We start from the raw sequence: 144,179 nt of genomic DNA, 5'->3' as shown, positions 1-144,179 counted from the left end.
ATAGGGCTGGGGGGTGTAGCTTAGAGGTAGAATGCCCCTGGGTTCAATCTCCAAAACCACACACACAAAATCAAGGCAAAGATGAATTTTCCCAAGGCCGTCAGAGGGAGCACCTCCTGCCTGGGCCTGGGCTGGGGACTCAGGCCACCAGAAGTATGAGAGAGTTCATTCTAGTCGATATTTGGCAGTGGGCACGAGATGGGTAGCTGTCAGAGCCAGACTGGAACCACTCTTGGGCTGCCTCAGACTCTGTCTCCTGCAGAGCTGCTGTGTGGAGTGCACTAAGGTTGTGGCCATTGGTTAAAACTGCCCCCAGAAGTCAGGTATGGTGGCGCACACTTGTAATCTCCGTGCTTGGGAGGCTGAGACAGGAGAATTGCACAGGTTCGAAGCCAACCTCAGTACTTAGTGAGGCTCTCAGCAGCTTAGTGAAACTCTGTTTCCAAATAAAATATAAAAAAAGGTCTGGGAGTATAGCCCGGAGGTAGAAAGCCTCTGGGTTCCAGTACCACCAAAAAAAAAAAAAATAGTAAAACCATCCCAGGAACTAATACACACCTCTTTCATGGGAGGCCTGGAATCCACCCTGGAGAAAGTTTTTCATCACACTGTTGCTGCTGTCTTGACCTCGCTGTGCACAGACATAAGCCCGCCTCATGCCACCCATTCCTCCTGAAGACAGCCGCTTGGCCAAGGCTCAGGAATGAGCCTTGGGTTTATTATGAATGATGCTGCTGCTGCTGCTGCTGCTGATAGCTAGTTTTTTTTTGTTGAGGAATGAGAGTGTGCATATACCTGTGTCCTATCAGTGTTTTTCAAAATTGTAATTCAAATGAACCTGGATGGAAGGTTACTCAGAGTGTGTTATGAAAACATTTCATTGCTGATTCTCATACCTAAATATGGCTGATATTCAGCCAGTCTGCACTCACCAGTGTCCTCCCTGGTCGGTGATGGGGTCAGAGGGTCAAGTATAGTCACCCTCAGCCCTGTGCACCAGCGAGGCTCCCATCAACACTGGCATCGGAGGTCAGCTGGAGCAGGCTCCGCCCAGTGCAGATCACCAAGGGCCACACACTGTCCAGAGCTCAGGATTGCCTGGCGTGCCTTGGGCACCTGTGTGGCCACAGGGATGACAGAGAAGAGCCAGAGCATAGCTCCCTGGTGGTTCCTTCACACAGAGCTGCTCTTCTTTTCCATTTTATAAACCAAAGTCATGTCTATGATTCTTTAGGAAAGGGATTAAAAGCATTCAAAACATTTTAAGATGAATTTTAAAATGGCTGATATGACATATTTACTTTTCAGGCAGGAAACAGAGTCCAAATAGATGGAGTTACATGCCCAAAAGCACAGAAAGAGGAACTGCCGTCCAAGACCAGGATCTTGGACTCTGGAGCTCCTCCCAAGGCAGGTGGCTTCACAGGCCACAGCCTCAGCCACCCGGCCCCACCGCCAGGCCTAGAGCGCTGACATCCTGGGCTCCGGGGTCTCTCTTCAGATCTGGTAGTCAGTCTCTGCACCTCTTGGGAAACTCGTGGCTGAGATGGGAGAGGACACCCCGCAGGGGCCTGGTCTTATTCTGCTCCAAGACAGCTGGGTTTCCAGGCCATTGCTGCCAGAGGCGGCATCCCTGCCTGGAAAATCTCCCTCTGATCCAATCTCTCTCTCCACCATAGCTGTCCCTTCCATGGAGCCAACACCCAAGCCTTATCTCAGTGGAGGAAATGTCCAGGACACAGGACGGTTGAGGTATTTCTCAGAACACAATGGCGAGGCCCAGGTTTTCAGAGAGAAGCAGAGGAGGAGGAGAAGGCACAGTGATCACCCAACTGGTTCTAAGAACGAGCCCTTATCTGCTCTGCCCCATGGACCGGTGCGAGCCTCACCAGTGGTCAGCAAGGCAGCTGGGTAGGAGAGTGCTCTACACAAAGGCAAGAGTATGGAAAAGTCCCAGGAGAACTGCGTCCTCAGAGCCCTGGGATGCACCAGGACTGCGCCACAGTAGACAATCAAGGACACTGCCGAGGATCTAGCATTGCTTGCTCTCTGAATCTTGGTCAAGGTAGACATGTCCACAGAGAGCCCTCTGGGAATGCCCCTCCAAACTCTCAATGAAGTAAAGAGGATGCTGTGCATCTTTGAAAGGCTCAGTTAGCAGGAGAGAGAGAGCGACAGAGAGAGAAAGGATAGAAAGCACTAGTCAGTGAATGACCAAACCAATGGCCGATTGTCAAGAACTAAAAGAGTTCAGAGGAGGAAGTTCAGACAGGAAGCCTAGTAACACCTGGGATTCATAATGTCAATCATCTACGGAGCACCTGCTACCTGCTAGATGGAATGCATGGGACTCAAGAGTTTCTCTTTCAAAAATTCCAGCAGGCCGATTAGTCCATCCGCTTCTAGAAGGGCAGGGCAGGAACACAGAGGGTCGAGTGGAACTCAGCTCTCCACCCCTGCAGAAAATGGGCTCTGCTGACCCAGTTCTGGGCCATTCTCTGAGTGTTCTCGGAGTGTAGGGAAAAGAGGACCTGGATAAAAGGGAAAGGAAGATGGAATCGTTGTAGGCAGGAAAAGGAGCTTCTTAAATCAGAGGCAGGGAAGGCAAAAACATACCAGGGACCACTAGCAGAGCTGCATTAACCAGCATGGAGGCTCCTGGGAGGGTTGGTGTGCACTGAGTGTTTACTAAGTGGAGTTCTAAGCCCTTCGCAGGTCTCATCTCACTACATTCTTGCAATAATTCTCCAGGGTGTGAAGTATTGTCATTCCCAAAGGATGGATAAGGAGATAGAGGCACAGAGAAGTTAAATAACTTGTCCAAGACCACACAGCTGGAAACTGGCAGGAGGAGGACTGGAACACAGTCTGGACTGAGAGTCTAAGCTGTCGGTCCTCATGCTGCACCTGAAGGGGTCTGCTGTGGACCAGCTGGGCTGGGTTCAGCGTGGACAATGCCTTGACTGTGCTGTGTTTGCACTTAATCCTCTGCAGGGAGAAAAGAATGCATTTGGGATGAAGTAACTATCCTTCTAAAAACAAGTCAAGCTAGGAGAGAGGATTTCAAATGTCTCAGCAAAAGAAATAGTGCCTGAGGTGCTATACTTGTCAATTACTCTGATCTGATCATTACACAATGTATATGTAAAATGAAAAGTCACCCTGGGCCCCATGAGTATGTGTAATTGCCATTATGTGTCCACTAAAAATAAAACTAGGTGTGATGGCATACCCTTGTAATCCTAGTATTTGGGAGGCTGAAATAGGAGGATCTCAGGTTTGAGGCCAGCCTCAGCAAGTAGTGAGATTGTCATCAACCTAGCAAGACCCTGTTTGAAAATAAAAATAAAATAGGGCTGGGGGTGTAGCTCAGAGGTAAAATGTCCCTGGGTTCAATCCCTGGTACCTAAATAAATAAATAAAAATATGTTAAAAAAAAAAAAAAGCCAGGCATGGTGGTGCATGCTTATAATCCCTGCATTCTGGAGGCTGAGACAGGAGGATGGCAGTTCGCGGACAACCTCATCTACTTAGTGAGGCCCTTTGCAACTCAGAGAGACCCTGTTTCAAAATAAAGAATAAAAGCCGGGCATGGTGGCGCACGCTTGTAATCCCCGCGCTTGGGAGGCGGAGACAGGAGGATCGCGAAGGTTCGAAGCCAGCCACACTGGCGTAAGAGACCCTGTTTCAAAAAAATATAAAATAGGTCTGGGAGTGTAGCCCAGAGGTAGTAGGGCTTCCAGGAACCCCAGTACCACCAAAAAAATAGAAAGAAAGAAAGAAGAAAGAAAGAAAGAAAGAAAGAAAGAAAGAAAGAAAGAAAGAATAAAAAGTAGGGCTGAGGGTGTAGCTCAGAGATAGAATGCCCCTGGGTTCCAGGCTCTCCAGATGAACAATAGCAGGCCGGTAAAGGCCGCAGCCTCAAGCTCCCCGGTGCTCTGCGTCCTTCACTCCCGTGGCAACCACGAGATCAGAGCAGAAGGGCCCTTTGGCGGCAGAGACAGAACAGGCCTGGGAGGAGGACAGGAGAAGTAAGGGCTACTCGGCCGGAGGCCAAGCAGACAGGGAGAGAGGCGCGTGGGAAGGGACGGAGGCAGGAAGGAGGCTGGGCCGCTCCGGGGCCCTGAGGACAGGGAGGAGAAAGGACCAAAAGAGATTTGCAGAATGGTCTGAGAGTAGGGGGTTGAGTCTGAGCTTAATTGGCAGTGAGCCTGCCTTCCGACCCAAGGACCCTGCTGACTGGTCCTGCTCAGAGAAACAGGCAGAGTGTCAGAGAGGTCTCTGTCCCAGAAATCAAGGACGCAGCCTGTCATGTGATCATGTGGGTCACCGCGTGCGTGTGTGTTCAGGAAAGGGGCTTTCTGGCCCAGGAGCCTCCACAGCAAGGCAGGATGGCGGACGAGGGACATGTCCACTCCAGACTTGGCCTCGGGAGTTCCTGGGCTCCCTCTGTGGACTCTGGCATCCACGGAGGACATTTCCTGTCAGTAGAGACTTTATGTGTGTTGCCATTCTTGATTTCATCTACCCTTTCCCTAAAAAACCCAGACCTATGGGGGAGTAAACCAAAGAGCGGGCATCTGCTGGAGTGATCTCTCCCAGGAAGGGTGCCCGAGTCCTCTGGAATAACCCTGGCACTTCCTAGAACACGGCTTTTATTCTCCCACACCAAAAATGAGAAGATGAGCCACTGTGGCCAAAGGACTTCTCGTGGCCACCGCCCAGCAGGAATACAGACTGGAGGTGGGACAGGAGGACGGCTGGGCTCCATATTTTCTGCTCAGGAAGAAGCAGCCGAGCCCCCACACACATAATGCCAGGCAGGGGCGCCAGCTCTCAGACCTCTGGTCCAGCGTCACCGTTGCTTTCTGTAACAGCATTTGGGTACACTTGTGTCTTTCCCTTACGGATGCACGTCAGGCTTCCCAGCAGCACCCAGGCCAGGGACCCTCTGCAGGCACATGACACAGCCTATTAACTTACTGGGAGAATGGACTGGTAGGGCCCATCTCTTGCTGGCATTTTTTTCTTCAGTCCTAACGCTATTGTCTTCTTCAACAAATGCCACCTTTTTCCTCCTGTAAGGCTCAGCTCAGATGCCACCTCCCCTATGAGGGCTTCTGCACCCCCTATGGCAGTGCCTGCAGGTTACCTATGGCAGTTACCCAGCAGGAAACCGTGCTGCAGACTCCTGCTGTCTCCTATGATCATCCTCTCCTTGAGAAGCTGTCGGTCCTGGTATTCTCAACACATGTTAACTAGCGGATACCTACGGAAATGCATGAATGGACAGGTGGGTTAGTCAAAGAATGCCTGAGTCCACAGAGAGATACTGGAGTGGGGGGGGGGGGTGAAATACGGGGCACGTGTGTTAAAGGCAATGGATTCCACATCAGAGGCTCCAGATTCTGCGTACAGCTTTCTCCTCGACTTTCAGTGTGATGTCAGGGAAGCCACTTCCCTTCTCTGGGCCTCTTTTCACTTGGGTTGAGAAAGAGGAGGTTAGACTAGAATTACTGTGGCTCCCCATTCTCCCATTCTGTGAATGAAAAGGAAGACAAACCGCATTAACGGATGTTTTGCACCTCCTCCCTTGAAAACAACATTATCCCTGACCAGAGTCTTATCTGAAGGGACCCTTCCCCGCCCCATCCCCACCAGGAGCTCCCTAGCTCGCTATCTTGGAGGAGACCTCCTCAGGGTGTTTGTGAACAAAAGCAAGTGTCTTATCTGGTTCCTCTCTGTGCACGTCCAGTCCGAGGAAGGCATGAATGGATTTGCTGAACACAGGGCCTCCGACAGTCTTCCCATCCCAGGAATGACTGGAAAGGCAGCCTCTCAGCTTTCTTAGAACGGTTGTGCAATTTCACACTGCTATCGGGGCTGACAAGCAGGCACCTCCTAGCCCGGACCCTTCATCTAAGTTCAACTCCAGGTCAAGTCGGGGGGGCCTCCAGCAGCTCAGGGGCACAGGATCCACGGGAAGAAATTCCAGGATGTTGCCAGTAGCTAACAACAGCTCCCAGCTGTTCCCAGCCGCCTGCTGCCATTGAAGTAGCTGGGAGTGGGGGTCTCTGCACAGATGCAGCAGACGGAGGGTCAAATGATGGCCGATGCCTCAGGCTAGGGCAGAGGGCGGGCAGGGGAGAACAGAAGTCTCCTTGTTGCCAGCCACTCCTGCGCACGGCCCCAGGACCCTTGACCAAGACCTCCTTCTCCCTGGAGCCCTTGGGGCCCCTGACAGCAGCCCAAGATGACTGTCAACCCCTCCTGCAGCTGCCGGTGGCCTGCAATTTCCTTCTGGAGCACTCACTGCAAACCTCTCTTATTAAAGGCAGTTCCAAGACAGAGTTCCCTTGAGTGAATCCTAAATAATACCTATGTTGGAGTGAATTTTGCTACGAATGCCCACATCTGCTTCTGCGGCCTCCCCACCCTAGGCCACCCCACCTGCATGCCACCCATTGCCTCCCACTGTCTCCATTCAGGTTTTGGCTTTGATGTCCCAACCCCAGAGATGCATTCACTACCCACCCTAAAGGACTAAGCCCTGCCCCTCCTTTCTGCTCTGTTTCCTTCTTGGACCTCCTGGCGTCCTACATGTGTGCAGGTATTTACCTGCGCCAGGTTGATGCCCCCCAGCAGCACTGCCCTCTCCGGGTGGCAGAGGCTGGGTCTATTACTCGCCATTGTCTCTCAAGGACCCACATGTTGCCCACAGTAAATGATCAACAAACAGTTGTTGGGGGGAAAAAAAAAAAGAATAGATCCAGGAAAAAATGACTGATTCAGCTGGGTGTGGTGACACACATTGTAATCTCGGTACTTGAGAGGCTGAGACAGCTGGATCACAGGTTCAAGACTAGCCTCAGCAATAGTGAGACTTTCAGCAACCTAGCGAGACCCTGTTTCAAAATAAAAACTAGGAAGAGGAGTGTCGCTTGGAGGTAGAATATCCCCGGGTTCAACTCAGGACCACAAAAAATAATTTAAAAAGAAATGAATGGTTCAGTCTTCGGCATCCTAGCAGAGAAAGATTTTATGTGTAGTACAACTGTGAATACATGATATCTTTATTTTCTTGTTTTTATATAAAAAGAAGTGCAGACATAAGGAAGACAGTCCCTCGTCTACAAGAGCTCACAGGCTTCGGGGGGAGCCAAGTAAATAATTGCCCTTTACAAATACAATGCCCTCATTAAATCTCCATATGTGGGGTAAGCATTTGGGTTTTAGTCTGACACAGAGGGACTCCGACCATCAGAAACATTAAGTTATTTGCTGAACTCACAGAGCGAGTGAGTGAGTGGGCAGATGGCAAAGTTAGACTCCAGGTCTCCTGGATCCTAGGACCAAAGGTTTTCAACTCCTGTCCCCTGCCCTTCCTGGCTTGGGCTGGAGTTTTAATTCCTGCCTTTAAAAGATAGGTGCAGAGTTCTGGATTTCCTCACGACATGCCTGAGTGTGTCTGGCAGGGACGGGAGGTGTTTCTGGAGGCTGACACCCTGCTTTCTACTCCAAGAGGGATGTTGGGTCACTGTGAGAGGGATGCTCAGGTGACAGTGGCCAAGACCGCTGATCGCCTGAGCAGCTTCATATCTTGCCTGGCTCAAGGGACTTGAGAGGGCCTGTGCCCAGAGGCTGCCTCTGAACACCAGGGACCGTCCAAGGCAGAGGCAGAAGGCATCCCATCAGCAGGTGACCTGGGTCTGCTCTGCATGGCCACGGAAATATCCCAAAGGGATATTGATGTCCCCAGCCCAGAAAGAGGCATTCTGTCTTAGAAACGGCCTTCAAGAGCTGAGTCATGAATCACCCCTGCAGGCCTATTTCCCTCACTGCAAAGCACAATAGTGTTCTTTTAGGCAAGTTCCTCTAATTCTTTGAAATTTACCTTCCTAATCTGAAAAATAGATTTTTATGGTTACTGTGGAGATTAAATAAGATAAATCATCACCACAACATGGGCCTGAACGAGTATCGCTGTCCTGACGGCTCCCACCATGAAGCGCTGGCTTTTTACCTTTCTTTCTCTCCCTACTCTGCGAGTCCAACATCCTAGTTCTTCCTCTGACTCTGTCATTTTGTGGTCATTCCTCCATCACTACGGTCCTTCACATTCCGACCACCTCCGGGGAGTGACCCCCACCTCCGCAGGGCCCTCACGCAGAGGAGCCTGAGAAAAAGCAAGTGCAGTTGGATTGGCCCAGAAGTTTTCCAGATGGAGGGATGTGCATGGCCCTCAGAGCACGGAGGGTTGGGAGTATCCCAGCGGGGAACTGGGCCAGGACAGTAGAGGAGGAGGAGACTTCTGGGTTTCCTGGGGCCATTGTGAAAGCTCCAACTAGCCCTTCTGAAAGTAATCATGTTCGTGTTCCATGAATCTCAGCCCCATGCTGATCACGGGAAGGATGGGTTGGAGAGAAGACAAATGGAGAGACTCAGACAATGAGGATGCAGGGCCCACAGACAAGCCCAAGATACCTGCCACATGACTCAGGACTTGCCAAGTCATTCAACAGGAGATACACAAAGAACACAAAAATGCCTCTGAGCTTCCCAGCCGGGGAGGTGGCTTCCAGTGTCTCCATTACAGGGGGTTTGGAAAGCAAGAGCCGCACACCCACGGCAGGAAGAGACAATGGATTTAGTCCAGGACTGGCTGAGTTCAAGCGAACTCTGAGATGATGGAGGATGTCCCAAAGAGACGCAGCAAAGGGCCCGGGAGGAGCAGGGACACGTGCACTGGAGATGTAGACTGGGCCCTTGCCTTGAAGGTGATAGCACAATTCATGTGTGGACGAGGTCCCCAACCGCTGGGCTAGAGTCCCTGTTAAAATAAATAAATAAAGCGGAACTACCCGGTATTTAGAGGAAGAGGAGCTGGCAAAAAGAGCAGGAAAGAATAGCAGAGAGATCAGAGAGCTAGAAAAGTCTGAGAGGGCCAAAAAAGGAGACAGCGCAGCCACGTGAAGGTCACCCCACTGTGCACAGAAGTTAAAATGTATAGAACTGTATGCCAAAAGAAGTCGATGTCTGTATGTGATAAATTTTTAAATAAAACACAAAGAGGAAAAGTCTTTTATGGTCTGCCTCCCAACAGGAAGGGACCAGTGTTCACACTCTGGCATATACTCTCCCCTGCGCTCAGTGAAATGGGGTTGCATGTGCAATTAACAAGTACAAATGCAGCCTGTCCTAATTTATAGTGCATTATTTTAAAACTCTATGTGTTAAGTAAATAAAGTGGTGCCAACATAGGGAAAGAAGGAAGGAAGGAAGGAAGGAAGGAAGGAAGGAAGGAAGGAAGGAAGGAAGGAAGGAAGGAGGGGGAGGGGAGCTGGAGGGGAGGGGGAGGAAAGGGGGAGGGCCGGAGAGTCCTTGACCTCAGCAGAGGGCTGAGATAGCACAAGCCTGAGAAGGACATGGTTTCTTTCAAATTTGTTTTAAATCTTACCTAGAGCAGAGAGGTATACAAAGCTCTTTTTTCATTTTTCAAAGGAGGATAGTGAGGGGGAAAAAAAGACTTTTTTTTTTTTTTTTTTTTTGGGCAATTCAATGCTGTCCAAAATTCTCCTACATGCAGTAACATCGCCATCTGCTGGGTGTGGATGGTATCACCACAGAGTACAAGGAGGTTGCCCAGGGAGGCCACAACCCCAATGGTCTGGAGGCTTGTAAGTGTGGGGTGTGGGAGCCCTCGCACAGGCTCACGTAGCAGCCTAACCTAGAACATTTTCCCCTCCTCAATCCCCGTTGAAAAATCTGCCCCCATCCACCCTCTGTGGCCACAAAGATTTAAGTATCAAACGTCTTTCCAGGGAATATCGGAGCCTGAGTCCCTACTGAATGCAAGGGGGACCAGATGCTGTTTAAGTCCCAGGCCCAGCCCAGATCCAGCGTGGTGAGGCTCAGAAAGCCACCAAACAAAACAACTTTGTGCCTCCCAGAGAGTATCTGCACACGAAGGCGGTGCGGCCAGGCAATGCTCACCATGGGAGGAGAAGGTTCCTCCTGGACCACACTGAAGATGTGGGCTGAGAGCTCTTTCTGCCCCACCCGTGACCCCGGGAGCTCACTGCCGTTCCCACATAAGTCAGGCCTGCAGCCTTTCTCAGCTGGGCCTTGGACTGCAGTTCTAAGATGGGACGTGTTTTAGCCTCTCTCCGTATTCACGTAGACTGCCTGCTGAGGGTTCCAGGGATATACGAGGCTCTGAGATTCTTAAACAGAAAAGAATCCTGGAACCCCAAACTCCTGGAGTTGGTTTTATGTAAGCCCTGAGACTAATATGTTTCTTGGGACCAAACTGCAGCTAAACAAATACATGTGAGCCTAACAGCTGCCTCCAGCAAGGGAGGAGGCTGGGGAAACACAAGGTCAAGGGTAAGACGGGAGAGGTCAGGGCCCTGGATACCTACCAGTGTAAAGGGCCAGGTTCAAGCCTTGGCACCCACCGGGGCAGGGCCATGGCCGCATCCCACACTGGACACACCCCTCACCAGCACGCTCCAAAAACAGAGATTTCTGGTAAAAAAGAAAAAGTTTACTAAACAAAAATGCCAGTTACAGTCGGGTGTAGTGGCGCACGCTTGTAATCCCCGCATTCAGGAGGCTGAGACAGGAGGATCGTAGTTCACAGACAGCCTCAGCTACTTAGGCCCTGTGCAACTCAGTGAGACCCTGTTTCAAAATAAAGAAAAAAAAATAGGGCTGGGGGTATAGCTCATAAGTAGATGCCCCTGGGTTCCAGTCCCAGTACCAAAAAAAAAAAAAAAAAAAAAAAGCCAGTTAAATTTTTGGGATTTATATACCTTCTCTAATACGCATTCTCCCTAACATAGCAAATTCCTTTGCTCTGGCTAATGAGTCCACTGGGGAAAAAGGATCGAGTCGTTGGTTTTAAGTGGTCTGCACTTTCAGTATAACATAGCCTGTTATTGAGTGCTTGGCGTGGTCAGGCACGGAGGAGGCCCGCACAGTGGCCGTGGTCAGTCCAATAGACACAGGCTCTGTTTCCCTAATGTCCACAGCCATGGGAGGGGGGAGCAGCCAGGGTCCCTGTCCGCCACTCCCTACCTGAGTTCACCTCTCAGTGCTCTTCCCTGAACAGACACTAATAGTGCTGACCCTGGGGTGCAGTGAGAACTAAACGAGGCCCCAGTATTTTGCGAGCACATAGTCAACGTCAGCAATCTGCAACGCAGTGAGTGTCCCCAGGGGCCCTCGTTCTCAAGTGGTAACTCGTGTTGGGCAGTGTAGGACCCAGACTTGAAAAGATGCAGAGAGCCAGTCATGGTGGCGCACGCTTGTAATCCCCAGGCTTGGGAGGCGGAGACAGGAGGATCGTGCAGGTTCGAAGCCAGCCGCGCTAGCGTAAGAGACCCTGTTTCAAAAATATAAAAATAGGTCTGAGAGTGTAGCCCGGAGGTAGAAAGGCTTCCAGGAACCCCAGTACCACCAATCAACCAATAAATAAATAAATAAATAAATAAATATAAAAAGATGCAGAGAGTACGCTTGTCATCCCAGTACTTGGGAGGCTGACACAGGAAGATTGCAGGTTTGCAGCCAGCCTCAGCACTTTAATGAGGCCCTGTTTCCAAAAACAGAAATTAAAAAAAAAAAAAGCAAAATCTGGGCGTGGTGGCGCACACTTGTCATCCCAGTACTTGGGAGGCTGAGACAGGAGAATCGCAGGTTGGAAACCAGCCTCTGCATCTTAGTGAGGCCCTCAGCAACTTAGTGAAACCCTGCTTCCAAATAAAATATAAAATAGGTCTAGAGGCATAGCCTGGAGGTAGAAGGCCCCTGGGTTTCATCCTCAGTATCACACAAAACAAAAAGTGAGGGGAGGGGAGGGGAGGAGATTACCCTGAGAGTGCGCGGACCAGGAACGTCGTGTGGACATCGTGGTCGGCCCTACAGTGCCCCTTTTACAGATGTCCCCTGAAATCCATGAATGTCACTTTATAGGCAAAAGCAGATTGCAGCTGTGATTACGGGCCTTGAGAAGAGGAGATTATTCTGGGTTGTTCCCGTGGGTCTAGCGTAACCCCCAGGGTCTTTCTGGGAGGGGATCAGGGTCAGAGAGCGAAGGCCATGTCACAAAGGCAGCAGAGGGAGAGAGGTGCGGTGAGAAGGAGGCAGAGCCTAGAAGCCGCAGAGCAAGTGGTCCCCAGGCGGCGCAGCCCTGCAGGCACCTCCAGTAGCCTGAGGGCTCACTTCGGCCCTCTGATCCCGGACCTGTGAGCACTCGGGTCCTGACAAGACACAACATGTGTGGCAATCCATCACAGCAGCAGTAGGAAACTGACACGGATGTATCAGGCTTGTTTCTTTTGCATGTGTCGCTTCTGAAAGGCAGCAATAGAATGGACAGAGCACTGGGCTTGGCGTCTGAAACCTGTCTCTAGAAGCTACTCTGTGTCTTTGGACAAGTTACACAATCTCTGTGAGCCTCATTCTTCCATGTCTGAAATGAGGGCAAACCTATCCATTTCCAATGTTGGCAGGAAAATTACACAGAAGGTATTTGTGTGTGTGTGTGTGTGTGTGTGTGTGTGTGTGTGTGTGTGTGTGTGTGGTACTGGGGTTCCTGGAAGCTCTTCTACCTCTGGGCTACACTCCCAGACCTATTTTTACATTTTTATTTGGAAACAGGGTCTCCTAAGCCAGCGCGCGTGGCTGGCTTCCAACCTGCGTGATCCTCCTGTCTCTGCCTCCCAAGCACGGGGATTACAAGCGTGCGCCACTACGCCCAGCCACAGAAGGTATTTAAAAGTTGTATTACAGCCGGGTGGTGCACACTTATAATGACAGTACTTGGGAGGCCTGGACAGAAGGATTGCACGTTTGAGGCCAGCCTCAGCAATTTAGTGAGACCCTGTTTCAAAATTAGAAACAAAAAGCAGAGCTGGGGATGTAGTTCAGAAATAACCCCCTTCCATCCTGAATTCAATATCCAGTACTAAAAAAAAAAAGTACATCATCATTTTTTCTATTGAAAATACATAGTGCCCTCTACCCCTGCACCAAAGAGCTGATGATTTGAAGGTGTCAGCTCTTCTGGGCTTTGGCTAATGGTGCTCACTCATGCACAAGAGGATGGCAATTCCTAGTATTTGACCTCCACACTGTTTGAAGTTTGCACTGAAAACCTAGATCCCTTATGCTTTCTAGGAGATTACATTTTGGTTTCTGCTCCATGCATGCTGATACCTTGACCCCACCTGGCCAGGCTCCCGAGCCCCTCATGAGAGTCAAAGGCCCCTGGGTGACCGTGTGTCCCCAGCCGTAGGCCACCTCGTCATCAACACACCAGTTCACTCCCACCTCACTCCACTTTGGAAAGCTAAGGAAATAAGTTTAGCGCCTGCACCTGCCCGCTGGAAATACCGCTGCCTGGGTGAATGCCACCAATAGAAGCCCTGGTGAGCATGTGCTGACCGCTGGGCTCCACAACACTGGAGGGTGGGGGCTACTGCCCCCCCCAGCTTTCCTGGGAGGGTTAACATAGGAATACACTGGAATTATGCAAAGGAAATGATTGGTGTTAGCAAAAAGTTTAAATCTGGCTTGTAGATGCATCACCGATAGGCAGATGCTTCTCCACTGCGACCTTATCTCTGCTCCATCTCTGTCCCCAGTCTAAGGGAGGACACTCCAGGGACACACATGAGCTGAGGTACTCATTCTACTGAAACATGACGTATTAACAAGATGGAAGCCGGGCGTGGTGGCGCATGCTTGTAATCCCCGCACTTGAGAGGCTCAGACGGGAGGATCACACAGGTTCGAAGCCAGTCTCTGCTACTTAGTGAGGCTCTCAGCAACTTAGTGAGACCTTGTTTCCAAATAAAATATGAAATAGATCTGGGAGTGTAGCCGGGAGGTACAAAGTCCCTGAGTTCCATCCCCAGTATGATAAATAAAGAAAGAAAAAAGATTAAAAAATAAATAAATAAAGATGGAACCAGAGCATGAACTCTTGGAGGAGAGCAAAGGGAAGGCAGAGGGCTGCGCACTGGGGATGCTGGAGAGAGGCCAGGGAGGAGGGACTCATGGGTGTCCACAGGGTGAGAAGGACAGATCCCTCCTATCCTCCCCCTGGACTCTGAACAGTGTGGGGCATGGCTTGGGTTTGCAATGTTCCCCACAGCTTTGTGTTGGGCAGTGCCGCCAGGTTCGGAGGCAGGGCATGGTGGGAAGGGGCAGGTCCCTGGCAGCGTGGCCTTAGGGCCATATCTGTCCCTCCCCGCTCACGACCACTGCTTCCAGCCTCCCTGGCTGAGAGTGGCTTCTCTCCTCTATGCATCCTGCCACTGCAGTCTCTGCCTCAAAGTCATCTGACCATGGATGAAGCCTCTAACACTAAGCACCACATAAACATTCCACATAAGCACCACATAAGCCTTCCCTCCTCTACGTTGTGCTTGTCAGGTATGTTCACAGTGATGAAAAAACCTGACCAAAATATCTGCTTTCCATCTTGATATCAGCCACACCTGCCCATCTCTGATCCAAAGGTCATACACAGACCTGGCATCCTGCATACATAGATGCATGCCATTTTATTTAACCCTCACACAAACCTGTTGAGATGTCGTGGCAATTCCCTAATATAGAAGAGGGGTGGATGCCCAAGGATTCACATGCCCAAGATAACCCACAAGACAGAGCCAGGATCCAAGCCCGTGTCAGCCTGCCTCCAAAGCCTTGCTCTTTCGAAGCATCACCCGCTGCTGCTACTGCACCTGGCTTCCCCTCCCCAGAGTGTGGCAGCCAGAGCCAAGAACATTTCCAGGACATCTTCCAACAAGGCCTGAAGCCCTGGGTGGTCTAGAAACACTGAGTTTTATCCTGTAACAAATGAAGAACTAGAAGTGAAGGGTCCTTCCCAAGCTGGAAACAGCTGGGCCCAGCTGAGGAGAGGAAGGAACAGATGTTCCCGGGGCCCCTGCTATGGGTTGCAGGCACCATGCCATGTGCTTTCATAGACGCTATGGAGGGAACTCGTCAGGGTCAAAAGCCCCTCAGTTCCCAGCCTGTAGCAAGCCCGAAACACCCTCCACTACAGGCTGGGCCTGAGTCAGAGTGCAGGTCTAGCCTGTGTCTCTTCCTGGAAACTGCACTAGACCTCACCTCCCTGAAAAGACCTGTTCTGCGCAGCTCCTCCCAGGTGCACATCTGGTTTCAACCCTTTAGTGGGCACAGAAACCCCTGGCAGCCCCCACAGTCTAGTTGCACGACTGGGGACCTGCATATTTAAACAAGCATCGCTAGGTGACCTTTTCAGCTAGGTGGTCCCCAGACCGGCCTGGGAAAGTGCTGCTGCTCTTTGATCAACAATATAGTACATCATCCTAATGCCCTTGCACTTGGGACTCTGCCTCTGCTGGGCATCTGAGCCAGCTTCCAGCACCTTCATTTCAACAGTCCAGTGGTATGGTCATCACAGATGGTCACCCAAGGTTTGGACATCACAGGGCACCTGGCTGGGAAATCCACCCCGCACCCCACTAGCTGAGCTGTGCGTGCCGGCGGGGCAGCCTGCAGGAAGACTCCTCTTGTTCAATTTGTCTCACTGAAGGGTTTCTCTTTTGACTCCCTGGATCCCATCTTTGCTCTCAACCTTCACTGACTCAAGTCTTTCCTCTCTGGTTTTGGCATCTTTTTCTCACCCCCATCCTCCTAATCCACGTTTGGCCCCAAAGAATCTCAGGTCACTAGAGGTTCTCAGGGGACATACAGATATGTTGTCTGGCCAGGAGGAGAAATGAGCCAAAGGAGCACTTTGGGAGCTTACAAAGGAAAGGGGCCACATGGCAAGAGAAAGCAAATGGGTAGTCATGGATGCCCAGATTAACCCCCAGGTTAATCCCCAGGAAGGAGGACATTCCTTTGACATTTTCAGTCTTCCCTTAAAGTTATATATGAATGGTGCGTTCTACTCTATCACAGATCTGTGTTTGCTTAAATAGAAAATTAATGTTTTACATCAGTTCAAGCAGATTGTGGTGGTGCCTGCCTGTAATGCCAGTACTTTGAAGGCTGAGACAAGAGGATCAAAGGTTTGCAGACAGTGAACTTAGAGAGGTTCTCTGCAACTTAGTGAGACCTAAGAGAATAGGACCGAGGGTGTAGCTCAGAGGTAGAATGCCAAATGCCCCTGGTTCAATCCCCAGTGTGATAGATGGTAGACAGATGATAGATAATAGATGATAGATAGATAGATACATAGATAGATAATAGATAGATAGAAGATAGATAGATAGATAGATAGATAGATAGATAGATAGATAGATAAAATGAGTTAGTTTTGACCAAAAGGAGAAAATGAGGAAATCCCTCTCTGGGCCTTTGTCTGTCATATGCCTCGGTTTTAGAGAGCAGGTTCAATGCCCTAAGATGGCATGAAGATTCCCTAATCCATTTCCCAGTGATGTCCAGGAAGGACGAGGCAGTGGGTTCAATGAGAGGGAAGAGAGAGGCGAGGACATGGATTCTGAAAGGAGTCGGTAGTCCCCCAGCACGGTGATGAGCTTGGGACTCTGAGGGAGAGGAAGATAAGACCAGCAAGGTGAGGTAGCCATGACCTGCTGCCGCTGTCCTGCTCAGAGAACACAGATGTGGTAGAATATTAAGGTATCCTCCTTCACTGATGATAAAGAGCACAGAATGTCAGTACAGGAAAAAGCTGACATTCCCACAAAGAAAAACATCTCTCTTGGTCCCCTCAATTTACAGCTTGGAAAACTGAGACCCAAAGAAAAGCAGCCTATCCAAAAACATCAGCCTGTCTTGGGCCCAGAGCTATGCTGAGAACAACCTTGGGCCCCAGGCTCCTGCTCCATGCGCTGGCCGTGCCCCTGCCCCGCCCCGGCCGAAGCGTCTCGCCTTACACTACCTGGCTTCTAATTCATCACCAGGCTTCAAGGGCTTCTGTGATGGACATGAAAGCACAGCCTTCTGACCCGCAATAAATCACCGCAGCTAATGGTCTTCTTGCTCCCCGAGACCATCTGCAGAGAGCCCTGTTCTCACTCAGTCGTGTGATAAAACAGCTGAGGCCACCACTCACCTTGAGGGAAGAGGGGAGCGGGGGAAAGGAGCGACCCCCAGGGGCAGGCTGGGGCTGGATCTTCTCCCTGGCTTGGCCTCCTTTCCCTCCCTCTCCCCTTTTCCTCCCTTCCCTCTTCCTCTCCTTCCTTCTGCCCCTTTCTTTGTCCTTCCTTCCTTTTTCTGTCATATAAATATGGCATTATAAACAATGTCTGTGTTATGAAGCATGCCCCCATGCCACCACCAAAGTCATTTGGAACATGACCTTTGTAGCATTCCTTCAAGATTGGCAGTCTTAGGGAGCTTTGGCATGAACCCCTGCCCACAGACTGTGAGGATGCTCCTGCCCCCACCCCTGTCACTCCAGGTTGGATAGGTCTCTGCTGCCTTGGGACCAAGCCCCAGCCATGAGAATCCCCTGCCAGCCTCAGCGTTGACGACCACTGGCTCACCCCTCTGCAGCTCACCGCCTCCCTGGTGGCTGCCTGGTCCTCACTGTCTGGAACCTACAGATGGCTTTCTCCAGCTCCTTGTCCTGAGAGAATGCCATCCAGGGCTCAGGGTCTAACTTATTGCTTCTTACAGGTGTTTTATCCATCCTTGAGACACTTTTCTTCTAAAGACTTAACTCTAAACCACCTACCTCTCTCCAAGTTTCCTTTTCTATAAAATAACAGTACCTACTCATAGGATGTTTGAGAGAATTAAATGAGTTAGTAATATACTTAGAACATTGGCTGCCATATAGAAGATGCCAAGTAAGTGGCATCACTAATGGCAGGCTATAGTTGCCAAAAAATTCATGGTTCTTTCAGCTACATTAATCAGAATATGAAATGAATAATAGTGTAGCCAGGTATGGTGGCATATGCCTGTAATCCTAGTACTTGGGAAGCTGAGTCAGGAGGATCACAGGTTCACGGCCAGCCTCAGCAACTCAGTGAGACACTATTTCAAAATAAAAATATAAATAAGACTAGGGGGTGGAGCTCAGAGGCAGAATACCACTGGGTTTAAGCTCCTGTGTCACACACACGCACACACACACACACACACACACACACACACACACACTAGTATATTAGTGGCAGTGATGTCCTTGTATAAGTCCCCACTGATAAGACCACACATGATATTATCTCGATTTCAGGGGAAATATTTTAAGAAAACTTAGGTAAACAGAAAGGCATTCAAAGAAGATGGATCCAAGTGGTGTAGATACTCAGTGCCCTCCCATTAAAAGAAGGCTGAAAGGGAGATAGTTAATCTAAAGCAGAGACGCTTGGCACATGGAGCGGTGGAGTGAAGAGAGGGAGCAGTGGGGTCCTGCTCAATTCTCCATCGCTGTGATCCAGCTCCTGGCAGGATGCTTGGCACTTAGACCAGGCTTATCAAACAGCTAATGGCTGAAAAGGTAACTGAGTAATCAGTCAGTGAAGCATTCATCTCAGGGGGCAGAGATCTGACGTTAGAAGTTACAGAGAGATAAAGTCGTAATTAGCATAAAGCAGTTTGAGGCAAGGGGGGGATAACTCAATGGTAGAGCACTTGCCAGGACACACAAAGCCTGAGTTCAACCCGCGATACCACAGAAAAAACTAACTCATAGGGACAAGAGAAAGTCTATAATGCTCTGCTCTGACAGCCTTTGGAAAACCATCTTTCCGGTAGCACCCATGTTTCCCCAACTGTTAATAGTAATCCTATTTCCATAGCAGCTGGAAGTCACCAAGGCATTTTTGTGTTCATTATATCATGTGTTCATTCGTCAAACATTTGTGGAGCACTCACCATGTAGCCAGCACTGAGCTTGCTTCTGGGAAATGGAGTGAACTGAAGTTCTCTCTCCTGGAGATTCAATGGTGCCTCTGCTCTGGGCTGCTATGACATGGCTACCAGTTACCATGGTTACTCACCAGCCTATAAACTCCTCCAGGAAGCAGGTTCATTCGTCTATCTCTGGATGCTCAGGACCTGGAAGGGTAAAGTGATCAGAAGGTACAAAGGGGCAAAGCAAGCTCTGCCATATTTTCAACCTGGCCAAAGAAGCTCCTAGGTCAGTAACACAGCTGTTCAGGCCAGGTATCTCAAAAAATGTTTTATTGCATGAGCCTAAATACGAAGATAGCTACACAGTTTGTGGGGCCCAGAGCAAAGTGAAAACACATGTTCCTTGTTCAAAAAGCAAGGAGGAAAGGTGCCCCCAGAAGAACTAAAATATAAGGCTTCTTTCTCTTTTTTAAATCTCTCTTTCAATTAGTTATGGTGGGTTTGGGGCAGGAGTGTTTGGAGTACTATTTAATACCACTCTATGGAAAGAATTATTAAATTTTAAGGAATTGGAATGAATTTCACTGCTCATCTTTAGATGGTACGATGCCAGCTTTAAATGCAAATCTCAGAGCATTTCATTCATTTGAACGCAGAATCATCAAAATCACACGTTCGAATTTGGTTGCTTGTATTTCACCCTTACCAGAACAATGGAAACAGCCCAGAACTAGTTCAAGCATTTTGCTCTTGCTTCTTGACCTATGAATGATCTCTCCCTTCATCTTATTGAGGAGTAAGAAAGAACCTGAAGGACAGGAAACCAGGGGTCACACCATCCTTGCCTCTGATCCACTGTCATTCTCAGCATTCGTGTGTGGATAATACTAAGAAGCAACACAAATAAGATGGGATATGAAAGGACAGAAGTCCTTGGGGGCTTGTGTCTCTTAGCATGCCGCTGCCTTCTTGCCTTTAAAGTAAATTCTAGTTCAGATGGCCTGCCCTCTACTTCCTGCACATCATGAGTTCATCGGAACTCTGTGCTCAGGAGAATCAGAAATCCCCAACATGGCTGGCGCGGCAATGTCCATGCTGTGTATCTCTATTCCCTCATATGCATCCGCCTGTCCCACTGGACTCTGCTTGGAAAACAGCAAGGATAAAATTTCTGGGAATTTCAAGACTGGTAGCAGAGCATTAAATGAAGCACAAGGCTCTGTGTGATGCACAACTCGCAAGCCCACAAAGCCAGCTGCGCCTGGGTGGGACTAAGGGTTCATAGCCCAGAAAATGGTCGCCGAAGCTTGCCTGAGATGCTGAAAGACCAGAGCTTCAGACCCAGGCCAGGTGACCAGCTGGGGCAAGAGGGTCAAGAGGGCATATTGCCTGCTTATGAGAGCTTCCTCAGCAAGGAGAAAAACAGCCCTGTCCCTGCAGAGAGAAAGGCAAAAGAGGCTGTCAGTGTGGGGATTCAGAGATGAGTTTGGGACAAGAATCAAGAGAAAGCAGATGTGAGGCCAGGTGTGGTGGTGCACGCTTGTAATCCCCACGCTTGGGAGGCAGAGACAGGAGGATCGCGCAGGTTCGAAGCCAGCCACGCACGCTGGCTTAGGAGACCCTGTTTCCAAATAAAAATGTTAAAATAGGTCTGGGAGTGTAGCCTGGAGGTAGAAGGGCTTCCAGGAACCCCAGTACCACCAAAAAAAAAAAAGAGAAAGCAGATGTGGACCTAAGACCAGCCTCAGAGTAATTACCTAGGACCTGGAAAGAGAAAAATGGCCAAGATGATATCCCCATGCTCACTAGAACATGAGGACCCAACCAATCTAGACTTTGCCATAGAAAAACCATCTTTCTTACTGATGGGAGTTGCCATAGAGACAGAAACCAGAGGGCACTGGAGTGTGATGGGGCCACTTGTTGGTGCTGATAACACGGCCAGGTGGGTTTCCTCCTCTGCCATGGCCCCTTCCTGGCCCTTACTCATGCGTTGCAGGATTCTGCCACCCTCATCCAGCAATGGAAACACGGCTGAAGTCCCTTCTCCTGTGCAATATTTCCTCCAGCTATAGCAATGTTGATTTTTGCTCTGGTCCACCAGCAGAATATACCTCCTAGCCAAGTGTCAGTGGATAGTTACCTTTACAGGTTTCCTCATATGAAAGTAGTATTCGTATCTGCTTCCCCGAGATGTCATGAAGGTTGAATGGGGTCGCAGAGGAAGGGAGGAGTTTGTCCCTGTTTCTCCTCACCCCGCTGCCTCATTCTGCTCCTTCTGCTTCCCCTATCCTGAAGGTATTCCCTGTTCTCTGAGCCCAAGAAGGTCCCACACAAGCTTAACCTGTCTGTGGAACTTCCACCTTGAGTATCACCAAAATACCCCTCCTGATTTAGGGAAAATATCTTCTACTCCACATGTTGAAACAACTGCTATATTCTGCTTGCTGGATGAATAGCCTTGAACAAATTTCTAAACTCGGTAGCATTTTATTTCTTTCTTTTTTAAGTTTTTATTGGTGCATTATATTCATACATCATATTGGGGTAAAAAAAAAAATCTTGTGTGGACATACACGTACACATCACCCATTTAGCCCCTACCCAATTCCCACAACATTTTATTTCTAATGAGAATCCTCAGCACAAACTCTGATGCAGAAGAGGCACATAATACATTGAATTATGACAGTGTCTGGATCCAAACTCTTCAACAGTTTCCATTTTCCCCCAATACATATCATCTCCAAACTCCTATGGCGAGGCTCACTGCATTAGCAGGCCCCTTCCTAATTCTCCAACCCCATCTCTTGTGTCCTCTCCTCCATCCTTACTCTTCAACCCCACTATCCTGCTCTCAAAATTTCCCCTCCGAACGGTCGATCTGCTGGGCATGATGGCGCACGCTTGTAATCCCAGCATTTGGGAGGCTGAGACGGGAGGATCGTGGTTTGAGGACAGCCTCAGCTACTTAGTGAGGCCCTTTGCAACTCAGTGAGTCCCTGTTTCAACGTAAAGAAAAAAAATAGGGCTGGGGGATGGAGCTTGGAGGTAGAATGCCCCTGGGTTCCATCCCCAGTACTGCAAAAAGAAAAAGGTCAATCTCTTTCCCACAATAGGGCTTGGCATATATCCTTCCCTCTCTCTGGACTTCCCCGTCCTTACTTCTGGCAGAGCCAGCTCTTTCTCATAATGGAGACCTCCCTCACTTTCACTTGGTGATTTTTGGTCACATAGTCCAAGGTGATCACCCAAGTCTACTCTCTGCCTATGGTAGTAGAAACTATATCCTTACTGTTCATCCCTGGATACCAGCATCTAGCATTGTGCACGACACTGGCTGGCAATTAATAAATTTAATGAATGCATGCATGAATGATACATGAAGTAAATAATTTTTCTTCTTCCTTATGCATGTAGTTCTTTTTCTGGGTATTTTGCCAATGCAAACAGCATCTCCCATTAGAATGCAGGCAGGGTAAGCATTATAGATTTCTTTTGTTTCCAGCCCAGTATGTAGTACAGTACAGTGCTTGTCTACAACACTCAAAAAATGTTTGGTGAATGAATGAATCATTGAATGAGTGAGCAAATGGGCAGGTATCCAAAACTCGCCGGGCTGCACTGAATTAAGGAGACCTGCAGGGGTAAAGGAAGTGCCGTATCCTCGTGGCAGCACACATGTGTTCTGCGTTTGTGGATGCTGCTTTCTTGTGCTCAGTCCCCCGCTCCCCACGGTCTTCCCCCATCAGCCTGCTAATGGGATCATAAAGGAAGGGGAGTCAGGGCCCTGGGATTACTCAGAGTCATCAGCTCAAAGCCCCTTTAATAGGAGTTCCTGACTCGATTGGGTGTGGAGAGAAGAGAAAAGGTGATGAATGGTCCGAATGCAAGGAAACTCAGATACCTGACTTTGTTCTTATCTCGGGAAGAATGCGGCGGCCTGAAAGAGTCGGCAGCAGGCACACTGAGTCATGATGAACTAAGAAACTCAAGAATGTCCCTTGATAAATGTGTGCGGGATGAATGAATGAATGCTTCTGTTGCTTATTACCTTCTAAGTGAATAGGGTCAAAGGTGGGTATTAACCCAAGGCTCATGGGGTAAGATATTCCTTGTGACCTGACAGGAATTATTACCTAGGGCAGACCAGGCCAGCAAGTTCACATGGCTAATGAAGGCAGGGTCACAGGTTTGAGGCCCCCTAGAGACTAGTTATCTGCAGGCAGAGGGAAAACTCTGCTTCACAGCCATACTCCATGCCCGAATGCCGGGCAACCATCTTGCAAATCCATGCCTTCACCAACCAGAAGAGGAGAGTGCACAACGGTTGCCATGGCTGAAGCCCTCGTCCGGGGTGAACAACTGAACGCATTTGCACAGGATGTCTTAATGATTACGGCCACAATGCCGATCGCTAGCATTTAGTGAGTCTTATTCTGTGTCAAGGGATGTGCTGAACTCTTTACATGGATTTTCTCACTTAATCCTCACATGCAGGTAGGATCATCCCAGTTTACAAACGAGAAAAATGCAGCTTAAAGTTCCAACACCCATTCGCCCTTGCTATCCTACCTGCTCCACCTACTCATACCCTCTGCCCTCCTTGCAGTAAGGTTTGATTCTTTCTTGCACAGATGAAAAGAGGGTGGAAGAGATTTGCTGACTAACCCAAGATCACCCAGCTGTGAAGCAGCAGAGCCTGATCCCAGATCCAGATGTTCTAAAAAGCCAGTTCCATTGTCCATTGTGTGTGTGTGTGTGTGTGTGTGTGTGTGTGTGTGTGTGTGTGTTTACTGGGGATGGGGATTGAACCCATGAGCATTCTACCTCCAAGCTATCCCCTCAGCCATTTTTATTTTTTATTTTAAAACAGGGTCTCCTGGTTGATGAGAACTACTTGCTGACACTATCCCTGAACTTGCTTCAGACTCCCATGAACTAAGATTATAGGCACGCGCCACCATGTGATGGTCCACTTCCATTCTCTTAATTGTGACACCAGAGAGACTGTGTTCTTGTGACACACAGATTAATTACCTGGTCTTTACAGATGAAAGGCGATGAGTTCAAAATCAAGGGGAGCAAGGCACTTGACCGCTGCATTCTCCTAGAAGGTGACCGAGATGCTACCACTGGTGTCAAGGCTGGGAGAGGACAGCAGGGTGCAGAAGAAGCATGGGCCTCAGACCCAGGACCCAGCTGCGAGCCCCAGCTCCACTGATCACTGGGTGTTGCTGGCAAGGTGCTTAGCATCTCTGGGCCTTGTTAAGCGGCATTCTAAACACTTTTAAGACATCAATTAATTTAGTCCTCATCATAACCACCGAAGTGGGATTAGTGGCCTTGTTTCATGGGTAAAAAACAACAACAACAAAAAAAAAAAACATGAAGAAGCTAAGAAGCTCAGCTGGAATCATGGGGCTGTGGCTCACTATGTACTGAGGAGAGGAAGATCTTTCTATGACAAGAAAGGGCTGGGAAGGTACATGGTGAAAACGAGGGCTTGGGCACAGAGACCAGGGAAGGGACAGGGGGTGACTGTCAGGATAGTGTCTCATCCCAGCTACCAGATAAATAGGCAAAAGATGGCGTTCAACCAGCAGTCCAGGAAGGACTGAAATCGAGGTTCATTACACTGATCTAGAGGTTCTTTCAACCGTCCTGCCTGGGGACAGCTGGAGTCCTGGGAGCTGCACAGGGGCTGGTGTGGATGAGGCCAAGAGGTTCAGCTGGCAGTGAAGAGCTTAGCAAGGCTGGGGCCCGGCAGAGCCTGAGCCCTGCAGGCCACAGCCAATGGGCACTGTTCAGGGAGTCAGGGTGAGGATTCCCACACCTGCCAAAGGCTCCGACCGGTTGTCCTTTAATTCGCCTCCACCTCTGCACTCCTGTGATTGCAACAGGCTCCCTCTCTCCTGCTCCCCGCCCATCATGGGGTCATCATGGGGCATGGAGAGTTAAACAGAAGCTTCCTGGGACTGCTTACATGACACCTTAATACCCAAGATGGAAACAGCGCATTCCTCCGAAATCTGAACCGAGCAGAGATGTCTCTGAGAATAATCTTCCAAAAACTCCAAGGCTTATCCCAAAATCTAGGATTCCACAGTCGTGCATCTGTTTTCAAGTGATGTGACAGACCACGGAAGGCAGGAGCCCAAGAGTGGTGCCAAGTCTCTCAAGGAGCAGGGATGGGGCCGTCCCCGCCATCAATGGAGCCTTGTGGCCTCAGTGGAAAGAAAGGAACACCCTGTTTCAGGAATGCAACCTCAGGAGCTCCAAGGACAGCCGCTTTGGCCATTATGAAACCCCAAACGCTCTGGGTGTGGTGGCATTTTTAAAAGCGCATTTTGCTACCTCTGAGGAGCCTTGGAAATGTGGAGAGCGTACCACCCAAGGCCATTAAATGCCCAGACAGCTCAGGACAGAGACAAGAACAAGGAGCCAATAAGCTCAGGGCAGACTGTCTCGAAGAAATAAACATGCGGCGAAAGTATTTCCATAGCCTGTAAATACTGTCTTTCAGGGGGTTCCGAAGGAGACCAAGCAACCTCCCCTCTCCATCCCCCAATAAGAGACTGACACTGTGTATCTAAGGAATGAGCAGCCAGGCACTGAGGCCAGATTTCCCGGGTACCCTTTAATTTATAGGCCATAAATGATGGGGCCCATGATCTATCGCCCCTGACTCTGACCAAGAGCACACACAGCCAGCCCACTGGTGCAATGCACAGCCCTGGTGGGGAAAAGCTGGGCTCTCACTAAACACTAAGGAGAGGCGTTTGGCACAGACAGTTATAATGCCAAGAGAGGAGTCTGCGGGAAGCAGCCGTGCTGCCCATCAAACCGAGGTGAGCCGACGGAGCGACAGCCAGGACATTGTGAACCCAGAGAAGCAGCCTGAGGAGCTGGTAGCAGGTCTTGATCCCCTGTAGCCTTGCCACCTTACAGCTCTGCAAGCGACCTCTCACCCCAGCTTTTGCCCAGCATATCCTGCTCTCAGGTGAGGGTCAGATCACTCCTTCCCCGTGAGCTGCTAGATGACAGATTCCACTTGTCCCTTGATCACTGTGAATGAAGGCTCAGCAAATCAATAGTCAATGAATGAAGAGACAAAAATAGTCTATTCTCATTCATTCAGCCATTCAGCCAGCCTGCCGGCCAGCCAACCCATGTTTCCCAAAAGGAACTTGTAACAAAGAGAACCTATCTCATGCTTAGTATCTGACCAGCAGGAGAGAACTTAACCCTGGTTTATTTTTATTGTATATGCAATAAAAAATATTTTGTTGTGCCATCTATATATCAAGTGGCACTGATTTTCCATTTAAGGTAGTGATAGAAAATGTATTTTCAAATTTCGACCTATAAAAACAAGGAAGTTTATTTAAATAAAAGAGCAAATAATAGCATAGGTCTTCTAAGAATATGGCCAAAGAAAAAGTTGGTTCAGGAATGACTAAGTCTTGAAACATTTAACAGATAGTTCTAGAGTCTCAAACAAAAGGCTTCCATAAACTAAATTTTTCCAAAATCCTTCTCTTGCCGGGAGTGGTGGCTCACGCTTGTAATCCCCACACTTGGGAGGCGGAGACAGGAGGATCGCACAGATTCGAAGCCAGCCTTGCTGGCTTAGGAGACCCTGTTTCCAAATGAAAATAATATAAAAAATAGTTCTGGGAGTGTAGCCCAGAAGTAGAAGGGCTTCCAGGAAATCCAGTACAAAAATAAATAAATAAAATAAAATAAAAAATCCTTCTCTGTACACTTAATAGAATTTTTCTATCTTCTCTTCACTTAAGTTTTTTGAAATAGGAATCATCTAATATTTATTTTTTTTTTTTTTTTTAGTCAGTCACTGTTATGGATTGAAATGTGTCTCCCTCCAAAAAAAAAAAAAATTCAAAATTGGAGCCCTAATCCCTGGTACTTCAGGGTGTGACCATTCTCAAAGATGGAACCTTTAAAGAGTAAAGCTAAAAAGAGGCCACAGAAGCCGGGCGTGGTGGCGCACGCTTGTAATCCCTGCGCTTGGGAGGCGGAGACAGGAGGACCACGCAGGTTTGAAGCCAGCCGCACTGGCTTAAGAGACCCTGTTTCCAAATAAAAATATAAAAAATGGGTGTCTGGGAGTGTAGCCCAGAGGTAGAAGGGTTTCCAGGAACCACAGTACCACCAAAAATATAATAAAATAAAGAGGCCACAGGCCGGCGTGGTGGAGCATGATTGTAATCCCAGTGCTAGGGAGGCTGAGACAGAACAATCACAAGTTCTCAGCCAGCCTAAGCTACTTAATCAGGCCCTCCGCAACTTAGTGAGACCCTGTTTCAAAATAAAGAATGAAAAATAGGGCTGAGGTGTAGCTCAGAGTAGAACACACCTGGGTTCAATACCCAGTTTGAAAAATAAAAAAATGCCACAGGAAGGGCCCTTTCTAGTATGATTGGTATCCTTTTTAGAAGAGAACACATGGATACACAGAGATAGCAGAGATGTGCGCACACCAAGGAGAGACCAGTGTAGGGACACAGAGAGAAGGGGACCATCTGTGAATGGAGGACAGAGGTGGTGGGAGAAACCAACCCCACCACCACCTTCATCACAGACTTCCAGTTGCCAGGACTGTGAGAAAATATATTTCTGTTATTGAAACCACTTGGATTGTGGAATTTTGTCACAGAGGCTCTAATGGATTAATACAGTCGCAACACTTGTATGTTTTATCCCCACTGCTGTGAGCCTTGTGAATAGGTTTTGATGTGAGTGCTAAGATCTGGCTGGTCCCTGCAACTGTTAGAAGAGATTGTTAGCATTATCAGGCTCAGCTGAGCTCTTGGCTAACTCCACCAGGGATTCCCAGGTCTGCATATCACTTCTTTATACACATTTACAAGTGGGGAGACTTTTGTGTGTGTGTGGTGCTAGGGATTGAACCTAGGAGCATTTTACCTCTGAGCTACACCCCAGCCCTATTTTTTACTGTTTGTTTTAAAACAGGGTCTTACTAAGTTGTGGAGGGCCTCACTAAGTAGCTGAGGTTGGCTGAAAACATGTGATTGTCCTGTTTCCGCCTCCCAAGAGCTGGGATTACAAGCTTTTGCCACCACATCTGGCTACAAGAGGGAAGATTCTGACAGAAGAATTTTAAAGCCCCAAGCATGTGTAATAAAAGAAAATCTATCAATTGAGAATTCTATTTCCAGCTAAAATAATTATCAAAATAAAAACTTTCACAGACATATGAAATTGAACAAATTAATCACCATGGAGCCATACCATAAGAAATGTAAAAAAAAAAAGTCAGCATAAGAGATAGAAAAGGAGTATAAAAATATTAATGTCCTCTGAATGTGGTTGCACACACCTGTAATCCCAGTATTTGGAAGGCTGAGATAGGAGAGCTGTAGGTTGGAGGTCAGCCTCAGCAACTTAGCAAGACCCTGTTTTAAAATTTAAAAAAATAAAATAGAGTTGGGGATATATCTCAAAGGTAGAACCATTCTGGGTTCACTTCACAGTTACACACACACACACACACACACACACACACACACACACTATATAGTCCAAAAGAAATCAAGAAGTGTAATAAACAACATATAGACCAGTTAAATTACTAGCAAGATGATAGATTTAAACATAACATATCAATAATCCCACTAAACATAAATGGTATAAATATCCCACTTTAAGGCAGAGAATTTCAAAACATAGAAAAAAGTAAGCTCCAACTATATGCTGCCTACACAAAATGCATTTTAAATACAAAGAAACAAATAGATCTGAAACAAAACACTGGGGAAAATTAACATGTGAATGCTAATCCCCAACGCTGGATTGGCTATATTAAATTCAAACATAATAGATTTCAGAACAAAAATATTATGGGGACTAGCAATATAACTCAATGATAGAGCATTTGCCTACCATATGCAATGGTTTGAGTTTGATCCACAGCACAAAAAAAATTATATGTATATTATAGGTAATATAATATATATTTTAAATAATCACACAGGGATTATGATGGCCATTTCATAACAAGAGAAAAAGATATCAATTCATTAAGACAACATAACAACCCCACATGTTTGTATACCTAATATAATAAGAGTTTCAAAATATATGACGTAAAGACTGATCAAACCAAGAAAAGATATATAAAAATAAGCAATGTATTTTGAGATTTTGATACTCATAACTCCAAAATGAATACAACTAATTGACAGAAACTCAGCACGGATATAGAAGACTTGAACAATGCTATCAACTAACTTGACCTAATTGATATTTATAGAACACATCATCCAACTATCAGCATGGTATATATTCAAGAACATATAGAACACTTGCCAAAATAGATCATATTCTGATCCATAAAATAACTTCAATAAATTTTACCAGTATATTTTGATTATATAAATAGTGGAATTTGTTATTATTTACTTATATATGTACAACTCAACATATTTTACAGGACTCAAAGTCATATAACTTCTCTAAGAATCAATGTTTTTATCTGTGAGTAATATCTACCCTTTAAAGAGTTCCTATGATTAGGACCAATATGTAAATAAATACGAACACAAAGACTCTCGGCCTGGCATGATGGAGCACACCTGTAATCCCAGTACTTGAGAGGCTGAGATAGGATGATCACAGGTTCAAGGATAGTCTTAGTAACATAGCAAGATCCTCAGTAACCTAGCAAGACCCTGTTTCAAAGAAAAAAGAACAGGAGCGGGAGTTTAGCTTGAAGGTAGAATGCTCCTAGATTCAACCCCCAGTACCACCAAAAAAAATTTTTTTTAAAGACACTCAATAATGTACCTAGTATGGCAGTCTTCAGATAGAGAAGTCTGCAGCCCCAGCTTGTCCACCATCAAAGCCTGGACTTCTCTCAACATACGAATCAGATCCTTCATGGGGCTGTGGTGAGGACACAGCTTATTATCATGCTTTATAGGCTAAAAACCATAAATTCACAAGCAAAAATTAATCACTGCTACATCAACATCCAAGGCTATGAATGAGAGTATTTACAGTGTTCTGACACCAGGATGGGCCACGTAAGCTTCATCTTTTACCTAAATTCTCCTTTAGATTAGATTTCAGAGGCCAGTCACTTGTCTTCTGAGTGCTGAAATAAATATACAGTCACACCCCTACAAATACATCATGTACAAATACATTTAGAAGAATAATTCCACACATATAAAGCACTGATATTGTTTTATATGTATGTGTGTATGCCTTATCACATACTAATGCACATATGCACAAATGCTATATACATCTGCAATGATGTCGCCTTGAACACACACTACCACACACAGTCAACAACAGACTCATAAGAGGAATGTCAGTTTACATTCAGGTGTTAATATAGAATTCTCAAAGCCATGTCATAGACATGAGCTCATGTGCTCAAGGAACTCAAACTCTAGACCGGTCAGCGAATCAAAGCGTGGTGAGAAAAGTGTGCATGCTAGAGGTAAGAAGATTTGGTTTCAAATCCTAAACACGTTGCTAACAGAAGCACCCATAGACTTTAGGAGAATAAGATGCAGTAAGCACCGTGGGAAACAAGTCAGCCCTGGAAGCCCACCTCAGGGGCAGGTGAGGGGCAGACAGAGAGATGGCTGGAGCAGATTAAGCCAGGCGTGGTGGCACATGCTTGTAAGCCCAGCATTTGGGGAGCTGAGGTAGGAGGATCGCAGTTCACAGCCAGCCTCAGCCACTTAGTGAGGCCCTGTGCAATTCAGTGAGACCCTGTTTCAAAATAAAGAATAAAAATAGGGCTGGAGATATAGCTTGGAGGTAGAATGCTCCTGGGTTCCACCCCCAGTACCGCAAAAAAAAAAAAAAATAGAGTAGTGGATCCCAGGTGAACAGCGCTGCAGGTGCAAGGGCACCTAGACAAAACACCACATCTGCTGACTGGGCTGCTTCGCGCCAGACTTAAACCTTGGTCCTCTCCTCCATTCCATTGACAGCCCATTTTTCATAGTAACCCACCATGTTCAGCTGTTAATATAGAATTATCAAAGCCATGTCATATACATGAGCTCATGTTCTCAAGGAACCCAAACTCTAGGCCAGTCACCTTCTCCGTCATTTGGCTCAAGCTGGCAAATCCTACCTCATCTCTGTCTCCTTCATCTGCCTCATTCTTTTGTACTTCTGCTTCAAATCATCCCCAATATCAATCACTTCACCACCGTCTGTTTTACAGTCTCTGCTACTCACCCATATTACATACCCCACTGATTAGCCAGAGATCTTCTTGTGGAAATGCCCCAAATTCCAATTCAGATTGTCTTCTCAAAAGAAGATGGACTAATACAACTGAAAATAGACTTCAGGCAAGGTTAGGGTCAGGGCTCAATCATTCCCAAAGAGTGCTCTCCATATACCTTTTCTAGTGTCCTCTGAATTGACCTCACTCGCAACGCTATTTGCTTTATATAATGGCAAACAGCGTTGGGATTCCATTCCATCAATGGGCAACCCCTCTGGTAAGAGGAAGCCTCACTCATGGTTCTGGCAAATATTCTGTGAATGGTTATTACGATTTGAGAATAGTGTCTTCATGATGGTCAGATCTAGTCTGTTGACATCGTGCTTACAATGGAAGTCAGATCTGCCCCACTCAAATTAAGATGACCAAGAGTGGGCAGGATGCCCTCCCCCAAAAAGAACAGCTAATCAGCATTAAATAAAACAAAATAAAGGAAAATCTCTGTCCAGCATGCCTCTCTATTTTATTGCTTAATTTCAATTTCACTTCAATTCACTTTGTGCCCTGTGAACTAGCCGTAGAGACACCTATGATCACCTCTCTCCACTGTCTCTGAGCCCTTTTGGTGACTTCTCACCAAAGCCTCTACAGTGCTCAGGGAAGGGGTAGTCCCCGCCACATGTGAAAATTATCAGTCCTCCTTCAAGGAGAGGGAGGTGACATTTCAATGACATATGGTTAGGGGAGGAGCTATAGTTTTGGGTATGGATGGGGAAGGGAGAACTCCGGACAGCTTCTCAGTAGTCTGTTCTATAAGAATCCAGCCCTCATGGATGGGATGATGGACGGGATTCCCAGCAAAGCATCCTGCAAGGCAGACATTGGTGGCTTCGCATCTCGTGTGTGGCTCTCAAACCCTCCTCTCACACCCTGGTGTCTTTCTCCCTTCCTCCCCAGGATGGCTGCACGTGCATTCCTCCCTGCCCTATCACATCATAAGTGCCTCCAGAATGGAATGCTTTGAGGACAGGGACTATGGCTATTTTATTTATTCCTATATTCCCAACACCTATGAGAATATCTTTAAAATAACTCCTAATATTGATTGATTGAACAAACAATATATGCCAAACATTAATTTTTTATTGACCACCACAGAACCCAGAGCCTTGTATACGGGCACATGCTCAATAGATACTTACCAGATCTCATTTATTTCAAACCACAATTGTAAGAAAGGACTCTAATCATATTTCCCGGTTTGAGCTGATGCAAATCTTAGGGAGCAGAGTGATTTAAGTCATCTCTGTGCCAGCACCTGACAACACACAGCCTCCCATCGTGAAACTGGAACATTCACTAACAGGAGGAGTTGGCTGGCCGTGTTCTTTCTCTATGTCATCTTCATTTCAGGGTAGCTGCTGAAGCCAGCAACAAGGATGTTTTTAAACAAATGTTATCCTTCCTTAGATGTGAATCATACTATTCTTAGCTCCCACTGGGAGAAATACTCTCCTGTCTGCACATCAATGCCCACACCTAAGCAAATTCTACTTCCCCCAGAGAATTCCCACCTTGACATCCATCATCTGCACTGCGACGTGGGCATCGGGGCTCAGCATCCAGCAGTTTTTCTGCTGCTTGGGAAACCCAGGGAATTTTAATGCTATTGAGCCACTGTGCTCAAACACTCCTGGTGTGAACTGAGCAAAGCTCCAGTTGCTAGGCAACCACTACAAAAGCAGAAGGATTTCCAAAATAGAGACCCAGAATACACTCAAAACAAGCACAACTGCACTGTTAATTTGCAACTAGTTGGACTGCACCTTGACTGGATGGTCTATTTCTTACTATAGAAAATATTACTACCCAGGCGCTTCAAATTTTTAATAAGCTAGAAGTATTATTTTACTCTCTCCACAGTCCCAGTGAAGAAAGAAAGAGGTGTGTTTCAATTGTAGGATTCTTAGCAAATAGTGGGATTCTTAGCAAATATCTGTTGAGTTCATCAACAAATTGTGAGGACAAGGATCTGTTTTTCCATCCTGAGAGAATTGCAGATTTTGGAGGTGTATACAAGAATCATTAGACATCTGTATGGTATTTTTAAAAAAATCCTTTGGTATCTCCTTCCTTTAAGCCATGGAGTTTGTATGAGAACTGGGCTTAGCGACATGCTTCTGACCAATATAAGATGGAAGAACTGACTGTTGTGTGGCTAGCTCCTGTTTCTCTCTCTCTCTCTCTCTCTCTCTCTCTCTCTCTCTCTCTCTCTCTCTCACACACACACACACACACACACACACACACACATACACACACACACACACATACACACACACACACGTGCGCATGCGTGCATGCACACTGCCCCACCGTTCACCCTGATGGAAGTAGGTACCCTGTGTGAGTCCTCCATGAAGAAAGCCCACTTGGTAAACTTGATAAAGAACTGAGCCTCCTGCAACAGCATTGGGAGGAAGCCATCTTTAAAAACCCATTCTCGAAACTCGGGGCTTCAGATTGAGGGAGGACGGTGGAAATGAATAGGTAGAAAGGAGACATAAAGGAAGGATGAAGAAAGTATACCCTTAACAGGAAAGCCTTAAGCTAACATTCCTCATACCTTCCGCCCTACATGAGTTCTCTCTCCCAGTCCTGTCACTCCCAAATTTCTGAAAAATTTACATATCTTCACTACAATCTTAAGGGTACTGGAAATCCACTCTTTTATGATAATTTCCTTGTGCACTGTTAATTTTCCCACCAATAAAATGATTAAGCAAAGAGAAGTGATAGTTTAGAAACCTGTAGTTAAGAGGACTTTCCAGCTTGTTTATGGATCAGGCAGTGGAGACCATGAGCAGACCAAGGGTCTGGAAAATTGTCAGACCACCGCAATCTTGTGATCATCCTCCCATAACTATCTTTCACCAGCATTCCCTGAAAAAAAGAAGCCATGAGCCCCCCAAATGGGCCTCTCTCACCTGAAGATGGCCCATATTCTCCCTTGAATGTGTATTTCTTCCTTTCCTAAAGAAAGCTCCATCTCTACCTCTGACTGGCTGGTGATAGAACTCTTTCCCATCACATTAACCAAGGATGCCGTTGACCTGAGTGGAATCCCCCTACCTTTATCACTGAGAATTCCTCAGACCCTTCTCAGATCATCCTTTTCCCAGGGACAAGAGGTTGTATCCTCTGCCAGCATCCTATTATAGTCACCAGGAAGACCCCAAGCCAGACCAGCCAGGAAGTTCACTGCCAAATCCTTGGCCCAAAGAAACAAGAAGATAAAAGTTGTTTGTTATTTCATATCATTGTTTTGGGGGTACTTCGTTAAACAGTAATAGATATTAAAACACTTTATCTCTTCCTCCTCCTCTTCCTCCTCCTCCTCCTCCTCCTCCTCCTCCTCCTCCTCCTCTTCTTCTTCTTCTTCTTCTTCTTCTTCTTCTTCTTCTTCTTCTTCTTCTCCTCCTCCTTCTCCTTCTCCTCCTTCTCCTTCTCCTTCTCCTCCTCCTTCTCCTTCTCCTTCTCCTTCTCCTTCTCCTTCTCCTTCTCCTTCTTCTTCTTCCTGAAAATTGAACCAGGGTATTCTACTTCTGAGCTCCACTCCCAGCTCCTATCTTATTTTTTTTTTTATTTTGAAACAGGATCTCATTAAGTTGTAGAGGGCTTCACTAAATTGCAGTCTGGCTGTGAACCTGAGATCCTTCTGTCTCAGCTTCCCAAGTACTGGGATTACAGGTGGGCACCACTATGTCCGGCTTCTTTCATCTTTTTGAGATGACAGCTCAAAACAGAATGTCCTTGAGAATGAGAGTTTTGTCTTGTTCACTACTGCATCTCACACCTGGTGTCCTGTATGTGCTCAATTAACAGGTACAACTAACTATGACAGTGTGTGTGTGTGTGTGTGTGTGTGTGTGTGTGTGTAGCTGGGGATTGAACCCAGGGGCATTCTACCTCCAAGCTACACCCCAGCCCTATTTTCTACTATTTATTTTGAAACAGGTTCTCACTGAGTTGCAGAGGGCCTCGCTATGTAGCTGTGAACCCGGACCCTCCTGCCTCAGGCTCCAGTGTACTGAGATTACAAGAGGGCGCCATCACACACGGCTTGGTCCTAATCTTTATGTAATCCTATACATGCATATTATTCTCACACAAAACAAGAGTATAGTTATTTGGTAAAAAGGATACTTTATTAACAAAGAACCATTAGATCACATAATTATCAAAAAAGAAACTAATAGAAATTACGGGGGAATCTATTAGAAGTCACATAGTTGTCCTCCTTCACCAGGGTAGGATGGAGCTGCACCTAGAAGGAATTCAAGGCCTTGGCATGTCCAAGGTGAGGACATTAACACAGGGCACAGCCCGAGGGGCCCAGGCTTCTCATGAGAAGGAAAAGGGGTTACAAGACAACTGGACCACGGCCCCGGGAAGTCCTCCTGAGGCCATGTCACAGGAGGAGCTCAGTGTGCCTGAGGCTGCCCTCCAGCACCTTCCTGAGCTGCAGTGCCTGGAGGTCTCGCATCCTGGCTGTACCCCTGGGCCCTGGGAGGTAGGTCAGGGGTGCACAGGCCTGCTCTCAGCCAGCAGTCTCTTCTTTCAAACCCACATACTCCTCCTCCCCACTATCTTCTTAGTCTATCTGAAGTCAGGCTAAACACACATCCTCAAATAAAAAACAACAAACGGCACCAATCACTGTCCTGCTTCCTCCCTGACAACCAGGGGGGCCTCACAGAAAGGCAGACCTGGCCCTCCATGCAACTTGAGGCTGTCTGTGTTCAGCTGCACAGCCCTGCTCACGCCTGCTGCCTTCCTCTTTAATAACTCAATTTCTAGAGTTGATAGTGCGTGCCCTGCTCCATGCTGTGAGGTAGGAGAAGTGGAAGCTGGCCTGAGTCGAGTCACCTCCCAAGGAAGGGACACATTTAAATGTGTTCAATTGCCCAAGAATATCTAAAAGTCAAAAACAGGCATTTAAATATCTCAGACCTAAGACCACATTCTTCTCTCCTTTACCCCCATTGCTGTGGGGTCCCCTGTGGCCACTGTATCAGGTACATGGCAGGCCTGTAAGACTCAATGCTAGTCTGGCCGCTCTGTAATTCATTCATGAACACCTCAGTGAGCTTCAGCAGTGCTGAGCACTGTGTTAGGTTCTTCATACACATTATTTAATTTAACCCAATAGCCACCCAACAGGAGAGTATGAAGCTCAGAATGTGAATTATTTGAGAGCATTCACAGACCTAAGTGATTGCCCAGCCCAAACCCAGGTTCTTCCAGCCGCCCCCATGCACCCCGTCAGAAACAGCTTCTTAATATTTGAAAGCAATCTCTATGTTTCCAAGATACGGAATCCCCAGGTTTCCAACGCTCCTGCTTCCTTACATGTCAACCAAGAGGTTCTGCTATTTTGAAAGAGTTAAATCGCCTGACTGAACTTTTTCAGAAATAATATAGATCCCTGCTTATTGAAAGATATTTAAAACTTCTAGCCTAGGACTTTGTTCAACAGGAGACAATCTCATAATTATCACAGGACTCGTAATAATCCCAGCACAAGCAGCTGACATTTTACTAAATCATAGCTTTTCTGAAATATTCAAAATAGTTCCAAGTTCCCCATAATTCAGGTTTTATCTTCCAGAGATTTTTTGAGGGGCCATTTAATACAATCAGTGTCGTGTGTAAGGAGATTCTATTCTAAGGATATGAAAAGACCCTGTGAAGCCCGTCTGTCACTGCTTCATCTCCCAGCCCATTCCAAATTAACCCAGCAGGAAGGAAGAGAAGGAGAAGGAATCCCGAGGTGGGGGAGGGGAGGGAGGGGGAGCAGAGGGGGAGAGAGGAATTCAGTCCATCCCCTGGAGCTCTAGGCCTCACCAACCACGGTCCTGCTGTTGGGCAATGCTGCCATCTGCTGGCACAAATTTGGAAATTCAGTGCAAAATACTGTCAGTAGTTCAATATTGACCAACCACAAAGATTTTGTATTTCTGTCAATTTAAAAAAATTGCTTCCAATGTATGCCTGGGATCTATTTAAACTAAAGTCCATGACATTCACTTTTCAATTTTCTGCCTTTTAAAATATACCAGGTAGAGGCTGGACAATTAAAGTTCTTCAGTGTTCTGCCTTCCCCATACTTGCTCCCTTCAGATTCACTTCTTACCCAGAAGCTAGTCTCAATGACTACTAATTTCACTTGGAATAAATCGAAATAGGTTGCTGTGGTCCATGAGATGTTTCACACTGGTAGCCGGCCAGCCTGACACGCAGCAGCCCTGAGTCTGTGCACGTGCATCCAAAACTGAGTCCTAGATGACTTTAGGTGAGGCACACCCTGAGTTCTCGGGCTCCCGTCTCCTCCTGTCTACACCAAATGTGCATACACCACCCCTTCCCATGTTTATTTACTCACATGGCCCCTGGAATCAGTAAAGTTCACTTGGAAATTCACATCCAGCCAGAACCTCAGAAGGTGGCCTTATTTGGAAACAGAATCTCTACACAAGTATTTAGTGGGGGGGGGGGGGTCACAATGAGATTAAAGGGGGCCTTAAATTCAACAGACACAGAGATAAAGACACAGCAGGAATTGGCCACATGAAGATGGAGGCATGATAAGGGATACAGCCACAGCCAAAGGACATCAGGAGCTATGGCAGCCGCCACAAATCAGGTGAGGTGCGGAAAGGAAGCAGGCGGATAGGGCCAGAAGGCCCCGGTGAAAAGAACTTCACTTTCTGAAAGCCAACAGATGGTCACTAACTTCCAGAACTCCTGAAAAGACCAGACCACCTAAATGCCAAGTGATAACAAGAACAAAAGCCTCCTGAGAGTGACCAGAGGTTTATGAAACTCCAGCTGTGCCTGCTGGTAAGCAATCCCAGGAGGCTCCGAGGAGAGTCCAGGAAGCAGTGTCTGGGATCCCAACCGGGAAAAGGAGACACAAAAAGAACACCATCTAAATTCCAGGAAAGTGGCTCTAGCACCCTCAACTGAAAGAGGAAACTCTAAGACATGTAAACCCCTAGTCCAGCCGCTCTGCTGTCCATTCTTGGAACCCCCCTCATGGGAGCTTTTCTCTCTTTCACAGGTCATGTTGGCTTTGAGAGAAAATGCTGTGTAATTGATGACGTGGTCCAGGAAACTCCAGGTAGGGACCAGAAGACACCGCTGCGCATCAAAATGACCAAGGTCCCGGGGGTGGCCTGCATTGCTCTCCAGAAGATCGCGTGGACTTTGGGAGAAAGCAGTCTGCAATTGATGGCGCTTGGCTTGGACTACTCCCAAGTAGTGTGCAGAGGGAGCTGCTGGACTCCAGGGGCCCCGCTGCCCACAAGGGCGCTCTGTTTCTTTTTCCTTTCACTGTTCTCTTTACAGTAAACTCTCTGCTCACCTTTCTGTTGTCTGTGTCATTCCTCACACTTCCTAGACAAGAGCTCAGCAAGGAAAACGTCCATTTCGCAGACACAGGCTGGAACAATTCTCTGAGAGTCTTCGGATGGGCAGGACTCTGCCATCTCCTTGATGTCAGACTGCTGGAAACCAGAGCTCTGAGACAATAAATTTGTTTTAGGCCACTCAGTTTGTGGTCATTTGTTATCAGAGCCTCGAAAAAACTTACATATTGTGTTTTATGTATATTTTACTACTCAGATATAAGCTTTATGAACTGTTAATATCTACTTATCACACTAATCAAAATATCCTCAAAACCTAGTACCAAGACTGAGCACAGAAGGCAAAGCGGTATATCTCTATCACATTAAGTTATTTAATTAGTTCATTGGACACATATTTTGAAAGCTTCTTATTTCTGTGTATTTATTTTAAAAATGCTTTTATAAATAAACCCATCAAACACTAAGCACTATGCTGAGCTCTGAATACAACAACAAGCAAAACAGATAAAAATTCCTGCCCTTAGCTGGGTGTGGTGGCGCATGCTTGTAATCCCCATGCTTGGGAGGTGGAGACAGGAGGATCACATAGGTTCAAAGCCAGCCTCGCTGGCTTAAGAGACCCTGTTTCCAAATAAAAATATAAAAAATAGCTAAAAATGAGTGTCTGGGAGTGTAGCCCAGAGGTAGAAGGGTTTCCGGGAACCCCAGTACGACCAAAAAAAAAAAAAAAAAAATTCCTGCCCTTGTAACATGGGCATACTGATAGGGAATAAATAAACATAATTAAGTTAGGTGTGTGTGTGTGTGTGTGTGTGTGTGTGTGTGTGTGTGTGTGTGTTACTGGGAATGAAACCCAGGGACATTCTACCTCTAAGCTACACTTCCAACCCTATTTTTTATTCTTTATTTTGAAACAGGGGCTCACTGAGTTGCAAAGGGCCTCCCTAAGTAGCTGAGGCTGCCAGTGAACCAGGATCTTCCAGTCTCAGCCTCCCAAATGCTGGGATTACAAACATGCACCACCACGTCCAGCTTATAATTATGATTTCAAAGGTGTTTTTTTTAATAAAGTATGTTGAATAGTGAAAAACAGTAAGAAAAGATATAAAGCAGGTGGAAAGGGATTTCAGTTTTAGACAGGATGGGCCGGGGTCAGCCTGGCCAGAAGAGGGACAGAATAACATTGAAGACCTGACATAACTGAAGCAGCAGGCCGTATTCGATGAGGAGACTATTCCAGGTACAAAAAGGAGCAGGTGGGATTATTCGCAGGTGGGACTGAGAGATCGAGGACCAGCAAAGATGCCATGCGGCTGGAGGAAGTGGTTAAGGAAAAATTATTAAAGACATGAGAATGAAAGCAAACAAGGGCTGGACGTTGAATCCCATGAAGGCGCTGGCTCTTACTCTAAGTCAGATGGAAAGTCACTAGAGCATTGTGACTAGAAAATAAATTCTGAGAAGAAAGGGCAGATAGCACTACTGAATATATATATATATATATATATATATATATATATATATATATATATGGCAAAATCTCTGTATTAAAACAGCATGGTGCTGGTATGTGAAGGCATGGACCAGTAGGATCTATTGCAAACTTCAGGCGTAGGCTAAATCTCTGTGGAAGTTAGTATGTGACAAAGATAGCAAGTCATGGGAGAAAAGGTGGACTTCTATGTGCTGTTGGGATAACTAAGGTGACTCAAAACAGACACTTTGTTCATATAATACACTAGAATGAACTCCAAATGCCATAGGAATCTAAATGTAAAAACAGAAACTCTACAATTAGAAGGAAACATAGTAATTGTCTACTTTAGACAAAGTTGTTTTCTTAACCAAGTACTAAACCGGAAATCTCATAGCATGATTACTGAATCCATCCTCTAAATAGACAAGCCAGCCAGGGCATTAGGGGAACACATAAAAGTAAAAGGTATTATCTGGCTAAAGTGCTTATATTTTACCAGATTGGAGATTAAAGTATTTTTCAGGAAAGGAAAAGAAATAAACATAAGCAAAGTCAAAAGGCAAATGAAAGCTGGCGTGGTGGCGCACGCTTGTAATCTCAGTACTTGGGAGGCTGAGATAGGAGGATCATGGTTCACAGACAGCCTCAGCTCCTTAGTGAGGCTCTCTACAACTTAGACCCTGTTCCAAAATAAAGAATAAAAAAAGTTGGACTGGAAATGTAGCTCAGAGGCAGAATGCCCCTGGGTTCAATCTCCTGCAAAAAAAAAAAAAAAGGCAAATGAAAATTTTAGATAAAATACTGATAAAAATATCACAATAAAGAGCTAATACCTCTAATATAGTGGATTTTTTTAATTTAGAGAGGAAAAAAACTGTTATAGTTAGATATAGAATGGCCCTTTGAGGAGCTCATACAGTGGTGTTTGCAGTTGATACGAATGAGCCATGCGGGTTGTAATCCAAGCAGTGGATAAATCCACGACAATAGATTTATCTTGGCAGGATGTAGCTGGGTGAGTCCCTGGAGCAGCCTTGAGCAGGCTCTTTTCCTTTCTCTTCTCCCCCTCCCCCCTCCCCCTCCCCCTCCTCTGTTCTCTCTCTCTCTCTCTCTCTCTCTCTCTCTCTCTCTCTCTCTCTCTCTCTCCTGGCCTCCATGATATGAGAAGCACAAGAAGCACACTACTCTTCCTCTTTCCACTTCCCACTGCCGCCATGCACTGAGATCTGTGGTCCCCAGCCTCACATGGACTGAATCCCCAAACAGTGAGCAAATAAATCTTCCTTCTTCTAAATTGCATGGTCAAGCCTTTAGATTATAGCTATGAAATGATTGACTAATACAAAGATAAAAATATAACTTTATAAAGCTTTAACAAACAATTCACCAAGAGAAAATAAACATGTTAAACACGTGAAAAGATGTTCATCTTCACTCATAGTAATATAAGAGCAGATTAGAACTACTCCAAGCTAAAATTTCTTGAAAAGACAAAAATGTAAAAGCTCAGTGAGGCTGTGAAGCAAGAGGGACTCTGATTCCCTGCTGGTGGGCATGCATAATTCACAGCCCTGTGGCGGATAATTTGGCAATATCTAATCAATATGTGTGTGCATAATCTGTGACACAGTAGTCAGTCTCCTTTTTGAAAATTTACCCTGAGATAAACTGCCAACCATACAAAACACATGCACAAGAAGACCACTGAAGCATTATTTGTAACTGGAAATTATTGGACTTCCCATAAATGTCCAAAAGTGAATTGGTTGAATAAACTGTAGTACATACCAGCCATAAAAAGAACAAGTAAAATCTCTATACACTGATCTTTCAAGGTATGGGTATGGAGAGACTGCATATTATTGTTAAGGAGAGAAAAGTACGAAGAATATACAAAGAAGACTGGTAGTGACCTTGAAGAAAGGGAAATGGAAAAATGCATGTGTTGGTTTATTTTTGCAAAACAAAACACTTGAGAGAGAATGAGAAATAAATGAAATTAGAAACCCACAAAGACCGTGGGGAATGGGATGGAAGATACAAAAGTGGGAGCAACACTTCTCTGAGTATGACCTTTTTTATTATTTTGAATTTGGGAGCCATGGGCCTGCATGTTTGGGAAATCTAATTTAACAAAGATGGATACAAAATAAACCTCCTGTAACAAAATGGAAAAACAAAGCACTCTGAGTTTTAGATAAATAAAATAACTCACTGGATAGAAAAACACTTCTAATCTAAGTAATGTTGAATACAGCACTATATACCCATAATCTAAAGAGAACAAAATGCAAATCTTAAAATTTTTGTGGTACTTGGGACTGAACCCAGGGGCATTCTACCTGTAAACTATATATCCAGCCCTATTTCACTTTTTTTATTTTGAAACAGGGTCTCACTAAATTGCTGAGACTGGCCTTGAACCTGCAATTCTCCTTTCTCAGTTTATCAAGTACTGGGATTACAGGCGCCCACAACCCCTCATCTGGCTTAAACCCCTTCTATGTACATTTGTTTTGTTAGTGCTACATGTGCAGCAATTCCAAAAACATTTTGCAGAAAAGACTAAGCAAATATGTAAATATACTGACTTTGTTGGGAGGAAGAGAAGATGGAATCTGGTAGAAGAGGAAGAACTCAGAATAGGAATTGGAGATGCCAGTTCAGAGTCATGACTTCTCTGACAGATTAGTTCATGCTTCCCAGGATGTAGGCTCAACTAGAAACTTGGAAATCATTGGGAGTTCTCTCTGAATCACTGACTACAAAGGAATGAAGGAAGTAGGAGGGACTGGGCACAGGAGGTGAACTAAGCAGTTATAACATGGTCTCCGCTGGTCCCATGGGGGCTCTGCACCTGGGACAGACAGTCAGACCTGCCAAACCTCAAGACAAAAGGTAGGAAGGCGATTTTGCCTGTGCATGGGGTATGGGTTGACACTGGACAAAGGTCATAACTTCATGAAAGGTGGCTCCTTTACTACATGGCAACTCCCAAAGAGTGACTCATTTGGAAACAGGTTCATGCAAGCAGCTGGACAAATTTAGGAGGTACACACAGCTTCCAATAAAGCTCACTACTTCCACCTCTCAGGTCCTGTGTCTTCCTAGCTCTCAGGATGTCCTGAGAACGACTTCTCCGGGAGCTTAGCTAGTCCTTTTCCCTGGGGAATTCTTGAAATGTAATCCAGCCATTAGTACTGTAGCTGGTCTCAGGACTTCAACTAATACTCCATCTTCCTCTTCTATGACTCTGTCTAGAGTGCCCCACCCTGAGCTGTCCCCCTCTGATGGCCTCCACCATTCACTGGGTAGCGTGACGCAGACCCTCAACTCTAATAGTTCTAAGGCTCTAATCATCATGACCTTTTGGGGCTGTGACTGTACACTTGCACATTTTCTAACAAAATTGGCCTGTGGAGAAGAAATGACATCATCCAATGGCTGACTGGCAAGTTCCAAGTTCTCATCCCTCCACAAAAACATCAGAAAAACAACCAGAAGCTGTCAGAGCCAGATATTCATGAGCTCTGGGGAACAGCCAGAGGTTTTAGCAACACAATGCCCAATCAAGATAAAATAGTAGGAAGTGGTTGGCATCCCCGCCCACCTATGCCCCACTGCTTTCACAGTGTCCTGGCAACCTAGTTCCCAGTCTCCTTGCCCCTGGAAACTAGGAGGAGCAGGAAATATGGTATTTGTAATCCCAGTATCTGGGAGGCTAAGACAGGAGGATCACAGGTTCAAGGTCAGCCTCAGCAACCTAGTGAGACTCTGTTTCAAAAACAAAAAATGAAGGGTTGTAGCTTGGATATAGAATGCTCCTGGTTTCAGTGCCAAGAGGAAGGAGGGAGGTAGAAGGAAGGGAAGGAAGGAAGGAAGGAAGGAAGGAAGGAAGGAAGGAAATGACTCTGTCTTTCGGTTCTAACCTGCCTGGGAGATCCCGGAAGGACACTTGTTCCTGTTTTGCACAACTAGGAATGTAGAAGTGCAGACGAAAAGGTGATGGGTATTTCTCAGAAAAGCTACAAGACTTTTCCCCACAGATGTTTACAAGAGACTACAGATAGAAACAGAACATATAAGACCCGAAGACACTAGGGTAAGAAATCTTTGGGAAATGTGAGCTTTCAAAAGAAGACAAGTTTTCAAAAGAATTTGGAAAGCCACATGTATGCCCTAGCTAGACACGTGCTCAGAAAAGCTCTGAAGAGCTCATGAGTGTTCACTGTGGGCCAATTCCTCCCCTCAGAGGGAGCCTCGCTAAGCAATGGAGCAGTGCCTCGGGACAGAGCCAACCAGCAAGTGGAGAGAAGGCCCTCCCCTTGTTTACTCCCTTGGTGCTGTGTGTTTATTTGTTTTAGCTGCTAGCATTCAAGCAAATGTCTGCCAAACATAAGCCAAACATGAGATCACTGCATTAAGTGAAACAAGCCAGGCATAAAAAAATAATACTACATGATCTCACTCATATGTGGAAAATTGGAAAGTGATCACATAGCAGTTGACAGTAGAATAGCATTTACCAGAGGGTAGAGAGAGGAAGAGAAGAAGAGAGACTGTCTTAGTCAGCTTTCAGTTGCAGTGACTAAAATGCCTGAAAAGAACAACTTAGCAGAGGAAAGATTTATGTTGGCTCACAGTTTCAGGGGTTCTATCCATGGTCTGCCCTTTGGGCCTGAGATGAGACAGAACATTAAAGGGTGTAGCAGAAGAAGGCTGCTCAGATCATGGCCTCTCAGAAATAGAGAGAGGGGTGGGGGGAGAAGAAGAAGAAGAAGAAGAAGAAGAAGAAGAAGAAGGAGAAGGAGAAGGAGAAGGAGAAGGAGAAGGAGAAGGAGAAGGAGAAGGAGAAGGAGAAGGAGAAGGAGAAGGAGAAGGAGAAGGAGAAGGAGAAGGAGAAGGAGAAGGAGAAGGAGAAGGAGAAGGAGAAGGAGAAGGAGAAGAAGAAGAAGAAGAAGAAGAAGAAGAAGAAGAAGAAGAAGAAGAAGAAGAAGTGGAGGAGGAAGAGGAAGAGGAAGAGGAAGAGGAAGAGGGAAAGAGAAAAGGAGAGGAGAAGAAGGGAAAATGAAGTTGTCAGTGCCAACATCTGAGCTGATTTACTTCCTGCAAATGCCCCAATAAAAAGAGTGGAGACTGTTTGAGGGGCAAAAAGGGAGATCCATCAGTAGCAGTCCTGTGGTCCAAAGTCTGGGCCAAAAAAAAAAACCCCACCTGGAATGGCCAGATTCCAGTAACGGGTATTCATTGAACTTCACCCTGCAGTCCAGTCAGTGTGATTACAACAGTATTTAATCTCCTGATTGGCCCTGGGGGGAATCCAGCCCCACTTAGAGAGACTCCGATGGTAAAGTATCATCACACCATGTCAGTCCCAGTGGAACACTCCTCTCTTGCTGGTAAAGGGGTCAGGAACTCAAGACTACCAGCCCATGCAGGACTTGTGGGCCACCAGCCAAGCCACAGTCACCCTATGTCCTATAGTGCCTAACTATACACACTCTTCAGTTTGCTCCTGGCTACCACAACCCAGTTCACATACCTGGACCTGAAAGATGCTGGCTCCTGTGAGCCAGGAACTGCTCACTCTTGAGTGGAAGAACACATACACTAGAAACAACAAAAAAAAAACAAAAAAAAACAAAAAAAAAAACAGTTTACCTGGACCCTATTGCCCCAAGGATTTAAAGACTCTCACATTTTCAGAAAAACCCTGACTCTCACATTTTCAGAAAAACCCATGACTTCAAGTCTTTTCCTTCCTGCACTTTGGGTTGCACCTTCCTCTAGTATGTTGATGGCCTCCTCCTTAGACACAAGACTCTTGAAGATTGTGTTTAAAAAAAAAAAAAAAAGGCCAGCTGCTCATCCTCCTAGAGCACTATAATTACAAAATCTCTCTTAAAAAAGACAAGGCCCAACTCTGTCAACAAAAAGTAAAATATCTTGGGTTCAGTATCCAGAAAGGGGAAAGACTATTGGGTGGGATGAAAAGAGGCAGCCCAAGCCACCCCAGTGCCCATCGGCCAGATAGCCTTTGGGGGGTTCTTGAGAGCATTGGGGTTTTGTTGTATTTGCATTCCAAATTTTGCTGTCACAGCAAAACTCCTCTACAAATTTACCAAGAGGTCAAAATAGACCCCTTTGTAGGGAAAGAACAATAGGTCTTTCAGCAACTCAAAGGGAAACTGCTGACCTCCATTGCCCTAAGGCTCCTGGATCTAAATAAAGCCTTCTGCCTTGTTCATCTCTGAAAAGAAGAAAACAGTGATCAAGGTTATGGTCTAGTGGCTTGAGTCTTGGTATTCGTTGGTCACTGACCTCTCAAAGCAACTGGAACATGTCGCTGCTGGGTGGCTACTGTGCCTGCAAGCCTAACAGCAATAAGGGATTAACCAATGCCAGGCTCATGAAATATCAGAGCTGGTGACAGTGCCCATCTTAAATCCAACCACTTCGTTGCCCCTCGGTGATGGGCTGACAATTTATGACTGTGAATAGGTCCTGGAACAGACCTACTCAGGAAGGCCAGATTTAAATAGAACAAAGGACATCAGTCATGTGACCATCTCAATAGATGTCAAACAGCAGTTGGCAAAATTCAATATTCCTTCAAGATAAAAAATTCAGCAAATTGGATATGCAAAGAATGAAATTTGACCTAATAAAGGTCATATACAACTATAATAAAGCCCACAACTAACATCATCTTCAATAAGACAATGATCAAGAACAAGACTTGTAAGCATCCTTGTCTTCTGTTGAACATAATACTAGAAGTCCTAGCCTGAGCAATTCGACAAGAAAAGTAAACAAATAAAAATAATGCAAAGAAGAAAGGAACAAGTAAATTGTCTCTATTTTTAAATGTCATAATTATATACAATGAAAATTCTAAATACTCCATAAAAATCTATTGGGACTAATAAATTCAGCACTTATTAGTCCCAATTAGTCACTAACAATGACCTTTCCAAAAAAGAAGTAAATAATTTTATTTATAATAACATCTTAAACAATAAATACTTAGGAATAAATTGAACCAAGTACGTAAAAGATCTATATACTAAAAACTATATAAAACTATAGAAATTATCTTTTCCAAAATAAAAACAGACAAATATACTGTGTTTATGAATTAGAAGAATTATTATTAAAATATAAAGTAATCTATGGATTTAATGCAATTTCTATCAAAGTTCTAATGTTGCTCCTCATACCTGCTGTATAAAAAACAGTCCCAACATGCATACAGAACCATGAAAGGAGAACAATGCGGGAGATGTCACATTTTCTGGTTTCAGAACATACTATAGTGATCAGAATACTATGGTATTGACATAAAAACAGATATGCAGCCTAATGGAATAAAGTAGAGTCCAGACATATTGTCAAAAAGGAAAAAAACAGTCTTTTCAAAAAATGGTGTTGGGAAAACTAGATATTCACACTCAAAAGGCTAAAATTGGACTATTTCCTTGTACAAATGCACAAAAGTCAACTCAAAATGGATTAAAGATTTCAATGTAAGAACTGAAACTTTAAAACTCTTAGAAGAAAATATAGGGAAAAATACTCTTTAAACTTGGTCATGGCAACAAATTTTTGGTATGATATCAAAAATAAAAATAAGAAAAGCAAAAATAAATGAGCCTATATCAAACAAAGAGCTTCTGTGTAAAAAAAAAAAGGAAAGAAACAACAAAACAACAATTTTCTACCCACAGGGAGAAAATATTTAAAAACTATATACTAATAAAAGGTTAATATCTAAAATATATAAGGAAATCATATATCTCAACAGCAATAATCACCATCATTATCATCATCTATCTTAAAAATAGGCAAAGTGCTTGGATTAACATTTCTGTAATAAAAGATATACAGATGGCAAAGATGTACATGAATGAAAACATGTTCAGCATCACTCGTCAGGGAAAGGCAAATCAAACCACAATGAGACACTGTCTCACATCTCTTAGGTGACTGACCTAGGTTTGGATCCTAGTTCTACCAGTTTTCAACTATGTAACTTTGAATGAATTGTTTGCCAACTTCAATTACTCTTTTATAAAATGAGGATAATATCTCACTTCATGAGACCTGTATAAAATCAAAAATTAAAAATAAAGAAATAAATAAGTGTTGGCAAGGATATAGATTTAAGAAAACGTTGTATTGTATACTGTTGGTGGACATGAACAATGAAATTTCATTATGGAAAATAATGTTTCCTTATAAAACATAAAAATAGAACTACTGTATGACTCAGCAATTTATCTTCTGGGTATTGATTCAATAGATACAAAATCAGTAGCTTAAAGAGATATTTGAACTTCTGTGTTCATTGCAGAATTATTTATAATAGCTAAGATATAAAAGTAACCCAGGTACCTGTCAATGGATGAATAAAAAAAGAAATTATGGTATGAATCCTTATGAAATAGTAGGATTTATCCATGAAAAAAAATTAAAAATCCTGCCATACACAGATAAATCTTGAGAGCATCATGCCAAGCAAAATAAGTCAGAAAGACAAATACTGTACAGCTATATTATTTCTGGGTCTCTTTCCAAAGTGACTTAAATCAGAGAATTACAGTAATATACACATATATGTGTTCATACAGCACAATTCACAATAACTAAATTAGTAAACCAACCTAGATGTCCATAAACAAATGAATAGATCATAAAATTGTGAGATATACACTCAATGGAATTCTACACAGTATTAAAGAAGACTAAAACTATGCCCTTTGCAGGAAAATAGATGGACCTGAAGAAGATTAGGTTAAGTGGGAGGTTATCCAGTCACAGAAAACAATATCATATGTTATCTCTATGATGCAGAAGCTTGGGAGTAATCAAGACTCCAGAGAGCCTTTAGATAATGGAGGAGAAACTCCCATGGATCCAGGAAGGTGGTCTGAGGGAAGGGGAGGGAAGAGAGAGAATCAATTAAATAATCACTTGCATCGACATTATGTATATATGAGAATACTAATGTCAATCTCAATACCCTGTATGGGGAAGGGAGAGTGGGGACTGAGCTTATCCTCAGTCTCCACTAAATATAAAGTTCTTTGGGATAGGGATTCTTGTCTGTCTTGTTATTCTATTCCCAGGATATAACAATACAGTAATGAGTGAAAACTGCTCTAATTAATAAGTATTAGTTGAGTGAAGGGGGAAAGTATACTGAAGAAGAGTAATCAGGGTATCATCAGCTTCATTTTGATCCCAGCAATAGGTCAACTAGAGGCCTCTGAATACAGTAGCACCCCTTGGACTCGAATGCCCTATTTCTTCCTCTCTAGGGGTCTCACCTGTTTTGAAGGCATTCCAGGTTTTGGGGTGGGATGCTAACAGACCGGATATCCAGTTTGGATCCATGGGACTGAGTCACCTCCCCTGACACACCCATTTCCACACCAGCATTGACACCCACGCCAGCCTTCTGTTTCTGGACCACAGAGTAATTGATGGAGACTGGTTCTGTCACTACAGTTTCTGGGAAGATAAAAGGTGATGAAAGTTTTAGCCAAGAATTCACCATGGAGGTGTGGGATATGGAAAATATGACACCAATTCTGACCCAACTCTCCCACTCACATAAGTCTCTCAGTCAAGAAGCTAAGTAATCAACTTCTGTTTGAAGTGCAAATCCTACAGAGGCAAATGCCCAAATCCACCCAAGTGCTGTACAATCTGGATACCGTCTTAACCCTAAAGAAATGGTAGCTTTATTTGCACAGTGTCTAAGACACCCTGAGATCATCTTTCCAGGCACAGAATCCAGCCTAGGAAGCAGCTCGCCACAGCAGAAAATGTTTGGTATTTGGAAACAAAATGATCTGGGTTTGGATACTAGTTCTACCAGTTACTAGCAATTTATCTTCAAATTATTTTATATACTCCAACTACTCTTATGTAAAATGGGAATAATATTTCCCCTCCAAGGGGTTCTTGGAAGTATTCTATGGCCCTAATGAATATCTGGGTCCAGACAATTAGTTCCTTGTCCCTTGTCTTAGGCAAAGTGGAGCCTGCAGTCTACCTGCCCCAGTGTCTCTGGGATTCTTGAACACCACTGCATCTTTCTGAGAACCCATTTATTCACTCCTGGAAGCCTTTTCCTGTGGGTTTCAATACCTGGGACTGAAGAACTTGAGTCCAAGATGTCCATGAGAGAGTATTCAACTGGAACGTCAGGCTGTTCCCAAAACAGGGACTGAGAAGAGCTCTTCCGTAATATATTAAATTGACGGAATTTATTGGCATCCAACAGGTGCTTGACAGGCCTCAGCTCTTTGCCGCCAAGCTTTTTTGCCATGTTCTTATTAACATGCTCAAATATGGAGGGCATGTTGCTAGGAGAAGATAGAAAGTAGTACAAAGTTCAGTTCAGGAAAGGAAGAAAGTGGTTAACTCTTGCCAATTCCTGATTATTTTTCCAGAAGGAAAGACTATATATGATATAATCGCCTCTTATCTTAAAGTGTATGCCTGAATGAGTGAGATGAATAAGGAAGGACAAGATCAGAAGAAACCAAGGAGAGTTGGTGCCATCCTATTGGTCAGTGTCTCTCTGTTACTTGCAGTGAGATTAGGAGCCATCAGAAGGGTTTGAACTCCTAAGTGACATACCTGTGCTTCTTTTTTTTTTTTTTTTGTATTGGGTATTGAACCCAGGGGCATTATATTTACATATAATACCACCAGCAATTTTTACTTGTTTATTTATTTTATTTTGAAGTAGGGTCTCACTAAGTTTCTGAGCCTGGACTCAAATCTATGGTACTCCTGTCTCAGTTTCCCAAGCCCTGGGATTACAAGCATGCACCTCCACTCCTGGCTCTAGTGCACCTTTTAACAACACGCCAGTGGTCACTGTTTTGGCAAGAGAATAGAAAGGCAATAAGGGAAGAAGCAGAGGAAGAGTTGGATGGCTTTGCAATAATCCAGGTTAGAGATGGTGGGGGATTAGACCAGGTCGTTGCACTCAAAGCAATGAGAAGTGATCAGATCCTGGTCTATGCCAAAGAAAAATACTTCAGCAAACAGGGTGTATTGACAAGGTGGCTCCATAGATCCTCATAGCTCTCACACCCAGAATGTCTGGGGAAAGTGCTATGTATAGGTCAAGAAAACAATTCTGCTTGAGAGAATTTGTTTGCTAGGGAGATGATAAGCTAATTCAGAGATTATTTGTGACAATATTCAAGTGAAAGATATTGGCAGCTCATGCTGAGAATAAATTAGAGTTCTGTAAAATCAAAAGGAGGCCAAGCATGGTGACTCACGCTTGTAATCCCCACACTTGGGAGGCAGAGACAGGAGGATCGCGCAGATGCGAAGCCGGCTGGGCTGGTTTAAGAGACCCTGTTTCCAAAACTAAAAAAGTATAAAATAGGTCTGGGAGTGTAGCCCAGAGGTAGAAGGGCTTCCAGGAACCCCAGTACCACCAAAAAATAAAAATAAATAAATAAATAAATAAATAAATAAATAAATAAATAAATAAAATCAAAAGGAGCCAGACTTGGCATGGTGGTATACACCTGTAATCCCAGTACTTGTAAGGCTGAAACAGAAGTATCACAGATTTGAAAACAACCTCAGCAACCTAGCAAGACCCTGTTTTAAAAAGAAAAAATAAAATGGGCTGGGGGTTTAGCTCAAAGGTAGAATTCCTCTGGGTTCAATCTCCAGTAATTAACATACACAAAAAAAATTCAAAAGGAGTCAAAGATGGCTTTCATATGGATCATGAGGAGGAGAACGTAGCGAAAAGAGATTTCCAGGTTTCTGGCATGGGTAAGAGGATGGATGGTATGCCATTTTTCTGAATGATGGAACTCAGGAGGAGACATGTTTATGATGGAGCAAAGGAATTCCTATTTAGACACATTAATTTTAAGATCTAGTATAAAATTAAAATACAAAGTTATACCAATTGGCATACACAGTAGAGAAATGCCTGAAGATAAAATAGCTGAGCTATATTGGTGGGAATAGGTGGGAGTTGAAGCCTTGGATGTAAAGTCACAAACTTGAATATTTAACAATTAGGTAGGGGAAAGTATAACAGCATTTTGCAGATGAGACTAAATGAGAGCAATTTGCTTAAATTCTTTTCTTCTGAGCAAATACTAACAGGATTTCCAGCTATATAGAATTCAGTCTTTGAACATACAGAATATATTCAATACTGAAGAGAGACTAAATTTTCAATGATTCTTAGAAAAGCCCTGATGCCACCATTTTAATTCTGTCTAGTGTTGGCCATGGAAAAGGTCATGGGACAACAGAATAATAAGAAAAAAGAAAATCTCTTAAACTTGACCTGGACAAAAATGTATCAAAGGCATATCCTTAGCCAGACATGGTGGCACATGTCTGTAATCCCAGTACTTGGGAGTCTGAGACAAGAGAATTGCAAGTTAGAAGCCCGCCTCAGTAACCTGACAAGACCCTCAGCAATTTCAGTGAGACCCCGTTTCAAAATAAAAAATAAAATAGGGCTGAGGGTAGCTCAGATGTAGAAGGTCCCTGGGCTCATTCCCCAGTATATCACACACACACACACACACACACACACACACACACACACACACACACATCCTTTAGTCTTATATGCTCTTAGGGCTCTCAGGAATTCTCCTTTAATTCTCTTAAGATGAACTTGAGGAAAATGTCTTACCTTGCTGGGCGTGGTGGCACACGCTTGTAATCCCAGCATTTGGGAGGCTGAGACTGGAGGACTGCAGTTCACAGACAGCCTCAGCTACTTAGTGAGGCCCTCCGCAACTTAGTGAGACCCTGTTTCAAAATAAAGAATAAAAAACTGACAGGGGATGTGGCTTGGAGGTCAATTCCCCTGGGTTCCATCCCCAGACCCGCAAAAAAATAAAAGTCCTTGCAGATGAAATTATGTAGAGAAACAACAACAACAAAAAATCTTCAACTCATTCATAAACCCATCCTGAATATTTCTGTCTCTATCAGATGTCTTCTTATTCATTCTCTGATCCCAATTAGCACTTACCAGGTTGTATATTGTTTTATCTGTAGAAAAAGAGTGCAATTAAGTGGACCTTTCCTGTCTTCAGACCTTCAATGCAATGCACACAGAGTTTGTCACAAGCTCCAGGGGCTGGAGACCAGATCAGTGTGATTTTCCTCACCTTGTTTACGTCCCACCAGTGTGCCTCTGACACAATTTCCAATGAAGAATTGTGGAAAAAAATAATCTTCTTTTCCAGGAGACCAGGTCTGGAACCAAGTTCTGGATCAGTGTAGCTCAGCTCTGAAGTCTTCCCAGGCTTGAAGTCTCCCCAGGATCAATGTCTATAGAAGAGAATCAGTAGCTTCTGAATATGTAGCTGTTATTTATACTATTAAATCAGTATAGACAGGTTCTTTAGAAATAATGTCCCTTTCTTCACACAAAGAAAACCAGCTGAACAAGTCTTTGATTCATGGATTCCCAGGAACCAAGAGTAGATTAACATTTGGCTCATATCCCTCTTGTTAATGTGACACTGAGGGACAGCAAGAACAGAAGCTCCTGGGAAGGGCTGGGGACCCCTTCAGCACCCAGGTCGTTGGGGAGCCTTAGAGCTGCCTACACGTGGAGCTCTGATATAATAGGAATTAATGTTCTCAACCCTTCCTCTGTTCAAGTGCCAAGCATGTAATTAAGAAATCCAATTTTACAACAATCTTTATTTTTATTTATTTATTTTTGTTTTATTTTGTTTTGTTTAAATATTTTTACTGGTGCACTGTATTCATACATCATAATGGGATAAAAAACTTTTGTAGACATACATGCACACATCGCCCAGTTATCCCCTACCCGATCCCCACCCCATTCCCTCCCCATCCATCCTTCCCATGCTTGGCTTAGTGGTTGACATCTAGTATTATAGCAATTTATCCAAAATTAAAAATGATAATCTCACATAACAGTTTCATTTGTCTGATACCAAGCTTTTGATGACTTAAAGATAACATTTCAATATTTCTTTTTGCTTTCTTTCTTACCAGAGAATATTTTTTTCTATTTTTTAGGTGAAACTATCATATATTTATATATTTATTTTTCAGAAAAAAAATCTATCCTAATATGGAATATTGATTCTAGATACCCAAAACGATCTTGAAAAAGAACAAAGCTAGAAGATATATATTTTCTGATTTCAAACCATATAAAGCTACAATAATTGAAACAGTGTAGTACTGTTCTAAAGGCAGATATATAAACCACTGGAGTTAAATACAAGCCTAGAGCTAAATTCTTCCCTATATTGTCAAGTTATTTTTGACAAGGTTTCCACAAACATTTGGTGGTGGAAATAATAATTTTTTAACTAAATATTGTTGAAACATAATAATTACATGAAAAAGAATAAAATTGGACCCTTACCTAATCCCATATACAAGTATAAACTCAAAATAGATAAAAGACCTAAATATAAATCTTAAGACTATAAACTTTTAGAAGAAAATCTGGGTCATAAAACCTCACAACACTGAAATTGGCAGTGATTTCTTGGATATGATTTCAATGGCACAGGCAACAGAAGAGTATACAAACTCCCTAAAAAATTAAAAAAATATTGTATATCCAAAGACAATGTAAACAGAGTTAAAAGTTACTAATAGAATTGGATAAAATATTTCCAAATGCTATATCTGAAGGTATATTAATATTCCAACTAGAAATCCTAAAAATTAACAACAATAAAGGCAAACAATACAATTTAGAGATAGGTAAAAGACTAACATAAATAATGAATCTCCACAGATAACCAATCTTAGTTGTCTGTTGGATGGAAAATCTTGTTTCTCTGGTTCTGGTGAGTGTTACCTATTTCTTCTTTGTAGTTAATCTCTTTGAGTATTTTCTCTAGCGCTGGTTTTGAAGACATAAATTCCTTCAGTTTCTGTTTGTCATGGAAGCTTCTTATTTTTCCATCTAATTTGATAGAAAGTTTTGCTGGGTAGAAAATTTTGGGCTGGAAATCTCTGATTTTCTGTTTTATCAGGTTCTGATGTTGTGGGTTTGTGGGCATTCATTGCTCCAGTGTTATTCCTCTTTCCCATGATTTCGGAAGTTTGTGCCTTCTCTGGGTTCTTCCCTTGGGTCACTATGACTTCACTTAAGGTGCTCTGGATCTCGAGTCTGTAGTATCTCAGACCCCACTACTCCTTTACTGGGTTGTATCACAGAGTCTCCAACCCAGGGAGTCGATAGAGGCTGCTTTAAACTATGTGGGGTGCCAGGTTGCACGTTCTCCTATGGTGTGATATCTCTGCCACTGCCACTCCCCCACTGAGTCAAGTCCCAGGGAGTACAGTACTGGGATTTCTCCTCTGTGGCCCGCAATTTGACTCACTGTTCTTGAGTTCACAGATGTAGCTGTACTGGACTTGGTGAATTCACTGCTGCTGCCGCCGGTGGCAATATGGCACCACTGCTACGCCCTCGGCTGTGAGGCTGGCTTATTTCTTCTTGGTTTTGAGTTCCACTCTGAGTCCCTGCAGCGTGTGCTGAGCTCATCCACTGGGAGCTTTAGATGCTCCCTGAGCTGAAAAATCCCGCCTGGTTGTTCCGCAGCAGCTTACCTCGGCTTGCTGTAGCCGTCCAGTGAACTCGCCGCCGCCGCCGGCAGTATGGCGCTGCTGCCGCGTCCTCAGGCGTGAGGCTGGTGTATCTCCTCTGTGGCTCTGAGCTCTGTTCTCAGTCTGCTTTCTCTCTGGAGCCTGGTGATTTTTTTGTTTCTCTGGTGATGGTGTTTTCTGGCTATGAAAGGCGCTGATTTTGTGGTAATGGAGATTGGTTGTTAGCGGGGCTCTTAAGCCCCACTTTTCTCAGTCACCATCTTCCCGGAAGTCTCTAGTGCTGGTTCTGAAGACACAAATTCCTTCAGTTTCTGTTTGTCATGGAAGCTTCTTATTTCCCCATCTAATTTGATAGAAAGTTTTGCTGGGTAGGAAATTTTTGGCTGGAAGTTGTTTTCTTTCAGAGTTTGGAATATGTTACTCCAAGTCCTTTGGCTTTCATGACTTGGTTTGGGAAGTCTGGAGTGATTCTAATTGGTTTGCCTCTGAATGTCACTAGGTCCTTTGTTTTTGTTGCCTTTAAGATTCTTTGCGTGGCTTCCACATTGGTCATTTTGACGATTATGTGGCATGGGGATCCTCTTCTCTGATCCTATCTAAACGGAGTTCTATAAGTTTCCTGGACTTGTGTATCGACCTCTTGCTCTATGTTTGGAAAATTTTCTGCTATTACTTCCTTGAAGATATTGATGATCCCTTTGGTTTCACCTTCTTTTCCCTCCTCTATTCCAATTATTCTTAGGTTAGCTCTCTTAAAATGGGCCCATATTTCTTCAATATCAGATTCCTGCTGTCGGATACTTTTTTCTAAATTAGAAACTATGCGTTCATTTTTGGATTGATCATCTTCTAGAAGCGAGATTCTATTCTCCATGTGGTCTAATCAGTTGTTTATACTACTTTGAATTGAGGATTTTATTTCATTGATTGCATCCTTTATCTCTTTTTTACTCTCTCTCAATTCTTTTGAAACTCCTCTATTATTTCTACAGTTATTTTCCTGATTTGATCTTCTAGAGATCTCTGAATTTCTGTGTTATCAGGTTCTGATGATGTGGGGTTGTGGGCATTCATTGCTCCAGTGTTATTCCTCTTTCCCATGATTTCGGAAGTTTGTGCCTTCTTTGGGTTCTTCCCTGGGTCACTACGTCTTCACTTAAGGTGCTCTGGATCTCAAGTCTGTGGTATCTCAGTCACCACTACTCCTTTACTGGGTTGTATTGCAAAGTCTCTGACCCAGGGAGTCAATCAAGGCTGCTTTAGACCATAGGGGATGCCAGGTTGGGTGTTCTCCTATGGTGTGATATCTCTGCCACCAACCCTCCCCCACTGGGTCAAGTCCCTGGGAGTGCAGTACTGGGATTTCTCCTCTAAGGGCCGCAATTTGACTCACGGTTGTTGAGTGCACTGATGGAGTTGTAGTGGACTCGGTGAATTCGCTGCTGCTGCCGCCGCTGGCAATATAACACTTCTGCCATGACCTCAGCCATGAGGCTGGCATATTTCTTCTATGGTTTTGAGCTCCGCTCTGAGTCCCTGCAGGGTGTGCTAAGCCCGGCCCCTGGGAGCGTTAGTTGCTCTTTGCACTGAATAATTTGCCAAATTCTGCCTGGCTTTTCCACAGCCGCTCACCTCGGCTCCCTGTCCACCGCTCCTCTCTGGAGCCTGGTGGGCTGTTGAGTGGGTTGGTCTGGAGCCGTCCGGTGAACTCGCTGCTATAGCCGGCAGTAAGGTGCTGCTGCCACTTTCTCAGTCTTGAGGCCGGTGTATCTCCTCTCTGGTTCTGAGCTCCATTCTGAGTTCCCCTCCTCTCTGGGGCCTGGTGCTGAAAGGGAAGATGGCACCCATGCGGTTCCGTGCCACGGCTCCAGCCATGGCACTGCAGGCTGGTTTCATTCTGGTGTCTTGTTTTTCCAGCCCTCTTTTTCTCTGTCCCTTGTATTTACATTTTTTGTTTCTCTGCTATTGGTGTTTTCTGGCTATGAAAGGCGCTGATTTTGTGGTAATAGAGATTGGTTGTTAGCGGGACTGTAAGCGCCGCTTTTCTTTGTCGCCATCTTCAACAATCTTTATTTTTAAAGCTAAAGAAAAAGCATTTCCTAAGTCCTAGGCCAGAGACTTCACTTTGGGGGTTCAACACATCAGGTCTGGTTACTCACCCCAAAAACCAAACAGAAAAAGTAATGGTGGAAAGCAGGAAAAGAGCTTTAATTGGTGTAGCTACCTGAGAGGGGGATCCCATCCTTAGCCCTATCGTCAAGGGGCTAACAGTAACTTTGAGATTTAGTACAAAGGGGAATAATGACAAGGTTGAGTGGTCAGGCATAGTCTGGTCCATTATTTATCTCAAGATTAATCAGGTAGAACCCTATCAGTGACAAAAATGTGACTGTTGTAGGAGGGGGGGTTTCCACTCATTACAGATGGCCATAGATCAGACCTATTTTTTATGAAATCCAATGTGACTCAGAGTAAGAGACAGATAAAAGATTGAGGCAGAGAAGCCAAGTTTTTGATCCTGCTTTTATTCATCCATTGGATATATGTAAGCCCAAGTGAAGAGTCTAACTCCTTGTTACAGAAGAAAACATGTAAATAAGATAATAAGACAAATAAACAACTTGCCTAAAACCCTCTACCCTTCCAGTTACTCCCTGTGGGCTTGCAGGACTAAGTGAAGTGCCTGTAGAAACAGGACTGCACACTCCTAAATTCCATGGACATCCTGGACCTGACACTCTTTAAAAAGACATTTAACCCCATGTCAGATACATGCACGAATGTTAACCTAAAGCTGGGGCCCCCAACTTCATCCCTGTTCAGCTTGAAGCAGTTTATGACCAACTCGACATCCTTATTCCTTTGCTGAGGGGTACAATCATGTGATAAAAATGAGGGAAAAATTAATGGAAATTGAGCTCCTGTTAAATGTTTGTAAAATTGTAAATGTCAAAATGTATTTTCTGTATCTACTTTTGATCTGACAGGTGTCAGGAAATTACTAGACAGAGGGGTAATGTACCAGTATTGGGAATGGCCTAGGAAGATTTGAGAAAGCTCTGAGTATTAATATATTTCAAAAATAATTGTGTCAAAATGGCGGCAAACCTGGAGAGAGAAAGGCTTGGCTTTGGTCAGGAAGCAAACAGCTATTGAAACTTAGATTGACTTAGGTTAATGTAATTAGCAAGTCAATAGGAGAGGAGAACTAGGCCTTTCTCTATCTAAAGATAGATCTACATGATTAGATAAGCTAGCTAGGAAGGGAGGAGGGGTAGACCTTCCTGAAAGGAGAAACATTGCCACACGTTCCTGGGGGAGGTACCTTACAGGGACATTCACTACATCAGAATTCCCCAAACAAGATGGAGGTCATGGGTATAAAAAGTCCGGTCCACGTGCTGTATCTTGGGGGGTGGTGAATTGGCCTGGGCCACCTTCACCCCCCCCATGCCATTTTTGGCATGGGGTTGTAACTATTTTCTGTATTTCTATCCTTTTAATAAACTTCTTTAAATCTTAAAAAAAAAAAAAAAAGAAAGAAAGAAAAGAAAAGACATTTAAGCAGAGCATGGTAGCATACTCTTGTAATCCCAGTACTGGGAGGCTGGGACAGGAAGATCATAGGCTCAAGGCCAGCTTCAGCAACTTAGTGAGGCCCTCTGCAACTTAATGAGACCCAGTTTCAAAATCAAAAGTAAAATAGGGATGGGGTATATCTCAGAGGTAGCAAGTCTCTGGGGTTAATATACCCTCTTTGGGGGACACTTCCTGCCCTGCCATGTACAACAAGCTGTTTTTGTCTTCTATCTTTCCTTGACTTAAACTTTCATATTTATATACCCTTCATTAGTTCTTAGACTTCATTCCTCAAAATCCACTGGACAAGAACTCAATTAAGAGAGACACCCCAAAGAAGAGGAGATATGCCCATATCACTACTAATACTCCTATCCAGAATATTGGTTCTCCAGCAGCAGGCACCTGGAAAGAACATTTGATTCCAGTAACAATAGCAGCAGCTGACAAACCTTGATCCTCCTATATTAGGGGAGAATCTTGTTGGGGAGGCTCTTATCATGGAAAGCACTGCAGTAAAAATAAAACTCTGTGTGTGTGTGTGTGTGTGTGTGTGTGTGTGTGTGTGTGTGTGCGTGCGCGCGCGCACGCGTGTGTGTGTTACTGAAATTGAACCCAGGGTGCTCTACTGCTTAGCTACATTCCCAGAACTTCTTTATTTTGAGACAGAGTCCCATTAAGTTGTCCACATTGGCCCTGAACTTGGGATCTGCCTGCTTCAGACTCCAGAGTCCCTGAAATTATAAGCATGCACCACCTCACCTGGCTCTAAATTCCTACCCAGTCTGGGTGAGTGTGTAAATGGCACCCCTGTGTTGTCCATCTCTATTTGGGTCTCTGCTTCACTTCCAACAGAACTCACAGCAGGAGAATGCACATTTAACACTCATGTGTAAACTCTTTCTCCCATGCCTTGGGGATCAACAGCAAGTGCTGTCTGCTATCTACTTACTTTAGATTCTATAGAAAGACTAAAGTAGCCATGGCCACTGTACTATACCTGCCATTTTCTTTAAAATTTTCCATTAGTTACATTTTTGAGTTAGCTTTTTATTCAGTTTTCAAGCAAATCTCCATTCTCTCAGGCACCCCTTCCTCTTTGCTTCCCTGACACCCCTCTTTCCTATTCCTCTTCCTACCAGGTCTTGTAAGCTATTTTAATTGTGCTTCCTGGTCTCTTCCCTTGCCCACATTCTCTCTCCCCTTCCCTATGAAGGAAGAATTAGGAGATTAAAAAAAAAAACCTGAATCTCAAAAGAGAAAAACCCACAAATTACTGGAAGTCAGGAAACACCCAGAAACCCTTGGAATAAAAAAGAAGCAACTCTGGGAGCAACCCATTCCTGTCCTGAGTCCTTGCCCAAAGAAAGGAGATGAAGCAAGGGTGATGCAACGTGCAATCGAACGGACAACTAGAATAAAATTGCACAACTTCACCTTCACTCTAGTTACACGCTAACGCCCCAGGCCACGGCATTGCTTCTCACTCCTAGACTGCCTCCATCTTTTCTGTGTGTGTGTGTGTGTGTGTGTGTGTGTGTGTGTAGGAGGGTAGGGATGGGGTGGGGAGAATGGGTATTGAAACCAGGGGCATGTTATCTCTGAGATACACCCCCAACTCTTCTTATTTTTCTTTTTTTTATTTTGAAACATCATTTCCCTAAACGAGGCAGGAGCAAGGCTTGTCCCAGTAAACAAATTGTGGCCAAAGAATAAGGGACCAGGAGAACAAAACACCTTCCTCAGACTTTCTTTCCAGATAAACATAGTTGGGACTTTCTGGGCAGGCACAACTACAATGTAAGTCTCTTGACTACCAGAGCATAAAATGACATGTAGGCTGGCCACTGTTCTACTTCTGTAAGTTGCTTATGCTAGGCAAAAAATTTCCATTCACTCCCCCTTCCTAAGAGTTGACTATTATCTAAAAAGGCATATATGTCCTAGGCTCAGAGTTCAGACCTGAAGCTTTGCTGAGTCTCACCAGTGAATGAACTCTGCATTCTGATCCAGCCTCTGGATCTTGCTCCCTGCTGACTAGAACTGCCTGCAGCATTTTGGTGTGTTGGCAAAAAAAGTGACCTCCCTCTCTGGAGGGTCCCAGGGACAGGATCAAGGGAGCTTTGCCTCCTCCTGCTTGTCTTTGGAGCCAGCCCTCTCTGGTGCTAATATCAATCCACTGAATGCCACCATTTGAGAGACTTCACCTGGAGGTGATCAACTCCAGGACTGACAATTGTTGAAGTTTTAGGCCAGAGATGAAGTGAGTCATTTCTCAGCATCACAGTGCCCATCAACCAGAGAGCCCTCTGGGAGTTCTTGGGAGCTCTGGGGTTCTGTCATATCTGTATTCTGAATTTTGCTGTCACAGAAAACCCCCCTACAATCCACAAAGGGGGTAAGACCCCCTTCATATGGAAAAAAGATCAACAGTGATCCTTTAAGCAACTCAAAAGGCAACTGCTGACCTCCCACTCCATAGGGCTCTTGGACCTAAAAAGCCTTCCATTTTGTTCCTCTCTAAAAGAAAGAAAACAGATCTCAGCCTTACATGGAAACTTCTCCAAAATAGACTACATTCTGAGCCACAAATCAAGTATCAGAAGTTCAAAAAATGTAATATAATTCCCTGCATCTTTTCATATAATTGAATAAAAGTAGAAGTCAATAACAGGAAGACCAAAAGAATTACACAAATACATGGAAATTTAATGATATACTCTTAAATGAAGACTGGATCAGAAGAACTAAGGAGAGAAATAAAAAATTCCTAGAGGCCGGGCATGGTGGTGCATGCTTGTAATCTCAGCACTTGGGAGGCTGAGAAAGGAGGATCGTGCAGGTTCAAAGCCAGCCTCAGCTACTTAGTGAGGCTCTCAGCAACTTAGTGAGACCCTGTTTCAATATAAAATAGAAAAAAGGTCTGGGAGTATAGCCCAGAGGTAGAAAAGCCCCTGGGTTCCACCCCCAGTATCACCAAAATAAAATAAAATAAAATAATAAAAATAAAAATTCCTAGAATTAAACAAAATTAGAGATATAACATACCAAAATTTGTGGGACACTTTGAAGGAGGTTTTATGAGAAAAAAAATTTAATTGAGTGCCACATAAGAAAAACAAAGTCATGAAATAAATAAACTAAAGACTCACCTCCAGGTCCTTGAAAAACTGGGACAATCTAATCTCAAAGAAAGTAGAAGGCAGGGAGATCATTAAAATCAGAGCAAAATCAGTGAAATAAAGAACAAAAAACAATACAAAAGATCAACAAAACAAAAAAATGGTTTCTTGAAAAGATTAAGATTGACAAAGCCTTAGCCAACTTCACCAAAAGAAAAAGAGAATCAACCCAAACTATTAAAATCAGAAATGAAAAAGGAGACATCAGGACCGGGCGTGGTGGCACACGCTTGTAAGCCCCGCACTTGGGAGGTGGAGACAGGAGGATCATGCAGGTTTGAAGCCAGCCATGCTGGCATAAGAGACCCTGTTTCCAAAAATAAAAAAATAGGTCTGGGAGTGTAGACTGGAGGTAGAAGGGCTTCCAGGAACCCCAGTACCACCAAAAAGAAAGAAAGAAAGAAAGAAAGAAAGAAAGAAAGAAAGAAAGAAAGAAAGAAAGAAAGAAAGAAAGAAAGAAAGAGAAAAAAGAAAAGAAAAAGGAGATCACCAAAGTTATTGGGAAAATCTAAAGGATCATCAAAAACTTTTGAAATTTTATATCCAATAAACTGGAAAACATGAAAGAAATCAGCAGATTTCTCAACATATACAACCTATCTAAACTGAACCAAGATGATATTAAAAAAAAAAAACTAAACCAACCAGTAGCAAGCAGAGATAGAAACAGCAATAAAAAGTCTACCATCAAAGAAAAGCTCAGGTCCAGACGGATTTCCAGCTGAATTCTACATATATATAATTTTATTGGTGCATTGTGGTTGTACATCACAATGGAATACAAGACTTGTGAGGATGTGAGGACATACAAGCACACATCATCCAATTAGCCTTTATCCAATCCCCATCCCATTCCCTCCTCCTCCCTCGATCCCATGCTTGATTGTTGATTAACTTTCATACATTTGTTTACGTGCATCATGAGTTTTAAAGAGATTCCATCCTCCCCCATCCCATCCCCTCTGGTTGGTCACCTTAATTGCTCCTCTATAGGACCCATTCTTCAACTAGTTCTCCTCCTATTACCTATTTCTTCCTAGTTTTTGCATATTAGAGAAAGCATCTGTTTTTTTTTTCTGTGATATTTCTCTTTATATTCCACATTGCAAGTTCTGATCCCACTCTTGACAGCCCCGGCACTGGCCTGACCACCTGGCAGACTCTGATGATGGCCTTGCTGGCTCCAGCACAGGCCTTGCTTCATGGCAGACCCCGATCCTGGCCTTGCTGGCCCCGGCACCTACCTAACCCTTGGCAGGTTCTGATCCCAGCCTTGGAGGCCCCAGCACCAGCCTTGCCTCATGACAGGCTCCAATCCTGGCTTCACTGGTTCCAGCACTGTCCTAATGCCTTGGCAGGCTTTGATCCCAGCTTCGGAGGCCCCAGCACCAGCCTTGTCTCATGGCAGGCTCTGATCCCGGCCTTGCTGGCCCCAGCACCAGCCTAACCCCTTGGCAAGCTCTGATCCTGGCCTCGGAGGCCACATCACTGGCTCTGCTTCATGGTAGGCTCCGATCCCGGCCTCACTGGCCCAGACACCGGTCTAACCCCTCGGCAGGCTCCGACCCTGGCTTCGGAGGGCCAGCACCAGCCGTGCCTCGTGGCAGGCTCTGATCCCGGCCTCACTGGCCCCAGCACCGGACTCACCCCTCAGCAGGCTCCGATCCCAGCCTCGGAGTCCCCAGCACCAGCCTTGCCTCATGGCAGGCTCTGATCCCAGCCTCGCTGGCCCCAGCACCAGCCTTGCCTCATGGCAGGCTCCGATCCCGGCCTCGCTGGCCCCGGCACCAGCCTAACCCCTTGGCAGGCTCCAATCCCAGCCTCAGAAGCACCAGCCGTGCCTCACAGCGGGCTCCAATCCCAGCCTCAGTGGCCCCGGCACCAGCTGCACCCCTCAACAGGCTCCGATCCTGGCTTTGGTCTCCCTGGTGCCGCAGACTTCTTTGCTCAGTCCAAATGGGGTGCGAGTCCACTTGCGGTCGATCTCAGAAAAGATGGGAGAGGATAGGGTGCCCGTACTGCAGACGCTTATCTGCAGCGATTCTTTCCCTTCTAGGAAATAAATTTCTTTAAGATCCTATGAGACCCTGGCACCGGCCTCACCCTTCGACAGGCTCCGGTCCCAGCCTCAGAGGCCCCAGAAACAGCCTTGCCTCACGGCAGGCTCCGATCCCGGCCTCGGTGGTCCCAGCATTGGCCTCACCCCTCGGCAGGCTCCAATCCCCGTCTCTGAGACCCCAGCACCAGCCTTGCCTCATGGCGGGTCCCAATCCCGACCAGGCTGGCTCCGGCACTGGCCTCACCCCTCAGCAGGCTCTGATCCTGGCCTCAGAGGCCCCAACTCTGGCCGTGCCTCATTGTAGGCCCCAATCCTGGCCTCACTGGCCCCGGCACTGGCCTAACCCCTCGGCAGGCTCTGATTCTAGTCTGGGAGGCCCCTACACTGGCCTTGCCTCATGGCAGGCTCTGATCCCAGCCTCGCTTTCCCCAACACTGGCCTCATTCCTCGGCAGGCTTTGATCCAAGCACCCTCTTCACACAGCATGTTGTCCCAATTTCCCAAGCATGTGCAGTGGTAGCTTTTTGCCTCTGGGATTATTTCTTCAAAAGATCCAGGTGTGTTGCATCAGATCTCTGCCTCTCCTAAGTACTGGCTGCTGCCGTTGCCACTGCATCCACCATATCAATTCTTTCCCAAACTCTTTTCCTACACTGCATGTTGTCCAGTGTTCCTGAGCATGCGAGAAGGTAGCATTCCACCTTTGGGGCAATTTCTTCAGACGATCAGGGTGGATTGGATCAGATCTCTGCCTCTCCCAAATACAAGCTTCCACCGGCACCACAGCCGCCACTGCCAACACTGCCTTCCTCCTAGGTCTCGCTGAGCTCCCTCCTTACAGATGATGTCCAGGATTCTTAAGCATGTAAGGAAGAAGCAGTCCCCCTTCGCGGGGAATTTTTCCAAAAGTTCCAGGTCAGCTGAATATGTTTTGTCTGCATCTCCAGAATCCTGGCTGCCACCACATCCATCTTGACCCCTTTCCAAAGTGGTTTTTTTTTTCTTTTTTCTTTCTTTCTTTTTCTTTTTTTAAATAAGAGAAGACAGTGTGTGTGGTTTGAAGAGGTTGTAGGATCAGGCACTGAGTAGCAATGAATTTTTTCTTCCTTCCAAGAGCGGAATCCCACAACCTCATTGTGCAGAGCAGGATCTGCTGTTCTAAGTGAAGCCCGGTGCAGCACAGCAGCGCTGAGTTCCTTAGTACCCGCAGCTGGGCCTCTCGCCCGACACTGGGCCTTTCTAGGAACGGGCCAGGCTGCCCGCCCCCAGCCTGGAGCCGGGCCTTCCTGGGAGCGGGTAGGGCCCTACAAAACCTTTACAGAAGAACTAATGTAATATTTCACAAGTTATTTCATGAAATCATAAAAGAATTCTTCCAAACTCCTTCTATGAGGCCAGTATTACTTTAATACCAAACCAAATAAAAATACCTCAAAAAAAGAAAATTACAAACCAGTATAATTGATGAACATAGATGCAAACATTCTAAACATAAGACTAGCCATGCACAGTAGGAAAAGTGTACATCTTGATCAAATTGGTTTCATCCCAGGAATGCAAAGCTGATTCAATATATGAAAATACATGTTATTCACCACATAAATAGAACTAAGGAAAAAAATCACATGATCATCTCAATAGATGTTAAAAAAACATTTGACAAAATCCAACATCCATTCATGTTAAAAAAAAAACTACTAAAAACTGGAATAGGAAGAACTTAACATCATTAAGGCAATATACAGTAAACACAAAGCCAATATCATATTGAACAGGGAACAAATTGCAGGAATTCCCTTTAAAATCAGAAACAAGGATGACCACTATTACCATTCCTTTTTAATATAGTCCTCAAGCCTCTTGCCAGAGCAATAAGACAAGAGACAGATATTGAGGGAATTCAAATAGGAAAAGAACTAAAATTATTTCTATTTGCAGATGACATGACCCTATATTTAGAAGACCCAAAAAACTCAACCAAAGGACTTCAAGAGCTGATTAACAAATTCAGCAAAGTAGCAGAATACAAAATTAGTCTAAGAAACTGAGTAGCTCTTCATGCCAACCAAAAATCCAAAGAAAAATAAATCCAGAAAAATTTCCATTCACAATAACCTCAAAACCAATTTTTAAAAAAACTAGAAATAAATCTAATCAAGAAGGTTACTAGAGGAGGGCATACAAAGGAGGGGATAAGTGCCGGGCGTGGTGGCACACGCTTGTAATCCCCGCGCTTGGGAGGCAGAGACAGGAGGATCGCGCAGGTTCGAAGCCAGCCCCGCGCGCTGGCTTAGGAGACCCTGTTTCCAAATAAAAATGTAAAAATAGGTCTGGGAGTGTAGCCCGGAGGTAGAAGGGCTTCCAGGAACCCCAGTACCAAAAAAAAAAAAAAAACAAAGGAGGGGATAAGTCCAACATTCCAACATATAGGCACAGGTGGGAATTCCCTCAACAAGACACCCATAACTCAGAAAATTAAAACAAAAAATAAGTAGGAATAGCATTAAACTACAAAAAAAAAATCTGCTCATCAAAGGAAATCATCTAGGGTCTAAAGGAAAAGCCTAAAGAATGGGATAAGATCCTAACCATTTATCCCTCTGATAGAGGACTAATATCTAGAATATGAAAAGAACTTAAAAGACTCAACACAAAAAAACCAATCAAGAAATGGACAAATAAATTAAATAGACACTTCACAAAAGAAGAGACACAAATGGCCAATAAATACATGAAAAAATATTGAAGATCATTAGCAATAAGGGAGATACAGATCAAAATTACACTAAGATTCCATCTAACCACAATCAGAATGGCAATTATCAAGCCGGGCGTGGTGGCGCATGCTTATAATCCCAGCATTCGGGAGGCTGAGACCTGAGGATGGCGGTTTGCAGACAGCCTCAGCTACTTAGTGAGGCCCTCTGCAACTCAGTGAGACCAGGTTTCAAAGTAAAGAATAACAAATAGAGCAAGGGGTGTAGCTCGGAAGTCGAATGCCCCTGGGTTCCATCCTCAGACCTGAAAAAATAAATAAATAAATAGAATGGCAATTGTCAAGAAATCAAAACAATAAATGCTGGTGAGGATGTGGGGAAATTGGAACTCTTCTACACTGCTGGGGGATTAAAATTTAGTTCAGCCACTGTGGAGATCAGTGTGGAAATTCTTCAAAAAATTGGGACTGGATCCACCATATGATTCAGCTATACACTCCTGATTATCTTTTCAAACAGACTGAAATCAGACAACTGCAATAATACATGTATATCCATGTTCACAGCAGCACAATTCACAACAGCCAAAATATGGAACCAGCCTAGGTATTCATCCACAGATAAATAGAATACAAAATTACAGGATATTTACACAGTGGAATTCTACTCAGAAATAAAGAACAAAACTATGTTATTTGCATTTTTGCAGAAAAATGGAAGGATCTCAAGAACATGTGATGCTAAGTGAGATTAGGCTGTCACAGAAAATAAAAGGTCAAATATCTTCTCTAATATGTGGACGCTAGGGAGTAATTGAGACATCAGAGAAAATTCAAATAATGGAGAAGAAACGAGTGGAGCCAGGGAAGAGGTCTAGGGGAAGGGCAGTGGGAAGAGTGAGGATCAGTGAAGAAATCACTTCCATTGGCTTTATGCACTCATGTGAGAATACCAGTGTCAATGTCAGTAGCCTGTAAGGGGAGAGGGGGGTGGAGAAGCAGCTGCAGAGGGCCCACCAAAGGTTGTGTGCATGTAGGTCACAATTAACATGATTTACATTATGATGTGAAACTATAATGTACCAATAAAATTACATTAAAAAAGAATGAGTAAGATCTCTATACATGCAGTAGTAGGAACTGAACCCAAGAGCATTCTTTCTCGAAGCTATACCCTCAGCCCTATTTTTTATTCTTTATTTTGCAACAAATTCTCACTAAGTTGTGGAGGGCCTCACAACTAAGCTGAGGGTGGCCATGAACCTGCGATCCTCCTGCCTCAGCCTCCCAAATACTGTGATTACAAGCATATGCCACCATGCCCAGCTCAATATTTTATAAAGAAGCCAGTCGTTGTGGTGCATGCTTGTAATCCCAGCATTCGGTAGGCAGAGACTGTAGGATTGTGGTTCATGGACAGCCTCAGCTACTTAGTGAGACCCTTTGCAACTCAGTGAAATCCTCTTTCAAAAAATATAAAAGACTAAAAAATTGGCCTGGAAGAATTGCTCAGAGGAGTAATGCCCCTGGGTTCTACCACCAGTACCCCCCCAAAAAAAATTATGAAGAAATAGTAAATGAAATATATATTATATATTATATATATTTTATATATATATATTTCTATGAAATACTAAATGTTTAAGGAGGTAGATATGTTTACCCTGATTTGAACATTAAACAATGTATACTTGTATCAAAATTTAACTAACATAATACCCCACAAGTATGTACAATTTTGCAGTCTATTAAAATAAATGGATATTTTAACTCATATACAAGCATATTTACTCATTTATCCTGTTGCTATGGTTTGAACACATTTTCACCCAAAGCACGTGTTGGACACTCAATCCCCAGTGCAACAGTGTTGAGAATGGGAGGTGGCTAGGCCCTGGGGCTCTTACCCCAGGAATGATCTGTGCTGACTATGGAAGGGCTGCGGCTGAGCGCTCTCTCTCCTCTCTGGCGTGCGTGCTCTCTTGCCCTTTCCACACTGCATGGGATGGCTCAGCATCTTCATACATAGGCCTCACCTTATACTTACCAGCCATCAGAATTGTAAGAAATAAGTCTGTTCTTTATGCATTTCTCGGCCTCAGATATTCTGTTATAGCAACACAATACAGACTAAGAGAAAACAACTGTTATTGAGAATTGTTATTGAGAACAATTGTTATTGAGAAGGACTCTTGCTAAAAAAAAAAAAAAAATATGTGAAAGATGGAAGCAGTTTTAGAACTGGGCACAAGCAAAGGCTGGAAGAATCTGGAGGATCAGGCTAGGAAAACCCCATCTTGCCATAACGAAGCATTAAGCACAATTCTGGTGAGGTCCAGAAGAGAACTGCAGGGAAAGTCTGGAAATTACTAAAAATCACTTGAGTCTCATGAATAGAAGCTTAGTAGAGTCCTGAGAGGTGGTGCAAACTTGTAACCCCAGTACTCGGGAAGAGGAGACAAGAGGATCACAGGTTTGAAGCCATTTAGCAAACTCTCAGCAACCCTAATGAGACACTGATTCAAAACAAAAAAAAAAAAAAAATGGCTGGGTTGTAGGGTGTCCTGGGTTGAATCCTGAGCACCAAGAAGGAAAGAAAGGAGAGAAGAAGGAAGGGAGAATGGGAGGGAGGCAGAGAGGGAGGCCAGTAAAGGCCGTTCAGTGATGTTTCAGATGAGACTGAGAGACAATGTGTGAAGTGTGAGGGACACCCTGCACAGTCGCAAAGAACTTGGTGGCACCGTGTCTGCATCCTGGGGCTCTGTGGAAGGCAGCACTTGAGAGTGAAGCCCAGGTTATCTGACAGATGAGATCTCTGAGCAACAACACATTCAAGGTACCGCAAGCCTTCTTTCGGCTGCCTGTAGCAAAGTGACAGAAGACAAAATTATTTTAAGGCAGCATTTATAGAAGAGAAGCACAAATGAAAGCTTTGGAAATCTCAGCCTCCAAGCCAAAAGTGAGAAGGCCTCTTTAGGAGAACAAACCGAGGGCGTTATCAAGTGACCTCTGTGAAAGAGACCAAGGTGGGCAGAAGGGAGCCAGGGGGTGCTCATCAGGGTGATGGGAGAAAGATCTGAAGGTGCAGAGGTCTCCAAGGTCCTGGGCACCCATGGCACCTCAGTGCTGGCTGCACAGAGCCACTGCAGAACTTGGCTGCCCAGGCACAGCACTTCCCAGCAGCCCCAGCCATGGCTCAAAGAGGCCAAGTGCAGTAGTGCATGGTTCCAGAAGGAGCGAGCAGTAAGCCCTCACCCATATCCCCAACTAACATTCACTATATTTTCCTCATCTTGTATATGTCACTCTGTAATCAATCTGACTCTTTTTTCAATGCCAGGGATGAAGGCGAGGTCCTCGTGCATGCTAGGCAAGCACTCTGCCTTGGAGACACAGTCCCAACCCCAATCCAACTTCTTTTCTGCTGCATTTCAGAGTAAATGACTGACATCAGTACAATCCACTCAAGAAAACTTCAACACGCGACTACTAAACAAACATTTGTTTATATTACTTTGTGTTCAAGGTTACATGGAATGCATGTTAAAATCCTTAACATGATACTATGTTGAAAGTATGGAGAAAGATATGAACCCTTCCCAAGGTAGAGCATATATTCATTACCCTGGAACATTTCCTCAGCTCCCTGTCTGTCCCTGTTTCTGCCCTACTTAGAAAAGCAGATGGCATGATGCTACCTCCCAAAGCCCTCATGGATGGGGTGCAGTCTGGCCTCTTGGGGCACAGTGCCCTCCAGGGAGAGCTTAGGACTCTGCCAGCTGCTGCAGCAATGACAGAGTCCCATAGAGGGCAGACAGGGGCATCTTGGCATCCAGGTCCCAGGTTGACCTGGGGCTATTCAGCTCCATCTTCAGGCCACACTCATCCAGCAGGCCATAGGTGACGGCCAAAGCCTCACCCTCGAGTGGGGTGAGGAGCTCAGGTCTGAGCGTGAAGGGAATATTCCAGGGGTACTTGAAGTTTGGCTCTAGAATGCTCCTCACCTAGAAGAAGAATTATCAAATTGAACAGAGCAGCCTTGGCACTCAGGAAAGGGAGAAACCTTCTGTCCCATTATCAGGGGCCATGCAGAATAATGGAAGGGCCGAGAGATCTAGGGCCAGGCTAGGTAGGACTGGGTTATTGAAAATCATTATCCATTGGGTTGCAGTGGTATTTTGATGTCTACAGGCATATGTACACATGTATGTGCATAAACTCTATATACACATGTATTTACAGATACCTGTATATGGAGAAAGAAAGAGAGATTTGCAAATAGTAAGTTTGTGATAAAAGGAATGTGTGTATTAATACCTCCTTAGCTCCCAAACACCTGAGTTCCTACATGGCCCTTTTACACCTGTTGGGGCCTGCTGCAGGGGTTGCCATGAATATAGAGATGCTCTTGACATAAACTCAGACCCAAGGGGCCTGTTCTCCAGAGAGAGAATGCAGCCAGGGATTCCCAGTGGCCACACTGGGATCCCATCTCCCCTGCCAGAGGAAGCTGCATCGTCTCTCTTCTCAAAATCATCCTTCTTATCCCTGCGTCCTTCGCCCTCCTCTGTGGACTGCTGTACTCTGGGAACTTCTCACCAGGTCTCGTTGCTGAAGCAGAATCTCCTTCTCCATTGACTCTGCCAGCAGATCGAGTTGGGTGTCGCTCAGCACTAGGGAAGGAGGATGCGAGGAGAAAGAGTGATAAAGAGACCAGGTTTTCTTCTCTCACCGTGAACTAAGAGACTCATTGAGAGGGGCACACTGAAGTAGAAGGACAAGCCCTGCTAGATGGGAAGGTCAAGCTCCCTGCCCTGGGAAGTCCTCCTCCTACTTTTTCACTAGTCTCCAGGATGCTAAGTAGCGGGTCCAGGGGTGGGATCTGAGGGGGAGGCTGGGATCTTTGCCCTCTGGGATCTGTTATATGATCAGTGGCTGCTCACTTTCTAGGCCTTGGGCTTAGTCAGTGTCACATGTGGAGTTCTCACACTGAGCCCTGCTGACATGGGAGAGAAGGGTGACATGTGGATGAAGATCATGGGACCAGGAGGGCGTTGGAGCGGTGACATCTAAAGCAAACCTTCAGGGCTCTGGGAGGCAACACGGGGACTCTTGAACTCTTCCTATGAATCGCTCTTACCCATCAGGGCCTCAAGGAGGTAAAGAATGACGTCCCGTAGGTTAACCCATGGACGTCTTGAGTCCTCTTGCACCTCACTTAGGATTCTGCCTCCGGGGCCATCCAAATGGCCTGCACTGTCCAATTCCAGCTATGGAAGGAAGGTATTCTCATTAATAACAATAGTAATATCATTGTCATATAGCTTGCCAGTGCCCTCTGTGTCTATAGGTAGCAGTCAAGAGGTGGGCTTAGGGCCATCTTCCCAGGGATCCCAAACAGCCTCAGGATGTGGAGGCTGCACTCCCTGACCCTGGCCATTGTACCTGAGCCAGGATGCCCAATCCTCATATTCCCTCCTCATGTGCCTTGGTAGCTTAATCTCCTAACCACTCGGTCCCCTATTGCATTTGACCAGTCCTAGACAGCTGGGGAGCCCTTACCATGTCCATAAGGGCCTGCAGAGCCCCTCTGTCCCTCAGCATGGACAGGATACTGTGGAACAGGACACGGTGAACATCCTTTGGGAGCTGGGCCAGTGGCCGCATTTTCCAGGAAACTTCCTCTTGTAGACACCTGAAATCTGCCCGCAGCCATCAACACCAACAAGAAAGGGGGAACAGTTCATTAGTTAAATAGTTAGAACATCCCTGGGATGACAGCTCTTCCCCACCAATATCAGGTAAACTCTTCTATAAGTTTTAGGTGCTGAACAAAAGCATCTCTGCCAATGGCATGCTTGGGCTCCAGAGATGGAACTGTCATGTGGCTAAACTCATGGACTATCCCATTATGTGAAGGGACAGAATACTAGGAACAGACATGGGATCAATGACCAGGTAGTCTTTTCTGGGACATTTCAAGAATCCTATACAATCTATTGTTGGAATCTAGAGAGGAAATTCCTAGGTGCCCTGGGGTCATTTGCTACATCTGTTCAATGGGGATATTGTGAAGATTAAATGAATTTATGTTTGTAAGGCACTTGGAACACAGTTACTGTGCAGTTTTGCCAGTATCTTCAACGTCTATGAAGAATTAATGAGCAATTGATGTTGGTCACCAGAACAATGCCTTCTGCCCAGTTAAGTCATCAATAAATGTTTATTGCATGCATTCATTAATGGAGCTAAGCAAAATGGAAATTTGAAAGAAGACCTCAGTTTTCTGAGTTGCACAGAAAGTTCTAATTTGAGTTCTCAAGCTTTAGTTTCCAACCCAGAAGCCCCAGATTCCCCCCTTAACATATACTTACCTTGCCCAATGGGTTCCTCTAGTCTTCCTACAGAGAGAGTCATAAGTAATCATCTTTCTCCATCTTCAGATTTGCAATTGAGACGCATCAAAGGTTTTGCCTTCCCACCTTCTCCTCCTTCCTTCTTAACTTCTTCTTCCCCTCATCCCAGCCCAACCCTTCACCAAGTTTGCTTTCCTGGACCCTTCTCATCCCATGGGACCCAGGGTCAAGGCAGAAGATTGTGGCCCAATGTGTTCAGGCTGGAATCCCAATCCCACCTCCAGCAGACACACACTCACCTATCGGAAGGATGGACATTATCTCCCACTCTAAAAAGAGAAAATAAATTACCCCACCCAAAAGTTAGTCTCGAACACTTGGTTTTGATTAAGAAGAAAAGATAGAAGATGTATTACTTCAAAAAACCAATAAAAAAGAAAAAGAAAAAAGAAAAGATAGAGAATCAGAGGAACCCATAATATCACCCAGCTAGGTAAGAGTGGACTAAAAAAGTACACCTGCACCACTAAACTGAAGTAGAAAGACCTTGCAAAAAAGCTAGTGGGAAAATCAGAAGTAGCAACTAGGAGAAAACCAATAATTCTTGTTTCTAGAATAGCAGGATAATTAATAAAGGAATCAGATGACAGTAGTGTTGGTATAGTTGTAACTTGGTGGGGAAAGGGAAACTCTCCCCCATCAAGAGATCATTAGTTAGCCACCAATACAAAAAAAAAAAAAAAAAACCTATTCAACATACCTGCAGTATAAGAACGTGGATGCATGATCAGAGTGTGGCCTCGAGCACTACCATCTTGAGCTTTAGTGATACGCAGTGTACTCCAGGGAGAAGCACCTGCACCTGCACCTGCACCGGGGAAACACCCATAGGTAGAAGACACTCTTTGTACCTCCCCAGAGAGCAGCAAATAAGGAATCTTTGGAGAGTTCTTTTGTTGTTCAGAACTGTCCCTTGTCTCTTTCCTATTTCTTCCCCCACCCCCTTCTTTTTTCCTCCTCTTTCTACAACAAAGCAAACACCCTTTTAAAACTGACAATCTGACCTGTGAAATAGGGCTAATGTGGGCTGGATGCGATTAAGGCCTGATGAAAATTGGAAACACACCTATCACTTATCCCAAGGCAAAAACAGGATAGAGAATAAACCAATGAACTCCACACACCTGCCCCCAGCACGCTGTCGGGACTCCTAGGGCAAGGAGTGTGGTACTCGTGGACATGGTGCTGGATCCAACTTGAGAATAAAGTTTGGTCCTGAACAGATGAAAACTCTGGACCACCCCACCTACCCACTCCCACCCAGCAGAGGAGGGCAGGCAAGGAGGAAGCTTTCCAAATACCTTAGAGTCTCTAGAAAGAATAATATTTAGCAGCTATATGATAAGAATTGCATGAACTAGTTGATATTAATGAGCTTATACTGTCCTCCCACAATTTGTATGGTGTTAGTTCTATCAAATTTTTCTATTAGTTTAGTTAAGCACATCCTCCCAATTGCTCTTCTTTTTTATTTTCATCTCAATTCCCGCCCCACCCCTACTTCTATATTATTCTCCACATCTTAACTTCTGTTCCCTTGTCTCCCCCACCCTCTTCATTTCTTCTTTCCTTTTTCCTCTTTCTACCCATTTTCCTCACTTTTTATCCCATCTCACAATTTAACTTAATAGACTTATTGATTCATAATCCATTCAGCCCCTTCTATATCATATCCCACTCACATTTCCTCTTGAGTAATAGAGTGGTAGAGATCATCACTAATTACTTTTATAGTATGTTGAAATACTGTTTGATCTTAAGCTAACGTTGTTTCTTGCAGGTACCTTTTAAAGAGGTATTTAGGGCTATATTTAATATTACACTGAAAAGATGCTTTGAGAAATTTTATATTACCAACCCAGCACTCATTTAAAGAGATTACTAGTTATAAGATCCCCAAATAAGAAGAGGAGTCTACCACAACAGATGTACAAATCTAAGAACCCTGAAAACATGAGAAAATGGGCTGATATACCATCAAATACTTACAACACCATAACAAATGAATTCACTGGTAGAGATGTGCAGAAATACAAGAAGGGGAATCAGAACGTCAGTTACTAAAATGATCAAAGGACTAAAAGAAGATCTAAGAAACACAATCATAGAAAGTATACAGAATGTGAAAGAACATTTCAATAAAGAAATAAACTAAAAAAGAGCTAAACAGAAATCCCGAATGAAATGAAAGACATGAATCAAATAAAAAGTTCAGGAGAATTTATCACCAATAGACTAGACCACATGAGAAACAGATTCTCAGGCATTAAAGATAGGATATACGAACTTAGATATTTAATTAGTAGTAAAGAAAAGACAATAATAAACCATGATTCGAACATTCAAATAATCTGAGAAAACATCAAGAAATCAAACCTACTGATAGTTGGCATTAAGAAAAGTTTTAAGCCAGGCGTGGTGACGCATGTTTGTAATCCCAGCATTCGGGAGGCTGAGACCAGAGAATCGAGGTTCGCAGACAGCCTCAGCTACAAAGTGAGGCCCTTTACAACTGAGTGAGACCCTGTTTTGAAAGTAAAAAGAGCCAGGCATGGTGGCACACACTTGTAATCCCAGCATTTGGGAGGCTGAGACCTGGAGGATTGCGGTTCGCAGACAGCCTCAGCTACTTAGTGAGGCCCTCTGCAACTCAGTGAGACACGGTTTCAAAATACAGAATAAAAAATAGGGCAGGGGGTGTAGCTTGGAGGTCGAATGCCCCTGGGTTCCATCCCCAGACCCGCAAAAAAAAAAAAAAAAGAAAGTAAAAAGAATTTAAAAAATGGGGCTGGGGTGTCACTCAGAGGTAGAATGCCCCTGGATTACATCCCCAGTTATGAAGTTAAAACAAAAGAAAAAAAGAAAGAAAAAGAAAAAGAAAGGTTTTAACCAAGGGCATAGATAACTTTTTCAGTGAAATAATAATAGATAATTATTCAAACTTGGAAAATGAGATGGATATCCTCATACAAAGGCATTCAGAACTCCAAATGGATAAGATAAAAAAGAACTTCTCCACATCACTTGATAATCAAAATAACTAACACGGAGGTCAAGAATAGAACCTTAAAAGTATGAAGAAAAATGTTAGGTCACATTCACATTTGACAAATAAGAATAATTTCTGATTTCTGAACCCAAACTCTAATAGCCAGAAGAATTTATAATGTGTGATTAAAGTACTCAATGAATATAACTTCTAATCAAGATTGCTATATCCAGAAAAGTTATCCCTCAAAAGTGAAGGAGAACAATAAATCTTCAAGTTAAGCATAAACTAAGAGTTAACAGCTACTAAGATGACACTATAGAAGACACGTAAAGAAATAATATCCAGAAAAAAAATTAAAATACCTGGGCATGGTGATGCATACCTGTAAACCCAGTACTTGAGTGTCTATGACAGAAGGATCAAGGTTCAAGACCTGCCTCAGTAACTTAATGAGAATCTTGACAACCTAGCAAGATCCTGTTTCAAGAAACATTTTTTTATGAGCTGAGAGTATATTCAGGCATAGTGGTACATGTCTGTAATACCAGTACTTGGGTGGATTAGGCAGGAGTATTTCAGGTAGGAGAACAGCCTCAGAAATCCAGAGAGACCCTGTTTCAAAATAAAAAATAATAAAATTGAACTGGGGGTGTAACTTGGAGGTACAATGCCTCTGAGTTCAATACCCAATACCACAGACACATGCACATGCACACACACAGAAATTAAAAACAAACTTAAGAGCCAGAGAAAGTAGAAATCTCACTAGAAGAATAACTAAGTAAAGGAGAATCAAAACCAAATTAAACAGTAGATAGAAATCAAAATAGAAGGAAAAGAACAAAATACCTCTCAGTAATAACACTGAATATAAGTGGTTTTAATTCTCCAAATTAAAAGATGTAGACTGGAAAAGTGGATTAAAAAACAATATCCAACTATATGCTGTTTATAATAGACTCATCTTAGAGGCAAAACTACCCGTAGGCTAAAGGTGAAAGTCTGGGAAAAGATACTCCATTCCAATGGAGACTGAAAGTAAACAGGAGTAGCTATTCTCATATTTGACAAAGCAAAGCCAAAACATAAGAAAACACAAAGAAGATCACTTCCTGCTGGCAAAGGGAGAAATCCAATAAGAAGATGTAATGATAGTAAACATTCATGCCCCAAATGTAGGTGTACCTACTTACATGAAACAAACACTAATTGATGTTAATACACAGATAGGTACTAGTATAATACTACTGAAAGACTTCATCATACCTCTCTAAACAATAGATAGGTCATCCAGACAAATTATCAGTAAAGACTCTTCAGACCTAAAATACTATAAGTCAAATGGACCTAAAAACATCTACGGTACATTCCATCCAACAACAGCTAAATTATTCTCAGCTGCTCACGAAATCTTCTCAAAACTAGGCCATATTCTAGGCCATAGAGTACCATAAAATTCAAAAACATTGATATAATATCTTAAATATTTTCTAATAAAAATGGAATAAAATTAGAAATCAGTAGCAAGAAGACCCTTAGGAATTACATAAACACATGGAGACTGAACAATACTCTCTTGAACTGGGTCATAAAAAAATAAGAGGAAATTCTTTTTAAAATTCCCAGAATCAAATGAAAATAGAGATACAAGACTGAAGTCTCTGAGGAACTAACAAGTGGCTTTAGGAGAAAACCTAATAGCATTGAGTGCCCATATTTAAAAAAAAAAAAAAAGAAGAAGAATGAAGGATCCCAAATAACCTAATGATACATCTCAAGGCTCTAAGAAAAATAGAAAAAAATTACAAAAACAGTAAAGATAGAAAATAATTAAAATCAGTGCCAGAATTCATTAAATAGAGAATAAAAAAAAACAAAGAATTGATGCAACCAAGAGTTCTTTGGAAAAGTAAATAAGACTGATAAATCCTTACCCAGTCAAAAGTTAAAGAGAGAAAAAACCCACATTTTAAAAATCAGAGATGAAAAAGAGGGTATCAACACAGAAACCTCAAAAGTTCAAAAGAGCACTAGGAACTACACTGAAAACATATGCCAATAAATTATAAAATCTAGAAGAAATTGACAAGTTTTTAGACACGTATAACCTATCTAAATTGAACCAAAATGATATAGAAAACCTAAGCAGAAAAATAACAAGCAAAGACAGTAAATCCATAACAAAAAGCCTTCTAACAAAGAAAAGCTCAGGTCCAAGCCAGGCACGGTGGTACACGCTTGTAATCCCAGTACTTGGGAGGCTGAAACAGGAGGATGGCAGGTCCAAGGTTAGCCTCAACTATTTAGTGAGGCCCTCGGCAACTTAGGAGACTCTGTTTCAAAATAAAGAATGAAAAATAGGGCTGAGGGTGTTGCTCAGAGGTAGAATGCCTCTGGGTTCTATTCCTAGTACCACAGGGGGAAAAAGAAAAAAAAGCTCAGCTCCAGATGGACTCCCAGATTAATTCTGCAAGACCTTTAAAGAGGAATTAATGACAATACTCCTCAAGTTATTACATAAAAGAGAAAGGAATTGAATACTCCCGAACTTATTCTATGAAATTAGTATCACCTTGACACCAAAACCAAGTAAAGAAAACCACAGACCAATATTCTTGATGAGTATGGATGCAAAAGTCCTTTAAAAAATACTAACAGTTCACATTCAAAACCACCTCAAGAAAACTGTGCACCATGACCGAGCTCATTTCACTCCACAGACGCAAGGGTGGTTTACTATACACAAGTCAACAAATGTAATTCATCATATAAACAAAACTAATGGACAAAAAAATTACATGATTGTCTCAATAGACACAGAAAACGCATTTGACAAAATCCAGCACCCATTCATTTTTAAAACACTGAAGAAATTAGGGACAGAATTAACTTACATCCAGATCATATAGGTAATATAAGACAAACCCCCAACATCATATTGAATGGGTTAAAACTGAAAGCATTCCCTCTAAAATCAGGAACAAGACAAGAATGCCCACTATCACCACTCCTGTTCAAAACAGTAATAGAGTTTAACCAGAGCAACTAGGCAATAGAAAGAAGTTGAAGAAATAAAATGGGGGGAAAAAGAAGTGAAATTATCTGAGTTTGCAGATGACATGATCTTATACTTAGAAGATTAGAAGACCCCAAAAATACTCAACTCTAAGACTTCTAGAACTGATAAACTTGAGCAAAGTTGCCAGATACAAAATTAACTTAGAAAAATCAATAGTTTTTCTATAAACCAATAATAAATACACTGAAAAAATAATTCAGAAGACATTATCATTCCCAATAGCCTCAAAAAAAAAATAAATCAAAAGACCTAGGAATAAATATAACCAAGGAGGTAAAAGGCCTCTACAATAAAAATTATAAAACACTGAAATTGGAAAGGAAATTAGAAGATGGAGACTTCCGGGAAGATGGCCACCGAGAAAAGCGGGGCTTAAGAGTCCCGCTAACAACCAATATCCATTACCACAAAAGGAGTGCCTTTCATAGCCAGAAAACACCATCACCAGAAAAACAAAAAAAACCCACCAGGCTCCAGAGAGAAAGCGGACTGAGAACAGAGCTCAGGGCCACAGAGGAGACACACGCGCCCGAGGACGCGGCAGCAGCGCCATACTGCCGGCGGCAGTGGCGAACTCAACGGACGGCTACAGCAAGCCAGGTGAGCCGCTGCAGAACAGCCAGGCGGGATCTTTCGGCGCAGACAGCATTTAAAGCTCCCAGTGGCTGAGCTCAGCACACGCTGCAGGGATTCAGAGTGGAAATCAAAACCAGAGAAGAAAAAATACGCCAGCCTCATGGCCGAGGGCGTGGCAGAGGCGCCATATTGTCACCGGCGGCGGCAGCAGCAGTGAATTCACCGAGTCCAGTACAGCTACATCTGCGTACTCAAGAACAGTGAGTCAAATTGCGGGCCACAGAGGAGAAATCGCAGTATTGGGCCTCCTGGGACTTGACCCAGTGAGGGAGTGGTGGTGGCAGAGATATCACACCATAGGAGAACGTGCAACCTGGCACCCCCCATAGTTTAAAGCAGCCTCTATCGACTCCCTGGGTCGGAGACTCTGTGATACAACCCAGTAAAGGAGTAGTGGGGTCTGAGATAATACAGACTCGAGATCCAGAGCACCTTAAGTGAAGCCATAGTGACCCAAGGGAAGAACCCAGAGAAGGCACAAACCTCCGAAATCATGGGAAAGAGGAATAACACTGGAGTAATGAATGTGCACAACCCCACAACATCAGAACCTGATAAAACAGAAAATCAGAGATTTCTAGAAGATCAAATCAGGAAAATAACTGTAGAAATAATAGAGGTGCTTCGAAAAGAACTCAGAGAGAGCCAAAAAGAGATAAAGGATGCAATTAATGAAGTAAAGGCCTCAATTCAAAGCACAAACAACCGATTAGACCACATGGGGAACAGAATCTCGCTCTTAGAAGATGAGCAATCCAAAAATGAATGCATAGCTTCTAATCTAGAAAAAAATATCCAACAGCAGGAATCTGACTTTGAAGAAATATGGGCCCATCTTAAGAGAGCTAACCTAAGAATAATTGGAATAGAGGAGGGAAAAGAAAGTGATACCAAAGGGATCAACAATCTCTTCAAGGAAGTAATAGCAGAAAATTTTCCAAATTTAGAGCAAGAGGTTGATACACAGATCCAGGAAACTTATAGAACTCCCTTTAGACAGGATCGGAGAAGAGGATCCCCACGCCATATAATTGTCAAAATGACCAATGTGGAAGCCAAGCAGAGAATCTTAAAGGCAACAAAAACAAAGGGCCAAGTGACATTCAGAGGCAAACCAATTAGAATCACTCCAGACTTCCCAAACCAAGTCATGAGAGCCAGAAGGGCTTGGAGTAACATATTCCAAACTCTGAAAGAAAACAACTTCCACCCAAAAATTTCCTACCCAGCAAAACTTTCTATCAAATTAGATGGAGAAATAAGAAGCTTCCATGACAAACAGAAACTGAAGGAATTTATGTCTTCAAAACCAGCGCTAGAGAAAATACTCAAAGAGATTAACTACAAAGAAGAAATAGGTAACACTCACCAGAACCAGAGAAACAAGAGTTTCCATCCAACAGACAACTAAGATTGGTTATCTGTGGAGATTCATTATTTATGTTAGTCTTTTACCTATCTCTAAGTTGTATTGTTTGCCTTTATTGTTGTTAATTTTTAGGATTTCTAGTTGGAATATTAATATACCTTCAGATATAGCATTTGGAAATATTTTATCCAATTCTATTAGTAACTTTTAACTCTGTTTACATTGTCTTTGGATATACAATATTTTCTTTTATTTTTTAGGGAGTTTGTATATTCTTCTGTTGCCTGTGCCATTGAAATCATATCCAAGAAATCACTGCCAATTTCAATGTTGTGAGGTTTTATGACCCAGATTTTCTCCTAAAAGTTTATAGTCTTAAGATTTATATTTAGGTCTTTTATCTATTTTGAGTTAATACTTGTATATGGGATTAGGTAAAGGTCCAATTTTATTCTTTTCCATGTAATTATTATGTTTCAACAATATTTAGTTAAAAGATTATTATTTCCACCACCAAATGTTCGTGGAAACCTTGTCAAAAATAACTTGACAATATAGGGAAGAATTTAGCTCTAGGCTTGTATTTAACTCCAATGGTCTATATATCTGCCTTTAGAACAGTACTACACTGTTTCAATTATTGTAGCTTTATATGGTTTGAAATCAGAAAATATATATCTGCTAGCTTTGTTCTTTTTCAAGATCGTTTTGGGTATCTAGAATTCATATTTCATATTAGGATAGATTTTTTTCTGAAAAATAAATATATAAATATATGATAGTTTCACCTAAAAAAAACAGAAAAAAATATGCTCTAGTAAGAAAGAAAGCAAAAAAAAATATTGAAATGCTATCTTTAAATCATCAAACGCTTGGTATCAGACAAATGAAACTGTTATGTGAGATTATCATTTTTAATTTTGGATAAATTGCTATAATACTAGATGTCAACCACTAAGCCAAGCCTGGGAAGGAGGGATGGGGAGAGAATGGGGTGGGGATCGGGTGGGGGCTGACTGGGCGATGTGTGCATGTATGTCTACAAAAGTTTGTATCCCACTATGATGTATGAATACAGTGCACCAATAAAATAAAATTAAAAAAAAAGAAAAAAAAAGAAGATGGAAAGAATGCCCATGTTCTTGGATAAATATTAAAAAATATATTGTCAAATTGGTCACTCTGTCAGAAGAAATATATCAATTCAGTTCAGTCTCTATCAAAATACCAATGACAGCTGGGTATGGTGGTGCACGCTTATAATTCTAGTACTTGGAAGGCTGAGACAGGAGGATCCGGATTCATAGCCAGCCTCAGCTACTTAGTGAAGCCTTCCACAACTTAGTGAGATCCTGTTTCAAAATAAAGGATAAAAAATAGGGCTGAGGGTGTAGCTTGGAGGTAGAATGCTCCTGGGTTCAATCCCCAGGCCCCTACACACATAAAAAATTGCATTTTTCAAAAATCTAGAAAAAAAAGTTCATATGGAAAAATAAAAGATCCAGAATAGCCAAAGCATTTCTGAGCAAACCATGCTGGAGACATCACAGTATCTAATTTTAAATTATACTACAGAGCTACAGTAGCAAAAATATAGCATGCTATTAACACGAAAACAGACACATACACCAACGAAATAGGATAGAAGATAGAGAAAAATCCACACAATTATAGTTAGCTGATTTTTTACAAAATATCAAAAATATTGGATGAAGGAGACTTTTCAACAAATGGTGCTAAGAAAACTAGATCTTCATATGCAGAAGAATGAAACAAAACCTATCTCTCATCTTGCAGAGGAGTCAACCCAAAATGGATCAAAGATGTAGAAATTAAGCTAGAAACTTTGCGATTACTAGAAGAAAACATCATACAAACTTTCCAACATATAAGCACAGGCAGAGACTTCCTTAATAAGACATTAAAGCTCAGGAATAAAACCAATCGTCAATCAATGGAATGGCATCAAATTAAAAGCTTCTACACAGGAAAGAAGACAATCAAGAGTCTGAAGTGAGGGCCTATGGGATGAGAAAAACATCCTTTCCAGCTACTTCTCTGATAGAGGACTAATATTCAGAATATATAAAGAGCTCAAAGCTAGGCATGGTGCTACATGCCTGTAATCCCAGTACTTGGGAGGCTGAGACAGGACAATAGATTGTAGGTTCAAACCAGCCTCAGGAATTTAGTGAGGCCCTCTGCAACCTAGTGAGACATTGTTTCAACATGAAACATTTTAAAAGGCTGAGGTTGGCCCGGCGTGGTGGGCACGCTTGTAATCCCCGCGCTTGGGAGGCAGAGACAGGAGGATCAAGCTGGTTCGGAGCCAGCCTCACTGGCTTAAGAGACCCTGTTTCCAAATAAAATATATAAAAATAGGTCTGGGAGTGTAGCCCGGAGGTAGAAGGGCTGCCAGGAACCCCAGTACCACCAAAAAAAAAAGGTGATGTTGTTGGCTGGAGGTAGAATGCTCTTGCGTTCAATCCAAAAAGGGGAAAGAGAGAGGAGAGAGGAGAGAGGGAGGAGAGAGGAGAGAGGAGAGAGGAGAGGGAGAGGGAGAGGGGGAGGGAGGGAGGGAGGGAGGGAGGGAGGGAGGGAGGGAGGGAGAGAGAGAGAGAGAGAGAGAGAGAGAGAGAGAGAGAGAGAGAGAGAGGAGCGAATAAACTGAATAAATTCAACACAAAAACAATAAGTGAGCTATTGAACTAAGTCAATACTTCTCAAAAAAAGAAATACAGATGGCTGATAAACATATGAAAAATGTTCAATATCCTTAGCAATCAGAGAAATTCAAATAAAAGCACAATGAGGTTGGGCTCAGTGAGCTCTACCTGGAACTCTAGTATTCAGGAGGCTGAAGCATGAGGATCACAGGTTAGAGGCCAGTGCACAGTAACTCAGAGAGGTCTTGTTTCAAAAATAAAAATAAATAAATAAAATAAGCTGGGGGTATAATCTCAGAGATGGAGTGCCTCTGGGTTCAATTCCCAATACTGCCAAGGGGGAAAAACATACTGAGATTCCGTCTAACTCCATTTGGAATGTTAATCTTCAAAAATACAAACAATAATAAATGCTGATGACAATATGGTGGAAAAGAAACACTTATACACTATTACTGGTGGGACTGTAAATTAAAACAACCAATAGGGGGGTCAGTAAGGAAGTTCCTCAGAAGACTAAGAATGGAACTACCCTTTGACCCAGCTCTACCACTCCTCATATTCCCAAAAGAATTAGCCATAAACCACAGTGATACCTGCATACCATGTTGACAGCAGCACAAGTCACAAGAGACGAGTTAGAAAACCAGGCTAGGTGTCTACCAACAGACTCATGGATAAAAAATGTGGTCTACACCCACAAAGGAGGATAAAGAAGAATGAAATTATATCATTTGCAGGAAAATTAATGGAACTTCTCTTAGAGAACATCACACTGAGACCAGCCAGGCTAAAACAATCCAGAGCCTAGTGTTTTCTCTTGTATGTGGAGGATAGAGAGAGAAAAGGAAAGGAAGGGATCTCATTAAAATGAGAGGAAACACCAGTAAAGCCATGAAGGGAGGCAGCGTGGGGGAGGAAGGGAGAGAAAGGGCGGCTGGGAGAAATTAATAGAAAAGAAGATCAAATAATGTTACATGCATCGATGAATGTATTGCTATGACTCTCACTGTCATGGACGGGGCAGGGGGAAGGAGGGAAACAGACCAAAAGAAGTCATGCACACACATGAATGTATCACTTGGAATCCCACTATGATACATAATTAAGATGCACCAAAAAAATTAAAAGACTTGGTTTCCCCAAACTCAGCCTCTACTGCCCCCGACTCTGTCTCTTCCATCCGCCCTGCCCTCCGCCCACAGGGCCAGACTCCCAGGCCTGGGGTAAAGACAGCAGAGGCAACCAGGTAAGTAGGTTTCTGCCATGCACATGGCGTGGAGGAGGGATCCGGCTCCATTTCCCTGGTTCCAGAACCACCCACTCACCTAAACGCAGCTCCATTCCAAATTTTCCTGGGAAGGAAAGGAAGAGTGTTCACTCACCAGGAGTCCCCTCCTCTCCTCTCCACTTCTTTCTTCTTTCTCTTACCATTCCAACTCCTCCCTCCTTTCCCCTTCTCTCACCTCCTACCACTACGGGGATTGAGAAATTCCTTCAGAGATGGGTCTCCAGGCAGGAAGCCCCACCAACCAACTCACAGGGACAGGGGACAGCGGCAGGCAATGGAGGGGAAGGTTTTCCTGTGCTCAGCCCCAGAGAGGGTGCCCTGTGACGTCTGAAGGGGCCAGGACTCAGAGGGCCCACATTCTAAGCAGAGAACTTGCAAGGCTCTGGACTCACCATCTTGGAAGGTTTTCTGCTTAGCATCCTCGGAGATGAGAATGTCTGAATGGAAAAGAAGCTGGTCAGGAGAGCCGCGGATACTGCTGCCAGTCCCTTCTAGGCCCTGCCCCCAGGACCTTGGGACCCTGGTGTCCACCACTTTCAAACCTCACTAGCCTCTGTGTCTGAGGAATCACATCCTTTGAAGGATGCCCTGAAATCTGCATTTTAAATAGGCATCCTGAGCCAGGCATGGAGTACTTGGGAGGCTAAGACAGAAGGCCAGGCTCAGCAACCTAGTGAGACCATTTCAAAACAAAAAATAAAAAAGGGCTCGGGGTGTTGCTTGGAGGAAGAATACCCAGGGATTCCATCATTAGTACCTAAATAAGCACCTAGGATGATCATTATGCACTCCAAAATCTGACAATCACCTTTATGAAGTAAAAGAGACTGGCCTCCTCCTACCCCATCATGTAGGATTTGTAGGATTGTCTCGTTAACCTTGCCTACTGCCCCAAACTTAAACCCCAATCTTGCAATCTGGATGACTTCACATTTTATGTATGGAAATGTGCTGAGGTCCGAGTCTTGCCTAACACAAAATCAAAGTACTTAGCACAGGAAAACAGCTCATGAAGAAGACGAAAATGTTTTAAATGTTAGAAAGTGTGAACCAAATAGTTAGACAAGAGGCTAAGCTGGGCAGGCCTGCAAGCCACATCATGACCACCAGGGGGCGACTGGGCCCATGGGCTTAAACAAGGTGGGGCCAACTGTGAAGGGAGCTGACCCTACAATGAGCTCCACTTACAAAGTTCATCCTCCTAACAAAAAGGGGAATCATGTACAGAGACGTTTAATGATCTGCAGTAGCACTGACCAGTCACTTCAGAGAAAATCAGAATCCCTCTGAGTGTCAACCTGCTCATCTGGACATGGGAACGAAGGAAAACATCTAACAATCTGGCTGAGAGCCTTCTACCTGCGCCCTCCTCCTCACCAGGATCCTTCCGGGGCCTGAGGAGGACTCCGGTCCCCGCCATCTTGTGAACCCCTGGCCCTGAGCTTCCCCTCCGGGCCAGCTCCCTGGGGTTCGTACCGCATCCTCCCTGCCTCAGCCTCAGCCTCCGCACTGTGGCCTCTGGGAATTCACCTGGCTGCAGCTGCCCGTGAACAGTGACACCAACCCGTCTCTCTGACACCACAACACCGCGCTCTATGGAGTCTCCTTCATCGGATCATTTATTTTGTTGTTGTTGTCAATATTTTTAAATGGAATTCCTTTTCTCTCCCTCTCAATGTTAAAGCACTTAGTCATTCATTATAATCTGAGGGACAAGAGGGCCATCGCCTGGTGCCTCGGTGGGCATCTCTGACCTCTCTCCTGCTCTCATCTCCACTCTTCGGTAGGGAGCTGCTTGGGTCCAGATGGTCTTCTCTGGAAGCTGGAGGCCAGTGGATGCACTGGACTGGAGTGCAGCCTGCTGCAGTCTGTGGCCACCCACAGGGGGCACTACACCAGGCCCCTCCCTTGACCAGGACTGCAGTGAGGATACTGTAGTTGTGTGTGGAGAGGGCGTCTCCTGGTCTCCGAGGAGCTGAGTCCAGCCGCCTGGGCTGTGTGCTAGCAGGACTCAGCCTCGGGAAGGAGAGGCCCCGGACTGAGAGCCTGTGCTGTCCCCAGCACTCTCACCACACCCAGGAGTGCGATGACACAGGGATCTGCCCATCTGGTGGCCGGCCCCAAGGCGTGTGTGTGGGGTCCTGTGCATTCCGAGGCTAGTGGAAGAGGAGACACTTGATAAACCCTGCATCCTGTTGTGAGGGTGCCATGTCTGCAGTTGTTTGTGATTGTGCCTAGTTATCTCATGGGCCTGGATGTGGGGTCCTGGGAGGCTCTGTGGCGCCCCCTGCTGCGCTGCTGAGTGGCAGGACCTTGACTGACTAGTCATGGTTGACCAGTGCTAAGGGGACTTCCCAGGCAGGTGCCCCAAGCTGGGTCCCCTCACATGGGGGAGGTGGTCTCTGCATCCAGCACTGGCAACATGTCAGCCGGGCATGCTTTGAGGTGACTGCCGGGGGGTGGGACATATGTGGGACCCGGGCAGTGAGAAAGGCTATTCCTCCTCCTCCCTGGACAGGGGCAGAGCAGAGGTGATGTGCGTGTGGTCTTCCCTCTGTTTCTCCTCTCAGGAGAGGCAGAGCCCCTTCCCAGCAGTCCCTTGGCTTCTGCTCACCACAGCCCTCCTCCTTGATGACCAGCTGCTTCCTCCTGTAGGCCAGCACCGTGCCCCGTGGGACAGTCAGAGTCGTCTCTCTTGCCCTGACAACCTGCCCCTTTCCTTCACCCTGGAAGAGAACACAAGCTAATAGTGTACAGCTCTTGGCCTCTTCGCCATCAAAAATCACATTTACTTTTTTTTTTTTTTTTTTTTTGCAGTACTGGGGATGGAACCCAGGGGCATTCTTCCTCCAAGCTGCATCCCAGCCCTATTTTTTATCATTTAGTTTCGAAACAGGGTCTCACTAAGTTGCGGAGGGCCTCACTAAGTAGCTGAGGCTGTCCACGAACCACAGTTATCACTCTCAGCCTTTCAAGTACTGAGACCAGAAGCATGTACTACCATACCCCGCTTCACATTTAATCAAAGAAATATATATGCATGCAATTTAAAGTCAAATTGATCTAAAAAGCTCACAAGAAAAACATTAGTAGAGCCCTTTGCCTTCTCCAGTCCTGACTTGCAGTTACTGGTTGCTCTGCCTTGTTCAGTATTCACCTAAGACTTTCTCAGTTATTACAATGCCATGCTAAAATTTCTCCAAATTAAATACACGATTTACATTCTCCTTTAGATGGTGAGATTTTGTTTCCCTCCTCTTCTTCCTCACTTCTCCTGTCCCCTGAAATATTCATATCTCAACATGTGTTTAAGCTCATATTCTTGGTTTGCTGGTGGGGATGATGCTTCTCATTCCAGACCCTGCCTTACCCCTCGCTGGCCCTGCCTGTATCCCTGTGCCTTTCCTGTCCCAGTTTCTCCAGGACCATCATCTTAAAGAGTGGCGAGGATTTAGTGCATTCGGATCCTGTACACCTAAAGTCTTCTTCCTTCCAACTATTTTGACTAGGCACAGAATGCTAAGCAGGAAGTCCTTAAAATACGACTTTTTTTCCTTCTTTTTTTTTTTTTTTTTTTTTTTGTGGTACTGAGAATGGAACCCAGGGGCATTCTACCTCTGAGCCACCCTATTTTTTAAATCTTTATTTTGAAACGGTCTCATTGAGTTGCAAAGGGCCTCACTAAATAGCTGAGGCTGGCCACGAACCACGATCCTCCTGTCTCAGCCTCCCAAATGCTGTGATTACAAGCATGCGCATCACGACTTTTTTCCTTTTTAGAAAAAGGTATAATTTTCTTTTTGAGGTAGGTGTCCTGAAAATTCACTCAAATTCTGTCATGTGGCTCTCTGCTGATCCAATGGACTTGAGTAATGTTTAAGGCCCTGAGTGGAGTCTGAGCCTCCTCCAGGACTAATTCACTGCCCTTGGGAAAGTTCATGCACATCTCAGTTTTTTATTTAATTTCAATAGTTCTTATGTGAAGACCAATTACACAGAAAATACATTGTATGTAAACACACATGATCATACATAAATTTTATATGTACCCGGTCTATACTTACCCTAAATAAATATTTGTTAAATAAATGTTTATGTTAATTAAAAGATTATATTGGTTATTGTGAGTGAGCTCTGTAAATCACCTGTGCTGAAAGTATTTATATCTCACTCTTTAAAATATTTCCAGTCAGGTTTTCACAGGAATTAGATTGCCTTCCCAACTGAGGTGTGCTGTTAGTGTTCCCTTGTTTCTTCTGGCCATAAAACTGGACATGCAGTTCACACCAAATCCTCATGTTTAGATTCTGCAGTATATATCATTTATCCAAGATAAAACATAATATCTAATAATTAAATATATTTCTGACTTTGTCAATACTAAATAATTTCATCTATAAAAGTATTATGAGCCGGGCGTGGTGGCACACGCTTGTAATCCCCACACTTGGGAGGTGGAGACCTGAGGATCGAGCAGGTTCGAAGCCAGCCATGCTAGCTTAGGAGACCCTGTTTCCAAATAAAAAATATATATAAAATAGGTCTGGGAGTGTAGCCCGGAGGTAGAAGGGCTTCCAGGAACCCCAGTACCATCAAAAAAAAAAAAAAAAAAGTATTATGCTATTATGAGAGGACTTCCAGGAAGATGGTGATCGAGGGAGCAGCACATACCAGCCCTGCTGATACCCGATCTCCATTGCCTTAAAAACAGCATTCTTACAAAAGCCTTTAAAAATAAAATAAGTAAATGACATCAGGGGGGCAAAAAAGCTAGAAGACCGATCAGAGAGCAGAAAAGAAACCCACCCACCTTGTAGCCACGGGCACACGGGCACCACAACAACGCCATCTTGCCTCACTGTGCCCAACTCCAGAGATACACAGGAAAATAACCAAGGACTTGAAGTAAATGGCTGCAGATCATCAAAACTGTAAGCTGTCAGTTCCTCCTAGGTAAACACCAGCTACAATTTACAGCAGTGATGGCCAAATTCACCACAACCTCCAGGGATCCAGACTGGTGCTCAACAACACCATAAGAAAAACTGCCTTCCTCGCGGGAGAATGCCCAGCATGGTGCCCCTGGGACTCACAAAGCCTGGTAAACTCCCTTGGTCTGAGACTTTGCAGTTCAACCCAGCGAATGTGGAATTGGAGTCTGCTGTTGGAAATAGCAGAGGCTCAGACAGACTCAGGTTCTATATCAGTGGAAAGTGTGGAGGGAGACCTACACTGAACACTATATCCAACTTGTAGGATCTCTGGGATCACCACAGACCACCCAATCATGGTGAATGCGGAGAAGTCAGACCAGCTCAGCCCTAGCTGTGGAGAACAGAGACTCTTACATTGAGTTTGGTCTCAGAGGCATCTACCATCTACAGAGGCAGGAGGAACTCTAGACAAGACAGAGATACTATAGATGAGCAAATAAGGCAGCCTAGCTGAGGGGATGAGGGGGGAAAGAGAGAAATTTTCTGATGCACATGATGTACATTAACAGACATTTCTATGTCAATCACTGAACCAAATATGAGAAGGAAGAGGGGGAGGAAATGAGGTGAGAATTGGGTAAGGGCTAATTGTGTGACGTGGGCATGTATGCCTCCACCATCTTGTGCCCCATGAAGATGTATGAATACAATGCACCAATAAAAAATTAAAAATAATATTAAAATTAAAAGACAATAATAAAAAATATTATGACTTACGATGTTAGATTATAGTTTCAGGATACCTTGGCACAAGAGTATTCTGGCCCCAGGAGAAGATCCCCACTAGGATACAGAGTCCCTGGGCAGTGAGGATGGCTGGCTGGATTGGCCCTTCTCTTGGGGTCTTCACCCATACCTTAAAGAAAGTAGCCCAAGGGATGCACAATTTTCCTGAAGTATCCACACCACTCTTGTCATGCAGCACCGTAGTGTTGATCAGCTCGACAGCCTCGGTCACCACATAAAGGTTGTCCCCTCTCTTCCGGCAATCCTTCAGAAATGATGGCTCTGGAGCCAACAGCTTGCTGAGGATATAGTGAGGAGGGAAAGATCAGAGAGGGAAGGCCATGTCTGCCAGGGTACTCGGCTACCTGTCCTCAAGGCCTGGAAGCGGGACCTTCTTAGCGCCTTGGGACTTAGACAGGTGAGTTCTAACTGGGTAGGGAGATCTTGGCTCTTGAGGTTAAGGTGCTTAAGGCACAGCACATCTTCTCTGATATGCAGGATACAAGTGGTCTGATTTTCTAATGGTGGTACAGGTGTGAGAGTATGTGTACCATATTCTTAAGGGCATCTGTGTTTTACTAAATTACATTCTCCTGTTAAAAACCAAATTATATATTTCTTTCCAGGCGTGGTGGCGCACGCTTATAATCCCCGTGCTTGGGAGTCAGAGACAGGAGGATGGTGAAGGTTTGAAGCCAGCCGTGCTGGCTTAAGAGACCCTGTTTCCAAATTAAAAAAATATTTTAAAAATGGGTCTGGGAGTGTAGCCCGGAAGTAGAAGAGCTTCCAGGAATCCCTGTACCACAAAAAAAAAATTATATATTTCCAGCCCCAGGGTTTCTCTGCCAAAAGACTAGAAGTAGAAAGGTCTGAATGGTTGAGAAAAGTCCTTAGGAGGCCCTATTTTTAACGCTGAGTATCCACAATGAAATTTACAGAGATGTGATCTGGGTGGGCATGGGACAGATGGTTGAAGGATCATCACAAAGCAGACTACAGGGTGACCTTTATGACAGCACAGGTGGGCTTCCATGGATTGAGTGTCCATAAGAGCTGGATATGTAGGGCTGACTCAGACACCTAAGTTCTGGAGAGCTGGAAAGGTCTAAATATTCAAAAGAGATTTCTTCTCCATTTTAGTTGAGGTTCAACTTTGATCCAACTCAAGGCCCCAGTAACGTTGGTGTCCTGGGTACCAGCCCTGGGGAATACTGAGCGATCCTTCCTCTGCTTCTCAGTAGGGGAGGTCAGTAAGCACCAGGCACTAGGTTTCCCACTGATGTTGGAATGAAATCCCAGCCCCGACCTGGCCCCGGTGCTGGGTCACTTCACATTGCCTCATGTATACCACCTTTGTCCTGGTTGACTAAACTCCCCAACACGGATCTTGTCCCTTATACTGAAAACAAGTAGCTCCGTCCTACTCCAAAATCTTAAACCCCTCATCAGGACCCCATGTGTACTGCTTTCCTTCCTTCTTTTCATTGTTCCAGTTTCAGTTCAATTTAGATCCGCAGAGACCCAAACACATCCTCTTCTCTCTACCCAGTCTCTTTCACCTCTCCCTACGTATTGTCTTCAGAGCTTTCCTTACAATATATGAAGCTAAAAACAAATTACATGCTCCATAGCCCATGTATTAAAGGTATCTAATTGTCTATTCCTTATCTAAAGTTTACCTCAGACTTACAAATTTCTCTTGGTGATAGCAAGTAATAACTATGAAATTATAGCTTTTATACTGAAATAACATCTCTATAGAAACCTATTTTTCTTTCTATGAAGAAGCTTCAGAAATCCAGGTGGTCTTTTACACTATTAACAATTTTGAAAATGCTAGTTCTAATAAGAATCTTGCAAGATACCAGGAATACAGAATTTGTGCAATGCACTATTGAAGTAACTTTTTTTTCTCATTTTTGGTACTAGAGGTTCAACCAGAGGCATTTTACCTCTGAACTACATCCCAGCCGTATTTGATTTCTTTATTTTTGTGAAACAGGGTCTCACTAAGTTGCCGAGGGTCTTGCAAACTTGCTAAGACTGACCTCAAACCTGTTATCCTCCTATCTCAGTCTCCCAAGTACTGAGATTATAGATATACACCACCAGGTCTGGCTCAAAGTAACTCTCAGTCTCTAAACAATCTGTGGTTTCAACTAGTTGCTTACTTAATAACTTTTTGCCATGGTAGAAAATGTATTTAAATTCAGATCTCCATTTCCAAAAGGCATAAAGATTTCTGAAGATTAAGCTCACAATGAGCCATTGGATATCTATCTTTCCTCACATAGGGAAAGAGACACTACAAAGAAAAGAAAATTATAGGTCATTATATGTAATGAAAATAGATCCTTAATAAAATGCTAGAAAACCAAATTTAATAGCACATTAAAAAGAGCACACATCATTATAAAATGGGAATTTTCCCCCTAGGATACAATAATGGGTCAATATATGCAAATCAATAAATATGCCACTTAAAGGAAATAAAGAACATCAACTATATGATCGTCTCAATAGGTATATAATAGCATTTGGAAAAATCAATATTCCTTCAAAATAAAAAATTAGCAAATTATATATGCAAGAAATGAAACTTGACCTAATAGAGGCCATATATGACTATAATAAAGCCCACAGCTAACATCATTTTCAACAAAACAAAGATCAGGAATAAGACTTTGTGAGCATCCTTGCCTTTTGTTCAACATAGTACTAGAATTATTAACCAGAGCAATTGAACAAAAAAAAATCAATAAACAAAAAACATCTAAAGAGAAAAGAAGTAAAATTGTCTCTATTTGTAGAGGTTGTGATTTTATACATTGAAAACTCTAAATGAGACTCCATAAAAATCCATTAGAACTAAGCCGGGCATGGTGGTACACACTTGTATTCCCAGCACTTGGGAGCCAGAGACAGGAGGATCAAGGTTCACAGCCAGCCTCAGCTACTGAGTGAGGCCCTTTGCAACTCAGTGAGACCCTGTTTCAAAATAAAGAGTAAAAAATAGAGCTGGAGATGTAGCTCAGAACAGGGGGGAAATGGACCTTAAACTTTGTCTTGACAACAATTTTTGGGGAGGATATGATACTAAAAGCCCAATAGCAAAAGCAAAATTAATGAGACTACATCAAACAAAAGTTCCTGTACAGTAAATGAAAGTATGAAACAGTAACCTATCCAAGGGTAGAAAATATCTGAAAACCACATACTAATAAAAGATCAATATCCAAAACATATAAGGAACTCACATAATCGATAGCAATAATCATTATCATTATCTTCATCATCCAACTTAAAAATAGGCACAGCCCCTAAACATTTCTCTAGAGAAATCATACCAATGGCCAACAGGTGCATGAATGAAAATGCGCTCAATATCACTCATCAGTGAAATGCAAATCAAAACCACAATGAGACACAGCCTTACACCTGCTATGTGATTGACCTGACTTTGGAGCCTAGTTCTACCAGTTTCCAGCTCTGTGACTTTGAATGGATTATGTCATCAGTTTCCATTGCTCTTGTGTCAAATGGCAATAATACCTCTACCTTAAGAGGACTGTGTAAGATAAAAGCAAAAAATAAGTGTTGGTAAGGATGTGGATTAAAGGGAATCATTATAAACTGCAGGTAGGTGTAGACACTGGAAATGCCATTATAGAAAATAATGTTTCCTCAAAAACATTAAAAACAGAGCTACCATTATCATACAGCAATTCCTCTTCTGAGCATATACTCAATAAACAAAATCAATAACTTGAAGAGGTATTTGCACTTCTGTGTTTATTGTAAAATTATTTACAATAGCCAAAATATGGAAACAACTTATGTAGCTACCAATAAATGAAAAGAAAAAATTGTGTCATGAATACATAATGGAATAGTAGGATTAGCCATGGAAAAGTTAATGGAATAGCCATACAAAATAAGAAAATCCTGCCATTTGCAACTCCACAAATAAATGCTGGAAACATCATGCTAAGTAAATTAAGTAAGAAACAAATACAAATACTGTATGATCTCATGTATACATGAAATCTAAAGGAGTCAAACACATAGGCACAGAAGTGGAATGTGTTTACAGGGACTTGGAGGAGTGGCTAAATGGGGAGATGTTGGTCAAAGGGTACAAATTCTCAATTATGTGAATAAATTCTAAGGCTCTAATGTATGGCATAGTGACTACAAGAAGAGCACTCCCTGGACTCTATCTCCCTGTCCCTTCCTCCACAGGGCCTCACCTGTTTTGAAGGCTTTCGAGCTTTGGGGATGGAATGCTAACAGACTGGATCTCCAGGGTGGATTCACAGGTCTGAGTAAACTCCCCTGATGCACCCACTTCCACACCAGCATTGACCCCCAAGCCAGCCTTTTGTTTCTGGACCAGAGAGTCACTGAAGAAAAATGGTCCTGTCACTACAGTCTCTGGGAAGAAGAAAAAGTGAGGAAAGGTTTAGCCATGAATTCATGGTGGGAGGCCTGGGGAACAGAAAATATGAGGCCAATTCTACCCCAACCCTCCCACTCACTCAAGTCTCAATCATAAAGAAGCCAACTGATCAATTCTTGTTTGAGGTGCAAATCCTGCAGAAGCAAATGCCTGCATCCCTCCAAGTGATGCATAATGTGGATACAATCTTAACTCTAAGAAATGGTGACTTTTTTTGCACAGTGTCCAATCGACCTTGGGATCATCTTGCCAGGAGTAGCATCCAGCCCCAGGAGGCAGCTCACCACCAGAAAATGTTTAGAACTTGGAAACTGATTGACCTGGGTTTGGATACTAGTTCTACCAATTCCCAGCTATGTATCTTTAAAGTATTTTCAAACGTCAATTACTTTTATATAACATGGAGATAATACCGCTCCCCCAGGTCCTTGTAAGTATTCTATGGCCTATGAATACCTGGGTCACAATTAGTTCCCTGTCCCTTGCCTTACGCATGGCAGAGCCTGCAGTCTACCTGCCCAGGTGTCTCCAGGATTCTTGGACAATGCACTGTATCTATCTCAGAACCCTTTTTTTTTTTCACTCCTTGATGCCTTTGGCCCTGGTTGATAATACCTGGGACTGAAGAACTTGAATCCAGGATGTCCATGAGAGAATATTCAACTGGAATGTCAGGTTGTTCCCAAAACCGAGACTGTGAGCTCTTGCGTAATATGCTAAACTGACGGAATTTGCTGGCATCCAACAGGTGCTTGACAGGCCTCAGGTCTTTGCCTCCAAGCTTTTTTGCCATGTTCTTATTAACACGCTCAAATATGGAGGGCATGTTGCTAGGAGAAGATAAAAGGGGTACGAAGATTAGTTGAGGAAAAGAAGGAAGAAAGTGGTTAAGTCTCACCAATCCCTGATTGCTTTTCATGAGGGAAAGTTCTTAACTTAGGGTAGTATCTAGCCCATAGTTCTCTTAACTATGGTATTCTAAAAACGGTCTGGTTTCAGATGAAAGCCCTACTATGAAATTCACAACCATTATGGTTATAGCAAGAAAGCCTGATATCCTCTTATCTGTAACTCAGAAATTCTCTAAAGACAGAAAAGAGGTCTCAATTATATCAACTGAATAGCAAGAGGGAAGGTGGGTTTGTAAGAAGACATAGGCCCTGGTACAGGTGATGATGTGTTGGCTATTTTACGTCTAAATGAAACCTAGAGTATATAAGTAAGTACATATAAGCAATAAGTGTATATGGAAAAAACTATTCCAGAAAGGGAAATCAGATAGTGCTAAGACCTTGATGCAATGTGCGTGTGAATGAGTGAGATACAAAAGGAAGGACAACGAGGTCAGAAGGAGCCGAGTGAAGTTAGTTCCACCCCGTTGGTCAGTGTCACCTCTGTTACCTGCTGTGAGATTAGGAGCCATTAGAGGGGACTGAGCGCAAACCTTGTTTACTTTTTGACAATATGCCAGTGACCGCTGTGTTGATAAGAGACTGCAATAAGACAATATGGGCAGAAGCAGAAGGTCTAGTTAGGATGGTTTTGCAATAGTCCATGTAAGACCAGGTTGATGCACTCAAAATAATGAGAAGTGATCAGATCCTGGTTTATGTGGTAGAAACGACATACAGACAGGGTGGAATGACAAGGTGGTTTCCATAGGTCTCACAACTCAAATCTGGAGAAAATACTATTTATAAGTCAGGAAAACAATTCTGACCTGGATTATCTAGTAGGATGTAAATGAATTCTGAGACTCTGAGAGATATTGGCAGCTTATACTGGGTTGATGACTGAGAAGTTCTATAAAATCAAAGAGTCAAGGATGGCTTTCATGTAGGTTATGAGGAAGAGGGAGGAACAAAAGGGATTTGGGGTTTCTGGCATGGTTAAGAGAATAGATAGTTTGCCATTTTTCTGAGTAATGAAAATGCAAGATGTGTTCATAGGAAAGAAAACAAATTTCTATTTGGACACATTGAGTTTGAGATCCAGGAGGAAATTAAAACACATAGACTGGCATAGTTATAGTAGAGAACTGCCTAAAGATAAATGGTTGAGCTGTAGCCAGGCATGGTGTCTTATAGCTATAATCCCAGTACTTGGGAGGCTGAAACAAGAAGATTACAGTTTCAACGCTAGCCTCAGCAACCTAGCAAAACCCTGTTTCCAAATTTTAAAAATAGGGCTAGGAGTATAGCTCAGAGGTAGAATGTCCCCGCACCACATACACACACAAAAAATTTGAGCTCTTACTAATGTATAGGTGGGAAGGGAAACCTTAAGTATAGATAAAGTCATGAACTTGAATATTTAACAGGTAGGGGAAAGTATTTCAAAACAACATTTTGAAGATCAGACTGAATGAGAGTAATCTGATTAAATTGCGTTCTTCTGAGCAAATAAGAACAGGATTTCCAGCCACATAGAATTCAGTCTGAACATTTAGAATATGTTCAATACTGAAGAGAGACAGAATTTTCAATGATTCATATAAAAGCCTTGATGTGACATTTTAATTCTGTCCAGTGTGGGACAGGAAGACATCATGGGACAGCAGAAAATAATAGCAAAAGAAGAACATCTAAAATTGGACATAGGCAAAGATATATAAAGATATATATACCTTAGTCTTATATGCTCTCAGGAATTCTCTCTTAATTCTCTTAAGGAGAATTTAAGGAAGAAGTCCTACCTTCTTTGTAGGTCAAATTATGTAGGACCAAAAAAAAAAAAAAAATTCTCAGCTCATTTCACAAACCCATTCTGAACATTTCCGTCTCTGACCATAGATCTCCTTATTCATTCCCTGGTCCCCATGAGCACTTACCAGACTGTATATTGTTTTATCCTATAGAGAAAGAGTATAATTGAGCAGGCCCTTCCAGTCTTCAGACCTTTGACATCAAGCAGAATCTCACAGACTCCAGGGACCTGATCAGTGTGGTTCTCCTCACCTTGTTCCCTTCCCACCAGTATGTCTCTGCCTCAATTTCCAATGAAGTATTCGGGAAAAATAAGTAAAGGAGGGTCCACTTCTCTTCCAGGAGACCAGGTCTGGAACTGAGTTCCAGATCACAGCAGCTCAAATCTGGAGTCTTCCCAGGCCCAAAGTCTATGGAACAGAATTAGTATCTTTTGATTATGTATCTGTAAGGCACTCCTAAGTCAGTATAGACAGGTTCTTTAGAAACTGTGCCCCTTTCTTTACATAAAGACCGGCTGAACAAGTCTTTGACTCATAGATTCCCCAAAACCAAGGCTGGAATAATTAACTTCTCATATCCCTCTCATAAACATGCTGAATGTAAGACAACACTGTGGGACAGCAAGAAGGGAAACTCAGGGGAGAGTCGGGGACCCCTTCAGTGCCCGGGTCCTGGGGGAGCTACAGGGCTGCCCACATGTGGAGCTCTGGTATGACAGGAATTGCTGTTCTTCACACCTCCTCTATTCAAGTACCAGGCATGTAATTGTGCAATCCAATATTGCAGCAATGTTATAGTTAAAGAAAAGACATTTCTGGAGTCCTACACCAGAGGCCTGACTCTGGGTTCCCACCAATCAGTTCTGGTCACTCACCCTATAACCAAACAAAGTAATGGTGAAAAGCAGGAAAAGAGCTTTCATCAGTGTAGCTACATTGTGGGGGGGGGGCTCATCCTTAGCCCCATCCTCAAGGGGCTGACAGTGACTATGAGATTATAGAAAGGGGAAGGGGAATAAGGACAAGATTGGTTGTTTCACAGCTGGAGGGTCTGAACAGCTGCTAACACAGGTAACCTTAGTCAGGCATAGTCTGGTCCATCATTATCTCAAGATTGGTCAGATATGCCCTGTCACGGATAAAAAAGTGGCTGTTGTGCGAGGGGGAGTTTCCAGTCATCACAGATGTCTCTAGATCAGACCTGTTGTCCCTGGACTCAGAGCAAAAATCAGAAGCAAGATGGAGGTAAAGATGCCACATCTTTGCTCCTGCTTTTTGCTACTCATTGGACATTTGCCAGGAAGGGAGAGGGAGAGAGAAAGAGAAGGGAAAGTAAGGGGAAGGGAAGGGAAAGAAAAAGAAGGGAGGAAAGGAAAAGAAAAGAAAGGAAGAGATAAATATTTGTGTCATTTTTGGAAATGGGTAGAAATTTTCCAGGAATTCTGGCAACACCTCGTTTTGCTTCTCTTATGGTTCTCATCTTTAACAATAATGATGATGATAATAATCATGATATTAAGATGGGGTAGAAATCCATCTGGGCCCTGCAGGCAGGACAAGATTTCGGGTGAAGTTGCCATATTATTTTGCAATGCACATGTTCTACCTCTGCTTTCTTTCCATGTTCATAGAAGTCCATGCCTGTGTCCACCTTGGGAATGTGTTATTCATTTCATGGGGTTGCTCAGAGCTGTGCTTTCTACGTATTACCGTGTCACTGCTTACAAGGTTTACCAAAATTGACTCTCACGTTCTCTAATTTGTATTATAAAAACTATAGACTTGAAAAATAAAATGTTTAATTATATTCACAATTTTTCCACGCACCAACATTCCGAGGGCCCTACGCTGCTATGGAGCGTTCCAGAAATCAGAGGAAACTAACTCAGCACTTTGGGAAGCTCATGAGTCCAGTGAACACTGAATTCTTTTTTATGAGCCTTAAAATGGAGGAGGATACTGATCCTCACAATAGCCAAGAGAGCCTTACTTTCAAATTTCCCAGAGGACAGAGAGAGGGGAAACTATGAAAGGAGTCCCAATGCAGCAGGGGCTCCCTTGAAACTGCCATCCTCCCCTCTTCCACCCCTTTTATTCTTTGGAAGAAGAGAAGATCCACTAGGTGGCTCTATTGTAAATAGTATTTATTAGTCATCAACTAACACAAAGGCTATAAATTGACGTGGAGAAGAGTAGAGACTGAAAAGAAAACGCAGGAGCTGTAGGACCTTGGAGTTCCAAGTCCATTGCCAAGTCCTGGAGAAGACCCCAACCTGCCTGCAGACTCGATGCCACTTCCCCTCCCACTGAAAGCCCTTTGCACCCCTGGTCCTGGCAAGTAGAGCTTGAAGGAACCTTCTCTCTGCTGGGGCTGTCTTTATCTGCTAGGGCTGTCTTTGAAGAAACTTGATTCCTTCCTACCAACACTCCTCTCCTGAACAGTGGTGCTCCAGCAGCTGGCAGCCTGGACAGTGGGACATCCGATTCCAGTAATAACAGCAGCATCTGAAACACCCTGATCCTCCTAGAGTAGGATTAGGCTTGAACCCAGGGATGCTCTATCACTGAGCTATCCCCGGCCCATTTTCACTTACATTCTGAGACAAAGTCTTTCTAAAGTGTCCAGGCTGACCTTGAACTTGTGATCCATCTTCTTGCCTCAGCCTCCAGTCGCTAGGACTGGGTTTAATCTTACACTGCTAGGCCTGGCTCTAATCTTAGTGTGTGAACAGCAGCCCTGTGTTGTCCATCTCTATTTGGGTCTCTGCTTCACTCCTAACAGAACAAGTGCTGTGGATTTACTTAAGATTTCAGAAAGACTAAAGCATTGTACATGCCACTTTTGTGAAAATTCTCCATCCATCAGTTACATTCTCAGGGTAGCCTTTATCCAGGTTTTCACAAACCTCTCTTCTCTTGCCCCCTCCTTCCTCTCGGCTTCCCCGACATCCCCCTTTTCTATTTCTCCTCTCCCCACCAGCTCCTGTAAGCATCTTTAATTTTGCTTCCTGGTCTCTGTCCTTGCCCACATTCTTCTCTTCCTTATGAGATAGAAATTGGGGGATACAGGATAAAAAAAACTGAGTCTCAAATTTGAGAAACACCCACAGGAACTGTTGGAAGGCAGGAAACGCCCTTAAATCCTTGGATTGCAAAAGAAGCAACTCAGAGTAACCAACCCATCCTGTCCCTGTGCCCAAGTCTTTACCCCAGGAAAGGAGCGTGATGCAACGGGGACATGTAAGCATGATGACAACCCATGTGGACTGCACAGCCTCACCTGCGCCCCGCCTCTGTACCAGCCGCCAGCTCCCATCCCTCTCCACACAGACCAAGGCCTTGCTTCTCACTCTCAAGACAGCCCCCACTTCCTCTTAGTGTGTTTCTGCTTTCCTGCATAAATCTCTGTGCCTTTAATTGCATTCCTTAAATGCATTCCTGCCATGTTTGTCCAGAACTCCATTCTTTGCTGGGTGTGGTGGCACACTCTTGGAATCCCAGCATTTGGGAGGCTGAGACAGGATCGAGGTTCGAGGACAGCTTCAGCTACTGCTTACTGAGGCCCTTTTCAATTCAGTGAGACCCTGTTTCAAAATAAAGAATAAAAGCAGGGCTAGAGGTATGTAGCTCGGAGGTAGAATGCCCCTGGGTTACATCCCTAGTACCAAAAAAAAAAAAAGAACTCCACTCGTTCTGAGTCAGGTCCCCTCTCTGCGGGAGGACCTCCAGGTAGGGGAGGAACCTCAGGTGACACCTATGCAGTGTCATTCGCCCTTCTCAAAACCTTCTCCCCACGGAGTCAGTCAGCAAATGGAAATAAATTGCCAGCTATAGTTTCTGGGTTCCAGGTTTACTTTTGTAATGCATGATCTAGATTCTAGTCCTGGGGTTTGTCAAAGAAAGCCAGAGCTAGACAGCAGAGAGGCAGCAAAGGCAGATTTCATTCAAAATGTATCTCACACACACACACACACACACACACACACACACACACATACACACACACACACACAAAAATGGGGCCGGCCCCCACGTGTCAGTCGCACACCTGGGTGTGGTGAGAGTGCTGGGGACAGCACAGGCTCTCAGTCCAGGGCCTCTCCTCCCCGAGGCTGAGTGCTGCTAGCACACAGCCCAGGCAGCTGGACTCAGCTCCTCAGAGACCAGGGGACACCCTCTCCACACACACAACTACAGTATCCGCACTGCAGTCCTGGTCAAGGGAGGGGCCTGGTGTAGTGCCCCCTGTGGGTGGCCACAGACTGCAGCAGGCTGCACTCCAGTCCAGTGCAACTCCTGGCCTCTGGCTTCCAGAGAAAGAACATCTGGACCCAAGTAGCTCTCCACTGAGATGTAAGGGCAGGGATGGGATTCAGACTTAGGGAAGAGGTCAGAGACACCTGCTGTTATGGCTTCAACCTGGAATGTCCCCCCAAGGGGCTGTACAGTGGTGTCCAGGTGAGGTGGGCTCCAGGGAAGGGACAGGGTCAGCAGGGCCTGACCTCACCAGTGATCGATGCACTGATAGCTGGATGCAGGGCTGCTGGGAGGAGGGGAGCTGCAGGAGGTGGGCCTGACCACAGGCGTGGGTCCTGGACTGTGTGCCCTGGAAGGGTCAACCCTCCCCAGCACTTCCTACTTCTCTCTGCTTCCAGCCACCGTGAGCTGCACAGCTTCTCCAGGCCCTTCAGCCACGATGCTGTGCCTCCCCTCAAGCCCACAGCCAGTGGAGCCAGGGCCTGTGGACTCCAGCCCCTGCGTCCATGAACCCGAGTAACTCTTCCTCCACAGTGCTATTCTTAGGTACTTGTCACAGTGACAGGAAGCTGATTAACACACCCACCAGGAGGTGGAAATGCTATTAAAATTCAGGGTGAATGAAAGAGTGCTTTTAATTTGGACAGGGAAACAAGGATTCCTGTTTTCAAAAACATCATGTTTTTAAGAACTGGAAAGTGTAAACTAAATGAATTTACAGGAAAGGCTAAACTCATGGCAGTGCCTGAAAGTCTCATCCTGACCACCAGGGGGAGCAGGTGTCTGTTCACAGGACTTAGGTCTCTGAAAGGATCCAACCTACAAAATCCTGGTGCTGAAAACAAATGCTGGATTTGCATGAACAAATTTAACCCTAATCACAAATCAGAAAAGAAACTACTGAACAAAACTGCTCAGCAACTTGCCTTGGTACTTGCAGTGTCACTGGAGAAAATCAGGATCCCTCTTTGAGTTTCAGATGTTGAGAAAATACAATGATTCTAAGCAAAATCTCCCAACCCCCAAAAAATCCGTGTACAAAGGTTGCAGAAAAAGAAAACACTTCTATTATTAAACATTAAACCAAATATGATGCACACCAAAGACAATCCACTAAGAGATTGCAAAGACTGAGATCTCACCCTTTTACACAGGCAGACTCAGCACATTTAAGTATTTTGAAGTTGAACAGTGCCCAACACACAAGTCAGAGAACTGGACTACTTCACTTGTCAGGCACCTTTTATCCTAGATTCACCTGTTACCTAACTGGCTTTATCCAGAGAACAAACCCTCACATCTTCATGACAGCATAATGACTCCTTCTCACAGGAACTGGAAGAACAGGCCCCTACCTCTTATGTTTGCAATTCAAAGACATGGCTTGGGGGTTCCTGAGAAAGAATCCTTTGGTCGTTCAGCTGTTAAATGGCCAATCTAGGTTTCAGAAAAATGTATTCACATTTCAGAGAGAAGTTTTTTAAAATGAATGTGCTAAGGAGGCAGCCATGGAACTCTTATGTTGAATGGGAGAACAAGCCTTACTTCTGTCCTCCCCAGCCCTCTTATCTCTAAAACAAGACATTCTATCTGAACTAACACAGGGAAGAGATAAATGTCCAGCAATGTGACTGACACCAATTAATTTTGCCTTTCAAGTCACCTGGCTCTTTCCTTGGCCGGAAAATGAGTTCAAATCTGGGCAGCTCATGAATCCCTCTCCCAGTAATCTCTTCCTACCCCCTGCTGCACAGCCACCACTCCCACTGCCTCGCCCAACAGCTCACCTCAACCCCTGCAGGCCACCACTGGTGAATGGACTGCACGAAGGTCACTCACGGCAGAGATGTGGCTCTTCCCAACTGGGCCTCTTCTCCTTGGATACTGTGGCACCATATTCCACAGGACCTCCTTATGGGACCTCCTGGACCACAAGGCAGGCATTAAATAGAAGTCCTACCATCACTTCGCTATTGTGATTGTGTGCTGAGTGTTAGAAGCCAGAGCCGCTAAGAGGAAGCTAGGGCATATTCAGAACTGAGCATACCCTGGGAGTGCACTACAGCCAGACAAGTTCCCCAAGCTGGGACTGCTCAGAAGGGCAGGAAGGGAGCAGCACTCCCAAGGACCTCAAGGCGTACCCAGGAACCGGGCTCCAACGGAGTATCAAAGGGTTTCTCTGTGCACCAAGAAATGCCAAACAAATTTGAAGTGGACAAACCTGCATGCCTTCCAGGGGCAGTGACCACTCCCTTTCAGCTGAGAATCCTCACAACATGGTGTTATGTCGGCTGGAGGTGCTGTAACTGAAAACACCAATTCTGCAACAGATGCTAAATCCCACATAATTCTTACAACCTATATGGTGCCGACTCCTTTATAGGAGAGGAAGTTGAGGGTTCAGTGAAATTAAGGAGCCTCTAGGGCCACAGAGCTAGGAACCGATGACCCATACCTGTCTGACTTAAAAACCCAAACCCACCTTATTTCTCCTACATCTCCTAGATGTAGATTAGACTTGAAAAAAATTTTTTTCCAAAACAACAGTACTTGAAGGATCCTAGTATGATGTGTCGATAGAATATTCAGACCAGGTACTGGATAATTTATGCCAGTATTTGCCTTCACTCCTTTGGCTCCAGGTGTCCTCATATAGCCCCCAAATGGCTGTTTCTCACCCATCTTTCTTGTCCTAGGATACTAGGCTGTGTGTGTCTCTGGACAGGTATGTACTAAGTATTGACAGAAAGTTTGTGAATGGTCCACTGAAGAATACCACATACTGGAGATGGGTACTTAAAATAATTTTATGGATCTGGATGCACCTCAGTGTTAAAGGCTTGCCTGTTGTTGATTTGGGTTCAGGATCTCCCCGTAGAGGCAGCAGGTCAGAGGTGGGGCATGGCGGGAGTGTGGTCTTGGGGACTGACTTTATTTGTCCTCATCCCTCCCTCCATCCAGCCTCCAGCACTGAGAACAGCTCTTCCCCACCACACGCCCCAGCCAGTCTGCTTAACCCACAACCTTCTCTCCTGTACGTTGTTCTTGTCAGGTGTTTTTTTTTTGGGGGGGGGGGTTTGAGGGGGGGGATTTTGGCACAAAATCCCAGGTTCAATCTTCAGGACAGCAAAAAAATAAGACTCTGTCTCAAAGTAAAAAATAGAAGAGCTGTGGATGTAGCTCAGTGGTAGGTTGTTTGCCTGGCATATGAGGCCCTGCGTTCAGTCCCCAATACCACACACAGATCGTAAAGCATCACCTAGATCTTAGAGTTAGAACTAGTACCTTGACTGCTCTGAATAAATGAAAATACACGCTATGGACACAGAAGCTAAAATGAACTACAAAGACATGATGGTCAGAATAAGAACACCGAGCATTTCTAATGTATAGGACATTATAGGTATAAACTATCCTAATTCTCAGGCTACCTAAGAGGTGCTTCTAAGTTCTCCAAGTACTTGAGGTTCTCAAATAAACCTACTCTTGTAACTAGGAAAGGTATGAACACATTTAACAGAAATATTTACTGTCTTTCCCAGTAAATATTTCAAGCTCTGAAGGACATTGGTTTCTGTCACAATTCACTTCTACTGCTATAATATGAAAAAAAACACAAAAGATAATGCGTAATTCAATGAGTCTATGTTCCAATAAAGTTTTATTTATGAACACTGGAATTTTAATTCATATACTTTTCTCATGCTACAAAATATTTTTCCACCTTTTTAAAAACCATTCATTATTCTTTTCTTCCAACCTTTTAAAAATCCATTCTTAGTTCACAGGCTATACAAAAACAGATAGTGGGTGGACTGGCCCACAGACCAGTGTGCTGATCCCTGGGCTACTTGAGAGGGTTTCTTTTTCCAATTATTCTTCAACATGCAGATCATGAACTATATTAACCTGAATGGACCACAGCAGTATTTCTACATCTATTTCAGCTGAATCTTATTTTGTACTTGTACTCATTCACTCTACTCAGGCATTCACTTGGCACCTACTCAGATCTGGACACTGTGCAAGTCCTTCCTTGGGACACTAAGGGACAACTGAGCCTGGCTCTTCTCAGTCTCCAGACACCACGATGTTCCCAGTATCAGAAAAGATATCCAAAAGTGCAGTTGCATATCAGAGATGTCTTAAAAGATGCTCCTATTAGATTCTTAGGGCAACTGTAACAAATTACCATGAACGGGGGAGCTTGACACAACAGGAAAAAAATTTTTTTTCATAGTCCTAAAGGGCAGAAGTCTGAAATCATCAACTATCCGCAGGCAGGATTGGTTCTTTCTAGCGGCTCTGAGGGAGACCCTGTTCTAGGACCTTCCAGCAATCTTAAGAGTCCCTTGGCTGTAGACAAATGGTTTGCCTTGGCTCCATCCTCTCATAGCTGGTTTCCTCCCTGTGTCTGTTTCCCCTTCTTTTCTCTCACATGGACTTTAGAGTTAGGACTCACCCTAATCCCAGACAATGTCATCTCCAGGTCCTTAATTTCTCCTTCAGATGCCTTTTCCAAATGAAATCATATTTGTAATTCCAGATAGATGGATCTTTCGTGAGGCTACTTTTCAATGCATTCCAACAGGCTTATAGATGCCTGGAAAGACATGGCCAGTATTATCCAGGAAGCTTCATGAAGGAGGGAAGAGAAGTAAATGATACTTGAAAGATGAGAGCTGGTGTTCATCAGATGAACATCCTTCCTCATCAGATGAGGAAGTCAGGTTCTGGTTCCAGCCAGACCAGAGTTATGGCAGTGACAGCACATGGTACAATCTGTAGATACAGCAAGGAGCTGAGCTTGGCTAGAGAACTGGTGCGAAGCGGGAGGGCAGAAAGCAGGAGGCCGGAGAAGTCAGCGGTGGCTAAAACGTGAACGGTTGTATGCACCATGAGTGGGCTGCTAATGCAGAAGATCTTGATGGAAGCCACCGTGGTTCTCTTTCATGGTCAGTCACTGCAGTTGTACTATACCTTGAATACTCTTATCATTAAGCCACTGGTTGGGTTACACAACCTTCAAGAAGCTTCAAACAACTGTGAGATTTAGATTTCATCATTTAGGTTTTATGACCTTAAACTATGAGCTTGCTAGTTTTCTACCACTAGTGAGAAAATGGCCTTCAACTTCCACCTGGGAAGTCCCCCTCCCAATGTTAAGGGCTGCTCTTCCATCCACACCCCTTGCTTCACGTGGCTGCCATTCCACTCCTGACACTGAGCATCAAGCAAGTGTGCTTTTCCTTCTATTATCACATCCATACAAACAAGAAGAGAAGTTAATGACAAGTTCACTGGTCTTAGTATACATAGCAAAGTTTTAAAATCAATTAAAATGATGTACATAGACAATGATAAAGAAAAATTCTATTAAAAGACCCAGCTGTCTATACTTTAAAAGGGGAATTATGTAATGAGTATATGCATTCCATAAAACTATACATGAGAAAAACTTCAAAAACCTAAAAACAAAACATCAGTAAACCAAGCCACGCTTAGAAAAATGAAAGCTAATTTTTATTTTATCGTCAACAGCCATTCTTTAAACATGAACATGCATACGTAATATTCTACGCACACATCACAGTTTTTAACGTTAGTTAATAAAGGTTAAACACACAACATACATCCTTAAAAAAATTCAAAATGCAAACTTAAAACTTAACAAAAGTCTTACTAATTTAAAAAAAGTTTGTGTTGGGTACCATTTGTACAACACACATTTAATTTAAACATTTTCATTTTGGCTGCACATGAAAAAGCGGCAGTAGAAAATAAAGTCATTGAGGGCTTTTAAATAGCAGAATAGGCAGTTTTGCCATGCAGGAGAAGCAATATTAAATATTAGTTTTCAAAAAAAATCCACATTTAAAAATATTTAGTTCAAGTCACAGAATTTTTCTCAGTAGAGACCCCAATGCAATGCATAATTAGCTGCCTTAGATGGCCTGTGTGAAAGGACAATATCCTTTCAGAGTATAACTTTACTGATTTTGGCACAGAAAAGAAGTCTTAAGAACAAGAACATGATTAAAAAAGAGGGAAGAGGAACGGAGAAAAGAAATAAAAGCCAGAATAAATGAGATAGTAATTGCAATCACTAAAAACTGTGCATTCTCAGTCATCGCAGAATACTGTCTTCCATCTGCAGCAGACGCTCACTCCAGCACTGTTATTGCAGCATGGATTTAATTTGCTTGGAGGTAGTCTCATCGTTCAAATGTTTTGTTGTGTACCTAAAAGAAAAACATCAATCAATTTTACAGAACTTAAAATCGGCATTGGGTTCTACAATTATGACAAAATGAGCAATTGGTCAGGTCAATCTTCTCTCACAAAATTATGCCTTTTCCCTGCAGCTGAACCTTGTTCAGGTTCTGCATAGATTATCCTCCCACCACTTACCAGAACAGCCAATGTCATTTCACTTAATTACAACTACATGCTGCTGAAATGACTGGCTAACTCTCAAGTAAGCAATTAGCTACCTCTCAGTGGTAAATAACTATTTTATCCCAGGGATTGGCAAATTATGGCCCACAGGCCAAATCCAACTCATCACCTATTTGCGCAATCTGTGAGCTAAACACATTTTTTTCTTCTCACACTGGATGACTGAGGGGCGGACAGTGTAGATCCAGAGAACAGTGGCATTTGGTGTCACCATGAAAATATATGGAATTGTATTGAAACAAAGCAAGTTGACTAATTCATATTATCTATGGTTATCTTCTTGCCACAATGGCAAAACTAAGCTATGACAGAAACCACGTGGCCCACAAAACCTAAAATATTTACTTACTCTCCCGGGCTCTGTTCTGTTCTGTATTACAACAGCTCAATATCTACAACTCACATTCCTAAAATATCTCAATTCTCTAAGTTCCTTACTGTCAGGCAGGTGTATTCTTTTCAGTCCTACAAAACCAAGCTAAGAATTCATAACAGAAACACTCTTAAGAGTGATCATCAGATGAAGATTCACTACAAGAGTGCTTTAAGTAGTAGAAATCCAATAAGCAAGTCTACTGTATATCCAGGGCTGTTCCAGAAACTTACTATCTAGAAGAGAGAAAAACGATGATGCACCAACCTATAAAAGGAGCCAACTAGGAGTGAAGGAGAAAAGGGCAAGAAAGAAGAGGCTACAGAGCTGGGACACCAGCTGTGGTGAACATTTGGAGGCCAGAGTCAGGCATCTGTAGACTACGTGAATAAACACTGATGGAGGACTTTAAGAACAGTAGTGATGTGACTGAGCTTAGGCTGAAAAGGCTCCTCCTGGCTGCTGAGGACAGACAGTAGGGAGGAAGAGCCAAGAGCCGACGGAGACGGAAACGAAGCAGGGAGCTGCTCCTGAGGACCAAGAGAGAGTGCCCAAGGGATGCAGATAAGCAACAACAGAGACAGGTGTGCAATCTGAAGGTGAAATATATTTTGGAAATAATTCAGAAGAATTCATTTGGTTTATAAGAATTTCACATATAATCTTTAAGGACTAGATCATTTTAAGCAGGTACACACAGATGATGTTTCTGTGCTAAAAAAAAAAAAAAAAATTAAACTCGGCCAGGTGTAGTGGCGCACGCTTGTAATCCCAGTACTTGGGAGGCTGAGATAGGAGGATCTGGGTTTGCACCAGTCTCAGCTAAGTAGTGAGGCCCTCTACAACTAAGTGAAATCTTGTTTCAAAATAAAGAATAAAAAATAGGCCTGGGGGTGTAACTCAGAGGTAGAATGGCCCTGGGCTCCATCCCCAGTACCGCAAATAAATACATACACACATACACACATACATACACACATACATACATACATACATACATACGTACGTAAATAACAGATTTTTCAAAGTTACTATAAATGATATATTTGCTGCTCAGTTTAAATTTTTATAGGTTCCACATTAGGTACAATGAGACAAAATGAGCTTACATCTAAGAAAGAAGAGAGGTATGTAGTGTCAGGTACAATGGTATGAATTTAAAAAGAATTTATGAAAATTAGACACTGTTATAAAGAAATTTGTAATTCAAATCTGCCTTGCTTTCATAGAAAGATAGGAAACCTTACTTTCCACCTCCAAAGACTTATTGCCATGTTGCTGGTGAACAAGATACAAATCCATAAAAACAAAAGCAAGAAAGAAATGGAAAGAAAATAAGACGAGAGGTGTCAAAGATCAAGAGTGAAGAGTGGACAAATAACTACAAATTCAGCTCCTATTACGTTCATTGCAAATAAACTTAAACACTGAAGAAAGTATCCATAGTTAAGTAGGTTTCTGGAGAAGAGACAAACATGCTATTTATAGGTGATCTTAAGTCACTGAGAAATGACTTCCAAACTGTTCTTATATTACTGAATATAAGAACATAATAGGAGCTCAGTAAATGTTTACAGATGGAAGAAAGGTAGGCTGCCAGGTTAGAAAGAAAAATCTGCAGAGGAATATCTGCATTAAATTATAAGTGATGGGGCAAACAGCCATTCTGTTTTACTTACAAAGATACGGAGATATAGCCACACACAATCCTACTGATGTCAGACAATAAAAAGTCCTCAACATTCAGCTCTTCCTTCCTGTTTTTGTCCTTTTTAAATGAAGAGTCAAAGATGTGCACAAAAAGATCTCTACTGCACAACAGTCAGAAGCATCACTCCTCAGCCACGTACTGTGGCATCCACTGAACAGTGTTTTCCTTCCTGCCATGACAGAAGCCGCTCTGTGGATGTGTTTGTGCTCCCCGGTGTTCTCAGATCCTTCCCTGGACAGAGCCCATCCAGAGATGCACACTGCCTCACCAACCACTTTCATTAAGGCCCAACACATGTATGTGAGAACAACAAAGAAATATGTATTATTTCCTTGTGCCCATGCAAAAAAAATTCCTTTTCTAAGTACATGTGAATTTCCCACTAAAGAAACAACTGTTACCTACACCTTTTACTCTGTTTTTTTTTTTTTTTATTTTGGCATGGTACTGGGGATTGAACCCAGGGACATTCTACTTCTGAGCTACACATCCAGCCCTAGTTTATTTTTGATTTTGAAACAAGGTCTCACTAAGTTGTGGAGGGCCTTGCTAAGTTGCTGAGACTGGCTGCAAACCTGTCATCATCCTGTCTCAGCCTCCCAAGTACTGGGATTATAGGTGTGTGCCACCATGCTTGGCTTACCCTTACCCTTCAATTTAATAAACGAGGTCATTATCTAGCACTGAACCTGAACTGGCAGCTCTAGCTCCCTTTCCCTCTCACGACTGAAGACATTTGGTTCCATTTCTCCACAAGTTAAATATACATATGAACATATGGCCTCTTGTTCTCCTAGCATACTGTAAGTTAGTGGTGCTATATGAGTTATTATAATAGAATGACTACAGAGCACCACTCAAAATATACACATGTAATTTTATTTCCACTAAAATCTTTTGATGATTAATTATGCAAAAGAGAAGTTCCATTCACTAAAGGTATAAGTAACACTTCAATACTTTGGGAGTTACAAGATACTCCCTTAAGAGAATCTCACTTGCTCTGAGTAAACCACAATGAAGGTGGGTTGACGCAGGTCAAGCAACGATTCTCAAAAGTATCAGCCAAGGTGTTTGTTTAAAATGAAGGTGCCTGGGCTCCAACTCAGACCTAATGAAAGAGCCTCTGTGGAGGTGGGGACATGGTGATATGCATTTCCACAACTGTCCAATGACTCAGAAGCACACTACAGTTTAACTAATAAAAAACCCAAGACTTAATGGGATAGCATAAAGTATATGGAATTTCAAGAGTGAAATGCTGAATCTGAAAATAAACCCCAACTAGCTGTATAATCTTTGGTCTCACAGAGTTCCAGGTACTTCTTAGGTTTGTAACAATGGAGGCACTATCAATGTCCACACTACTGATATTTCACAGAGCTATGAAGAATTCTTACCAATGAAATTGCAATGTAAACCTATGGTACTATGAAGCGGTGCTAATCATAACCACCTCTACAAAGTATCTAAGTGTAATGATGAGCCTTACAAAACTTCCTAGGTGAAAAACCAAGAGCCAGCTATGAAAGCATCACCAATAAGCAGTTCAAGAGTTTCCTTGAAGCTGGGCGTGGTGGTGCACGCTTGTCATCCCAGCATTTAGAAGGCTGAGACAATAGGATCACAGTTTGAGGACAGCCTCAGCCACTGCTTAGTGAGGCCCTTTGCAAATCAGTGAGACCCTGTTCCAAAACTAAGACTAAAAAATAGGGCTGGGGGCATAGCTCAGAGCTAGAATGACCCTGGGTTCCATCCCTAGTATGGTGAAGAAGAAAAAAAAAAGAAAGAAAAAAAAAAAAAAAAACGAGTTTCCCTGACATCATTTTTATTTTCTAATTTCCACTATATATTTGGAAAGACAACTCTACGAAGCTGGCAGGTGACTCGTGCCGACCTGGTGCCGATTTTCCTCCTTCCCTCAACAGTCTACTGTGCAGGAGGCTTCAGCCCTATCCTTCACCCACCACCACCACTCTCCTGGTCCTAACTCTCAAGAAAAAGGGAAGGGAGGTACTGCTAGGCTCTAAGTTTCTAATCTTTTAAGTATATTCCCCATTCAAGGTAACAAAATAAGACTAAACTCTCCTGGACCTCAAACACCTCTCAGTTTTAACAAAAGACTTCCTGCTACTTGCTGGCTTCAAAAAGTCTGACCAACCAGTAACCAGTAAGAAAAAACAGTGGGGGAAACACAGGCTGACCAAGACACAGGGAGTAGGCAGAAGAGAATCCAGAGTGAACAACACACCGTACTGTATGGGTAAAAACCAGTCAAACAGCCGGGCATAGTGGTGCACACTTATAACCCCAATACTTGGGAGGCTGAGACTGGAGGACAGCAGGTTCAAGGACAGCCTCAGAAACTTAGTGAGACCCACAGAGCCCATTTCAAAATAAAAAGGGCTGAGGGTGTGGCTCAGAGAGGGTACAATGCCCTCTGAGTTCAATCCCTAGTATTACAAAACAAACAAACAGACAGGCAGACAGACAAACTGCAATGTAAAAACCTCAAGAAAAAAAAATTCTAAAAACCAGGCTTATGTTTGAAATAGCTTTACATTATAAGATTTTAAACTAATACTTCTAATGCTCATTTAAAATAAAGGTCAGGCAGTACTTAAACAGCCCTTTTCATAATCTTAATAAAATTACTTGAAGGTTCCATTCAACTGAAGCGGCAGACTACATTTTGCTTTATGATGTAAACACCATTATATAAATAATTCTGTGTTCATATGGTTTATGTTTAAACCCCAAATAAGCTGGGTGCAGTGGCATATGGGTGTAGTCCAGCTAACGTGGGAGGCTGAGCAAGAGGATCACAAGCTGAAGGCCAGCTTGGGCAACTTAGCAAGACCCTGTCCCCAATAAAAAATTAAAAAGGGATAGGAACATAGGTTCATTAGTAGAATATCCCTGCATTCAATCCTCAGTACAAAACAATTATATATACATGTACATATATATGTATACATGTGTACAAAAAAAATCAAGCAATGGGAAATCATCTTTTAGATTAGAAAAATTAAATTACCAATTAAATTTCTGTAGTTGAAAATGTTATAAACTCCTGAAATTTTCATTTAAAAATATTCAACATCTTACGAACTTTAGTGACTAAATCAAGTAAGATAAATCTAGGAAAACACATCAAATAAGACTGACCACTTTATTTCCAGTGTAAGAAATAAACAAAAGTAATAACATCTGTATTTGTGAGCAAAGAAACATAATTATGCAGCACTAAGAAAAAAAGTTATAAAACACTCTGGTACTGTTTTGTAAAAAATGATTATTATAAACTATGATTATCTACATGTACAAAAAAAACACTGAAAAGCTATATACCAAAATGTTAATAGTAGTTTATCTCAAACATGATACTGGTGAGATAAGGTCATTTCCTTTAATTCTCCTGAGTCTTCTGAATTTTATTTATAATTATCATGTACTACTTTTATTAAAAATTGAACAATAAGCAATCCATTTTAAGAGGCAAAAAGCAAATACCAAAATCTTCAACTATAAAATGAAGCTTCTATCCTCATTTGTACACACACATTCTTCTTTTAGATTAGGGAAATTATACCAATTAAATCTCCATGCTCATTATGAAATATGTCAACACTTAGAAGCAAGATTACAGATAAGCAAAGGGGACCTTCACATTTCCAACTTGGACAATCATCTTCATATTCTTTTGGAGCTCTCTGCATTCTGAAGCATTTTCATCAAACTTATATATACATCACATACTTTCTTTACACATTTCTTCTATCTATACGTACGTGTATACATACACACCTGAGAGCATTGAGAAGACCTTCTACACTATTAGGAGGCTGGTCCTTAAGTACTTTGATACAGCCTTTCATCTAAGGAAAAAGAAGACAGAAAAAGTAAAATATCTACTTTTTATATAACATTAATTTTCAAAATAGAACTTGAAATATTACATCCTAGAAATGTCAGAGTATTCATTCTTAGAACTGAGGGGGGAAATAAGCATTACTGTTTTTAGTTTGTCAGTGACAAAACTTTTCGAGAACAAAATCAGTCAAACTAAAGTACCAACCACAATAACGGGAAACAAAACCTTTTGCTAAGAGAAGACTTCCTGGAAAAGATGTAAAGCAGCAAACTGAGGGCAGAATGGCTATGCTAGCAAGGAAAAGGGCTGTCCAGGAAGAAGGAGCCCATGGCACGCGGAGGACAGACGGGAAACTCGCAGAGCAAAAGAGGGCTACAGAGACACAGTCAGCAACTCACGGGGACCTAGAGGCAGGCACAGGGGCTCCCTACAGGCCAGAAAGCAGGGAACGGCTCAATGAAACTGGCACTTGAGAAAGAGTAGCCTGGTCAGTGTGAAAAAGCATAGCATCACAGAAACAACCGCGACGTGGGAAGCCAGAGAAGCTGGGCTCAACCATCCGCTTTGTCATTCACTAGCAGTTCTAGTACTTAATTTCCCCAACTTCAGCTGCTCTTAGTATAAAGAGAAGTAACACCTACACCCCAGGAGTGGTTTCCATAACAAGGGAGAACAAGTGTAAAATTCCTAGGGCAAGGTAACTGCTCTATAAATGTCAACTCGTTTTCTTCACATCAGACAGAAGAGCATGAAGGCAAAGGCAGAGCAGCAATCCACAATGAACACCAAGACGCTGAGAGTCTGAATGAGCGATGCTAAGAAAACTAGCTGATAATTCTCTCCAAACATAAAGAGTGACTATGAAGTAGATGTGAGAGGTAACAGAAGAAATGATGCCTCAGAGAAACCAGAAAATAACTACATTTCTAATATCAATGTTTAAGAGATAAGGAAGGTAGAAATCTGGCTATCATTACAAATTATTCTATATGGGCAGGGGAGAGAAAGTAGTAAAATCTTTTACTTTTTTACTGGAGCACCACTACTGACTTTCTGTATATACTTTAAAACTTTTCTGTGAAGTAGCCTTCAGCCAAAGGAATTAAAGGACAGGGTTAGAAAAGGTCTCATATTACCTATTTATATTGCCAAATATAAAGAAGGACCCTACAAAGAGATACTACTCTATAGACAAGATAATTATCCTTGAATTATTTATCTCTACCTGTACATTTGCTACCAGAAATATGGGGAGATCAAAGAAGATGAAAGTAGATCTTTAAGTAAAACATGGTGGGCCTGGAGAGAACGCAGCACTGCTGTGTGCGTGTTTATTTCTATCACGCTGAACCTCACTATTAGGAATAACTGCAGGGAACCAATGAACAAAAAAGGCCTATGGTTGTCATGTAAGAAAAATGTTTGGAATTATGTAAAGCCATATATAACTTACATCAATTTTAGAAGTTTTGGCAAATGCTCCCACAGGATGTACGTGGTCATAGAGTATTATGACACCCACCATTACCCTCAAGCAGAAGGACACTGTCTCTTCATTTGTAAATCTGCTTCTATATTCCCTGGAGGGCAGAAAAGATTTGGATAGATAAGGCACAAAGCAAAACTCTTGTTGATTTTATTTTTGGTTAATACTGACTTACCCTTTGATTGCTAAAGGGGAGGTAAACATTATGCCGCCTCCTCCACAATGAGGTTCCCAGAGAAATGAAATAGTACAGGTGGAACAGTTACTATACACATATTCCGGTCTCTATTTGTACCCACATTGGTATATTATTCTTTTGTGTGATGGAGAGCAAAAATTTTAGAAAAATTAAAAGTAGCCCCTAAGGTAATAGTTTGTGGATGGGTGCCAGGTGATAGGTATCGCTATCATATCAACAGTATGATTTTCAAAACAGTTACTACTATAACAGAATAGGTAGGTTTGCTATTTTAGGGGCTAACTTGATCTAAATACATTTTTATATTAATGGATTTGAATTTTACTAAAACTCAATCATATTCTTGTCTCATTTGAGCAAAAGGAAACAGAATGTTTCATCTATATAGCAGGTGATGTGGCACAGCAGTCACAGCAGGTCCAAGCTGGAGACCTCTAAGATATGTGGGCACGGCTGGCCACTGCACACGAATCCTTCATCTCCCAAGCCCTCGAGGAAGAGGAGGAGGAAGATGATGGTTGCCCTCCTGCTTCATGAGGTTTTCCAAGAAGATGTTATACAGAATATTTTGCAAAATAAGAAGCACCACAAAATCTAAATTTACCTAGTGAAAATCACGTATTACTCCAAAACTCAAGAGGAATTCTTTCTGCATTGATTGGAAAATCCAGTTAGCACACATATGGTGGCATTCATCACAAAAGCTTCACGAGAGGAGAAACTCGGAAGGAATTCAGGTTTATGTTCAAAAAAGTAAACACTAGGACTAATAATGGAAGAGAAAAGGATAAACAAAGAAATAACTCCAGCCCTCTGGCAAAAGGCAAGGTGTTTCCCTAGCCAGGCAGCCACAACATTTATGACAGGCATCCTGGAAGTGCCTGCCCATCCAGAAGAAAGGCACATACTTCTTGGTTTCAAGAGGCTGACGAGTGAGTCTCTGATCTGGGGTACCTGGAAACCATCTCTGTGCTTCTCTAGGACATACGGTGAGCTGCCAAATTATTTTACTGTTGCTCATATATTCATGTTGGATGGTTGGGAGAGAGTTAATTTCCACGTTCCAAGTAAGGCATATTTGTATTGGTATGTTTTAAACACTAATAATCTCGACAGTATCGTTAAAGTGCAAAGATCAGCTCTAATACTCACGGTGTTTCCAGCATGACTCTGCACACACTAGCCATGGTGCTTAAGCAGTCTGTGGTATTTTCTATTGGTAAATTTTTATTCTGTAAATATATGAAGAACAACAAAAAAGTAAAAGTGACAAGGTATTACTTAAAAATCACATAAAAATTACTCTAAGGAAAAATTAGCAACTTTATTATCTAGCTCCTACTCCTAATTTTCTAAATAATGCTCCCAATTCTAAATACTGTTCTAAACCCTAGAGACACTGTTGTGTGCAAAACAGCCAAGGCCAGTGTTGTCCCCAAAAGCACTATCATGCTTGCTGGGTGAAGACGAGCATGGCCGCACAGGGCAGAGGTGGGAGCCCTGACGGCTACATGGCATAAGGCCAACAGGAAGTCACTAGGAACATTTTAAGCAGCGGAGAGACTGTGGTATGCACTTTAAGATTACCAACTGCTCTACAGAAGGACTACAGTGAGGCAAGGGTGGAGGAAAGAGAGCAATCACACACAGTGACTCAGCTGAGAAGTAATGGTCTGAAGTGCACAGGTAGCAAGAGTAGGGATCCGATTTTCAAATTTACAATATATTTTGGAGGGAGAGTCAATACAACTGGTTGATGATGAGATATCAGGAGTGAGGTAAAGAAAGAAATTTAAAATGATGACTCCTAAAGTGTTTTGCTTGCAAATGGTACTATTAATTTGGGAGGTGGGGCTGGAAAAAAGACAGGGTTGGGAAAGATAACCAAGAATTTGATTAGGCCCCATCATGGCTCTATTGTCTACCGAACCTCCAGAGAGTCTGTGAGCAAGGGTATGTATACAAGTGGATCTCAGGAAAAGACTAAACTTCACTGTAGACATAGGGGAGTGTTGGCTCTGCCGACACTTAAAGTCATTAAACCTGCTGATACTATGTCTGCAACAGGTGTAGGAGTATCAGTGGCAAACTCACCTCTGATACAAATTTTGTCGTAGCATCACTTAAGGTTTTCAGCATTGGAGTTGCCTCAGCATAAAACAAAGACATTCGATTTGCCAATTCATTATTTACTTCATTTTCTCCTTCTGCCTGTGCAGAAAATAAGAACATAAGATTTTGAGTGATAAATTATTAAATATGGTAACATTTTTAAAAAGACTGAGAGAGTGCCTACATCATTAATTCATTAGACTAAACTAATAGCTCTAACAAATTCTATTTCAGACCCTCATGTATACATAATGCTTAAAAATAAAAAAGATGCAAATGATAATAAGCACTGTCTTAAAAAACATTAACCTCTAAAATATTTTAAATGCTACTAAGGCATTAAATAAAACCTTGATGGATTTCCATACAGAGACTGTTTTAAGTGCTATGAAGGACAGAAAGGTGATAATGAAATTGAATCCTTTCCTCTATTAGAATGTACAAGTATCCAAAAGATACCCCCAAAATACCAACAGGCAGGGACAGAAAAAAAAGAGTGAGAGAAGATTAAGTTAGGCTAGAAGAAATGAAGAAGAGCTTGTGGAAGATGAGGCTGTGTCGATGATGATGGGTAGGTGAGCAAGGCAGTGCTACCCCGCAGGGGCAGAAGCATGCTTTCAAATGACTATGAGTAGATTTCAGCATATTCAGTGTAGGGGCAGCAACTAGCAAATAATGAGTTGTGGTTAGATTACCAAGTGTCTCACACACTTACTTAGGTGTTTTCTTTCCAAATAGAAATGGGGTGTCATTTAGAAAAATGAATTACTCCCAGCATGGTGGCATACATTTTTAATCCCAGTACTAGGGAGGCTGAGACAGGAAGATAACAGGTTCAAGGATAGCCTCAGTAAGTAGTGAGATTCTCATCAATCTAGCAAGACCCTGTTTCAAAATGAAAATAAAACAGGGCTGGGGGTGTAGCTCAGAATGCCTCTGGGTTCAATCCTCAGTAAAAAGAAAGAAAAGAAAAGAGGGAAAGGAAGGGAGAGAGAGAGAAAGGGGATGATGGAGAGAGGGAAAGAGAGAGAGAAGAGAAGAAAGGAGACGAGAGGAGATGAGAGGAGAGGAGGGGAGGGGAGGGGAGGGGAGAGGAGAGGAGAGGAGAGGAGAAGAGAGGAGAGGAGAGGAGAGGAGAGGAGAGGAGAGGAGAGGAGAGGAGAGGAGAGGAGAGGAGAGGAGAGGAGAGGAGAGGAGAGGAGGAGGAAAGACGAGACGAGATGAGACAAGACACGGGAACAGCAAGTTATTTCCTAAAAAAGACCAAGCCATGATAACAGGCAGACGGCACCAAAAGTGAAGACGACTGCAAGTTAGAAAACAAGCTATGCTGCTAGCCGGGCGTGGTGGCACACACTCGTCATCCCAGCATTCGGGAGGCTGAGACCGGAGGATTGCGGTTTGTGGACAGCCTCAGCTACTTAGTGAGGCCCTCCGCAACTTAGTGAGAACCTGTTTCAATATAAAGAAAATAAGCTAGAATAAGTGCTGCTGTAGAATAAGTGTCCCTGGAGAGCAGGAACTGGGCTTCAATTGGGGTAGAAATAGCAGGAGATGCGAGAGAAAGTGGAGAGAGATCTCACTTAAAAAGGAGTAGCCCAGCCTGGCGTGGTGGTGCACGCTTGTAATCCCAGTAGCTGCGAAGCTGAGACAAGAGAGAACAGGTTTGAGGGCGGCCTCAGTAATTTAGTGAGGCACTATTTTAAATAAAAAAATATAATAGGGCTGGAGATATAGTTCTGAGGTATAAGGTGCCAGGGATTCAATCCCCAGTAACACACACACACACACACACACACACACACACACACACACACACACACACACACACCTATTGTCTTTACCTGTAATTATTGAATGTAAAAGGTAGTTACAAAGATGTCTTTCTTACAATGGCTTGCTAGAGTATGCTCTCTCCTCCCACATCTGTGGTTATCCATAATTACTAACTAACCAAATGAATGGGTGAATGAATGAACAAGTTAAAGTGTTAACTTACTGGAACATTATTAATCCTCATCCGACTCAATGTTCTTCTATAGTAGCTGAAATCATTCTGTATGGCAGGATTTGTCATCTAAAGGAGACATTTAAGAATAAAATGTTATAAACCAAATACTAATAAAAAATGTAAAAAATAAGTTGAAAATCTATAGTTTTAACACATTCTGTATTTTGTAAAGTCATTTTAAGAACTAATCTGGTATCACCTGAGAGGTCTTATGACACTGTATGTGTCCTTACTGAACACGTAAAACCACACTGTTTTTGAGTCATAAGCAGTATACTTTCCTTCTTTAAAAAAATTTTAAGTAATATACAAAGAAATTAGTATTATGAGACAACTGATTACTATGCCAGAACCTAAACTGTACTCAGGTTTGATATGAAATACACTGTTTATTACTTTATACTCCTGCCTCTTAAAAATAAGTTATATCTATACTTAGAGCAAGAAAGAGATAAAAGGAAGAAACAAAGGAAATGATGAAGAGAAGGGAGAGAAATTTTAAGAACAGTTTTATATTAAAAGAATGTTGAAAAACTGGAGATGAGTAGAAAAGAAAAAATATTAGAAAACTCAATATTATTGTTTCAGTGATTCTTAAACCTGAAGCCTAGATAAATATTATGTGATTTGTTGTTTGTCATCTATTAAAAGACCTGTCATATTTTCAAATCCAGTTTTCCATTTTCACCAACATCCTGTAGACATCATTTAAGCACATTTTAACAAGGTTTACAGGCTTTTCTTCCTCATATTCATTGAAAATCTTATAATCTTCATAAAGAGAAGGGCAAGCAAAAAATTCTACCTTGAGTTCATCAAATCGGAGTGTGAAGTGAAGAATTTCTGCAAATTGTTTAGCAAGAGCCTGCTCTCGCTCTAGATGCTGGGTGGGAGAGTATGGGGTACTGGTGAGTGCTCCAAGAAGGCCTCGTAATGCTGCTTCTAACAACAACAACAACAAAAAGATTACAATGTTCCTATCTTCTGATATTTATTTAAAAGTAAAAAAAAAAAATTCATGTATGCTATGACTTTAATTCTAAAAAGGCAAGGTTTCTAATAAACAGATGATCTATATATAATCAAAATAATGAAAGAAGTTCAAATTTTGCCATTGCTAGTATACTGCACATATTCAAACTGAATACTGTTTAATACAATAAAAGCCTTAAAATGACTAATTCAATTTTATAATTCTGTCAACCCAGATTCAAAAAAAAATGCAGAATTTGAATTAAACACCAGGATCATAGGGCAAAGAGTTTCATCATTCCACACAATGTGGAGTTTGATGTTATGAAACAGTAACTATTATCTACAGCCAAGTTAACTTCAGAGGCCTGTGTCTATATAGTCAAATCTGTACATGGTTATGATTTAATCATTTACTTATAAACACAAACTGTTTTCTTTTAGCTACTAAGAGAAATAAAATATTCGGTTTGATAAGTTTCCCAAGTATTTTTGGGCTTTAGCATCTTGAGCCTATAAGATAAATTTTCTAATTCAATACAACAAGCAAAACTGCCCCTTTGAAATAACTCTACTTTTGAAATGTAGGGCTGTTCAAAAATGGAAAAACTGGCTGGGCATGGTGGCACACACTTGGAATCCCAGTAACTGGGAGGTTTAGACAGGAGGATCACAGGTTCAGCGGCCAGCCTCAGCTACTTAGTGAGGCCCTCTGCAACTTAAGTGAGACCCTGTTTCAAAAATAAAGAATAAAAAATAGGGCAGAGGGTATAGCTTGGAGGTTGAGTGCCCCTGGGTTCAATCTCCAAATACTAAAGGGGGAAAAAAAAGAAAGAAAAAAAGAAAAAAGGAAAAACTAATACATCACCTTCAAAAATTACAGGTGGTATACAGGAGGATCTCCAATTCAAAACCAGGCTTGGCAAACTAGCAAGACCCTGTTTCAAAACAAGAAAAGAAAAAAAAATCCCAATATTTGGGAAGCTGAGATAGAAGGAGTGCAGGTTAGGAGCCAGCTAAGCAATTTTGTGAGACCATGTTTCAAAATAGAAAATAAAATAGGTCTGGGAAGATACTTTAGAGAGAGAATACTCCTGGGTTCAATCCCCAGTACCATAAATAAATAAATAAATAAATAAATAAATAAATAAATAAACAAACAAACAAACAAACAAATAAAAAGCTTAGTAGGGTATAGCTCAATGTTAGAATGTTCCTGGGTTTAGTCCACTGTACCAAAAAATCAATCATAGCATTCAAACAAATTGTTATAACAACAATGATAATGTGGGATTCTAGTCAGAGAAAATAAGAGCTATGGAGTTAAATGATAATAAATGTCAGATTAATAAACATATTAATGGTAAGTTTATATCAAATTAGCCCTTTATTTATAAAGACCTAACTATGTGAGACCATCTACACTGTAGTTGTTCATTTTACTTTCACCATCAACTGTGCCTGGGCATAAATATGTACAAACCGAAGCCCAAAGATGTTGGAGCTAGGGGGGGTTCGGACTCCAAAGTTTGTTATTAATGAACTCTCTTCCAAAGAAAGCAACATTGTACATAGCCTTCTGGAACCTTACAAAATACTGATTGCTACCAAGAGTGGTGCTTCTTATGTGTCTATTAAGTGCCAGGTACTGAGCTAGACATTTCACAATGGTTCTCATCTGCACAATAACTCCAAACAGCAGCTATTATCCTTTTTTTTTCCGATAAGTCAGAAAATTTGACTGTTTACTTAGTGCCAGGCACTGGGGAAACAGGAAAACACTATTCCCACTACAGCCTTATTACACAGAAAAAAGACAAATGACAATAGGTGTGATAGGAGCTCCAAAGGAGCACATGGTATGCAGTACACGAGAAAGATGCACTAGCCGGACCTCACCTAGCGGAACCTCAGGAAGACTTCCCTGAATAAGTGACACCTGGGTTGAGACTGGAGCGTGCACTAAGAAGGAGAAGGAGTTTGCAGAGACAAGGCGGGGCCAGACCTGATGAGCTGAGCTGAGAAGAGCATGACAGAGTCAAGGAGCTGCCCCGAGACCAATGCAGGTAGAACAGGAAGGGCATGAAGGAGAGTAACCGATGAATAAGGCAACAGATATAGGAGGCCTCGGCGTTTCATCGCCAGTGCCTGGAGAAGCCCTGCAAGCGGGGCAGGGACATCATCAGATCAGCATCTGAAACCTCACTGCCATTTGCAGTGCAGAGAATGGACTGGAGGGTATGCATGTTTACAGGAGTTGTAAGAGACTGCGAAGCCAACTAATAAAGAAGAACACTATTTCTCATTATTCTGAAAGAACAGATTACCTCTCCCAAGATTCATACCTTGTGTCTGTGTTAATGTAAATGGAAAGCAAAGTCCAAGAAACATGAGAACAGAAAAAAATATTATAAAAAACTATTACAAGGTGTTAAGGAGAATTTTGTTTTTGCCTAGATTTGATCAAATCTCAGGAAATTTGTTTTTCCCAGTACTAAGGCCTGGACACAAGGGGCTTTACCACTGAGCTACATCCCTAGACCTTTATATTTTGAGACAGGGTCTCATTAAGTTGCCCAGGCTGGCCTCACACTTGGTAATCCTGCTTTAGCCTCCTGAGTGGATGGGAGTACACATATGTACCACCATGCCCAGCAAAATCCAAGCACTAACACTTTGGAAAGTAGAGTCGGGTCACCTGGCTGAGTTGGGATGGCCAGTGACCAGTAGCTGTAGAACTTTTGTCCATGAACAGCTGAAGCCCTCAATGGTAGAACTCCCAGAAAAGGGAACTGAAGACGGTAAGGCTGCTTTTCTGCCTTTGAAGCAGCTGGATCATCCTCTTATCCTGCAGGCCTGTGGGGGTACAAGACAGTACTTGCCAAAATGCCCTAGAAGGCCTACAATGCCCTGCCTCAAGAGAGGAATCCAAGACAAAAAAATCCAATAGAAGGTGCTCCAGGTCTCTGGCAGAGTTGAAAAGAAAGGGAGGTCAAAGAAGAGATATTTAGCCAGGCACCGTGGTGTACGCCTATAATCCCAATACTTGGTAGGTTAGACAATAGGATCTGAAGTTTAAAGCCAGCCTAGACAACCTGTTTCAAAATAAAAAATAAAATAGAACTGGGGTATAGCCTAAAACTAGAACATCCCAGGTTCAAATTCCAGCGAGACAAAAAAAAAAAAAAAAAAAAAAGACTGAAGGATTAGACTCGGATCAAGCTCCTACACCAAAACCATGTGACTATGATTTTTAGAAAAAGCAGATGACAGAAGGAAATTAATGGGTTACTAAGCCTTAAATTCTGGTCCCAGAGTAGAAGTCAAAGCTATACAGTAAGAAGTGCATGAAAAAGACAAATGGGAGAAGTAATGAAGATCAATCAGTTCATAACATAGAAGAAGAAGGGAAAATAATGAAACAAGAGGAGGCCCGGCAAAGAGCTCGACTTTAGAGAACTCACAGGAGGTGGCCTGGGAGGACTTAGGTCAAAGCAGTCGGCACTACAACTACTGTGGGTTTTCTGACCTTCTAAAACAGATTTTGATAAGCTTAGCCCCGTGAAAAAATGCCCAACACATTAAATGGACTTACTTCTTTTTGACTTAAGGAGACAGCCCCTAAAATAAGCCCCTGACGCAAAAAGAAAATTGAGGTATGATAAAGCAGTATGTCTACTGTCTACCACACAACATTCCCACAGGCAATGCCTCAACAGGAATGGTTTCAAGGCCTCAGGGTAGAACAAGTAGGGAATTTTCCAGGCCAGCCAGGGAATCCCTGGCTACAAAACTCCATATCTTCCAAATTAGCCAACGCAATAAATGCTCTAAATACTCTAAATATATAACAAAGATAACCAAGGTAAAGAGACTTCAGGCAAAGGAGGTGACCAAGCGTATAAAGCTACAGACTACACAGGTCTTGACAGAAAGGCAAATACCAAAAAACAACTCATTTTAATGCTTAGGAAAATAAATATGATTATTTATAGTAATAAAAAGATGGCATATAATGCTGTTATTCCAACAACTGTCTTTACATTTCAGTCTGTCCTCAGGCCCTTGAGTTATTTCAATTATTACGTTCTTAAAAATCATACTAAAAATGACGTAGAGCTGGAGACAAATTCTACAAGTGATATCTTATACTAAGATCCTGTAGCATGCAAAGAAATACAAGTGATTTCCTTGGGAAACTATAATTTGTTGAAAAAAGTAGTCTAAATAATCAAAAACCTGGGTTACTAGGGATGAGGAGCAGATCACACTGAATCTAAACCCTACTTTCCAGATAGCCCTAATAAATATATATTTAACCAGGGAAGTCATAATTACAACACTTTCCACTTACCTAACCTCTGAGAAAATTCATAGAATTTCTTTAATTTGCCTACTAGTGGGACAACCGCACCCCATGCCTTCTCTTGCAACTTCTCATCTGCTGGATGCTGGATTGCCTTCAAAGTCCAAAGAATGAAAAGTTAGATTTTTAAAATCACAACAGTATCATTTTCACATTAAAATACAGGCTTCAGCAAATGTAGAAAACCCTCATATAATCTATGCAATTTAGAATAATGGACCCAGGAATGCGGAGTGGACTTTTTCAAATCCACAGACACTTTAGCACTATGAAAATACATTTTAGTTTCTTTGCAATAAATATTCATATAACGGAATAAAAAATGGCAGAATATACAGGTGTTAGATATGTCTTGTTGTATTTTAAATCCACAAAAAGAAAACATTTTACATTGTTTCCCATATCATAGGCCCTCTTAGTATTTCTTCAAAAGGAAACCCAAAGAGTTAAGACAATAAATGCAGAAGCTAACTCTGGAAACAGGCTAAGGAGCAAGAACTCAAATTCCATGGTCCAAACAACCTCTAAGAAACTAGTAAACACTTATGAACCTAAATCAACCCGAAAAATGTGAGATTAAAATTGACACAGATGCTTATGCCTTGTAACTTATTCTTAAGTTTTCTCAGGCTTTTCTCAACAAGAAAATAAAATTTAAGAAAAACCTAGTTTCGAATTCAAAAGTGAAAAAACAAAATGTAATCCAGAGATCCTTAACATAAAAGTAAATATGCCTTTTTCTATACTCAGTACTTCACGCTCTTAGGTAATCTTCTCTGTGTATACAGGAAACAGGGTGGTTTCCCAGTAGTTGCCAAGTATTTTATATTTTCTTGCTTTTATCTTTCTTTTGCCCACAGATGCTTTCTTAATTCTTTCCAGAACTTAATGCTTTTCTCAAAAACCTGGTTTGCTTTCTCTAACATTTATAAATAAACTAAAGATACCATATGAAAGTTGAAATTCAGAACCAAGGCAGGCCCTACTTATAAACATTATTAGGAGATACTGACACATTTAGATTTTCCCAAGGCATTAGTACTCCACACAAAGACCAAAAATCAAGAAAGCAAAATAAAACTGAACCCAGACAGATTTAAAGGACGCTGTGAATAAATTAGCTATGAACTAAATAAATGGGCTATATATTGCTTATGAAATTTACCTCTTATTACAGACCAATATCACTGATAAATTTAGATGCTAACCTTCTAAACAAAATACAAACAACCACATAAAAAAAGTATACACCAAGACCAAGTTTGGTTCAACCCAGAGATGCTAGGCTGGATCCACATATGAAAAACAATCCATGTAATTCACCACATGAACTAAGGACCCCCCCCCAAAAAAAATCACATGATCATTTCAATAGACGCTGAAGAGGTATTTGACAAAATCCAATTCTCATTCATGATAAAAAAAAAAAAAACACTGCAGAGAAATCAGAAAAGACGGAATTTACCTCAACATCATAAAGACAATATACAATAGGCCTTCAGCCAACATATTGAATGGGGGGAAAAAATCACAAGAATTCCCTTTAAAATCAGAAACAAGACAAGGATGTCCACTCTCACCACTCCTTTTCAATATAGTACTCAACACTCTAGCCAAAGCAATTAGGTAAGAGAAGGTAACCTAAGGAATGCAAATAGGAAAAGAAGAAGTGAAACTATTTCTATTTGCAGGTGACATGATCGTATACTTAGAAGGCTCAATGAACTCAACCAAAGACTTTTTAGAACTATTAAATTCAGCAAAGTGTCTGGATACAAAATCAATCTAAAAAAATAAAGAAGCCTTTCTATATGCCAAACATAAGTTCACTGAAAAAGAAATCCAGAAAACATTTCCACTCACAATAACTTCTAAAACAACAAAATACAAAGAAAATTTTAAAACATTAAAGAAACTGAAGAAGATCGTAGAAGGTAGGAAGAATCTCCCATGCCCTTGAATTGGCAGACTATCATCAAAATGGCTCTCCTTCTAAAACTGATCTACAACCTAAATGCAATGTCCATTAAAATACCACAGTCATGTTTCACAGATCTAGAAAAATCAGTCCTTAAATTCATACTGAACAACAACAACAACACAAAAAAAACAGAATAGTCAAAATAGTTCTCAGCAATAAGAACCATGCAGGAGTTATCACAATACCTGACTTTAAGAGCCATAGTAATAAAAACAGCATGGTATTGGCACAAAAGCAAACACAGAGATCAACAGAATAGAAGACTAAGGAACAAATCCACACACTTTTAGCAAATTGCTGTTTTGGCCCTTTTTAAAAGGAGCCAAAACCATAACACTGGAAAAATGACAGCCTCTTCAATAAATGATATTGGCAAAACTGCTTTTCCATATGCAGAAAAAAAACTGCTTTTCCATATGCACTTTCTTACCCTGCACAAGAGTAAATTCAATATGGATCAAAGACCTGGAAATTAAAGCAAAGATTTGGTGTTTACTTGAAGAATGAATAGGACTAACAATCCCAAATATAGACACAGGTAAAAATTTCCTCAACAAGATCCAAAGGCAAAAGAAATTAAAATAAGGATTAATATGCACGATTACATTAAACTGAAAAGCTTTTGTTCAGCAAAGGAAACTCAAGATCTTCAAGAGAGCCAGCAGAATGGGAGATCTTTTCGAGGTACTCCTCTGAGAGAGAACTAATATCTAGAATATACAAAGAACTCAAGAAACTCGTCATTCAAAACAACAAAAAACCCAATCAAAAATGGGAAAGTGAACTACACAGACACTTCAAAAAAGAAGAAATATAAACTGCCAATAAATATATGAAAAAATGTTCAATATCACAGCAGAGAGATAAAAATCAAAACTACCCTGAAATTTCATCTAACCCCAATTAGAATGGCAATCATTGACCGGGCGTAGTGGCGCATGCTTGTAATCCCCGCTCTTGGGAGGCAGATACAGGAGGATCACACGGGTTCAAAACCAGCATCACTAGCTTAAGAGACCCTGTTTCTAAATTTAAAAAATAGATATATAAAAATAGGTCTGGGAATGTAGCCCCAAGGTAGAAGGGTTCTAGCCCGGAGGTAGAAGGGTTCCATCCCCAGTACCACCAAAAAAAAAAAGGGGGGGGGGCAATCATTAAAAACACAAACAATAATAAATGCTGTCAAGCATGTTGAGAAGTATGAACTCTAATACATTGTGGGTGGTACTGCAAACTAGTACAACCACTTTAGAAAACAGTGTGGGGGCCACACGTGGTGGCGCACGCTTGTAATCCCCGCACTTGGGAGGCTAAGACAGGAGGATCGCACAGGTTCAAAGCCAGCCTCAGCTACTTAGTGAGGCTCTCCGCAACTTAGTAAGATCCTGTTTCCAAATAAAATATAAAATAGTCCTGGGAGTATAGCCCTGAGGTTAAAAAGAAAAGCTCCTGGGTCCCACCCCAAGTACCACAAAAACAAACAAAACAAAACCAGCATAGGGGATCCTCAGAAGAATGGGAATGAATCCACCATATGAATCAGCAATACCTCTCCTAGGTTTCTACCCATAAGAATGGAAACCAAACTCCAGGGTAATGTAGGCATACCTATGTTTATAACTGCACAATTTATAATTGCTGAACTATGGAACCAGCCAAGATGTCCATCAGCAGATAAATGGATTACAAAATTATGGGATATCTACACACTGGAATTCTACTTATTATGTAAAGAACAAAAACTACGTCATTTGGAAGGACCTGGATGAAACTAGAAAATATTATGCTAAGTGAGATTAGTCAGTCACAAAAAAATGAAAAGTAAGGTGTTCTCCCACATATGCGGAAGCTGGGAAGAAATTGGAACACAGGAGGAACTACAGACAAAGGAAAAACCTTACTGAAGTGAAGGAGAGGACCAAATTAAGAGAGAGAAGGGGGAGGGAGGCTTGAAGAGGAAAATACCTCAATGGACATGATGTACAGACACAGACTTATCAAAGCCAATCGCAGTGTTGTGAATGGGAAAGTGGGGAGAGAAAGGAAGCGGGGTGGGAACTGCAGGAGGGCTCAACCATTGCCGTGTGCACGTACGCCTCTACCATCCTGAACTGCATCAAGATGCACGACTATCATGCACTAACACAAAAGAAAAAAATTATATAATTGTCGTCAATATTTTCACGTTTTCCTCTACAGAAATTTTTGAATGATGCTTAAATCCAACAGAAGCATAGAGTAAATCTGATATGATTATCTTAAAAGTCACAATATTAAAGAAAATCTGACATTACAAAGTAACAATCCTAATTTCACATCATATTAACATTTCAGTCTTTATATTATACTGATTTATATGAAAACAATCCTTTTGGTATCCTTCCCATATTAGATAACATTTTATATTGTAGGATGTTTATTTTATTATTCAGGAAGCAATAAAATTAAAATTTTTTTCTTTTTTTTGTGGTACTGGGAGTGGAACCCAGGGGCTTTCTACCTCCGGGCTATACTCCCAGATCAATTTTATACTTTATTTGGAAACAGGGTCTCACTAAGTTGCTGAGAGCCTCACTAAGTAGCTGAGGCTGGCTTCGAACCTTGTACGATCCTCCTGTCTCAGCCTCCCAAGCGCAGGGATTACAAGTGTGCACCACCATGCCCGGGTTAAAAAAAAAAAAATTTTTTTTTGAAGGCCATCCAACTTTTCTTGCAAGGCTCTAAAAATGATTTGCTAAATATCATTCTCACAATATAAAAATGCTCCAGCAAATGTCATCTACTTTTGCAAAATGAGCATAGCCAACTATTTCCTAGCCCTGTTTTATCTGAATTTAGAACTAAAGACACAGCTGCACTCTCGTGACAGACATTTATGGCTCTCCCGGAGATTCTGGTTCCTTGTCCTCTCACCTCACAGTTTCGCTACTACTACGTAAAGTTCTTGGTCAATATTCATTATAGCTCCACATACAAAATGATACTTAGTAAATGCCAATGATGAGTTATCATGGAGCAGGTATATAATTCAAATTTTAAAATGTTAAAACTTGTGGTCATATCCCAATATTTGTAGAAGATACTTATTTTCTTTGCTAGTCGTTTATGCTAGAGAATAAGCTTTGCTTACTTAACAGATTATATCTCAACTCCCATTTTATTCCATTTTAAGTCATGTCTAGTAAAACATTATTTAAAATGTATGTAATTCTACATTATTAACGTGTTGAGAATAGGAAATCCTCAGTGTTAGCTTTGTGCCAGTCACTGTGCGATGTTGTTTAAAGAGATCATTTGACTTATTTTCACAACATTCTAGGAATTGTTGCACATTTTTGCTACATGAATAAGGAAGGCATAAAGGTTTTTATATTCACATTTCCTCTTGAAATACATTTCCTAAGATATAAACCCCTGGATTCAAAATAACAAATAGTTTTATAGTTCTTATTTTATACACTGCTAAACTCACATCCAAAAAGACTGTTCTACAATATCACTTACACTAAATGAAATTCTTTTCTTCATTACCTAAGCAACTAAAACTTCTTGACAGTTATGTGCACTTATTAGCAAAGCTCAGCATTTTGCCCAATGTCTGTTTCTTCATAAGGATTAGGACTGGTTACTCCGCCAGGCCTTATTAACTAGTTAGTAATGCTCACTTATGACATTATACTTATATCAGTTCTTTGTATATTTGGCATTCGACTTTCATTTCATCCTTCCTTTCTTAAACTATTTAGAATCCTTTTCTATTTGTATCAATTAAACCTGCACACCAACATATACTTCTAAATAAAAACTTCAACTCCTCAATAGTTTACATATTTCATAAATATTATAAACATCTTATAAATATTATAAATGTAAATGCGGTATTTTAAGTTTTATAGTTTACCTATTTTAAGTCAATTTTATTTACCCATTTCTTTTTTATCTCCTTTTACCAAACAATTTAATTATGCAGCTTTGTAATATGTCTCAAAGCCTGGTAAGGTGAATTGCTTACCACTGCTTTTCATTTTTCCCTTATACTTTGTTGCTCATATACATATAATATAGACGCACAGACAAAAGTTCTGAAGACGTTTATTAATTCCCCACATCACCAGCCACGGAGCAGTGTGTCTGAGCTAGTGGCTGTGTGGGGAGACACTGTTTTCATTGCATGGAGCCTTTTTATATATTAAGGCAGAATAACCTTCTAAGAAGTGTTACAATGGTAATAATTTTAAAATCCCAAGAGTCATACCTTTAAAAAAGAAATTAAATTGTTGTGGCCTTTGCCTCTATAGTGAGATATTTTTCTTTTTAAAACTGTTTATGAGACAACTGTAACCAAACAGTAAAAATGCAATTATAAACAAACTTTAATTAAGATATCTTTAATCATTTAATTATTTTGCTTAGAAAAATGTTTTTCAAAATGTTTCAATGTTTATAGAACTCAAATCACAGTAATATGCATTCATTTACTGAAATCCTAAGGTATCCTTAAGCTAATGCTGTTGCTAAGATTATTTAAAAGGCCTTGTATTTATGATGTCTTCAATAGTAAACAACCACTGTGCAAAATGAAGGTGTGAACACTATGCAAGAAGCCAGGCTCACTCTCCTCAAGCTGGAGGCAAATGGTGGAGAGACAGCACAAAGTATCCATTGCATAGAATACAGGGCTAGGGTTGCCAAAATGGAAATGCGTAAAGTACTAGGCTAAAGTGTACCATGAAGCAGGACACTGAGATTTGAAGGATAGAAACTCAACAGGAAAAGAAGCTTCAGACAAAAACCAAGACAAGGAAGTGTGCACATGTGCAAGATGTGCAGAGCATAAGCAGCCCAGGACGGGGCAAGCTACAGAGTCTGCTCTACCTGATTTCCCTCAGTTAGCAACGCCATCTGCTGCCACCCTAAACTAGAAACCACAGAGCCACTGAACGCTCTCTTCTCCCTTACACTAAACATCCAGTCAATCATCAAAACGACCCCTAAGTGATGGGGTATGGACTTTACTCTGCCTTCACTATGGCTCCAAATATCAGAAGAAAACCAGCTTGGATAGGACTGCAGGCCCAAAAGACTGTCTGTGATGACTTCTGCAAGTGTGGGTGCGACCTTCAAGAAATGTGGTAATAAAGAGGGATAAAGGACCAGGGGCTAGGGGATTTCCTCGGGTGCTATATGACGTCTGATTAAGTATATGCTGAGGGGAGTTCAATAAGTCAATAATAGAAAAAGACAGAAGGCTGCAACTAAGAGGAGGAATAATCTGAAGAGTAAAGTTTGAGAATAATACACTAGGGGACAAAGGTAAAGAAATCTGTCTTGGAAGCGGGGACAGAGCATCTTCTGAAAAGAAATAGAAAAGGAGAGAAATAGAAAAGCATCTGCATGGTCAGAGTCTGGGAGAGGAATGCTCAGGGCAACCACACTACACACTCTCCCTGTGCCATGAAGGCAGCAGACAGCAGAGGAGGGAGGCTGAGACCAGAGGTGGACAGACAGACTCCCGCCCAATCTCAACTTCCTTCCAGAAAGCCTGGAAGCAGAAAAACGCTCTGGTGGAGCAAAGCCACAGAAAGTTATGTTCTCTCCCCTTAAGAAAGGAGAGCACGAATAGTTCCTCAAGGAACATGTAAATTTCAAGTGTAAAGCGATAAAAACTTCCCTTTTTATTAAGTTATACATTTATCGGCAGTTTTCCTTTTACTCTCATACCACTGCAACCACTTCTGAAATAATGCCCAGTGTTTCTCCTCTGAATATAATGCTTCACATAAAATGGAGATTTCTAAATTCAAGAAAACAGCAGAGATTAAAAGAGGTAAGACAAAGAATTTCAGTTCTTCACTGTGTGCTTTACCTCTCGGATTTCGTGGCCAGCTCCTCGGTATGACTGCAAGTCCTCCAAGATGCCTTCTGCATCTTTTAATACTACATTCACCTGATTATAAATTTCCTTCTCAGACTCTGTAGGCTGGGCATCTAAACAGCAGGAAAGCACAAGAAAATTTACAGTGACATGAATTTTTTAAGACACGTATCATTCTTAGCAATTAACAACCCAAGTTTCCAAAATGAGTGACATTAAATTCAAAGTTAACTTTGCACTTAGAAAAGACTGATGATTTTTCCATGCTTCTACAGTTGAATAACTGGCCTCTTGTTTATAAAAATTAGAGAGAAGCAAGAGAACACCAACTGTTCCTATTTAACATTTAGTTTAAGTTACAGATTGTGAGCTGGCCTCATTCGCCAACCTGAGCATTATAACTAAAACTTTAGTCACTTTTCCTACTACATTCATCACTAATGACTCACAAATGTATCAGTAATCATCTATTTTAATGGAACAGAAATGAAAACCTAATAAAATATCTTGTTCACCTACAAGTTAAAACTGACACTATATTATTTTCCAGTAACCTGACTTTAAATAACTGGGTTTTGAAAGAAAAAGAGTAAAAAATTTTCCAAAAAAGTTTTTAGATACTCCCGCCTTTTCCTAGGGACCATTTTAAACTGTCTCAACAAATGATACAGTCAGAGGTTAGGAAGTATGGATATATTTCCGTGAGACTAAATCCAAGGCAGTACCACTGGACTTTTCTGCTGGTAAACAAAGAGTCAAAATCCCTGCACAGGAGTTTAAATTACAACACTGCTCCAGAATTTCTGAGCTGCTAAAAATGAAATACTGCAAGCTACACTAAGTGACTAGAGTAATATAATTCTGAAATATTAAACAAATACTGAGTTGTTACACACTTGGTATTGACTGAGAGAAAAATGAATGGAGAATGAGTTATAAAAAGGATAATCAGGGACACAAACATATGGGCATTTCCACGCCAGTGGTGTTAGCCAAGAAACAGATGCTAATGCATGGCAAAGTCTGGACTTTTCTCTGCTAGACTTAAGATAACAGAAATCCTATTTTTAATAACTTGACTTATTTCTTTCTCTAAGAACAAGTCTTTTAAATACATTTGTTTCTCTCTCTTTTTATTTTATATTTTTTTTTTACCAAAAAAGGGCTCTATAAGAAAAACAGTTTTTGTAAATCTTTCCAAATAGACTATATTCAACACTTCAGGTAAGGCTAAGCAATTAAAATGATAAACATTATGATTGCCATAATGTTGAAAGAATTATGCAGGCAGGATTCCTCCATGTGAAAAAAGTCTTTTACAGGAGGGAGGGAGGGAGCTGAGACTTGTAAGATGAATTAAGAACACTTCTGATACATCTTTTTGTACACCAATCATATAAAACTAGTGCTTAGACTTTCTACATCCACTTCACCTCCCCAAATACAAAATGACCTATTTACTTAGGAAATTTTAAAGAAACTTCACTTAATGAAACTAGAAGTGAGGATGACTTAAAACTACAACTTCATTTTGTGCTGGGGCAAATCATAATGGAATTCCATCTCTTAAACCTGACAACTAGTCAAAAGCACACACTAACAATTGCAGTACCAAATTTTAAATTTAACATACATAAAACAGTACTACAGCAACCTTAATAAAGTAACATTCGTGTGCAAAGCCAGCTCTAAGAATCTGCGTTCATATCTGCTCCCTTTTTTTCAAATATCTTCTAAAAAATTACTTTAAAAGTGGAAATACTATGACAAAATAATTACACAAAAGGAGTCAACTGAAAAAGGACTGTGTCCAAAGTTACAAAGGTATCACTAAAAGCAAATACTGACAATGTAGCTAAATGACTAGTTTTTTTAAAAAAAATCAAGATATGTCATTTTACCAGTAATATTTTTTCACATTTAGCTAGACAGTATTTTCGAAATCAGACACACACTTAAAACACAGCTCACCCATAACTTTTATACTTACACCAGATGCAGCAGGGGAAAATGCTTTTTACATGCAAAAATGAGTTTTATACTTTTTTTCATATGGAACTGTGGATCTACAGACATAACACCAATAGTAGACATATATAGTTTAATTCATGAAGTTAGAATTCATGACAAAGGACAATATTTTACCTATTATATATCAAAGGCATTCATGAAATTTGAAAATACTGAACTATATAATTTTTGATGTGGTGACTAACTTTTAACATAAAAATGTAACATTGAGACTCACATACAAACAAAACATTATCAAGTAGACTTAAATAGACCTTGTAAGTAGTTAACACTGGTAAAGGCTTGATAAGTACCACAAATTTTAAGAATAACAGAGAAGATTTAAGCCTCCCCTATGGGTGGTAAGAACACCCAGCATGGCACTGGTTACACATTTGTGAGACTGTCATGGGAAAGTCAGGTTTAAAATTTTGAAAGCTGCTGAAGACTGCTGTAGAAATGAAGACAGACAGAAAACAGCAGACAGTACGCACTACTTTACTGAAAGCAAGTCATGCAAAAGGTGAAATACTACGGAGGGGAAAAGACTATATAAAATAAAGATTTTTTTTTTAAAAATGGTAATATATAATGCAACCAAGACTTGTCACTTTGATTTTTCATAGTGAAGAATGGCTTAAATGTTTCAAGAAAAATGTGCCACTTAACCTAACAAAAGGACACTCATTTAATTGCAAAATAATGTGTCTACTAGTGAGAGTAGACATACTGATTATTCACCAAGCTTAGTTAAAAGCTATACAAGGGACAGCAAGGCATGTTTCTTATTACTTGAAGGTAAAATTAAATTTTTAAATAATTTCGCGCCAATTTCCTATAGGGTAAAAGATAGAAGAATCATTAAAAGCACTTGCTAAAACTGAAAATGATAAAATAATGAAAATAAAAATCAGGGATAAAAGGAAAAAATAAAGTCAACGTAAAGCTATTTGTAGCAAGAAATCTTTGTATTCAATCTTACATTCATTCACTCTATATTTACAATCTATCTCCATATGTTTTATGAAAACGGGAACGAAAATGCGTACTACATACCACCATTACAGTATGTAAGTCAGTACCTAGATTTTCTATAACAAATATCATTTGAATGAATAAGAAGGAATGAAATAGAAGCCTCCAGCATGAATTAAAGGAGGCTACTGCATATTGTGATCTTTGAATGTAACCCAGGCTATAAAAATTTTATTTTTTAAAAAATGCATGCCATCAGAATGAAGATATTTCCAAGCATGGGCAAAAGCAACTGAAAAATATGCTAGAGATAAAATGGAAAAAAATTAAGTTAAACTAAAGGGAGGGGTGTCTCCATATTTTTAAATGATGGGAGAAACAGGCAACACAAAAAGACATGAGATAAAAGAAATACATGACTCAGTGGGAAGGCACTGTTAATCAGAAGGCAGATTTATTTCTCACTTATAAATAACCACTTCCTATTGACTCTCCTGTTTTGATCTACCTTATATAAGTCAAGTCTGATTAACAAATACCGAACTTCTATTATTTACAAAGCACTTTGCTAAGGTTGAGAAGAAACACAAAAACCAAAGTTTCTCTTCTTCCACGAACCAGAATTTATTTAGTGAGCTCTCATGTATATTAGTCACTCAAGCTAAAGATCTGTCATTAGAATAAGCTATAAATTAGCTGTGTTGTTATAAAATAGGAAATTACAAGAACAAGAAGAGGTATACAGGCCCTCAATTCAGTGTTTTTATATGCTGTCATTAGCATAACTGCTGTCAAATTATATGAAGCAATTCTGGGCTTAAAACTTTATAAACTAAAATCTTATCATAAGATTTAAAGGCATAAATTGCTTTAAGGACTAAAATTCCTTCTACCTAGAGGGAAAAATTCCCTCTACGTTATGTTTTACTGAACACAGAATGACATTTTATGACTTAAGGCCTCTGTGCCAGTTACTGCTTCCTTTCTATGTCCTTCACAAAACTTTTCTAAAAATACTCTAATTCATCCTCAAAAACCCAATTCAAATACCACCATTAAAAGAGTCTTCCACAATGGTGCTCAAACTTCTCTTTGCTGAGGCTAATACTTTCTGATCTTTATCTTGGGTGTAATTTCTGTCAATAAAATTATGAGTCTGCATTTCTATCTGTCCTGGTAAACCAAGAGCTGCCTCCAAGTAGGGGGTTATATCTTCGTTACCTGTGCATCCTCAGTACCTACTGGCTGCTATGTAGGAGGCAAACTACAAATGCACGTGTAGTAAACTGAAGAGAGAACAGTACAGGGGAAGGAGATGGGTTAATGGAGTAATGACTCAGTCTTCACTTTGTAAACTACAGGATTTCATTAAATCATTTTTCATATGCACTAGAATATTTAATTTGCATACAACCTGATGGAAAAAGTCAAGTATATATGCATAGAATTATTTCTGTATTGCCCAACTATGAAGATATAGTGAGCTAAATTTAAGCAACTACAATATGGAAATATTTTAACTAAATTACTCTGGTGACCTGAATATTGCTCCCTATCTAGAAATAAACGGTGTGCTATTAGCTACTCTATTTAATAAAAAAAAAGAATGTGCCTTTACTCTAAGTGATAATTAGGAAGTGGCAAGTCAACTGTTTGGGCAATGTTGCGTCTGATATAAAACAGTTTGAGAGAGGAGTCATCTGATGAGAGGTCAAAGGTCCTTATAGTAGCCTAATGATAAGGTAAGGTTTCACAAATGCATATTTCCATAAGGAAGAAAAATATGCAGATGGATGAAAAATTAAGAGAATGTCAACATTAGAATAAAAAAACATTTAAAATATAAGGAATACCTGGTCTGGTATACAGTATGTCTTCATTAAAATTTATTTGTAGTATACCAGTAAGTGTCAAAACAAATGCTCTACATTTACAGAGACAAGTATCATTTTAAAATACGTATCTGCCTTTAAGTTGTTCACACTTTATTTGTACTTCTTTTATACTACTGGTTGTTATTACTATTGTTAGCAGTTTTAACCTTTTTTTGCTACTAACTTAGCTATTTAAGGATAATGATTCAAATTCCCAAGACTGGAATGCCAAGACCAAATGATCATTTAACTACCACATTTAAATTCATGATTCCCACTTGACCACACGTTAACGACAGATTTATAAAAAGATCAAGTGCCAAGTCTTGAACAAGATCTTGACTATATCAAAGCCAAGATTCTGTAAATGTAAGGAATTTGGGATAAAGAAGAAAAAGTAAACAGAATAGCAGAAAAATATACAAGACCAAGTTTGAAACAGATGCAAATAAATATAGCTTTAATGTAAGTTGCCTCATCTGAAAGAATAATCTTCAAGTCAGCAATTTGCTCAGCATCCCCAAGCTGATTAAGTCATGCTAAACATGCACTTCAAAAAGCACTGTGAAATTGTTGAGAAGGGTCAAGAAAACCAATGGTCATCTAATAACATTTCCTCTAAAAAATACCAACAATTTAATATGGTCCTGATATTGACTTCACTACTCTTTACTTGTCTGTACACAATACACAAATTGAAACAGATCACTCATGTAATAAAGGCAGAAAAACATCAGAGACCACAAAACACTCTGTAAAATGAAGACATGTTATAAATTGATGTGTTCATATAAATATCCTGGCTTTAAAAAATATACATGATTCATAAAAGAGAATGAACTGTATAAAATAAAAACTTCAACTGAAGTTACCAAGAAAGACAATTACGGATTTGTTTCAGAAAAATCATGAATTTTAAGTATTTAAAAATCTGTTCAAATGTTTTAATGTCAGAAGAAACTCTACGGGCTCACATGATTTAACCTAAAAGCTATGTCTTCACCCTTTCCTAACAATTTTCTAATGATCAGTTAAAATAGCAACATTCACAGTGAAACACAAATTTTTTATCATTTTCCTCAATTTGACAACCAGACAAGCTAAAGCAATACCAACAGCCAAAAGAAGCAGAAGCTTTGCAACATGCACCAAGGTCAATGACACTTACCTGCCACTCTCAGACCATATTACAATAGGTCATGCAACATAAAACAAACAGAAGGCAAATTACTCAAAGGTTTGTGAACCTATTATTTTTCTTTTTATTTAGAGTTAAAAAATGAATTCCTGAAATAAGTACATAAGATTACATTTTTAAACTTTTTTGAATTATCTGTGAAGATTAAATAATTTAGGTTCACACTTACCTTTTAATATTATGCCCAAATTACTGAGCTCTGAATGGCCTTCATGAACAGATTTAAAATACTTTTATATTAAAAATGCTTTAATTTAATATACATACAGAATAATTGAAATCTAGTCAATTTTTCTCCACTGTAATATAATTTTCCCCCAAAGGCTGCTTCTATTAATAAATCATGAAGTAGTATTTTTCCTTTTCAATTTTTCTCATTAAAAGATTTTCATTAGAGTAGATCTCAAATTATAAAATAATCTCCAACTAAGATGAAATCTAATAAAAATGAAAATAAATATATTTTATCATCACAAATGAATTTATAAAATCTGACTTCCAGTTCTAGAAGGCACCAGAAATTTTACTCAAACAATTCATAGCTCAGTCATGCAAAGCAGTTAAAGAGATGGCGAAGTGAAACATTCATTTAGTGCAAGACAAACGCAGTCTACTGCAGGCAAAGGGAAATAGGTATAAAATCATCTTCTCACTTTCAAAATCAAGGAAAAAATTTGGCCCCTGCTCAAGGTCTGTGCATGTCAAAACTTTAAGAAGATTCCCCATGTTAAGGTACCTGTCAAGACAAGAATGAGAAAAGAGAAAATATCCCTTTATAAAAATGAACATCTGAAAATTTACTTAAAAAGAATAGTAACAGGGAAAATGTTCATTAGGCCATGAATTCATCCTTCAGGTTACCCAGACAGTGCTCTGGTAGACAGCAAACCGGGTCTCAAGGTGTTGGGATGTAGGACCTAGAGGTGAAATGTGGTTTTTTCCTGTACACAATGGCACAATTGTTGGCTCTAATTCTTCACAAAATTCTCCCAAGACAAGTTTCATTAATGGCCTTATAATGAAAAATTCTTTAAGTATTCCAATAGTGCTAGTATTCTGAAAAAGAAATTTCTGATCAAGAATTATTCACATTTAAATTTTATTAGTATAGCACTGAAACAACAATTTATTTCAAAGCCAAATATTAAAAAGTTTGGCCAAAGCTCACCTTCACAACTCATTCTAAAATACAATACAAAACTTACTTCCTGTATGCCATTACATATAGCATATATTTCCAACCAAATCTGGATCATCAGTAATTTGTGGAAGTCATTTAAAATACTGTTTCCAGATGCGCAGCACAATTATTACTTTTTTAAAGAAAATTATGGTAGGATTATGGGAGAGCAGGCTGTTTGGCATCATCACTAAAGCATACTATCAGAATGTTCATCATAAGGCTGCTTGCTTCATGGACTGATGAAAGGACAGCAACTGGCTACAGACGCAACATGATTTTAGCAAATGAAAAATTAAAGAATTATACATATGATGGTGATGTTTGCCTACAATTAAAAAAAAGAAAACCATGCACCCTTTGTTTGATCCCCATCTTTAACAAATATTCTGGCTGCCTTCACTGCGGTGTGTGTGTATAATTCACCTTTCACCTTTACCATTATGCACCAGCTGTGAAGGGCTAAAGAGACTTACTTTCAAAGTCCAAGAAAAAATGTGCTGCATTGTGGTCTATGTCCCTGGTTAGCACCTTAATGAGATTACCCATGCCAGCAAACCTAAAAATAAAAATGGCAACATCATTTAGTTCCAGTAAAAAAAATTTAAGCAGAGGCCTGGGATTCGGCAAAGGCTGGCTTGCTCATAATTACCAACAGGTGCAGGCGTATATGCTCCTGGCTTTGAAAATTTGGATCAACAAAAGGATATTTGCCTGAGTTTATATTGCTCATATCAAAAAAGTTACATAAAGCAAGTTAGGGAAAAGATTAGATTTTTACATATAACTTGCAATATTTACATTTGGTTAATACCTTTTGTAATGTTGCCCCTTTAGAATTTGAGGAATATATTTTCAATTTAAATTAACAGCAAAACCAGATTTTTCAAATATGTAAAGATCAAAATCATTACTTTTAAATTAATAGGAATATTTTCCTTCTTGCTGAATCAAATCCTACTGGAAATACAAAGATAAGATAGAATTCAAACCACATATAACCATTAAACTGAAGAAAGTTATTAATGACCCATTTAAGAAATTACCACACAAACCCCAATATTTCTTCTATCTTCAAAGATTAACCAAACTTTCATTAGCTCTAAGATCAAAAATGCACCATAAAACTACACATGGCATGAGCCTGAAAAATTAAATACAGCAAACAAGTACGCAGGGAGCCGCAATGGCCACAACTTATGTTTGCAGAGAAGAAAAAGTAAAAATAAGGCACTGTCATAAAACCTGCCCAAGAACCTGCTTATAACCCAGGAGGATTAAGGTCAGAGTTGGTATCAGAACACCCAGGACACCAGGTTCAGACCTGAAAGTGGAGTGACAACCAGAAAGGCAACCAGACAGGCACCGGAGAACCCATCCCGCCCTTCCCTCCAACCGCAGGGCTCTTTCTCCAAAGAATGAGCGGTGGCAAACATAAATGAAAAACGTCAAAGCAATAGTTCATTACTTAAAGACAGCCCAATCTTCATCCCCACTGTAAGCAGTTTAGAAGACTACACTGTGGTCACTGTACTGTATCTTCCCCTCCCTCATCTACTCCCAATGATAGTTAGGTTTTCAGTCAGCTTCCCACAGAGGAGAAACAGTCACAGGTTTAACAGGTACTTGTCAGAGATCAAAGTCTGAGGGTCAAAACATACATTTCTTATAAAAGGTTATAAGAACTTAATTTATACACAAATGATAAATACTGAAAGATCTCTCTTCTCAAATAATACCCCCCCCCAGATCTATCTTCATATTTATAAAAGCCTCCCCTCTTTTGGTACTGGACTGGAGCATTCTACCTCCGAGCTATGCTCTCCAGCCCTATTATACTTCGTATTTGGAAACAAGGTTTCACTGAATTGCTCAGAACCTTGCTAAGATGCTGAAGTGGCTTCAAGCCTGTGGTTCTCTTGCCTCGGCCTCCCATGTACCAGGATTACTGAACATGCCACTATACCTGGTTGTATTACTATTTCTATTACAAAGAATTACAGTATTCTGATTTGGCACAACGTTTGACATGAGTGAATTAGGGGAAATAATTAGATGGATTAACTGAAAAAATGTTTCACTGCAATTATATATTGCAAAAAGTTTATAATAGCAAGATTTACATTTAAGAGAAAGACAAGCATTTTTATTAAATCATCACATCCAAATTACTTCAAATTAGTTACTAAATTCATTCAATACATTTTTGTGTGTGATACTGGGGATTAACCCAGAAGCATTCTACCTCTTAGCCACACACCCCAGACCTATTTTTTTTTTTTAACACATTGAAGCCGGTATGGTGGCATTCACTTGGAATTCCAGTACTTGGGAGGCTGAGACAGGAAGATCACAGGTTTGCAGCCAGCCTCAGCAACTTAGCAAGGCCCTCCAGCTACTTAGTGAGCCTCTGCAACTTAGTGAGACCCTGTTTCAAAATAAAGACTAAAAAATAGGGATAGGGGTGTAGCTCAGAGGTAGAATGTCCCTAAGGTTCAATCCCTAGTACCAAAAAAAAAAAAAAAAGAGTCTCCATAAGTTGCTGAGGCTGGCTTCAAACCTGCAATCCTCCTGTTTCAGCTTCTCAACTACTAGAATTACAGGCGTATGTCATGACACCCAGCTTATGCAACAGTTTTCTTTTGTCTTGTCTTTTGTCTCTGCGTGCTATACTGGGGATTAAACCCAGGGAATGCATTCTACCTCCAAGGTACACCCATCCATTTTTATTTTTTGTTTGAAAACATGATCTCACTAGGTTGAGGAGGACCTCACTAAGT

The 144,179-nt window shown here is 42.3% G+C and overlaps 2 protein-coding genes across 3 annotated transcripts; both read right to left on the bottom strand.

Moving 5' to 3' along the window:
• Window positions 1–70,915: 70,915 nt before the first annotated feature.
• GSDMC (gasdermin C) lies at window positions 70,916–96,605 on the bottom strand (the record flags this gene model as incomplete). Its single annotated transcript, XM_080694718.1, has 12 exons — window positions 70,916–71,155; window positions 71,751–71,824; window positions 72,292–72,421; window positions 72,714–72,853; window positions 73,807–73,836; window positions 74,268–74,375; window positions 85,638–85,664; window positions 85,993–86,037; window positions 88,215–88,326; window positions 91,451–91,619; window positions 95,571–95,754; window positions 96,395–96,605. The coding sequence occupies 12 exons, from the start codon at window positions 96,603–96,605 to the stop codon at window positions 70,916–70,918; spliced, it is 1,470 nt and encodes a 489-aa protein (XP_080550844.1).
• Window positions 96,606–108,921: 12,316 nt separating this feature from the next.
• Window positions 108,922–141,948, bottom strand: CYRIB (CYFIP related Rac1 interactor B; the record flags this gene model as incomplete). Of its 2 annotated transcripts, none has more annotated exons than XM_080694562.1 (10): window positions 108,922–108,985; window positions 115,094–115,164; window positions 116,614–116,740; window positions 117,998–118,077; window positions 118,940–119,056; window positions 120,957–121,034; window positions 121,774–121,910; window positions 126,295–126,400; window positions 134,154–134,275; window positions 141,876–141,948. In XM_080694562.1, 10 exons carry the CDS (start codon window positions 141,946–141,948, stop codon window positions 108,922–108,924), a joined length of 975 nt encoding a protein of 324 aa, XP_080550688.1. The 2 variants fall into 2 exon arrangements, with proteins under 2 accessions (XP_080550688.1, XP_080550689.1); XM_080694563.1 differs by lacking the exon at window positions 141,876–141,948 and adding an exon at window positions 140,873–140,945.
• Window positions 141,949–144,179: the final 2,231 nt, after the last annotated feature.

Source organism: Muscardinus avellanarius (genome assembly GCF_963383645.1).
Source record: "Muscardinus avellanarius genome assembly, chromosome: 4".
NCBI lineage: Eukaryota > Metazoa > Chordata > Mammalia > Rodentia > Gliridae > Muscardinus > Muscardinus avellanarius.
The sequence above is the reverse complement of the archived record's forward strand: the minus strand, read 5'-3'. Positions and strand labels throughout refer to the sequence as shown.